Genomic DNA, 126,579 nt, shown 5'->3' on the forward strand with positions numbered 1-126,579 from the left:
CCAAGGGGGTGAAATTGGAGTTGAAAGTTTGAATGAAAGTCCGTCATTTCTTGAGTTAGAAACATGAAACTTTATTTTTGTGCTACTGATTAAAAATGAATGGATACATATTTAAGTGTTTCTGGTAATTCTATCCCCAAGGGGGTGAAATTGGGGTAAAAAGTTTGAATGAAAGACCGTCATTTCTTGAGTTAGAAACATGAAACTTTATTTTTGTGCTACTGATTAAAAATGAATGGATACATATTTAAGTGTTTCTGGTAATTCTATCCCCAAGGGGGTGAAATTGGGGTAAAAAGTTTGAATGAAAGTCCGTCATTTCTTGAGTTAGAAACATGAAACTTTATTTTTGTGCTACTGATTAAAAATGAATGGATACGTATTTAAGTGTTTCTGGTAATTCTACCCCCAAGAGGGTGAAATTGGGGTAAAAACTTTCAATGAAAGTCCGTCATTTCTTGAGTTAGAAACATGAAAGTAAATTGACGTTTGCGTTTAACGTTTGCTTAAATAGTGTCCGTTTTTACCCTTTGTATAAGGAACCACAAAAACAAAAAGGAGAAAACTATCCATCTTTGTTATTATACTATGTTAACGCGGATGAAGTCGCGGGCAACAGCTAGTATAAGATAAAAATTGAGCTTTTTATCGAAAGTTAGCTATACCTTAAGAACCTCCTACAGTAAGCGGAACCAAAACGCAAAGTTTCTGGTCGATCTTATCTCTATAGGGGTATAAGCAGCTATACTTTTGACTTTTAAAAATTACGAAAGTTTGGCTATCACTGGCTCCTGGTCCATCGAGCAAAAACGTCGAGCAAAACCCGCAGCTCGGGCTTTCGTCCACACATTCAGCATTGCTCGATAGTTTTATTCTAAATCGATATATTTAATTCCATCAAGCCGGCTCGATGCGAGCCTTCATACGGCTCGACGGAAACAAGTATATTCGATTTAGAATAAAAGTACTATCGAGCAATGCTGAATGTAGACGAAGTCCCGAGCCACGGATTTTGCTCGACGTTATTGCTCGATCGAGCAAAACCGTATATATGCTAAGTACTCACATACGGTTTTGCTCGATAGTTTTACTCCAAATCGAAGGAAATGTCATATTTGACATATTTAATTCCATCGAGCCGTCAGCTGTCAGTTTTGCGGTCCACACGGTGGTTATTGCTCGATTTGGATTAAAACTATCGAGCAAAACCGTATGTCAGTACTTAGCAGAGTAGCAGAGTACTTAGCATTAAACGTCTTCGATTGCCTTCAGTCTTCGTTCCTTTGATGGTTAAACTATTTTAAAATCTTTCACACACTTTGATATGAAATAAGTTTGATGATGCGACGCGGCTGCGGTACGTTCAAAGTTATTTTGCTCTAGTATAATAGTCCTTATGCCGTTGGAATAGAGGTGTATTCGAGGTAAAATAAGTCCGGATAGTCGCAACACGGTAGTTCCCAAACTCATGCTTTGCAATTCCGTTTTCGACCGACGGTGAAAGAGCATTGTAGACATGGCCGATAATAAAATTACAGTATCCGGCCTTAATTTTTTTTAATACTTTACCGTTTGGTATAGACATTAGACAATCATGCCCACTTCATGGTTTCCATATTATCTGTTTTTTGGCTTTTAAAATGAATTAGAACATAATATTGTCCCCACAGGAAAACCTCTAAACCCTGGTATTAAAGTATTTATTTTTAACCAGGACTTACAATAGCTATAGGTCTACCAGAATCTGATGGCGATTTTTGACAGCAGATTTTCAAAAAATATCCTTGATCATTTGATACATTTTTATATTTGCATGTTTAACATACAAAATCAGCTGCTATAAGGAAAAAAAAGGAACAAAATGTTAAATTTATTCCAATTACCCCGGTATTGCTAGAGTCAATTTTTTTTTCTCACTTTTTACCATCAGATTCTGGTAGACCTTTAACAGTCCAAAATGTCTGTTGCCTAGCTCAGTAAGCTGTATGTCACCTAACGTTATAGGTGATTGAGGATAGACAGATAGTCAATTAATCTAGGATCAATATACTATCTTTCTATGCCACAAAACGAAAATATTTCAATTTTAACCTAGTTTCTAAAACTTAAAAGTAACTCCTCATTGAGTTTTGCAGATTTAGAATAATATAGCGATGTGATGGCATGTCCTCAGCATCTTTACTGCCGAATTGATATTCAATTCGGAATGGATCGCCGCGGGACAGCGCGCGATTGAATTCCGAACCCCCCTCCGCCCCTCCCTTTACACCCTCAGTGACGGTCGGTCACCATGATCGTGGTATGAACTTTATGGTCATTTGAAGATTATTAATTATTATCTAACTGAAAGAATAATATAACATAACTGGTCAAAATGTTTGATTATGTACCTACCATTTAAGAAATTGATTCATAAAATGATGGCGGACCCACGACATTTGGTTGGGTTATGTCAATTGAATGTTAGTGTCTAAACTCACTAGGCCGAAAGTCTAAAATGCGGCCGAAGTTCGGCATGATTACTTATGATGGTGAAATTGTATGCGTAGCGCATTGCTGGCGTAATCATGTCGAACTTCGGCCGCGTTTTTTCGGCCTAATGTGTTTAGACACTTAGCCATAATCTGTGATCTGTCTGAGTTTGTCATAATGCGACTAAATTGCGTAGGTCCGCATCTGCCTATGACTCAACTTCTCTGTTAGTACTTGCACGGCTATGTTGTAGAGTCGAGTCTACAGACATTTTGTTATTAATTGTAAACCATTTACAAATAAAATTAGACACCGTGACACTTAAAAACAGGTTTTTTTTTATGAAATAAGGGGGCAAACGAGCAAACGGGTCACCTGATGGAAAGCAACCTCCGTCGCCCATGGACACTCGCAGCATCAGAAGAGCTGCAAGTGCGTTGCCAGCCTTTTAAGAGGGAATAGGGTAATAGGGGAGGGAAGGGAAGGGAATAGTTGAGGGTAGGGAAGGGAATAGGGTAGGGGTAAGAGGATTGGGCCTCCGGTAAAGTCACTCACTCGGCGAAACACAGCGCAAGCGCTATTTCACTCCGGTTTTCTGTGAAAACGTGGTATTTATCCGGTCGAGCCGGCCCATTCGTGCCGAAGCATGGCTCTCCCACGTAAGAAAATAAAGTGATAATACTTTAGGGTAGGTATTAATATATAAGTTATAACAGAGTTCACTGTGAAAGGAGCCGCGCTGACATATCTTACTGTAGACTGCAACCTTGTAGTTTATTTTATACTACTTAACCATACTAATATTATAAACGGGAAAGTGTGCCTGTCTGTCAGTTACCTCTTCACGCCCAAACCGCTGAACCAATTTTGCTCTATAATATGGAGAATTATTATTTTGGGTTTATTATGTGGACTATAAGGACAAAGGATACTTTTTATCTGTTTTAACGGAGTTCCGGGCATCATATACCGACATAGAACTAATCGCTTAAATATAACACGAATAATTACTTCATATGCAGGAATATAATATTGTTATAGGAATTTATAGTCTATTACTTAAATTAATTACACCAAAATATCTTAAATATTTTATTTCTCGCACTAAATAACCCTTGAGTGGCCATACGTAACACTACCGACTATTGCGAGAGTCCGAACTTCGGCGATAAAATATGTCAAACGTGGTCACCCTAGCCCGCCGTTTCCCTGCCCATAGACAAGTTTTATTGTTTTTATATTTATTTTGCCGCTGTTTTTGCCATTCTGCCCTACGTTTGGCGGCTTTTATGACTTAGCAAAGGGACTGGACAACGGCTAACAGCTTGTAGATATGGCCGGGAGGTATTTTTGTGATTTTTATCATAGAAAGCTGTCTTTCGAGTTTTGAGTTATTTCCATTTGAAAATGGAATTTGAAAAAATATTTCCCAATAAAATTTTAAATGGGTACTAGGCACTGACCTCAATTATACAAGTACGCGCGCGCGCGCGTACTTGTTTAATGTAGATCAGTTGTACTAGGTATAATAATTATTATAGGGCTGAAAATGCAAGTAGGTACATTATACTTAATATTATAATGATAAGTCAGAATGTGCCTAACCACTTAGTAAGTAACTAAGTACCTATGTATTTATTTAACTTTTAAAGTGTTCACTATTGTTAAAGTTATCACTATTGCGACGCGTCGGTTCTTCATCCATCTTTTGTCTCTTTCTAATAATGCCTACTAAGTTTCTGTACCATTTTAATATTTTTTACATAAGAAATGATGAACACTCAACAGTCATAAAATATTATCGTTTTTGTAATTAATCACGATCAAATTGCACAAGATCATAACAAAAATTACAAATATCCGCGCAATAAAATAAATCGAAATATCATACTGATTACATCCATAAAATTGTTTTTTCGACGGAAAATGGCCGCCCGTGTGTCCGCATCAAACTCCAAGTATCAGGTGAACTTGCGTCAGCGATTCACAAATACGACCCTAATTTTCCCGCGCAAACTCCATGGTCACCCCCTGTAAGCTATTCTCAACCTTACACCCCAGTAATAAAGGCGAAGGGGGTGTATCCTGAAGTTTGCGGGCGGACGATGGGGAGTTTCGATGTTATTGCGTATCAATTCAATATCATAACATGTTTGATCGCGTTATTTTTCACTTTTTACTACATTCTTGTGTTTCTATCGTTATGTTTTTCCTTTATTTTACTTTAGTTTGTAGTTATACCTAAGATATTGATCGAATTTATATCTTACTTATCTATAAGACTTATCATAATGCTAGAATAGAACGCCCGTAACTTTCTTGCGCCAAAATTCCTTTATCGCGTACACTTTTCGGAATAAAAAGTATCATTTATTGTCCTTTTCCGGGACTCAAAGTATCTCCAGACTCCATACCAAATTCAGCGGTTTGGGCGTGAAGAGATAACCCGTAACAGACAGACACACTTTCGCATTTTTAATAATTACTAATATTATTATATAGTAGATATGGATTTTATTAATAGCGGGTTTAAAGTAATAATCTACGTAATATTATTATTTAGTAATCGTAATCAATCATATTATATAGATGGAAAAAGAAAGGTTTTACAGTGGTAAAACCTTTCTTTTTCCATGGGCCACAAACACGTTTTGGTCTTGGTGTCGCGGGCCGCAACCAAAATTTTAGGGTTAAAAAATAATAATCCTCTTGAAAATTTTCACGATTTTCACTTATAATACCACAAGAGTCGTCAAGTTTTTCAGGTTAAAAAATCACGAGCGCGAAGCTCCTCCTCCTTCATTTGTTTGCAACGAACCTATCGGGAAATACCAGATAATTTTGAAGCTCGTGTGGTATTCGGGGGATTATTTTTCCGTCCCAAATGTCGGCCAATAGAATTAGAATTTGTTTTTTATATATAGCAACTACCAGAGAAAATTTTCAAAAAATTATCAGTATAATACCATGTAGGTTGTACCACGTGACGTCGAATGGTGCAATTCTATTGGTCGATATTTGGGTCGGAAAAATAATCAAGACAACTTTGCACTATTTTTTCCGGTGGGCCGCAGGTTGTGTATAGCTGATCTATTATTTAATTAATTATTATTATTTATAAAGCTGAAGAGTTTGTTTTTTTAACGCGCTATAATTTCGCAGCAACTACTGGTTCGAATTGTTTGTTGAACAACCTAGTCTCTAATAAATTATAGTATTTAAACTATAATATTATTAATATGAATAGTAATAATAATGATCTTATAATGTTATTATTCAAATTAGTAATAACACTATCATTTGCAAGTTGCGAGCAACGAGACGCCTAAAACCCGAGCGGGCAGTATGTTGCGGGCAGTTAGCGGTTTTTGCCGCCAAAACTTTCATCATTTAGTTTTTTAGCCAACAACTTTGTTGCACTATCAATTCCTGCTCAACTCTGCTCAACTGACGCTAGGCTAATATTATGAAACACGTTATTTAACACTAGAAAGACCGAAGCGGTCAAATGACCGCATTTTCGTTTTTAATTTGCAATATTTTTGTTACCGGCGCGTGAAATTCGTTTTCTTCTCGTGACATTTAATAATTTTCGGTCGTTTAAATTGTGATAACGTGTTTTTAATGATTTCTCAATAATTAAAAGTTTTTAATAACAACCTACCTAGAAAGACCGCAGCGGTCAATTGACCGCTGGAAAAAATTTCTAAAGTAAGTGGGATTTTCTTGCAAGTTTTATTTTCCTTTCAAATTTTTTTTATATAATTATGTTTTGTTAGTTTATTCTATTTAAAATTTGATTAAAAATTTATAAAAAACTCGACTGAAATAGACTTGTCAATAGGACAAACGTGGGATAAATACTTACTATTTACATAAAAGATCTAAAATTTCACATTGTTATAAGGTAAAAATAATGGTTATATATTTACAAATATAGTATGTGCACAAATAAAACCTTTTGCAATAAAACCTTTATCAACGTTACAATAAAAATGTGTCAATTTTCATAATATTGTTGCCTAAGTTGACCTAACACAGCCAGTGTTTATTAGTACTTCGAATTTCAATAAAATGTTGAGTTAATTTTTTCTTTTGTTTTACCTACACAAACGAAGCAAATAACAAACTAAAGGTTGCGAATTGTAGTTCTATGAAAATATGATAAAAAATGTTATATTTATCTTAATTTTAAGTATATTTCATTTCTAAAGCATATTTTTTTATCTTTTTTTAGCTTTAGTAATAAAATATTTTTATATTGTGACCAAAAATACGACACGAAAAAATAATAGTTTTGTCCTCCAATAGGGTATTTTCATCAAGATGTTCATGGCTTCTAGACGTGAATTACTGTACACAAGAGTAACTTTACCATTCTATTGCTAAAATGTGAAAATATAAAATCTAAAAAAAAACGGTGTTTTTATGCTCAAATACAGGAACAAAACCAATAAATTTTGTTGAGACATTATAATGTCATTATATCAGTAGCAGGTCTATAAAATGCTTTTTTAAATAATTTTCTTGAATATTTGTTCTATAATTTAATTTAGTTACATTTATAAATAATTACATGATCAATAAAATGCAAAAGCAAAATAGTAAGACATACAAAAAAATGTAAAAACATATGATGGGTCATTTGACCGCTCTTGGTCATTCTAGGAAGTTCAGAATTCCGGTCTTTCTAGTGTTAATACTGTAGCTACTAGTTAAAAATATGTAAACTAAGGGCCTGCTTCACCACTTCCAGATAAAGTGCCGGATAGGCTATCCACAACTTTTTTGACAGATTCTCCATACTTTATCTGTCAAGTTAAGTGGTGAATAGCCTATCCGGCACTTATCAGGAAGTGGTGAAACAGGCCCCTAAACTACAATAATAATATTAAGACGGCCGCAACTCCACTGTGCCGAAACTCGTTTACATTCAGCTGGAAGTTGGAACGGAAAAATTTCTTATAGCTGTATCATTGCATCGTCAAAATATTTCATCAAAATAAGGGACAATAATTACAGACAGACAGACACGATACTTAAACATTATATTAATATTTTATTTTTGTAAGAATAGTTATTTCAGTTTAATTTTTAAAGGGCATTGTGCATATAAATTCTTGCAATCTATTTTCAAAAATATATAAAAAGCATTAAACGTCAATGTCAATTGTTGTCATCTTCAAATGACAGCTGTCAAAGTGACAATCGAAATCGCCGTGTGCTGATTGGCTTATTTTGGCATTTTGGAATTTGCCATTTGGCATTTTTGGCCAGAGTAAGTAATCTGTGGCCAGTTGTCAACTGTGCGCGTGGTGTGTGACCGGTAATTTTGTTATTTATTTTATTAGATATCAATTTATATTGACAAAATGAAGGACGACAAGAAAGTAGACCTCCAAGCCCTCAAGGACATGGCCAATAAACTGAGAATCGACAGTATTGTGGCCACCAATGCGTCGAAATCCGGGTAAGTGAAATAACCTCAAACATATTTACTTAGCATATGAAGGTCTAATGAAGGTTATTAGGGTCTCAGACTGGTTGCTGGAAACTTATTTAGTATTATTTTACAATTACCTACCAAAGTTGTCTACTCATCGTCTTGTATGAAGAGAATTTAGTCATGTTTATGGTCTAGTAAGAATGCACGGCCGGGCTCCCGTTTTGGGTCATTTGGGGTCATTTAAATTTAAATTACAATTGGAAGTATTTCCTTTAGTTGGTTACATTGTTTGCCGGCGCAACCGGTACAATGTTGGAACTTGAATATTTGTAATTTCATAATTCTTGCAATAATTACTTAGGTACCTATTCAATCAAGTAAGTACAAAGTTTAAACTTTGAATTACTCCTTATGGAAAGGTATAAATAGCAAACCACATATTATTACAAGAGCTTACATCACGCAAATATTGATTATTTTTATAACGACGAAAGATTTCATTGACAAACATTCAAGGCCAAATATTTGTAACACCATGATAATTGATAAGTGATAAAACTGCAAGTCACCGCAAACAATTGACGCGGTTGCTAATTGTTCCACTAGGTTTGTGGTTAAGTATGAGGAAACTGAACAGTAACAAAACTGGTTATGTTGTTACTTCATAACTTTTATACCGTAGTATTAATTATACATTAGTATTGTAGTAGTTGGTTATTTAATGAGTCAGGGGCTCAGCAGTGAGCCTCAGCAAGCTCCATTTAACTAGGGGAAAATGCCCTACATTTGCTCAGCAACATCTATACCACAGACATAGATCAAGATAGATACCGCATGTCCCTCCATTTGTATGAAAACGAGTGTGCCACTTTTTTCCTACCTACTGTGACGTACCAAAGATAAGAAATGGGTCCATTATCTAGGCCAAAGTTTCTATTTGAATTTCTACAGCTCAATACGGCACAATTAGGCATTTAGGCATTTTTTAAATTCCGATTGACGTCAGATTCCGATAGCAGACTAAAGAACAGACTTTCGAAAAACGAGCATTGCCTCGCAAGTACATACACATGCGGTATCTATCTTGATCTATGTCTGCAATCTTAGATACTAACACTAAATCCTTTGTGTCTTAGATATTAGAGAACTCTCAAGTTTAGCTGATTATGTAGTATATGGATAAAGATTGAGTGCTATACTGAATTCTGTAGATTCTCAGTACTGTCTTTGAATGTATACTCATGAACTGAACTTTGCCACTGGCTTTAAAATTTATGTAAATGAACATATGGCTGCTGTTAAGCATTGGTGTTTCATCCCACATAAAATCGGGTTTTGAGTTAATAATGCAGTTTTGTTCTTTATAACATAAGGTTGACAACAGTGAAATCCATTTTTTTGAAAACCCACTGTAGCATATTCTAGAGTACAAAAATGGTTAATTATTCCTCTTAGTGAGGTTTTGTATATAGCGCTTATGTACTATGTTTCTAAAATGATTTGAGCTTAAACCGCTGAACCGATTTTGATAAAATTTTGTATACAGATACTTTGAATCAATTAAAACGACATTAGATACTTTTTGTCCCAGAAGATGTACAGTTCCCGCGCAGTCAACAAAAAATAATTTGGCTTATGATATCAATATTCAGTACATGTAGATATTACGTAAGGTTTTGGAGAAGGACATAGGATAATATTTTTTATCATGGAAAATGTTCGGTTTTCACGCAATAAACGTTATTAATTTGCGTTTAAGCTGCAGAACCGATTTTGATTAAATTTAGTTAATGTAGAAATAATTAGTTTATCACGTGCAGAGTTGGGCAAAAAGTAATTAGTAATTTTAATCAGATTACAAATTAATCAGATTGATGAAGTAATTGTACATCTGAAATTACCCGTAAGTTGATTAATAATAATAGTACCTGGATGACCGAGCTTTGCTCGGTATAGCAAACACTCATTGACTTCGTGTTACTTAATAACGCCATCAGCTGGTCGTTAAAACAATTTGAACAAAATAGTATTATTATTCGCCAATAGATGTCAGGAAGAGTCATATTTTTCAGTATATCCATTATCGATAAAACACGAATAAAAAGACATTTTCTGAAAATGATTCCTAGCTAAATCGATTTATCGCCCCCGAAACCCCCTATATACTAAATTTCATGAAAATCGTTGGAGTCTCACTGGAAAACAAAACAATCATGAAACCGGTATGGATGTACGGAATTCAACTATGGGGGTGTGCGAGTAACTCCAACATCTCAATCCTACAAAGAATGCAGAACATCATACTAAAAACGATTTCAAAATCGCCGTGGCTCATCACCAACACGGAGGTTCATAAAAATACATTACCATACATGGCATACCCACCATAAAAGAAGAAATACTGAGGTCGTCAGAAAAATACAAAAAAAGGCTAGAGGTCCACCCGAACGCTTTAGCTTCTGGCCTCGTCAGCCGTAATTATAACAAGCGCCTGAAAAGGAAGGACATATTTTAAATGAAATAACTATAATATAGTAAACCATGAGTAATGCTATCTACAGTGGTAGAAGCACTCTACCTGCCATGCGTAGTACATCTCACCTGCTTATAGTTAAATACTGATTGCAGATTAGAAGAAAAACAAATCATTTTTGTTTATCACACGGGTACCATACCCTTTTCCGGATGTAAAGTATCCTATTTCCTTTCCCGAGACATAACGTATCTGTATACCAAATATCATCGAAATCCACGTAGCCGGTAGCAGTATAAGCAAAAATAATTTTTATTTAATGCCTGGGAACCGTAAATTTTTTTGGAATAAAAAGAACCCCATGTCCTTTCCTGGGACTTAAAGTATCTCCATACCTAATTTCAGAAGAATCGGTTCAGCGGTTTGGGCGTGACAAGGTAATTTTATAACATTTTGTTAAAATTAAAGCACATAAATTTATATTAAAAGAACAAATCAGAATTTTGCATTTATGTGAAATATCACAAAGGACATTAATGCTATGTAATAAGCCCTATAGCAATATTGCATTAACCATTTTTATATGTTTTCTCTTAAAACTGAATGTAAAATTAAAATGTTTTTTCATAATCATAATCTACGCATTTCAACAAAAAAAAGATACCGCACAATAACATTTTTTTGCTTAAAATAAGCAGAAAATAAAGATTATTCCAAAAAAACTTAAAACGACGATTACTCAAAACTAGTCCGATGTGGGATGACACACGAACGTTTAACAGCATCCATATAACATATGAAAGTAGTTAAAAGTATTAGTATAATCTATTTGATACAGCTACACTCTCTTTTACTTAAAAAAAATTCAGTACAAAGAACAAGGGGCATTTTTGTATGGGACCCGTAACCAAACTTTAGCACGTTGAGAAATATATCAAATGAAAAGGCTTGAAAATATCTAAACCATGGGAGGAAAAAGTTATTTTTTTCCGTTTCATTTGGTATATGTCTCAATGTGCTACATTGGTGGGTACGAAATGCCCCTCCTTCTTTTATTATTAGACAATGCTCTGTCCTTGTCTGTCATGCAACTTTTGACCCATCAAACAAGAATAAAACTTTATGCAACTATAACAAATGTATTCTGTAAACAGTGTGAAACTTTTTTTTTATTAAGGGAAAATATACTTTGTCAATAACTGACCTACTCAGTGCCCCAGTTTATCTTAAACATTGAAATTTTTTAATATAGAAATTGTTTTAAAAGAATGTTATCTTAAAGATTAAAGAAAAATCAAGCACACAACTCTATCAGCAGACATTTTTACATGAGATGTTTGCATGAAGTTGCAGTGCAATAGAAAGTGTTTGTCGTACTCGCACCAACTTCACATTGTTGGGTGCGGCCAGTAACATTCATACAATAACATACCTCTAAAAATGTCATTATAGGTCTACCAGGATCTGATGGCAAATTTCGATGGCAGATTTTCAAAAAATATCCTTGATCATTTGATAAATTTTTATATTTGCATGTTTTACACACAGAATAAACCGCTATAAGGAAAAAAAGTATCAAAATGTTTATTCCAATTACCCCGGTATTGCTAGAGTCAATTTATTTTCTCACTTATTGCCATCAGATTCTGGTAGACCTATAAATGATTTAATTTCTATAAAAGTTTTATATGACATTTATTTATTGATTACTGTGTACATTAAAAAATACTATAACTAATTATTTTACTCTACAATGTAATTGTTTCTCTGTTGCATAGTGATACAATTTGTCATTGATTATATTAACAAAATGTCACACGGTAGGTAACCTTTGTTACGTAATGAAAGTTATCATGACGGCGTTGAACCTACGACCTGGATGAATGAATACATTATCAAGGCTAACCTTGTGAGAATCATGCCACCAGTCACTGAATTACTGTTTGATAGTTATTATCTTAGTAACAATAGGTTCATTACATGATAAAAGATATTTTTATAAAATACTAGCTGTCCCGGTGAACTTCGTGTCACTTTAAAACCTTCCCTGGACATCTACGAATATTTTAAGACTAAAATTAGCCCAATCCGTTCAGCCATTTTCGAGTTTTAGCGTTACTAACACAATTGAAAATCCATTTTTATATATTATAAAAGTGTTGTTTTTACACTTTTAGCGGGAACAGTACATTTTGCCAGAAAATACTTTCTGGCAAAATGTACTGTTCCCGCGTAATATACGAAGTTGCAGGCAACGTCTAGTAATAACATTATACACAATACAGCACTTTTATAGTCAAATAAACTGACAGTTAATCTGGCTGTAGAAATACTGTCTCTGAAACATTAATGACGATGTTGATTGATTGTTATTCCAGTCACCCGACGTCATGCGCGTCGATGGCGGAGATAATGTCGGTGCTGTTCTTCCACACCATGCGCTACAAGATCTCCGCGCCCCGCGACCCCTCCGCCGACCGCTTCATACTATCCAAGGTACAATTAATTATAATTTTAATAAAGTATTTCTTTATCATGGGACCGTCTCTGAAATGTCCTCTTTTCAACAAAAAAAGAATCATCAAAATCGGTTCATAAACGACGGAAGTTATCGGCGAACAAACAAAAATCATAGGTTGAGTTGAGAAACCTCCATTTTTGAAGTCCGTTAAAAATAGTAAGTCTTGATATCTCGCTTTCAAGTTTCACTACGGGTACGCGTATTTGCCAAATCATAGCCAAATATCATGTGGGGTGAGGCTTGGTTTTTGTCAAATCTTACGATGTCTTGCTATAGATAGGGGATCGAAAAACTTCAATAAATACGTAATTTCCTATCATAAACTTTTGCTTACACAATGATTTTAAAACCAAAATTAGCCAAACGGTCTAGCCGTTCTAGAGTTATAGACAACAAAACTTAACTTGTTGGGTTATTGAGCTAGACAACAACACTAATAATATTTATTATTATGTCAGGGTCACGCAGCCCCCATCCTATATGCGGCGTGGGCTGAAGCCGGGTTGTTTCCGGTGGACGAGCTGAACAAGCTACGTCGGGTTGACTCCGACCTGGAGGGCCACCCCACGCCGCGTCTGTCCTTTGTGGACGTGGGTACGGGCTCGCTCGGCCAGGGGCTCGCCGTGGCTGCGGGTATGGCGTATGTTGGGAAATACTTCGACCAGGCGCCCTACAGGTATGCACCCTACGAATAAAAAACATTCACAGTCGAACATAACAACCTCCTTTTCTGCCATAATTGGCTGTTTTATCTTCAATGTTTTTCATTACTACTAACCAAATCATTCCAGGGTGTTCTGCCTAATCGGCGACGGGGAGGCGGCCGAGGGCAGCGTGTGGGAGTCGCTGCACTTCGCCGGCCACTACCGCCTCGACAACCTCGTCGTCATCCTGGACGTCAACCGCCTCGGCCAGTCCGAGCCCACCTCGCTGCAGCACCAGGTACTGATGATGAGCAGGTCTGTAGGTCTGTCTGACCGCCGAACGGGGAGGCGGCCGAGGGCAGTGCGTGGGAGTCGCTGCACTTCGCCGGCCACTGCCGCCTTTAATTTTATTTAGGCCGCTATAAATAGTCAGTACTCAAGATGCATCTCGGTCTCAAGACGCGGTTCGGCTCTATGATTGGTCCAAATTTTGACAGCCAACCAATCTCAGAGCCTGAACTGTGTCTTGAGACCGAGATGCATCTTGAGTACTGACTATTTATGCCTTAGATTAAAATTGAATCTGTGCTGCATAACTTTGACGACTGACAAGGTCATGTAAAATGGCTTTGTCATAAAATATGTCTGGCACAAAGAGAATGACAGATCCTTTTTTATTATTACCAAAGGGTCTGTAGACAAGTTGTGCTACATCATTTTTTAATGAAATAAGGGTACAAACGAGCAAACGGGTCACCTGATGGAAAGCAACTTCCGTCGCCCATGGACACTCGCAGCATCAGAAGAGCTGCAGGTGCGTTGCCAGCCTTTTAAGAGGAAATAGGGTAATAGGGGAGGGTAGGGATGGGAAGGGAATAGGGGAGGGTAGGGGATTGGGTCTCCAGTAAACTCACTCACTCGGCGAAACACTGCGTAAGCGCTGTTTCTCGCCGGTTTTCTGTGAGAATGTGGTATTTCTCCGGTCGAGCCGGCCCATTCGTGCTGAAGCATGGCTCTCCCACATCAAAATCGTTTCATCCATTTGTAACTTTAATCTGAAGAGTTCTTAGTATTTCGGTGATATTTAACGCCAAAATAGTAAATATGCAATAGTTTTGCAACTAAAACCATTAGGTATACTTATAAGCAACTAAATGACGCCAGCAACTCCGTTGCGCGAATATTCCTTTATTGCGCTGGAACCGTACACTTTTCCAGGATAAAAAGTACCCTATATCCTTTCCCGGGAATCAAAGTATCTCAATACCAAATTTAAACAAAATCGGTTCAGCGGTTTGGGCGTGAAGAGGTAACAGACGAGCATATTTTCGCATTTATATAATATTAAGTGTGGACTTAAGAGGAGTCCACACCGCCGTTTTTCCATACAAACGTTGTCCCCTGTTTCCTCCCTGGATAATGCCGGTAGAGTTATAATTTTTTTCCTGAATATCTATGGTCACTAATACAATGTCCCTATGTTTTCTTTTTTTTTCATAATTTAATTAATAAAAAAGATATGAACATTCAAAAACCCAAAAAAATGGCCAAATTTTCCTCTGTGTTCAAACACCCAGAAAACAATACTGGCTAGAATACACAAAAAAAATTAAAACATAGGAACACACACATACATACATTTTAAAATACCTATTTTCAATTTCTCTAGCCCTTTGGTGTATCCACTTAAATCCCTCATAAATCTACTATAAATGTTATTTGACATTAGGCACTCTTCCATTCCAGATGGACGTGTACGCAGCTCGTCTGGAATCCTTCGGTCTGAACACCATAGTCGTGGACGGCCACGACGTCTCCGAGCTGGTGAAGGCCCTGGACACGGCAGCCGCCACCACCGGCAGACCAACCGCCATCGTCGCCAAGACGTACAAGGGCCGGGGATTCCCCAACATCGAGGATAAAGACAACTGGCACGGCAAAGCCCTGGGCGCTGAAGGCGATAAGATCATTAAGGTAATTTCAACCTTGTTCCTGTAGTGAGAGGATCTATTTTTATTAAGCAGCGGCCAGGTTTCTTTGGACCTTGTTATTGTTGGTACAAGTTGTGTTTTCATTTGCCAACGGCAAGGCTTCAGGTGCTGAGGGGGATGAGGTAATTTGAAGTTTGAAACTTACCTTGTTACTAATATGGTCCATTATTGCCGACTGGTGTGCTGTCAATACAAACCAGTGTTGCCAGATCAGGGGATTTCCCCCTAGATTTAGGGGGTTTTCGACCAAGATAGGGGCAAAATAGAGGCAAAATATCGGGATTTCCCCCTAGATTTAGCTAGGTTTAGGGGGTTATCGACCGAGATAGGGGCAAAATAGGATATTTCTGGGGGGAAATCAAATAAGTTCAGGGGGAAGTCGCCGAGACCATCTGGCAACACTGATACAAACCGACCTACAACAGCAAAGACTTATTAGGCAAATAAAATTAAGATAATTTAAACCTAGCCCCTAAAATCATAGGGTCCATTTGAATTTGGGTACAACATGCATCGGGTGTTAATTTAAACCTTTCCGCCCGCAGCATCTCCAATCCCAGATCAAGAACCCGTCCATCAAGTTTACCCCGCGGCCCCCGCTGGCGGAGGCGCCGGCCGTCCACATCCAGGACATAACCATGTCAGCCCCTCCGGCGTACAAGGCGGGTGACGCCGTCGCCACGCGCCTCGCGTACGGCACCGCGCTCAAGAAGATCGCTGATTCTAACCAGAGGTAATGAGATAAAAAAGAAACTACGGAACCCTAAAAAGGACTAAGGTGGGATGAACTAAAATTAGATCCTTGGTACAAAAACTTTTACAATAGAGACAAAAGGAAATAATCAGCCAAGTGTGAGTAGGACTCGGGCACGAAGGGTTCCGTGCCGCTATAAAGCGAAAGTAGACAAAATTTTGTGTTTTTTGTATGGGAGCCCCCTTTAATATATTTTTTATTTTTTTATCAATTATTAAAGTTCACATGTAAGTAAAGATTTGGTGAAAATTTCAAGTGCCAACTTGTTACCATTATTGATATCGAGCAAAAAAGCAAAAAAAAATCATGTTTATTGTATGAGAGCCCCCCTTAATCATTCATTTTATTTTGTATTTAGTATTTATTGTTATAGCGGCAATAGAAATACACAATCTGTGAAAATTTCAGAAGTCTAGCTATAGCGGTTACTGATATCCAGACTGGAGATGGACAGACAGACAATGAAGTCTTAGTAATAGGGCCCCGTTTTTACCCTTTGGGTATGGAACCCTAACAATATGTGACACACATTACCTTCTGTTAGTTGTTTAGTATTTCATCCTGTGTATATTTTCATAACAAAATACAAACAGTTAAAATCGTGCTCGGTGTCCAGTCGCAAAATATGTCTTTAATTTATTGAAGCGTAGTATAAAGGTAGCAGAGCATGTATAATTTGTGTTAGATGGATATGTAATTAAAAATCAATTATAAATGTTCCAGAGTAATCGCTTTGGACGGTGACACCAAGAACTCTACCTTCAGTGACAAGTTGCGCAACGCCTACCCTGAAAGGTAAGATATTACATCCTTACAAAATAAAATGTATTAAACATATCTTTTTGGTATAAGTGAAAATTGGACTCCTTCCGAGTGGTTACCTTTTGTACACCTTTTGTATTAGGTTGTCCCGTGATGATAATTAATATGTGTATTTAATCTTATATACAAAATTCTCGTGTCACGGTGCGCGTAATTGAACTAAATTAAGTGTCATAATTATTTAGTCACTTCATTAAAATTACTAGCTATTTGACCGAGCTTTGCTCGGTATTCGAAAAAACACGAATTAAATGACATTTTCTAAAAATTATTCCTAGCTAGATCGATTTATCGCCCCCGAAACCCCCTATGATGTAGTTTAGCAAATTAAATTGTAATAATGTTTTTATTTGCAACTGCAAAATACATCATTTTTAGTTTATACTACACTATATTTGTTATTAGCTGTACTTCCCCGTGAAGGATGAATAACTTTAGTCAATAGATTATTGGATAAGTTTATTTGTTTATTAGTTTCTTACTAGATTATAGTGATAAAATGTTGCGCGTGGTGAACTTTCTAAGCTGTACCAGACAAACCTTGCAGGTTTATGGTACACTCTCAATTAGACATAAGTTATAATTTGTATTACTTAAATAAATAAAATATATACTAATTTTCATGAAAATCGTTGGAGCCGATTCCGAGATTCCAATTATATATATACAAGAATTGCTCGTTTAAAGATATAAGATATGGGCGAAATACTATTAATATGGCAAAACAACGTTTGCCGGGACAGCTAGAAATAAATAAACATGTTTATTAGTAAGGTATGTCTCTATATTTTATCCCACGAGTAACACGTACTCCCCGCAGGTACGTGGAGTGTTTCATCGCGGAGCAGAACCTGGTGGGCGTGGCCACAGGCATGGCGTGCCGCCAGCGCTGCGTCGTCTTCGCGTCCACATTCGCCGCGTTCTTCACGCGGACATTCGACCAGGTAAAAAAGACATTGATAAGTCGCGTACTAACCAAGCGAGCAGCCTTGCGAGTAGGATTGCCAGCCGTCCGGATAAAGCCGGACACAGTCAGGCTTTTTGATTACTTGTCCGGCCAAAATTAAGAGGAGTCCGGCTTTTGTAGAGCTTTGAATCAATAACTTTATATGAAAGTATGTTAAATTGTTTTAATAAATCAAAAAATTACGAACGTATTGCTACACTAAGATTTCAGTTTTTAAGTACTCGATAGCGGGTTTTTTTTTTTTTTGTAAAAATGTCCGGCCAGCTAGCCAGCTGGCATAGCAGCCGCTATGTCCGGCTTTTCGGTTTAGCGACCTGGCAACCCTACTTGCGAGGCTCGGGCCGGTAACGGTAATGGTCTATCGGCTGGGTTTAACATAACCCAACCAAAATACATAGATCCGCCATCTGCCTTTGTTTCCTAGGGCATATCAAAAAGATGATATTAAAATGCTTTCTTACTAGTTTGCAAGTGTTATAAGGCATTTCCTCCCCTTTATAAGTAAAAAGGGGAAAATGTCTTGTAGTAAAACTGCCGTATAATGTGCAATGTTCCGTTGTTTTTGCCTTTTAAAGGACTTTACTAATATCTCAGACGACAGCATCAGTTCAATTGTATGATTCTTTTAAAGCGGAAAATATTAGCTTTTGGAACGAAGTTTTTTATCACGGGTTGCGAAAAGGGGCTAGACGAAAAAAGTTGTAACGACACTTTTTTAGTACCTGTGAAGTAGGGCAGAGGGCGTTTTAAATTTCCCACCAGTTGATGTGACGTCAACTGGTGGGAAATTTAAAATTCTACCATTCCTCTATGGCGGGAAATTTGAATTGTTTTAGCTGGGTGGGGTGGCGGTACTATTCATTAATATTTTTTTTCTATAACTTCGTTGCATCCGGGTGTCCCTTGACACCTCTCAAGTTTTTGTTGTGATTCACTCGCGCGTGCTATGACTATGAGCTAACTAATCTTTAACATTTCTAGATCCGCATGGGCGCGATCAGTCAGTCTGACATGAACCTGGTAGGGTCGCACTGTGGAGTCAGCATCGGTGAAGACGGCCCCTCGCAGATGGGGCTCGAAGACCTCGCTCTGTTCCGCGCCGTGCCCACCGCCACGGTCTTCTACCCGTCGTTAGTATACTCATTAATGTAATACTGACGCCTCCGTGCTCCAGTGATTGAGAACGCGGCTCTTGAGTCGGAGGTCGTGGGTTCGATTCCCGCGTTGGAAACATGTTATGTCCAAGTTTGGTTAGGACAATGCAGGCTCAAGTAAGATGATCCTAGTTCATAAAGTGGGAGAGCCATGCTTCGGCATGAATGGGCCGGCTCGACCGGAGAAATACCACGTTCTTACAGAAAACCGGCGTGAAACAGCGCTTGCGCTGTGTTTCGCCGAGTGAGTGAGTTTACCGGAGGCCCAATCCCCTACCCTACCCTTTTCTCTTCCCTACCCTCCCCTATTTCCTTCCCTACTCTCCCCTAGTCCCTTGTAAAAGGCCGGCAACGCACCTGCAGCTCTTCTGATGTTGCGAGTGTCCATGGGCGACGGAAGTTGCTTTCCATCAGGTGACCCGTTCACCCTCTTATTTCATAAAAAAAAATGGCATATTTGAATTTTGGTCGGTCGCGCTACCATTAGGCTTCAGTCTCGAAATCAGCGGGCAGCGGGGCGGGAGCGGCAGCGGCGTGTGACAATGTATAAGTAGATTTATATGGATAAACCGTCTAGTACGAGCAGCGCGCGTCGTACGACGTACTAGACGGCTTATCCATATAAATCTACATCACACACAGTTTCTATGATTGATTGTCACGTTTCTTATTTTATAACTTCATGTACGTTACAGCGACGCGGTGTCGTGCGAGCGCGCGGTGGAGCTGGCGGCGAACACGCGCGGCATCTGTTACATCCGCACCTCGCGACCCAACACCGCCATACTCTACCCCAACGACGCCCAGTTCAAGGTAAGAACATAATATTTATTTATTTATTTAAATCAGGCATTTTGGCCCATATTATAAATACCTTATAAGTTATAGACTAACATACATTTATACTAAAACTAACACTAAGTACTAACACGTATTTAGGGCGCTTCTCCTGTTTTGCGTGTTATCGCCCGCGCGCGGATTTTGTCCGCATTAAAGTAGCTCGTCATTTTTTATATGTTTTTCGTGTCATGCGGGCAACACGCGCGCAGGAAAAGTATCTTGTCACCCGCATGCGGACCAGTAGGCCTACTACGAAACAGTTTTGAGACTCAAACAATCGGACGAGAATGTCGCGTCCTGCTCTAACAAGGTCATTTTACGTTTTAAAGTGCATTCTCGTACGTTTGTTTGAGTCTCAAAACGGTTTCGTGGTACGGTCCCAGATCCGCGCTCAGGTTATCACCGGAGTACGGATCATGCGCATGCCAGAAAAAGCACCCTAACCTAAGTACACAATTATATTATTATAATATTAATATTTATTATTATACTAGCTGTTGCCCGCGACTTCGTCCGCGTGGACTTCAGTTTATAGCGCGCGATGTCAACAAAATTGGTGTCAAAAGCTTTTATAAAAAAACCTTGGTACACCTTAAATCAAAACAGCCGTGCAGTGTGCACATAATTTTTTTTTTTAAATTAAGCTTTATATTTAAAACTTATTTAGCCCCCCAATTACACAACTTTACCCATAAACTACTTATCATTGATAGGTTTAAGGTCTACGTCACTGCATAGATAAAGTACTGAGTTATTTAAAAACGTAGAATAGAAATAACAATCGAAAAAAATCGAAACCTGAATATAAGATGATACCACCTCTTATAGAAAGACTTTTGAGCAAGCGTCAGCGCGATGTAGGAGATGCACGGTGCCATCTATTATGAATTTTTGGAACCAACTTAATTTGAACAAATTTGCGCATTTTCACCCCCTTACAACCCTTTTTTTCAGTAAAAAAAGTAGCCCGTGTCCTTTCTCAGGCTTTAGACTATCTGTATACAAAAATTCATAACAATCGGTTTGGTAGTTTTGGCGTGAAAGCGAGACAGACAGACAGAAAGACAGAGATACTTTCGCATTTATAATATCCCAGATTATTACTACTAATCGTAAGTTTTAGACGGTCTAACTTTTATACATAGCTAAGTCGCTTCTTCTACTTTTAACGAGTGAATCAATACTCAATTCTGTGAGGCATTGACAAGTTTTTGTAGAGTATTTTTGTTCCATCATCATGTAAATCATCACTTCTACCTAGTGTTGGTAAAAATAGCATTAGCAATCAATATTAATTGTTAAATGCCCATTAGCAATAATTAAATTAATCGTAAGTACTTGCCAAAAAATACGATTGCTAATAGTATCGTGCGCAGCAATCGATTGCGATTATGATAAAAAATTCACGTCCGCGCTGTTACGCACCGCGGCGCTAACTGTTAATGAACTGCTATTTTTCACTCGATGCGAAATAATACTCGACGCGAGCGGTGCGATGCGAACCGATAATTCACGACGCCGCGTTTTTAGCAAATAGCAAAGCACGTAGCATGCTGTTACATCAAAATTAGCATGTTAATGAAATTAATTTCCATTACTACATAATACCATATTCCAGGTGGGTGAGGCGAAGTTGGTGCGGTCGTCCAACAACGACGGCGTGCTGCTTATCGGCGCCGGCGTCACGCTGCACGAGGCTCTCGCCGCAGCTGACCAACTCGCCGCTAAAGGTACGTGCTACTGACCTGTTCGATGAGGGTTTTTGATATTCCGTTTGCCACTAGGTACCGCTATGTAGACCTAGGGTCTATGCGCCCCCATGTGGGCGCTCAAGGTCTAAAGCCCCCCTAAAAAATTAGGGGGATGATTTGTTATTTCATTTCATCTGGAGGCATCGTGCAGCATGTTAAATAAAAATAAAGTGGGGGTTATATCTAGTCAATGTAAGTGTCTAAACTCACTAGGCCGAAGTTACGCGGCGTAAATTACGCCCGCAATGTCAAACGCATACGAAATACGGACGGAACGCGACGGAATAGTGTGTCGTCGGCAATTTAAAGTACATTGCGGGTGTAATCATGCGGAATTTACGCCGCGTAACTTCGGCCTAGTGTGTTTATAGTTTAAACACTTAGACGTGATCTAACAGCCTGACTTTAAACTACCCGATCGAGTTATCAAGGTCCACAAACTGCCTTTAAATAAATTATCTAACAATAAAATAATAAAAACTGTAATCTAATATATTAAATTCTCATGTTACGGTGTGAGTAATTGAACTCCTCTGAAACAGCTCGACCGATTTTCGTTAATCTTAGCGAGCATATCGGCTAGGGTTGAGAATCGGACAACATCTACTTTTTATATTGATAAGTGCATTTGTTGAATAAATAATAGTAAATTATTACAACTCGAGACTGACGGCGACCATTGTTTGTGCGATGGGATAGCGATGGACATACTTATTTAGTCACTTCAATAAAATAATATGGGCGAAATACTTTATATTATGGCAAAACAACATTTGCCGGGACAGCTAGTAGCATTATAATGTGACTGTTACAGGTGTACACGCGCGAGTGCTGGACCCGTTCACGATCAAGCCGCTGGACGAAGCCGCGGTGAAGGAGCACGCGCGCGCCGCCGGCGGCAGAGTTGTTGTCGTGGAGGACCACTACCAGGCCGGTGAGTGTCATTACAGTAATTGGAACGAAGTTCTTTATCGCGGGTTGTAACGACACTTTTAGTACCTGCAAAGTACGTTGATCAGAGGGCGTTGATGTGGCGATGACGTCAACTGGCGGGAAATTTGAAATTCTACCATTCCTCTATGATTTTTTATAACTTCGATCCATCCGGGTGTCCCTTGACACATTACTAATTTTTATAATTTATTTATTTTAGCCTACGTAGATTAGCCCATAATATATAGACCTTAAAGACTAACTTACATGTCATTTTATTGTATTATTTATTATACTTAAAACTACTTAATAGTACCTCCCACACCATGAAAATGACACGTTTCCAACGCGAGAATGTAAAAGTGTGCTGTAAATATAAACCATTCCTGTTTTTTCAGTTCTAAATTCTTGTTATTAAAATGGCCAACACATTTTTCCTACGACCTTTATGACATTAGCACGCATGACGGCTTTCTTATTTATTTTTTTAACGAAAAAATGCCTTAAAATAAAAAGATTTTAAATGTTACATTATACCTGAAATATTCATAACAATGGTTAGTCCTACCATGGTCTAATGGTTAGGGCTTAGCTCCTGATCTTTAGGTCGTGGGTTCGATTCCCACCATAGGCACTCAACTGTATGAGCAGTCTTTTCTCTATGAAATGTCTGAATGAAGTTGCAGTGCAATAGAAAGTGTTTGTCGTACTCGCACCAACTTCACATTGTTGGATGCGGCCAGTAACATTCATACAAATATTATATTTTATGAAATTAACACAGTTTATTTTTAATAACAAGTGTTGTAATGACATATACTTTTTTTACGTTTTTTTATTGATTAAAAAAAGTTCTTTGATTTCATTTACGACTAGCTTAGTAAAATGTATTAGGGTGAATCTACTCAAAATGTTATTTTAGGCCAAAAATTGTGTTTTTTAAAAAACCCTTAAATATTGATCTGAATGTTTCTGGTTTTAAAAGACACCGAAATAGAATTACCTTTCTGTAAGAGTCACGAAAAAAAATTAAATAATTTAAGAGATACTTAATATTAAGTAAAAACTGTTGTTCATGACAATGACAAAATTTGTGGAAAATGACGTGTTTACTTAGAATAATGACAATCTGTTGAGAATAATGATTATTTTAAAAATCTTATCCATATTCGTGCTGATTATTATTATTATAAACGCCTCCGTGGTCCAGTGGTCCAGAGCGTGGCTCTTGATTCAGAGGTTTGATTCCCGCGTTGGAAACATATTGTTAATTGTTATTTCCAAGTTTAGTAAGGACTTAGGACATTGCAAGCTGATCACCTGATTGTCTGACACTCAGAACAGGAAAATAAGGTCTGACAAGTAAGATGATCCATGCGTCGGATCACGGATGGGCATGTAAAAGTCGGTCCTGCGCATCTCTCGCCAGTCGTGTCGGTCGTCCGTCCCACTGGGTTATGAGAGTTAAAAGGAATAGAGAGTGCTTATGTGTACTGCGCACACACTTGGGCACTATAAAATTACTCTTGCGTAACTGGCCTGGTTTCAATGAAACCAGCCACCGTCACCGAAACCGGTGTGGGGGTTATTATTATTATAAGTAAAAAATAGGATTTTCAATAAAACTTGTATGTTAGTAAAAGTGTTAATTTATTATAAAAATGTATTTCCTAAAATATAGCTAATACCAAAATCTGCCTTTAAAAAATATATTCTACCTTTTTGAGTCACCTGCAATAAAAAATGTACACCTGTTAAATAATAATAATTCTGATACCTATTTATTATTTCTCAAATAATATTTTATTATCAAACGTTCCGCGCGGCTTCGCTCGCGTAAATTAGATATTTCACAGACAAATTAGGGCACAAAAAATAGCCTATGATCCTTCACGTGGTCAATTTCTTAATTCTTGTCAGTTATCTTTACCAAATAACAGAAAAATTGCTCCAGTAGCTCGTGAGATAAGCCCCTTCAAATAATTTCCCCTGTTTTTTTCATTTTTTCCTCTATTTCTTAGCTCCTATTAGTCTTAGCGTGAAAAAATATAGCCTATAGCCTTCCTCTATAAATAGGCTATCTAACACTGAAAGAATCTTTCAAATCGGACCAGTAGTTCCTGAGATTAGTGTGTTCAAATAAGCCCTCTTTCAAATAATTTCCCCCCGTTTTTCTCACATTTTCCTCTATTTCTTCGCTCCTATTATTCTTGGCGTGATAAAATATTCCTTATAGCCTTCCTCGATAAATGGGCTATCTAACACTGAAAGAATTTTTCAAATCGGACCAGTAGTTCCTGAGATAAGCGCGTTCAAATAAGCCCTTTCAAATAATTTCCCTCCGTTTTTTCCACATTTTCCTCTATTTCTTCGTTCCTATTATTCTTGGCGTGATAAAATATTGCTTATAGCCTTCCTCGATAAATGGGCTATCTAACACTGAAAGAATTTTTCAAATCGGACTAGTAGTTCCTGAGATTAACGCGTTCAAACAAACAAACAAACAACCTCTCCTGCTTTATAATATTGAAGTGTAGATAACATTTTTACTACTTTTCTTACTATTCTATTACTATTTTTCGAAAATGTATCAAATAACTACCTAATTGTAATATCGACATTGCATCGATTCGATATATTTGTCCCTGTTTTCCTGAAATACAGTTACAAATTTGGTCATTATCCTGAATGATCGTCATTATATTTTTAGGGCTATTCAGGAAAAAGACGTTCAGGAAAATGAGGAATTGACTAAATTCGTTTATAATTAAGTATTGATATAAAGAAAACTAAGAAAATTATTAAGAACTTAGAAATGTTTTATAACTTGGTATAAAAAAAAGTAGTGAAAAACAGACAAATGTTGGCACACATCGAGAAATGTAAATGACGTCTTATTTGGAAATTTTCGTAGAACGTATTTCAAAGACTCACCTGTATAAAACGAAGATCTCTATCCACACCAAAGCACTGCGATCAAATAAAGTGAGCCAGCAGATTTTATCGCAAAATAGGTTTCACGTTGAGTATGTCGGCAAGGCATTCAAAACAAACAATCCGCAGGACAATGACGCGAATTTTATGAACATTTTAAAAATAAAATTTTTAGTTATTAAATGTGAGTTGATGTGTTATTTGTTGGTATCGGATAGTTTATTAGTTCTTTATCTTCCAATTAACATTAAATTTTTAATCCTTTCTAGCTCATTTTTTTTTTATAAATAATAAATTGTAAGCGGCAGTATCGAAACGACACGCAAAAATTTCATAATTTGGTACTTTTTTTTATAATAACTTTTGAAATATTAACTCTACTTTCAAATAGTTTTAGCAGCATTTTCGTAAGTTAATTAGACATTAAAAATTTACGAAGGCGTTTTGAACCCAACTTCGAAGACATGAATTTAGTTTCTCTCAAATATTCGCCCAATTTATTCTGATACTCATTATATTCTACTCTTTCTAATCTATCTAGATTTCTTTCTTTCTTTCTGTAATTTTTATTTTTGAATGAAAACTCACCAAGCGTTTTAGTTCTAGTCTTAGCCAACATAAGTCCAGTCAGGTTATAAATAAAAAGGCATTAATAAAATGACTTATATTGACAAAATTTATTTTATCTAACTCACTATCATATTCTAGTTTTAGCCAACATAAGTCCAGTCAGGTTATAAATAAAAAGGCATTAATAAAATGACTTATATTGACAAAATTTATTTTATCTAACTCACTATCATATTCCAGGTGGTCTCGGCGAAGCAGTTCTCTCGTCCTTGGCCCTAGAGAAGAACGTGTTGGTGAAGCATCTGTGCGTGCGCGAGGTGCCGCGCTCCGGCCCGCCCGCCGTGCTGCTCGACCGCTACGGCATCTCCGCGCCGCATATCGTGGCGGCTGCACAGGAGGTGCTAAAGCTGTAAAGCTGTTAGCTGTATAACTGTTAGCTATACAGCTGTCAGCCGTATAGCTGTGGTTCCGCGCGCGAGCTCCGAGGAGTATAGATCGGAGTTGGTATAGTTAAGGAATTATTGACCTCAAACATTGAAGTAATGAAATTTCCTGGGATTCGGGGAGTAATGAATACTAATAATGAAGTAATATTATTCTATGATCTATGATATAGCTAATACACAGCTCCATCCACTCCGATCACTGCTTATGAGCTAGCAGTGGTCTTTGTATGTTGTTGTTTTTTTTTTAAAGATCTATTCCTTGGAGCTCGCGCGAGAAGTTAATTAAGGAAAAAATCCCATAAACTATAGTCTCCTCGCGATAAAAAAGAGTAAATCGAAGCGATGACATTTTGGCCGTTTTAATTAATTTATTCATGTTGAAAATTTTACCATTCAGAAGGGTTACGTCTGTTAATTTAGATTGCCCTCTTTTTTAACGCGAGTAGGCTATAACCTGAATCGGTAAAACCCTCGATATGAACGAACAACCTTGGCACATCAGAAATGTTTTTTTAATGTTCAACTTTACGGACGATAGATGGCGTTGTAAAAGAATCCATCACAATGTAAGTTCATGTTTTTTATTTGGCTATGTTTTTTTCCGAAAGATTGTATATCTATTGTCGAAGTCACAAACATTTTGTAATACTGTAAAGGTCTCATTTAATTTTCCACACAATATAGTCTGATTGCAACATTCCTAAAAAATCTAACCGTTCCTATCTACTCTTGTATCTAATGTTTTAAGTGTTACTATATTATGGTAATAGTGCCTTGTACGCACAACTATAAACTTAGTTCGTAAGAAAAAGTACAGTGAAACCAATTTGCTAATGGTTTTGACAATAAATGGAGCAGATGACAGATGAAAAAATACTGTCAAAACTCAAAAACTATTAGAAACTTGGTCACACTATGGTTCTTATTTTTCTGGGACCAACGTTTGACGTTTATTCCACTAGCTATAATAAAGATAGGAATTGATACATGTAAATTCTACATAAGTTTATGCCGAACTATCATGTGCCTTAAATAGATATATTTCGTCAGTTTTGCTTACAGACTTAGTACTACATATTTTAATACAGATATTCTTATGCCTAGTGGAATAGATTTTGACTTTATTGGCCTTTTCATACTGGAGAATGTGCGGCGATCATCAATCGATATTAACACAGCGTATAACTATTTGCAGTTGACCGTCCTTTTCTGTGATGTGACTTTTCTTATATGCGAGACAAAGACAAGCAGCATTTGTTACTTTATTGTAAAAAATGCTAAGCAATGACAGCCGCGCAATCTCCCTAGGCTTAATATTCTGTCCGTAACCTGGGCCCGTACCACGAAACGGTTTTGAGACTCAAACAATCGTACGAGAATGTTGTGTCCTACTTTTACAAACGTGAAATGACGTTGTTAGAGCAGGACGCGGCATTCTCGTCCGATTGTATGAGTCTCAAAACGGTTTCGTAGTAGACCTACTGTTCAAAAAAGCTAAAAGCTTCAAAGTTAAGTTCCTTCATATATTCTATATGAAATGTTTAACGCACATGCAACTCTCGGGGTCTTCCGACAATGAAATCATATAATCATGGTTAAGTTTTTATTGGTGTTGTACATTCCTGTTGCATTTCGTTTGATCACAGAATGTTTTTTTAATAAAGTTTTATTTAGTAAAAAAAGTTTTATTCCTTAACTTAGGTATAAAAATAACAACAGCTTATTATTATTGACTAGATGTACTCGATTCCAAGATGATGTTGATGTGAGTAAAATATATTGTGTACAGTCGAGAAAATTGGCGTTTTACAGATTTATGACATTATTTGGGATAAGCACGAACAATTAAGACGAGTATTAGTAACATTTTCAAATGAGAATTCTTCCTTTCTCATTATATAGCGTTACGACTACGTCCATGCTAAACCTACTGATTAAATCACTCGTGTACCAAGTATATTTTTATCCACATCAACAAGTAATAACAAACATACACAACGGTTTGAGTCTACACAAGTCTTTAGCATATATTAATTGAGTATAAAACAAGTCTTAAATAAAATTCAATTCCTAAATCTGCTCTTGCATGGAAATCGGGTCGAATGAGGCGCTTTGCAGACGACGGGGCGGGGCGGGCCGGTCAATTTCGCAGCGAACGATAGCATAAAGGGAATCCTATATTACCAACGCACACGGCGGGCAAAAAAACCGCCCTGCAGGTGCCCGGTGGACACTGGCGCCGCGGCATGCCCGCGGCTGATTCGCGGACATAAAGCCTTCCCCGCCCCGCCGTCTGCAAAGCGCCTGAACGTCAGCTGAGCTGTTTTGTTTTTGATTTTTCATAGTATAAAATGAAAAATTTTGTAAATACCAACGGAGCAAGTGGCCCGATTTCAATGCAATGTTCACAGTTTTGAAGCCACTCTTGCCAGTATGGGTTAATGCTAATCATTTATGAAATATCATGCCTTTCAGTAGTACGAAAATTGGAGATAACATGATAATTTAACCGCAATTAACATTACCCTATTATTAACAAAAATTGGCACAATTTCTATTATGGCTAGTTAGTCTGTTAATTATAAAAAAACTAGTATCATAAATTAGTTTGAACGGCTAAAATTAATAAATTACATCAACATAATGTATAAATTATTATTGTCTAAATTGCGATTAAAAATATAGTATTTACAAGTTTCATTATACTTAAATATTTTAATTATTTACATTAAATTAACCTATAAATAATTTAAATACAGTACAGTCAAGTAACAACATCAAATTCGATGAACATTTTGTAAATTTCTAAGCAAAATATTTACAAAATTCTTTACTGACTGTACATACAAAATAAAGCTCATAAATAAAATTCCACGACTGTGAAAACTTTGGCTCTACGCTATATTAAATAATTTTGTACAAAGTAGCACCGTTGGAAGCTCAATTTCTTAATTCTAAACCATAAAGTTAATATACCTAACGGAATAGAGCAACAATGTCGAGCTGTCAAACGAAACCGAAATTGGTTTCATCTGTGTGTAAGAATATGTGGACGTATACACTTACACAAGCATGATTGAACATGAATTCTATGAGATTAAATTGTCAACGTGCGGCACGTGCCGACTGGACGTCAAAAAAAGAGGGCTGCTGTTATGTATCACACCCGTCTCTTTTTACCACGCAGCGTTACTGATAGTGACGTCTCTCTTGCTCAGGCCATTGTTTCTCTGTTCCGCTAGGTATATTAACTTTATGTTCTAAACTATTGCTATCTCCCTTGCACGTCTTCCGTCTCGCTTTAATGTCAGTCTGTACAAAACACCGCCGCTACCTCTGGACGGAGCTAATGTTTGGTAAATGCAACGTTCTTCCCTTACCAGTACTGGCAAAGTAACAGTAAAATACATCAGGTTATCATTAGAGAAAAAAACATAATTTTGGCACAATCCAATGATCCTTTTTACGCCAATAAGGTGGAGAGAACCTCTGGGCATGCTATGTACTGATGTATACTGTATAGGCATTTAGGCAGAAAATAATTTTCTTCATTTAGAAAACATTCCCTAATTGTACGAGTCCATGCAAATTTAAATTCGCTTACGTATTTGAAGTACCGTTTTTTCGAGTTACCAACTATACAGTCTATGGCCTAACAATATGAACAGTAGATTATACCCAAAAGGCCGTAAATTTTAACTACACCTTGAATACGCTTGAATGTTTAATCACTCCACCATCTCACTACCACTCGGCCTGCTCCGCGCTGGGCACTATCTTCTCTTCCGTTCTCTCATCCAGCTCGCCCGGGAGGTAGTCTTTCCAGCTCCGGAACAGGTACCTGGTGAACTTCCTCAGCTGCCGGAACTTGCAGTACGTCGCCCCCTCCGCCGACTGCAGCTGCTGCGTCTGGATGAGGAACCCCTTCTCTTTGAAGGTCTGCTCCAGCTTCTCCCTCTGCAGCGTCTTTCTGGTCTTCCGCTTCCTCTTGTTCGCGTCCTCCTTCAGTACAGTCTGGTCCGGTTTGGGTTCCGGCGGGAACTCGGGCGACTTGTCCTGGTCTCGCTGCAGGAACTCGTACCCCTTATTCCCCTTGGCCCCGGTGCCGCTGTAGTAGGTGAAGTTCCCGCCCGAATCAACGGACAGCATCTTCTTCTCCTGCAGCGAGGGCTTGGAGCCGCCGGTGAACTTGAACTTGCAGATGCTGACCTCCGCGGTGGGCGTGGCGGGGTTGGGCCGCGCCGGCACCGGCGGGATGAATATCGCCGAGCGCTTCCGCTTCGCCGGCGCGGGGGTCGGGTTGGGGGAGGCGCGCTTCTTCGTCAGATCCGGCCTCTCGTCCTGCTTCATCACCTTGGGGTCCAGCAGCTCCGATATCTGCTTGAGGACCAGCTTGCTCCTATTCTCGTCCGGGCTTGCGGTCTCGCCGGGAGGGGTCGTCTCGCCGGCGCGGTGGGCGGCCGCGAGGCGCTGGTAGTACAGCAGCTGCGTCTGCAGTGCCAGGGGGTGCACGTAGACGCCGGCGTGCGGCCAGTACACGTACCCCGGGAGCTCGCCGCCGGGGCTGGGCGGGGCGCGTGCCGGCTCCGACAGCGTCGGCGACGCGGCCCCGGCCCGGCGCGAGAGGTCAGGCGAGCTGTTCGCGGTAGGGACGCTCGTGTTCCGCTGGATCACGGATATTGCGTTGGGCTGCTCGCCCGGCGCCTCCTCGTCCACCTCCGTCTTGACGTCCGCCGACGAGTAGATATTGCCGAACTTCCGCTGGATCTGGAGTTTGAGGTCGCGCAGGTCCCTGATGCACAGGTTGAGGGGCTCGTGGTCGCTGTGTAGTGGGCCGGCGGCGGTGGGCGGCGCGGCCGGCATGGGGCCGTCGGGGCTGCAGAACGTGGGGGGGTCGCTCTCGAGCCGTCGCTTCTCCTGCGACAGCTTCCTCTCGAGGAGGCTCGAGATCAGCCTGTTCTGCAGGTCGGTCTTGGGCGCGAGGGGATTCTTGAAGGCGGGGCCCGAGTCGGGCGTGGGTCTGTCGGGCGGCGGCGGCTGGCCGGGCACCACCGTGCCGTAGTTCTCGTATATCAGGTGGCAGATGTCCGCCTTCTTCGGCTTCCTGCCGCGGCGGGGCTTGGAGTTGTTGAGCGTCATCTCGCCCATGTACGGAAGGTCCTCGTAGGACACCACCTTGCTGGGCGCGATCTGGACCTTCTTCTTTTCCTTCTTGGGGGGCGGCGCCGGCGTCGCACCGTCCGCGCCGGCGAGCCGCTGGGCCCAGATCTTGAAGGTCTCGTTGGTCACGGTCTCCGTCTCTTTCTTCTCCTGCTTCCTGGCGCTGGCCTTCTGCAGGCTCTGCTCATAGTGGTCGAGGTACTCCTGGGGCAGCGCCTGGTGGTGAAACTTGAGCTTCCATCGGTTCTTCTGGCGGCTGCGCGCGACCTTCGCCCGGGGCTCCTCCGAGCTTCGCTCCTTGCTTGACAGCAGCTGCTGCCGAAGTAGCTCCTTGTTCTCAGATCTGGAAGTAAAATAGTATGTTTGTGAGTAAATTAAACTTCTAAAGAAATAGCGACCTACGTTTTTATCAATCGAGGAAATTGTTACCGGATAGCTAAATTCATTCAAAATGGAACACAAACCGAAACGATCAAAGGTTTTCCTTCACCGTCAGTAGTTCGTTCATACAGGAAACTTCAGGAGGAATGTTTTCCTCATTTAAGTAACAGAAACACACGGGGAACATTAATCAAATTTATAGAGACTTTGAAGTATGTTTCGGAATGAAGAGCTTAGAGCCACATCAAAGAGATAGATATGCACGGCCCCGCAGAAACTGTTATGAAATAACACTTGTTTCGAGTTGTAACTTGTAGCAGACTCGAAAATCTGCAGACTTAGCAGTTAGCATCAATGAGTTTCGGTCATACTTCCTTCCTACATTAGGCTAAATAAACTGAAAGATTGACAAAGGAAACCTGTCATTTTTCCTGTCAGTATGTCTACTGTGGTTTACCTGTTGCTGTTGGGTATCTGCGTCGCGGTGGGGGCGGGACAGGCGTCCGCGCACGACACTCTCCGCATCACTTCTGCAACAACAACCAACGGGTTGAGTATATAATAAGTAATGAATACTGTGTACATTAATTAATCGTGACTCATTATTGTACGTAAATAGGTACTGGTTATTACTAAGAGATGGGTAATGTTTTGGAGGAAATATTATGTATTGTTTGATTGATATATATTTTTGAATTTTATCAATGGGCGCTTATATTGAAGTCAACATTTCCCCGTGACGAGTACCTATATAATCTAACATTTTCGATAAGTAAGGCAAGGGCACAAATCATTTTGAAAATGTTTAACACAGTCACAGTATAGCAATATGACATATCTAATATAAAGTACTATTTTATAAGCAACCGCCTGTACAAGGTGCTGAGTTTGTATATTGTATACTATACTTGGATGCTAATAAAGTCTTTGAATCTTTGCTATACTGTGACACAATTTATGCGCTTGCCTTACCAAAGGTATCAGAGAACTTCTATAACATTTTTGGATACATGTTTTTGGATACATCGTCTTGTGGCAGACTTGAAAATTCGAAGTGAAGTCGGTGAAAAGGACAGCAGAAATCGATACAGGGTAGACATACAGCTGCTGCTGCTATTGTGTTTTTTTGAGGAGAACGGATCATACCACTTCGCTAGGTCGAAAGATCATCTTCGGAAGTTCTTGATTACGTCATAACTGTCAAAAATGACGTTTTTGTATGATGGCAACGTTCATTTAAAGCCTTGTCGAGCTGTACGGATATTATGATTGTAGTTAGTTGAAAAAAAAATTTTTTTAGGTAGGCACCTTATAGGTCCGAGCCAGGGTGGGGCAAGCGCCCCAGTTTGCCCCAGTGTGGCTACGCCCATGAATATCTCCTGTGAAAAATGACCATTTGTGTAATGGGCGTGTTCAAATGGTACTTATATTTTACCCCGAGTAAGCAACTGATGTCTTAATTAAATATCTGTCGGTTTTCCTCAAGTTTTTCACGATTTAAAACAAACACCAATTCCGAAAATATTCATGAATATATTACTAAGAATTACTTGTATAATTATTGTCATTGAGAATTACTTGTATAATTATTATTGTGATGTCTACTTTGTACACTTAGGGCTGAGTAATTATTGTAAAGAATTATCGAAATCAGTTTAACCGCTGTCGACATAAATTACGCTAACACACACTTTAACTATTATATTTTTTATTTTATAGAAGTAATAACATAGAATAACATCAGCAATCTATTTTAAATCTTATTTGGTTATAATTTCGCCTACAGACAAACCAACACATGCAATCATGCATTTAATTACAACAATCGACGGCCAAATATGTGGAGCCCTACGGCAGAAACGGGGCAAGGTGAAATATGTTTTACGAGCAATATACTTTGAGCAATGATTGCCGAGGTATTTGGTTATCACACCCACGCGGCGTAGGTATTGTTGAGAATAAACTGCTTTTATGGAGAAAATGACGCAGGCGACAGGCCTGATCGATTGTAGAGTCTGGTATGTAGAGTCACAGAATACATGTAGAGTTGCATGTTTGTACATCGGTACAGAACTAAGGTATTACTGATTATAGAACTAAGGTTGGGTTGCTACATGTCACTTTAAATAACTTGCATTTTTCAACAATAGATTAGAATGAGCAGCCACTAATACTTATAAAGAAATTTTGAAAAGAGCCTAACCAGAGACCCATGTCTGTTTCACCTACGAACGAATTTATTTTTTCTTCTCTTCAGACTGAGACTAGATAGAATTCAAGACAAACAAAAAGAAACAGTCAAACAGACAAAAAAAGCAGAACCTTCAAAATAATATTATGTTTTCGCGAGGACCTTACCTATTTAGCTATAAGATTAGAGTTTTCTAAAATATGTTCTTCATCGGTGTCGCACGTTTATCCTATTTATAAACTATGTTAATTTAGTAATTTTGCGTACGACGTACATGTTTACTCCTGTGATAAGTATGTGATATTACAAATGGTCATAATTTTTCAAGCCCACGCTCTGAGTCAGACACATCACCAATATGGTGGAGATGCCTCGACACTGTTTGTACTGTAAACACTAAACACGGATAATAAATTGTTGGTAACATTACAGTTAAACGTCTATTAAAATATATATCTATTAAAATATACCTACATATTGCTGCCTTTAATTAAGGTATTTTTTTAACGGGCTTAGGCCCACCACACATTCCCACGACTGTATCTCCTGTGTCGCCAGGATCGACAGCGGTATTCAATCACGAAAACCCTTTGATATAATCTCAGGGAGCCCGAGGGACATGCTAAAGCTGTCTTGGGACCCGCATCGAATTTAATCAAAAGAAGATAGGAGGAGTAGGAATATAATTCTATAATTAAGGCAGTCAAGGAATTGTCGATGGTAGTTCTACTTCCCGACGCGACGCTTCGTTACTCAAATGCGGGCCCTACTCTAAATCATTCGTTTCTAATTATTGTTGCTGTTTGAAGCCAATCAACTTATGCTACAATTATTAACTGAACCAGGCTATATGGAATATACATAACAATAACCAAAATTTGATCTGTAGCCAAGAGGTTAAAGGCCTTTTAACATTCTTACAACATAGTCGGCCTAGTCCAAAGGGGTGAATACATCAATACGTCTGGGACTAACGACATGCGGTAGATATTAAATATTAATCATATGGACGAATGAAATTTTACGACCCGATTCGTTTATAATATGTGAAAATGCTGTTAATTTCCCCACACCCTTTATCTAAGATCGAACTTGAGCCCTGTCAAATGCGAATCTTTGATTTTATAGGTACTCGTATTATAACAGTACAGAAATAGAGAAAATTACAATATCTAATTTTACCTACTTCGAAGGCCTATTAAATAGACAGAGTATATAGAGCTATATGAAATTTTGCCCAATTTTCACTCTAGTCTTAGATGTTGCACGCGGCTTGGTGCAATTGCAGTATAAAGTCGGAGAATTGATAACTAAACATAGCCAGCGCTGGCACACATAGATAACGCTGTAGCTCTAACCACAGAAACGTATGTTATGTAAATAGTAGATATAATATTGTAATAATTTGACGTCGGAAAGCCATGCTTCGACACGAATGGGCCGGCTCGACCGGAGAAATACCACGGGCTCACAGAAAACCGGCGTTGTTTTACCGAGTGAGTGAGTTTACCGGAGGTCCAATCCCCTACCATTTTCCCTTCCCTACCCTCCCATATTTCCTTCCCTACCCTCCCCTATTCCCTTCCCTACCCTCCCCTATTACCCTATTCCCTCTTAAAAGGCCGGCAACGCACCTGCAGTTCTTCTGATGCTGCGAGTGTCCATAGGCGTATGGAAGATGCTTTCCATCGTGTGACCCGTTTGCTCGTTTGCCCCCTTTATTTCTTTAAAAAAACGAAGTTAAATACATTTTTTGTTATTACTATTAGCAGCCTTCAATGTCCCACTGCTGGAAATGTTTTTATACCTAAAATATGAGAGTACTTAGGCCACTTTATTTCTGGCGCCCCGTGAGGCCGCCATTTCAAACTGTTTTTTTCCCTCTTTGTATCTGAATTGTTTATTAATGGTTTGAATAAAGAGTTTTTTATTTATTTATTTTTTACGTAATCTGTGGAGGGCCTCTATGGTCGCTGCCGCCCCTAGACCGTGGTCTATAACGGCCTATTTATAAATCCGGGGTTGGTCAGGACTTTGGGAAGCTGTCAAAGACCGACTGGGCACAGTAGTTCGTAGGTCAGGATAGGCAAGATACACATGTCATCATACAAATAAATATAAAATGTTTTATTTCTGTTCAGATGTTTTAACCTACCTGCATTTACTCTTAAATATAATATTACTCTTTAATCTATATTATGATGTTGATGTAAGAATTATTTACAAATGATAAGATGAGGAACTTAATATAGCCAACAAAGCATAAACCAATTGGTAAACGCAATATTCTAATGTTTTTTGCTGTGGGTGTTTAGAAATTAGGTACTATAGCGTAAAAAGTCACAAACATACGTTCGTATTTATGTTTAAGTATTTACAACAATCTTGTGATGCTTTCAGTGACATTTCAGGAGGGAAACCTTGCCCTACAATTCTACATTCAGAATGTCTCTACATATTGTGTGTACAATGTAGCGTCCCATATTTGTTGGCATTTCGTTACGTTATTTTAACACATTGTGTTAGAATCATATCTGTTCAAAATCCATATTAACGGTATTATCTATTTTTACCTAAATACCTAATCTAGTCTAGATGAAATGCAGTGTAATAACATGATAACATGCAGAATCTACAATACTAAAAAATATATTATGTTAATACTTTAGTTTCTGGGTATGTATATGTTCCTTATGTATAGTTCACTGTGCAATAGTAGCAGCGATGAAAGAGCAAAAATTTTTTTGTGATTATAATTATTACATCCATACAAAGATGAGAAAAAGGGTACTCTTTCAGCGCTGCTACTTTCACAGCGAACTCTATATAGGGGAACCATGCACATCCTAAAGTATTATCACTTAGTTTTGTTATACCCTGTAGCTTAGGATACGGCATTATCTAGGTTTACCTAAATAGGTACCTAGCCTAATAACAATAATAATAGCTCCCACACCGGTTTCGGTGACGGTGGCCGATTTCATTGAAACCAGGCCAGCTACGCAGGAGTAATTTTATAGTGCCCAAGTGTGTGCGCAGTACACAAGGGCACTCTCTATTCCTTTACTCTCATAACCCAGTGGGACGGACGACCGACACGACTGGCGAGAGATCAGGCGCAGGACCGACTTTTTACATGCCCATCCGACGCATGGATCATCTTACTTGTCAGACAATCAGGTGATCAGCCTGCATTGTCCTAACCAAACTTGGAAATAACATGTTTCCAACGCGGGAATCGAACCCACGACCTCCGAGTCAAGAGCCGCGCTCTATACCACTAGACCACGGAGGCGGTACCTAGCCTAATGCAGTATGAAAGCATCCAATAGCTCCACCTTGAGTTTTAAGCTATAGTTTTTATCGATACTCGATACCGACTACGTAAATTTTTAGTATGGCAAATTTTACAGCGCCTCTAGCCGTCACTTGCGGAACTAAAATCGCCATACTAAATATTTACGTAGTCGGTATCGAGTATCGATAAATACCATAGCTTTAAACTCATGGTAGAAATACAGAATCTATTTGTCGTAATGTAGGTTTATGTAATATATGGCGTCTTGGCAGTTCACCAGTATTGCTCATATTAGGGGTTTTACACGAGCTTTGGATATTGAAGCCGGCCGAGTTTGTTTCGCCGGAGATTGCCAACTCTGCGTAGGTAGAGTTTCCCGGGTATAGCGGTAGAGTTTCCCATGTATAGCAGATTATCCTGGAACCTAATTCCAGGATAAAGTAAGATGTATAATTTATCGTAGCTCGTAGTAACCTAGTTGGTATAAGGAAAACGAAGCATTTAATTTCACATGATACACGCCTCTATGTAGAGCTTTATAGAATCTAAAATTATTCCGAGAAAGGTTAAATTAAAAAGCTATTGACGATCTAATCATAGGTATAATTTAAGGAAATGTTGACTAATTTCGTAAAAAAACTTTTTTTATTTGGTACCTACATTCAAAACAAGCTGTTATTATTATTTACTTAAATAGAAAAATATAATATTATAGCTGTACTCTTAAAAATAGGTTAGTAAACAAACTGAGTTATTAACTCATAATAGTTTCAGAGGTGCGAAACTCATGCAATTCAATAATACAAATAAAGAAAATATTAATTTTTAGGAACTTAGAAGATACCTATTGTAAGACAACGTAGCCAAAACGCCGCTACAGCCTACAACACACATCACTTGTCAAATGTCAGTCCAATTTGACAGTCGGCATACACCTGACACCTGCCTTATACGGGCAAAGCCGGGTAATGGACAAAGTATACAGTTTCACAAGAAAGTACCGTGACATCTATTAGATTGCTCATAGCGCTAACAATTGCCCAGGTCACCACTGTTTACAGAATACAGTAAAAACACAGCCGTTAATTGAAAATATAAACTGACACACTTTTAGAATATTCGACATCCTTTTTTAAAAGTTTATAACAGTTATTGATGTATGTCCATTGATTAGCCACAAGTCTCACAACTGGATTATCACATGTTAGATCACTCATCACACCGCGACGTAAACAAATTGATAATCACCTCCTTCGGGCAGCATCGGTGCACTACAACACGTCTTCCACGTCTCCCCACGTCTCCCACGGCAAACACGCGACGCGATGCACTTTGCAGACGCGACCGAGCGCCGCTAATCTGCGATCTAAATACAGAATCGTCCAAAACTCGTATTGCTTACGGCCTAAATTTAGGAGGGCGCTGGTTACAGAAATAAATGTGTTTTTAACTCGTTTTTCACACCAGGAATAGGCCGCGAAACCCGAGATTGATGCCGTATTCGGCGGCGGGGCGGCCGCTTTTGGGTATTTAGTTTCAGCTAATTCGGGAGCGCGCGCGCTCGCCATATATGGACGCGCGTTTACATTTCACATGCGCACGCGCAGCGCTTCCCACCGATAAGCGTTATCGTTGTAAATAAAGCGTCCACACTCAGTTATCTCCATTTATTTAACTCTCCAATCACTCTCCCGAAAATTAAGTTGTATAAAAACAGTATTTTAAACGTTTTATCACTTACATCGTTTGGATAAACAGTTTTATTGGATATTTTATGTTGTTCAGTCGATGCGGTATTTATTTGTTGAGCGCAGATGATATTGTAATAATGTTTCACTACGGGAGAGCGGTGGATCGAGGTTATGGCTATTTTTGATTGTCGTATCAGACGTACTATTATAATGAGAATACTTTCGTTTTCACCGACTGCCGAAGAAGGGGGGCTTTGTTTTCGATTTATGATTGATGTGAAGTTTTTAATCTGCGCTACCAAAGGACTCGTTTTAATCGTAATTTTTCAGTAAGGATACACTTAGGATTCCTATTTCATCCACTTGGGAGTCAATTAAATATCTAGTGGATGTTTACAAATTACGTCATGTCAAAACCAAAAATAAGAAAATTATCCATGTTTATATTTAAATACGTTATCTAATTATTTAACTCTACGTACTATACTTTGGTATGTAGAGTAGAAATATTGTTTTGTTATTAATTTAAGAGGTGTGCAATAAAAAATTGGTGTAATCATTATTTAGGTACATCAAACTAATATTTAAAAAGTTTGTAAGCATTTGTCTTTGTTATATTTAATGGAAACACTACTAAAGGCATTTCGATCGGTATGGCAAAGAAGTTTTACACAAATTTTTTTATGACTTTTTTCCTAAAAAAGTACAGCGTTCCCATGGGATCACCTCGACTAGATTGCAAACTAATAAGTAAGGAGAATAGTTTTACCATGTTTGGACAATTACCAATATACAGCTATTGTACCTATAGGCCCACGTTTTGCATGCGCCCGCGTACGGCTGCCCACGCTGCTACCGACAATTATAATTTAATTATTGTTATCTGATTATTATTGCGTAATTGACCGTGGGAGCTAAGAACTGGTGAGCAAGAATATTTGCTTCGGGCCAAGTTTTCTAGAGAGTATCGAAATAGTTTTTAAATAATATGTAGAGAACGAAATTTACTTAGTACGATAGATCACAAGGTCACAGAATATATATTAGCTTGTACTATTCTGTGATATTAGTAGACAAGTTGTCACAACTTTGTTGAACCGAAGTTAATTAATATACCTCGATCGTGGGAATCGCAGACACAATATATTTTAAATTGTTATGCGGCGGATGCCGCTTGGGGATTAAAGGGTTCGTGCGACGTGCTGTTGTGGGGCATCGTTTAGAGGGCCTCATAGCACGTAGTTTTTCCGCAACAAAAACTATCCTATATCCTTTCCCGTCTCTCACAGTATCTCGATACCAAATTTTATCTAAATCGGTGCTGCCGTAGAGCGACCGCAGACTTACAATTTCAAGTTGGCCAACTAAATCGCATAGTAGATATACCAATAGCTATAGCGAATTATGAGAGCACATTGCATCCAACTAAATTGTACAACTAAATAATTGGACACGAATCGTTTAAGAACCGCGATTCCTTTCCGATTACCTACAAATTAAAAAGTTATGCAATTAAATTGTGAAAAAAAATGTTAGTTGTACGATAGTCGGCCAACTTGAAATTGTATATCTGCGGTGACCCCAAAGAGAGACAGACAGGTCCACTCTCCCTTTTATAATATTGGTATGGATTAGTAAGGATAAGAATGAAAAGATTATTAATTATTATTATTTGTATGGACTAGTTTTTATTATTCCTAGGTATGGACGTATACTATTAGGGTGAAGCCAAACGAGAGTTATTTATGAGTTGTGACTTGTGAGTCGCAGAATTTCGGCTGGCAGAAATTCTGCTGCATTAAGTTTCATACAAAAGTCCTGTTTGATTCACACGAGCGTAATTTTGTGAGAAATAATTTACGCGACCGAAATTCTGAGACTCACGACTCAGAAAATTACGCTCGTTTGGCTTCACCCTTAGGTTACTTTATGGCTTATGCGCTTTGCAATTTGCATAAAAGTCTGAAGCCGGGTCGCCCTGTGTACGTCCATACCGGGAGAGCGCGGGGTATTAATATTGGTAGGACATATTTGGTCGCTGCAATGCCTTGCCGAGAGCGCGTGGGACGTTTATACTGTACAAGGTAAGGATTATGATATTTCATATGCCTTTGCTGGTAAAATTTCTATATATCAGTTTAATATTTAAAATTAAAGTAAATTCAGTGAAAAAAAAATGTATAAGTACCATTTTAATCTTTGTAAATTCAATAAAAAAATTTTTTAGCAGTGGCCATTGAGCGAGCTGATAATAATTAATCGGTTGCTGTTAAGTATTTGTGAACTAACCCACAAAAATGTTGAATTTTGAATGCAGTCTTGTTCTAAATCATCTACAGAACAAAACTGCGTTCATTACTCAATGCGTACCTAATTTTTTGTGGGTTGGTACACAAATGCTTAACAACGTCCAATTAAGAATTAAAGCTAAGCACATCGAGAGTGTGCTTTATCATGTCATGTCAGCTTTAAAAAAATGCGAAAATCTTTTTTTGTTAATTAACTTTCTTTATGCTGACAACTTACGACTTCGGGCTTCATTTACTATCTATTTTTATTTTATAGTTTTACGTGAGTCGTGACCGATACAGTTTTTATACTCATTAATATCAACAGCATAATTTGCCCACAATTCTGGGTGCAGTGTCGACAGCACTTGAGTGACAGATGTATGCGCGGGCGCGATGTCCATGTGGGCGACGACGCCTTAGCCCTAGATAGTAAAGGACAAGCATAGTAAGCAACCCTACTGTAAATGTTACACCTAAGTACCTATTCAGAATCCTCAATCCTTCGAGTGCGATCCTTAGTTATGTTTCCCTTCTGTCTATCTAAAATGTAAGTCGAGAAAATCTAAATCCTAGCAAAGCTCTTGTGTGAAAAATGAGTATAAAAACTGTAACTGGAGCAGTTTAACATGTGTACTTGATATTTTTACCCCAATGTCATCTTTAACAGAAGCACTTTCATAATGAAGTTTGAATAAACTTTAAATAAAGGAGATTGTGACTTAATTTATATTGGGACAATTTTTTAAATTAATTAAAGTTAAGTACTTAAGAAATCATTAAACGTCTCTGAGTGCAGCCGTAAGTGATATTATAATATTTCAGCTCTTTCTTTATAGACGAGTCCTTCAACTACAATTCAGTGATTCCCAAAGTGATCCAGGTGGACCCTGAGGGGTCCACACGAGACTAGACTGGGGTTTACGTTGGCCCTGATAAAAAATGTGAGTCCACAATTGTAGGCGGGGGTCCATGTAAATTAATTTGCTTAGCAGTGAAGAACTTTTGTGTATGCTTGATTTATCTTATGAGAAAGCATAGGCCAGCCCTACTACACAAGTGGCAAGCGATTATCGTAAACGTCAACAAAACGTATGCGATTTGACATAAATCACCGCTTCGCTAGCGAATACTAATGTCAAATCCCATACTTTTTTTTGCGTTTACGATAATCGCTTGCCACTTGTCTAGTCCCTACTAGATGGCGAACTCTACCATCCCTGTCCATAAAAGTTTGCCACGAAACAAAGGAGTTTGGGAACCTTTGCTCTACATAATAATAATATCTCCAGTACATCCCACATGCCCCTACCTCTAAATCTCTACATGAGAGATAACCCAGTGTTCGGAACTGGAGCGATGGCGCAAGCGGCCGCACTCTCTGCCTACGTACATTTTCGACGTTTCGTACTAAAGTTTCCTACGTTTAAATAAAAAAAAAAAAAAAATAAAAAAAAAAATAACTTTATTAAACATGTGAAAGGGACAGAACACAGCCAGAGTTAAATAACAATAAAACAAGGAATTCAAGTAAATTGACATGACGCATACAACATTTAACTACCTACTTAAAATTAAACTCGGCTATGGCTGTGCAATGCACACACCGCATGTTTAAAGGGGTAATCCACTCAGGCATCGACCGCGGCAAGCCGTGGCGCCTGATCTTCCGTGGCCCCCTGTCAGTCTGTGATCCCACAAACGGCACTCTCTTATAACTTATAAGTATATCTTGTAAACATAACAACAAACACATGTACATGAAATATAAACACTGGACAAATATTTACAATGGACAGATAAAAGCGGCAATTTTCCCACGGTCTGCAACACGGGCTCGGGAAAGATCGTTTAATGATCCATACTAATATTATAAATGCAAAAGTCTGTCAGTCTGTCTGTCTATTACCTCTTCACGACCAAACCTCTGAACCGATTATGCTGGGTATACTAACTTTGGAGACTTTGAGTCTCGGGAAAAGATTAGGATTTTTATCCCGCAAAAGGTACGGTTCCCGCATTTTCGTGGGAGAGCCATGCTTCGGCACGAATGGGCCGGCTCGACCGGAGAAATACCACGTTCTCACAGAAAACCCGCGTGAAACAGCGCTTGCGCTGTGTTTCGCCGAGTGAGTGAGTTTACCGGAGGCTCAATTCCCTACCCTTTTCCCTTCCCTACCCTCCCCTGTTTCCTTCCCTACCTTCCCCTATTCCCTTCCCTACCCACCCCTACCCTATGCCTCTTAAAAGGCCGGCAACGCTCCTGGAGCTTGATGCTACAAATGTCCATGGGCGACGGAAGTTGCATTCCATCAGGTGACCCGTTTGCTTATTTGCCCCTTATTTCATTAAAAAAAACGATAACCGAATTTTGGCACAACGGAGTACCTACTCGTAGACATCATTATGCATTTTCTCTCTAAGCACACTGAATAGGTAGTTCTTTAAAGAGATGAGAGATCTCATATAGGTTTCCACGCACTCTACATTTTACGTATTGGAGATAATTAAAAAACAAACATATTTTATACGCTTCACATGTTTCTTTGTTCTCTATTCCTCACTATCTTAATTTTAACGATTGACTACCGTTACAAGGACTAGGGTTATCAACAACGCGGTCTCGTTTAGTTATCTTAATTTGAGTTGATCTTAACCTCCTCTAGAACTTGTATAATAACTATTATAGCTAAGGGGCTTCCATAAGATACGTAAGGCATTAAAGATACCCCTCCCCTCTTAATATTTCCAGATGAATGTCATCGGATCTAACTCGTGGAACGGAATCTCAAGAAAATATCATGGTTTTTTTTAAGTAAAATATTGCCTAAAATATGAGAAAATTCGGTAGTAATTTTAATAACTCTAGAAATATATAAATAAGGTATTCACTCCTTAGTCCTAACATGTTAAGGAAATCTTTAATATAATAATATTAATGAAGGAATTACAAGTCGATCTTATTTTAATTATCACTTTGAAAAACCACATTGTGACGTTATATATGGGGGAAGGTCCGGTTAGAGGCAAAATCTCACCAAGTAGTGGGGGGAGAATCTCCAAAAGCGCCTCGCGTAATTAATGGTAGCCCCCAGCCCGCTATGGAGGTATGTATCATATGATACATGAACTCCAAAACACGGTCCCACGCGGGCATACGTGTCGTCATAACAAATATAATGTACACCATCTCCCATACAAGGACTATCCCTAGATGGGTTTAAATAAATCAAATGCTCTTAATATTGACTTGAGCAACCATTATGCCAACCGCGGCAATCGCTTCTACATGGATTTGACGTATTTTGACCGGATTAGGTGATATTTCCGTGGTATATAGATACAGTTTTCTATGCTAACGATTACATAGAAGACTATAGATAAGTGAATAGATAAAATATTGTAAGTAGTAGCAACTTACGATAATAACTAGTTTGGCTTGTAACGTTCCCGTCACCTACAGCTTACTCTGAGCTGGCTCTTTACAGGTAGGTACACTGCTCTAACTACAGGGTGCAGTAAGAACAACGTACCCAAATTATAATACCTGTCCATTCAATAAGTCTCATCTTGAAATCAAGACTCGAGTCTTAATTTTTGCATGCTTCAAAAGCAGAGTGTTTGATACTGTATATAACTATAAGATCTTTGTAAACAACATTCTTTGCAAATAAATGATGATTATGATTATGAAAAAAAAAATTGAAAGTGGGTGGTAAACTGGTAATGGTATGTTGTAAGGGTGATCCTCTACCCCAGGGGTCACCAAATGGCGGACCGCAGTCCGCATCCGGACCGCCGACCCATTGTGTGCGGACCGAGCATGTTCAGACTTCAGAGATGATCTTCGTTCATCTTAGGACTTCAACATCTCTAGGATTTAATGTCAATATCTATAGCTTGCAGTTTGCACCAATATTTCACGCCAAACTTCAGAGAGATAATTAGCATGGTTACTTTTCTCATTGATATCTAAATAAGGGTTCCGTTTTTTGCCATTTGGCTACGGAACCCTCAAAATACCTTTGTAATTTTCGTAATTACCTTCGTTTAATAATTTTTTTTATATAAAATGTGTGGACCGCGAATGTTATGTCATGTCTTAAAACGGACCCCGAGCGAAACCAATTGGTGACCCCTGCTCTAGCCTTTGTAACCTAAATCCTATTATATTTGGTGCCCTCTATCTGTCCCTTACTTACTTTGTAGGTTCGGTCACTTTTTATCCTCATTTGAATGGGTGTTATAAGTTACGTATGGGTGTTAAGAATTAAGTTATCAAAATATAAGCATAATTCATATTATTTTTTTTGGTATCTTACGAGCTTTCTGAAAATGTTCTTTATAACAAAAGGATATCTGCCATTTCCAGAGAACATTTTTATGATGGTTATGTCGAAAGCGGCATGCTTTATGTTATTACGACCGAATTCGGAAAAGCTCCTCAGTTTTGTCCAAATATATCGACAGTATATTTTCTTGTAGGCTTGAATTATCGACTGTGGCGTTGACATAACATCACGGAGAAGTCGCATTCATATTATTAAAAAAATATTATATTTCATTTCTAAACAATCAAGGATATTAATAGAATGATTCTAATTCGTGTTTTTTTACAAATGGAAATGCTTTTGGCTGGCGTATGTAGCACTCCAAAGGCGGTATGTAGCGCCTACAGAGTTTACCTACTACAATCCCATGGTGCTCCATACCCATAATGCAAAGATGCGGGAACGATAAACCCCATCGCAACATCCTACTTAGAGGCTACCACAACTAGATTTCTAAATAGTTATTACTTATTACGTAACTACCACCGCGGCCACGATTTGGGACAAGCCCGGCGAGAAGGAAGCTGGAGACCAAGTATGCACGCTTTCTCAAAAATTTTTTGATAGCAGTTTATATATTTACTAAGATTTAGAACTAAATATATATATATTTATAAATATATAAACTTTTAGAACTAAAAGTTTATATATTTATACGTGGGAGAGCCATGCTTCGGCACGAATGGGCCGGCTCGACCGGATAAATACCACGTTCTCACAGAAAACCGGCGTGAAACAGCGCTTGCGCTGTGTTTCGCCGAGTGAGTGAGTTTACCGGAGGCCCAATCCCCTAACCCCTACCCTATTCCCTTCCCTACCCTCAACTATTCCCTTCCCTTCCCTACCCTCCCCTATTACCCTATTCCCTCTTAAAAGGCCGGCAACGCACTTGCAGCTCTTCTGATGCTGCGAGTGTCCATGTGCGACGGAAGTTGCTTTCCATCATGTGACCCGTTTGCTCGTTTGCACCCTTATTTCATAAAAAAAAAAAAAAAACTTTTATTGACTACCACGGTAGTCATCATGTCAAAAAAACCTTCAGAAATTACTGCATCCACTAAGATGCAGTTCCTGAACCCAGAGTTTTTATTTAGGCCACAGCATATTTCATAACACAGATTTATTATAATACAAAATTTCCTTCCTCTCCGTCCATTGTAAAGTCTGCATGATATCAGTTTCCTGTGCGATGTTCACATTCATCTTAATTTTAACAAGGAAATTCTCGAATGCTCCGAACTTTTAAACTTGGTCAATGACAAATGAATTTTTGCTAACTTCTCTTCATTAATATCCATACTAGTATTATAATTATACGAAAGTCTGTCTGTTTGTTTGTTATTTTTTCACGCCCAAAACGGTGAACCGATTTTTTTGAAATTTGGTATGGAAATACTTTGAGTCCCGGAAAAGGACAATGGATACTTTTCATCCCGGAATAATGTACTGTTCCAGCGCGATAAACAAATTTTGGCGCTACGGAGTTACGTTGTTAGTGTTTTATAGTTTTTAATATTTCTTTATTAACAAGGTGTCAAGTGTGGTAAGAATTTGAAAAGATTGTAGTTTAAACTGTCCTAACACTTAAATTTTTAGTTTGAGACGTTCAGATCAAGTTTAAATAATCAAATTATATCATTATAAGTGAATAATGTTATAATTATTCACTTATAATGTTATAATTTAATGCGTGGGAGAGCCATGCTTCGGCACGAATGGGCCGGCTCGCCGGAGAAATACCACGTTCTCACAGAAAACCGGCGTGAAACAGCGCTTGCGCTTTGTTTCGCCGAGTGAGTGAGTTTACCGGAGGCCCAATCCCCTACCCCATTCCTTTCCCTGTTACCCTATTCCCTCTTAAAAGGCCAGCAACGCACTTGCTCTTCTGATGCTGCGAGTGTCCATGGGCGACGGAAGTTGCTTTCCATCAGGTGACGCGTTTGCTCGTTTGCCCGATTATTTCATTAAAAAAAAGAATATATACGTAAGTGATGCGACATCCGTGATTATAGCACATCGCTGAAAATAAATATTCGAGGATCCTCACATTTGGTCACTTAACTATTTTTAGTGTTGATTTTATGAACTCTACCGCATGACACATTTGTTGGTGAGGAATGAGTGCATGTCGAGAAAACAATACTCATTGGAATTGATACAAACACTAGATTAACTTAATCACGTCATTCAACTACAAAAATAAGAGGAAAATAATAAATATTATAGTAGTAAACCAGAGCCTATTGTTGTTGTGCCACAACAACGCGTTTTAGGTATAAAAATAGATATTACCTGAGGCCAAAAAAAAATCAAGGCCTTTGATTTTTTTTTGGCCTCAAAAAAAAACATTGTGCATGATTTATACAGTATTTTCAGAGCGAAGTAACCACTCTTCAAATACTGTAGTGTCTGGGACAAGATTTTAAATGTCCGTATGGTTGCCCAAGCGCATACGGCATTCTCGCAACATAGTCGGCCTAGTCCAGAGAAATGAGTCATCAGTCAATACGTCTGAGAGTTCTGGGACCAACTATATGCGGGTTTCCTCACGATGTTCTCCTTCACCGTACGAGCGTCCGTATAATGTACTTGAGATCTGAATATATTATGTCTCATTGATACACGCCTCCACCCGGGATCAAACCGGCACCCTCTCTATCAACGGTCTTCCCACTAGGCCACTAGGCCACGGACGCTCATCTGATTCTCAAAGCTACCGTGCTCAATAATCACACAAAATCTATAAAAATTGGTTTAACCCACAGATTTTAGAAGTTATTCTGAGGTCATGGGCGTACCCAGGTAGGGGCAGAGAGCTGCCCCCCCCCCCCCCCCCCACGCCCATGTCTGAGGTCTAACCATTACCGATATCACAAGACGGTAGCCAAACGAGCGTAATTTTGTGAGTCGCAGAATTTCTGCCGCGTAAATATCTTTTCAATGTTCATACAAATCATGACTCACAATATTACGCTCGTGTGAATAAAACAGGACTTTTGTATGAAACTGAATGCAGCAAAATTTCTGCCAGCCGAAATTCTGCGACCCCAACTCACAAATCACGCTTGTTTGGCTTCACCTTAGTAACAAGCACCACTCATTGACGATAGTAGCATCCGCCAAGGATAGGGTATAAACCTAATACCTGACTAGATGACAACTGGTTACCACCGGAAACCGTAAAATTTTCATCAACAAAAATTATCCCATTCCCGTCCTTTTTTATCATATCTTAGTACCTTTAGTAGAGTATATCTATACCAAGTATCAACTAAATCGGTTCAGTCGTTTCAGTGCGAAGAGGTTACAGAGATACAGACAGACACACTTTCACATTTATAATACATATTTAGGGAATTAGTAAGGATAAATTAATTATACGTAGAGTCTCTAAGCACGTAGGTAGATTCTAGCTACAAATTGATAATCCTAAACACTTAAAGTGCTAACACTGTATTTACTATCAATTTTGGAGCAGTATAAATCAATCATATTATTATGTGTGTATGTGGGTGGCGTGAATCATAAACCTTCTTAGAACTTAACTGCCATATCGGTAAATACTTATATGACTATGGTTTTTAACATAACAATGTCATGAGGAAGTGAGCTTTTGAGAAGTAGAATATTATGGTTATTTGGATAAGTAAAATGCATTCTAAGATCGTAGGTTTGAATCCCAAACTTAAAACAACGACGCCGATAGATAATTCTGGTACTTAAATAAAATCAATTATGTAGAGCAAACTGATATGTTCAAATGTACATACAGTAATTTAGTATCTTTATATTTCTTTACATAATGTTAATTTTATTTCTTTACATAATGTTAAAATTTCAACGTAGAATTAAGGTTACTAGCGTAGTTACCTAGCAAATAGAGACGAGACTTATTTATTTCTGTCTGTTTGTGTGTCTGTCTATTACATCTTCACGCTTAAAACATTTTTTGGTATAGGGATACTTTAAGTTTTGGAAAATAGGTTAGTGTGTAAAAATGTTCGACTCCCGCGCTATCATACCCTCTATAGTGGCTGCTGGCTAGATCTACTTTACTTGGGGAGGGAAATTGGATATCTCCTACTCTCCCTACCTTTCTTCTGATTAATTTCATTGCAGATCCCAAGACAGATTTAGCTTGTCCCTTGGCATCCCTGAGATCACATCAAAGGGTTTTCGTGGTTGGTTACCACTGTTAATCCTGGCGAGTGGCGACACTGGAGTTGCAGTGGTGGGAATGTGTGGTGGGCCTTTTGCCCGTTAAAAAAAGATCTACTTTGAAATAAAAGGCGTAACAAAATAATTAAGTGTGTGTATTATTCACTGTTACCGTGAAAATAGCAGCGCTCAACGAGTAAAGAATATTTTGTGATTTGTACTGGCAAGCGCCCTCGTGTCATGAATTTTTCCATACAAAGGTGAAAAAAAAGTTACACTTTCAGGCCCGCTACTTTAACAGCAAAGTCTGTAAAGTAAAGTAAAGGAGGACCAATACACACCCTAAAGGTACAAGTTGGAAGCCGGCTACATGAAGCGGCAGCAGACGTCGTCGCGGCACTATACTGTAGGCCTACTACGAAACTGTTTTGAGACTCAAACAATCGGACGAGAATGTCGCGTCCTGCTCTAGCAACGTCATTTCACTTTTGTCGCAACATTCTCGTACGATTGTTTGAGTCTCAAAACCGTTTCGTGGTACGGGCCCTGGTTTCTATACATTTCTATGAATACGTTTCGCGAGTTTCGTGTCGCTAGTTGCGAGGGTATTTCCTATGGGCTATGGTAATTCATACAAATACATACAACCAGTAGTGTCGCTGCGACACGTCGTCTGCGGTTGCTTCATGTCGCCCGCTGCCAACCGGCACCTTAAGGTGACGCCGTGAATCGCTTCGGATATGTTTTAGATCGCTTAAGAAATGGAACATTAAGAAATGGAAAGGGCGTAAGCGACAAAATGGTTTTTGTCGCGTAATTTAAAAACCATAAATATATTTCATAATATAAGCTATGGGCAAATTATAGTGTAGGTATGCCTGAAGTAATCTACGTACAAAGTTTGTAAGCCTTAATCATTCTCCTCTGTTGTCAAAATTAGAATCCCTGTTTTTATAGAGGTCTTGCTGATTAATTATTCTGTGTTATAAAAGTTGACCAATCGTGACATGCTATGGGTAATTCAAAGACAAAGATATGATGAATACTGACAATGAACTTTAATTTCTTATCACTCATTGTTGAGAGAAATCGATATCGCTGCAGCCAAATTATCAAGGCGTCACCTTAAAGTATTATCACTTAGTTTAGTTACACCCTGTATGTATATATAAGTACCCATATAGTTTATGGTGAAGTGTGGACGTGTTCTAATTGCGTGCAAATGGTGGTGTCAACAAACTGACTACTGAGTGATGAGGGCCAAATCCCGAGCCTACAGCTCCGCCCACTGCCGCCCGGGCAATGTAACTTAGTTACATCATAATAATATTATTATTATACTTAATGTAAACTCATACAATAATAATTACTACATAATATATTTCTACTGGATATATCAATTTTACTGTTAACGCATATGCTGCATTCTCTTTTAAAGCAAAATTGTCCTGTTTTTTTGGAACGAAGTTCCTTAACGCGCGTTGCGAAAGGGGGCTATACGGAAAAGTTGTAACGACATGACACAAAAGTATCGGTATATTACAACTAGAGCAAAAATGCTATAGTTATAAGTCGTGCGGTGGCGCGTTCTCTCTATGTCTCTATCTCTCTCCCTTTTTTTGTTTTTTTTTATAACTTCGTTCCATCCGGGTGTCCCTTGACACTTATCAAGTTTTTTTACATATTTGGGAAAATGCTATGCAGCATGCGCATCCCCTGCGGATTTTACATCCCCTTTGGGTTTGGGTTTACCCACAAAAACCCCACGCCTTGCACGCACTGCTTCACGCCGAAGTTCCGGTCACGATCAACCAGCCGCAACTCTACCAGAAGCGAAATTGTCCTACTTTTTTCCAACTAAAAGGCCTGATTTTCAAGGAGAGCCAAGCGAGCCCTAGAGTATATCTCACAACCTGTACATTTTGTGGTACACTTTATTACATTTTGTGATACACTTTATAACTATCACGTCTTTTGTGCTCTAGCATAGTAATTTTTAGGTATTATATTTAGTAATTTTTAGTATTGATTTGTGCTCTAGCATAGTAGTTTTTAGGGCTGCGTACCCAAAGGCAAAAACGGAACCCTATTACTAAGACTTCGTTGTCTGTCCGTCAGACAGACGGACTGACGCGTCAGTCCGTCTGTCTGTATGTCTAACATCAGGCTGTATCTCAAGAACCGTTACAGCTAGACTTCTGAAATTTTCACAAATTGTGTATATCTGTTGCCGCTATAACAACAAATACTAAAAACAAAATAATATTAATATTTGAGGGGGGCTACCCACTGACATAGTATGTACTACGTACTACTTACTACCTCAGTGGGGGCTACCATACAGCAAACGTGACTTTTTGGCCTTTTTTGCTCAAAGTCAATAATGGCAACAGGTCGGCACTTATAATTTTCACAGCGACCTTAAATACATGTGTACTTCAACAGTTATAATATTAATATTTAAATAAAATAAAAATTTAGTTTTTAAACTGATTAGATTCGCAACCCTGTGGTAATAAGAAGTGCAATGTATTGGTAATATTTAGTCGAGGCGGTATACCCCCGTCCCCCGCCCACACTGCAACATTAACATAGCTATGTAAATACACAGCAAGGACTAGCGAAAGTGCGCTGTGCTCAACACTCAATACTCCATACTAATATTATTCTAAGTCTGTCCTCCTAATCGATTTTGGTTTGGTGAGATATTTGGGTCCCGAAAAAGCACATGAGCGAACTTATATCATGGAAAATTGTGCTTTAGCATAAATAAGAGAAGTTGCGGCTGATAGTAATCTTATTAATGCGAAATAGTGTCTTTTTTATAAAAATAAGGGGGCAAACGAGCAAACGGGTCACCTGATGGAAACTAGTTGCTTTCCATCAGGTGACCCGTCGCCCATGGACACTCGCAAAAGAAGATCTGCGGGTGCGTTGCCAGCCTTTGTTTTGTACCACTGTCTAGGTGTGTCTGTTACCTACCTATCCACGTTCTAACCGCTAAACCGATTTTTATGATTATTGATTTGTTACTGCGATACTTTGAGTCCCGAGAAAATTAATATTAGAAAGAAAGATCATCATAAGTGGGAGAGCCATGCTTCGGCACAAATGGGCCGGCTCGACCGGAGAAATACCACGTTCTCATAGAAAACCGGCGTGAAACAGCGCTTGCGCTGTGTTTCGCCGAGTGAGTGAGTTTACCGGGGGCCCAATCCCCTACCCCATTCCCTTCCCTACCCTCCCCTACCCTATTCGCTCTTAAAAGGCCGGCAACGCACTTGCAACTCTTCTGATGCTGCGAGTGTCCATGGGCGAAGGAAGTTGCTTTCTATCAGGTGACCCGTTTGCTCGTTTGCCCCCTTATTTCATAAAAAAAAAGTTCATATTTTATCGAGAATGAAAGAAAAAGAGAGTAGATAATGGTCGGACGAAGTTACGGGGAACAGCTAGTAAGTACATAGGTAATTTATAGAAGTGATAATAGCGGACTATAAAACCGAGCAACTTAATCGTTTATCAGTACTTAATTAATTAGTAACATAAGCTGTGGATAATATTTAATTGTTATGCACAATATGATTCACACCATATCAGTGCATGGCCCACTGATCAAGGTGAGAGATATGTTGCAGCCATCTAGTTGAATTAGCCAGCCTATTAGACGCCTATAGCCTAATTGTGCCGTTATTAGTAACTATATGTTGCCCGCAAATTTGTTGGTTTATCGCGCAGAAAGCGTAGATTCAAGTCATTAAGCCAAGTATTTTTATGTCATTTAATGTGCCTAAACTACAGAACCGATTTCTTATCTTACCGATTTTAGTATGGAAAATAGCGGTAGTTATCAGCTGACTGAGTAGACTTTAGCGGGTAGGAGAATTTGCTACGTTATTTAGCAAATTCCTATTTCTGTTTTAAAATAAAAGTTTAAGTTTTATTTACTTACGGATGACAAAAATCTTCTTGAACTTCGCTCGAAATCCAAACATTAGGCACTGTAGTCCATTTTCACATAAGCACGACAAACACAAATAGCTGTAATAATATCTTAAAACAAAAAACAAAAAAAAATCTTGAACTTAAATATTTTTCTAATTTGTTCATGAAAAACTTTTCGCGCGCTCGAAAATTAAACGGACATGGCGGGTGTTTTTATTTTTTTTATTCCGTGGTACGCGACGGCAAAGGTCTACGGACATACTGCTAAGTGCTCGGCGCGGGTCCACACTGCTCGCCCACAGCCTGTGATCTCAGCTATCGTGCAATTCACACAATGCAGGTTCGCGCATAGTATGCGGGACCGCAGCGCAGCGCAGTCATAGTAAAATGTGCTAACCTAGCATATTGGTGATGGGCCGATTATACATAGACCACAATAATGCAATCAGCTGCAGCCTGCAGCCCGAGACAATGTACGATACCTAAATTAAAACAAAAACATAAACGCAAATTGTATACGAGCGATTTTTGCGCTCCGTTCCGTTGCGGCTCGGCAAAATGTGCTTTACTTAAGTTTGCAATGGAAAATTGGATGCTAATTGCAACACTATCAATGTTCGATTCATAACAGTAATATCATGATATTTATCCTGTTCCAATAAGACCTTCATAATTTATCCTTATAAAATGTAAATTGAACGAAAACTTCTTCGTCTAGACTCTAAATTCATTCCTGTTTATCCTGTCTCAGTATGTAATATAATATTATCAGGATTCTTGTCTCCTGTACCCAATAATATACCTATCATAGCTTGTTTTTGATCCTGACTTAATAAGTGTCCCATGGGCGTACACAGGATTTTAGCTAGGGTTAACTTTAAAAGCTTTTGTAGAGAAACTAATAATTAAAAATATGCTACAAAGTCAAATGACAAACGTGAATAATTTATTGTTTATTAATTTAAATACAAAGTTAGTCGTCACAGTTTATACAATATTAATAATAATGATCATCAAGTAGAAATTTTAAAAAGCAATAGCTCTCAGCGCCATCTGTGTAATGTTATAAACAACCACAAACAGACTGTATTCAGGGGCCGTACCACGAAACCATAATAAAAGGAGGGGAAGTAAGTTATCTTCATACAAAGGTACCGCGCGCGGCTTGTATGTGTGCGCCATAGTATCAATGCGTCCCCATGTACGGCACACAACAAAATCTCGGCGGTACCAGCCCCTAAAACTGGCCGCACTGGCTATGGCGCACACATACAAGCCGCGCGCGGTGTCTTTGTATGAAGATAACTTACTTCCCCTCCTTTTACTATGACAAAACCGTTTTGAGACTTAAACAATCGTACAAGAATGCCGCGTCCCATAACTCTAACAAACGTGAAATGGCGTTGTTAGAGCAGGACGCGGCATTCTCATTCGATTGTTTGAGTCTCAAAACGGTTTCGTAGTAGGCAATAAATTATAATAATATTATTATGTGGCTTACAGACATGTGGTATATTATGTTTACAGACATATTTTTTATCAGTCTTTATAAATCCCGGTTGACCACGACTCTGGCCTTGTTTTCCCCGCAACTACTAAAAACAAAACGTCATAATCCATTACAAAAAGAACTATTTTTTATAAAGCCATCAGTGAAATGTCTAAATTGACCAATATACGCCATTGATGAGTCATCGCCAGTAGCCGCCCTAGGGGGTGGCGAACAGCCTCACAACTCGCGCTTGCAGGGGCCTCGCAAGGTGTTTTCTTGGAAGACAAAAGGCCTCGCAAAGACCTGCCGCCCAGACCCTCGCAATGGGAAAACCAGCACACTGGTCAGTGCTAACTTAACGCGAAAGGAGAATGCCCAAAAAAAGTGGTGCTAAAAAGTGTCAATTATTTTTATTTGCCTCATGAATATTTTAAATAGCAATTACATATATTGTCGGTTTCATTTTGTTAAATATTATACCGGTTTATAAGGATTTTTGTAAAAAGTATTATAACCCAGAACCCTTTTCTGTCAAAAATCCTTATAATTATGGTTTGTATTGTTAGGGAATATAGGGTTACAAGTCCTCTAGCTTCTTCAACACCTCTTGTTGAGGACATCAACAGCTACTGTTGGTGTACCGGCTTGCGATGTTGTCCGCAGCGGAAGACGCCCCACGCTATGTCTTCAGGACGCTCACCCGCATCCACGCAGTTCTCCTGTTGATAGAATTAATATAATTTAACATTTGTTGTACAATTAAAATGGTTGAATTTTTATTTGCAGTGTAGTTAATTAATCGTCAATGTAATTCCACCTCATTATTATAACGTCCATAAAGTATACATAGCTATAGGTCTACCAGAATCTGATAAAGTGCGAAAATAAATTGACTCTAACAATACCAGGGTAATTGGAATAAAGCTACGTACGTACGTAGCTGCCCCCCCTCGGTACGCCCATGCCCCTAGGCCCTAGGCCGCGACCTATACGGCATTTTTATAAATCGAGGACTGACTAGAAACCAATGAAATAATATGTCTAAAACAATCTTACATTCTCATTCCTTCGCCCCATCTTGCTGCCGACTGCTGTCTTCAGCATTTTCCCGTCCTTCCCAATCATCTTGCAGCGCAGCAGCACGCAGTAGACATGTGTTCTCAACTGGGGACTGTCCACGTCCTCACCCCGCAGGAGACGGTCTACCGTCTGCTGGTCTACCCCAGACTGGGGGAGGCAGGCGTCGGAGTGTGCTAGGAACATTGTTCGCTGCGACTTGCTCATCTGGAGGGAACAGTAGCGGCGTTAGGGGGGGCGGTGCTGGGCGACCGCCCAGGGCGCCTGATAAAAAGGGGCGCCAAATTTTTTCAGCACTATCAGCTCCCTGGGCGCCGAAGACATCTCGCCCAGGGCGCTGGTAGTACTAAAACCGGCCCTGGGAGGGAAAATGTGTAAATAGAACAAACCAATAGGCTACGAATAATAAAAACTAAGGAAAAGTAACTCCGTCAAAAAACATGCTCCACAATACTTGTTAAAAAAGTGTACCTTAGGTACACATTTCAATACATTTGCAATATTTAGGTGACCTTGAGCGGTACTAGGCTGACGTTACATGACAGATCAAAAGGAACCAAATTTAAAACGGTAATAGTATGGGAGTTACGATTCCTTAGTTTTTATTATTCGTAGCCAATAGGTGATCTTTTTGGTTACGGGATAAGGGACATTCCATAAAGTATGTCACCCTTAAAAGGGGGTAGGGGTTCATACTAGGCGTGATTTTGTGACGTCACACTAGGGAGGGGGGTAGGTCTCACCCACGGAGCTGATACCACAATGTGGCCATATGTGACAAGGGGGAGAGGGGAAATCGTGTGACGTGGCCGGATGCGGCCGCTTAGGGCTTCATGAATTAATATATTTATAGCTAGACATATTTTCTATACTAAATCCACATGCCACAGAAATATATATTATAGCTGAGTGTGTGGTCACGCGAAATTAGTATAGAAAATATATATTAATATGCCGAGCTATAAATATATTAATATATATTATAGCTAAATCTGTGACGGGCTTAATTGGGTGGTATCAATGACTTACCCCTTATGGATTATGTTATAGAAAGAAAATGATCCACGATCAGACATTGTTTTCTAGATACCTAAGTAGGTATTTACTATGCAAATCTTTTCGTAGTTTTTTCTGTCGAGTAGTGTTTATATGTATAAGTATAGTGTATACTTTGAATGAAATAGTATTTTTAAATAAGTTTATAAATTTTAGTTAAAACACTCACAAAGCAGTTCTTGCAATCAGCCGCCACCTAAAAACAAAGTACGTTTGTGAGTACAAAGCACAAAGTCTTTCTTCATTCAGAACTTTTAGGCATATGATTTTTAATTTTACCTGGTACGTGGCTACAGCTAGCAGCAGGGACAAAACACGCTTCATTTTTTCACAGGGCAGCACTTGCGTCACGTCTCCGCAGCGGTCGCGTCACTTCTCTGCAGCGGTCACTTCTTCGCAGCGGTCGCGTCACTTCTCCGCAGTGTTAGCAGCAGTCAGTTGTCGTTGGTGCAGGTGCAGCGGCAAGTGACGCAGCACAGCAGCCAGGCGCACCCCAGACAACGCTTGCAATGACACTCGCGCGCGCTGCCTCGATTGTAGTGTCTTATACGCGTTACTCGCATCGCCCGTACTAAGGTGTTAAACATAGGTAGATACCAATAAAATATTATATTTATTTATTAATATTATAAATGCGAAAGTGTGTCGGTCTATATGTCTGTTACCATATTATCATGACGCTTAACTACTTAAACAATTCTGATGAAATTTGATTTCGACTTTCGAGTCGACTAGGGTTCCGCTTAAGAAAATAAGATCTGTGTTAATGCGGAAACAATGCATTTTCATTTTTTCTCAATGTTTCCTCACGATAAATACCTATGTATTTATCGCGGCGGCCGAAAAGCAAGATCTTCCGACCGAGCGAGATAGCATGCTCGGTCAGGCCGAAGCCCACTGACATCATCTCAGACGTTGTATATATCTTGCCGTTCTCCGAAACTTCGATAGCGCGATGCAGGATTGTTAGGCGAATTGTGGGTACCGTCACAGTACTTTAATTCAATAAATAAAATCTTTCAAAAATACATTGGACGTTCCACCCAACAGATGGCGCTAAACGCCAACTTTATTTTCATCTTTCAACTTTCATGTAAATATAAATAGTAAAAAAATATAATTTTGTTCAATGGTAGAGGTAAAGGCAGTGATGGACAATATAGTGTTGATATAACTAGCGGATGATTAAGAACAACATTCAATACACGAAGCCATTGTGTATGTGAGGTCTACCAAAATATAAACTTATAATATTATAGGCATGGACTCGTAGTAGATACATATCTAAGATAAACATACCTTTTAAATAAATCAGCCTATATTACATACACCTTTTTCCTTCTTTCCCTAAATAGCTCAAGCATAGGTTCAGCTGAATTTTCAAGTGGGGTTATTTTGTAGACTTTAGACACTTCAGTTCCGTTTGCATTTATTTAAATTTCTGTAACAAAATAATATATTATTGTATTAAGTAATGTGCTTAAAATATGCCCTACTATTTTCCAAATTATCTGTTTTGCTGCAGATCTTAGTAATTAATTTTAAATCTGCCAGTATTGCCGTATTTAATTCGCTAATATTTACTTTTTACGTTAAATCGAATCCATCAATTTATCTTGAACTCCTTTGTATTAAACATATTTTTTATATGACCAGCGGATCTTGTATTTGTGAGGTAGACAAATATTTTAATTAGGTAGTAAGTAAGGTTTACAACTAATAGTACAATGACGTCATACGGGTCGGGTATACGGTGCATGCAGACGGAGGAGGGGGGCGGTCTCGCGGGGGGAGGAGCGGGGCGCGGAGCGGGGCAGGCGCGCTGCACCACACACGGCAGTAGCGCCACGCCCGCTAACACGTAAAGCCACAACATTACACCTGAAAATAGAATATAAGAAGCTCTGAATTCATGTATAGGCAGTATAGGCCATGGCCTATGGGTGGCAGCGTCTTAGGATGGCGGCACAGTTAGTACAAAGGGCGGCAAAATTAAAGTATACCATATACCATATATCATAGACTAAGGAAATGTATGTCTACTGTCTAGTCTCTGCCTATACTCATTAAAAATACAAATCCGGCCCTTAAATATAGCCTTATATTATATTTTCTTATTCCCAGGACAGGAAATAAAAAAACATAATATACTTAAATGATATACATTGAAACAAAGATGATGATATTTGATAAGGAGCATGATGCTTGCTGAGAAATGAGAGCTAAGTCTATTTTTAACGGGATTTGGCCCACCACTGTATCTTCTGTGTCGCCAGGATCGACCTTTCATAATTATGATTTCAGGCAGTCCGAGAGACAAGGATACTAATCAGAAGACAAGAGGAGTAGGAAGTTTCCAATTTTTTCCTCCCCATAAAAAGCGGGAGACAGCACAAAGTCGCAATGACCGATAGTCAAAGAACTAAAGGGAAAACACCACGGGAATAAATGGTTATTATTGTGAGTAGTTTTTAGGGTTCCGTACCCAAAGGGTAAAAACGGGACTATTAATAAGACTTCGATGTCTGCCCGTCTGTCTGTCTGTCTGTTGCCGCTATAACAACTAATACTAAAAACATAATAAATTAAATATCTAAGCGGGGCTCCAATACAACAAGCGAGATTTTTTTGCTTTTTTCGCTCGATCTCAATAATGGCAACAGATTGCCATTGCCTGAGGCACTTGAAATGTTCACAAAATACTCAGTTGTATTTATAATAATTTAATAATTAACAATAAAATAAAATAAGCTAAATTATAAATAAGGGGGGCTTCCATACAAAAAAAAACCTTTTGTCTATTTTTGCTCTATTATGGTACGGAACCCTTCGTGCGCGAGTCTAACTCGCACTTGGCCGATTATTTTTACTAAAAACAGAAAGAGATTTACTTACTAGAACAGAAGTTATGTATTATTCGGATTTCGTTTTCTTGTTATACACCATATTTTGATACTCGACGAATTCGAAAAAGTTATTCAGGCTCAATGAATTTTTAAGCGAAAACATATTTAACTGGAATTTACATTTTTTTTTTCATTTTTGTAATAATGGCCGTGTTCGTCGGCGTAATTTTTATCGCATTCGCTGCAAAACCTAGTTATTGCGCATGTCCAAATCATGTCATGCCATGGCAACGACAACTGTTTACGACTTGACATTTAACTCAATTGCAATTTGTTGGTGGCGTTGCAATGAACAAACCAGTGGGAGAGCCATGCTTTGGCACGAATGGGCCGGCTCGACCGGAGAAATACCACGCTCTCACAGAAAACCGACGTGAAACAGCGCTTGCGCTGTGTTTCACCGAGTGAGTGAGTTTACCGGAGGCCCAATCCCCTACCCTATTCCCTTCCCTACCTACCCCTATTCCCTTCCCTTCCCATCCCTACCCTCCCCTGTTACCCTATTCCCTCTTAAAAGGCCGGCAACGCACCTGCATCTCTTCTGATGCTACGAGTGTCCATGGGTGATGGAAGTTGCTTTCCATCAGGTGACCCGTTTGCTCGTTTGCCCTCTTATTTCATTAAAAAAAAAAATTCCAAGTGATCCATATCCATATTTTCTAAATTGTCTAACAGCCGCACAAATAATAAATTATTTGTGCGGCTGTTAGACAATTTAGGCTTATGTATTTATGTTTAGCTTTTATTATTTTAATCATGTATAAACAATTAAGACGTTGTTTACGACTTGACCAGCAACTTGTTATGGCGTTGCCATGACATCTTTTGGACATGCGCAATAAAAGGTTTGTCCAAAAATACGCCGACGAACACGGCCATTTTAACAATTTTATGTCATAAGGAAATGTCAAAATGACACCCTAATAATCTTCTTTGTTAAAATGACACCAAAGTTATAAGAAGGTCTTTCACAAGTAAAATAAATTAAAAAAAGGTTTATTACATAAACATCCTATATTTCATTACTTCAATACAATGTAAAACAATACAAGTATATAATAAATAGAGCCTAGGTCATAACACTAAGTAGCCTAAGTGCTAGGCCGATCACAACACAGTCGTACAACAGAGCTTACAACAGTCCTAGGGGCTAAGCACTAACTGTCAATTCAGACCGCAACGCGACGAGGCGAGGCGAGGCGCGGCGCGGCATTTTGTATGGATTTGACAGATTTCTATTGCGCGAGACGTCTTGCGAATCTGTCAAATCCATATAAATTTAGAAATGCATCTACGCGTCGCGTTGCGGTCTGAATCAACCCTAAGGGAGATCGCAGACGGCACACTTTTTGTGTGATCGAGTCTGCGGCGCACATACAGTCTGCATGGCCGCGCCGTGTGTGTGCCGTCTGCGATCTCCCTAAGAGCGCGTTCAGACGTGCGCGTGTTCTACTATAGCGTTTGGGAAAACATGCGCCGAACCCGCGCAGAACCTGCGCGCAGGCCGCGCGCGTGTTTTCCCATACGCTATGGTAGAACACGCGCACGTCTGAACGCGCTCTAAAGCTCGATTTATATCCGTCCGCCCGAACGCGCGGTATGGCCGCTACTGCGAGATCACATGCAAATGTATGTAACGATTTATTAAAATGGCGGCGCGGTCGCGCTGTCATTTACATACATTTGCGGTATATGTTTTGGTTTGTATGTAACGTATGTTTTGTTTTGGTATATTATGCTTTAGTTATGCGTTCGCGTCACCGCACATAAAACCAGCCTATATACTCCAGTCTCCAATACTTTGGGTCCTGCTCAAACGGACCTTTCCTAAGGAACTTTTTATAAAATCTAAGGCTTACAGCACACATATCAACTATACTCGGCGAATCGAGGCGATATCGGTCATTGACATTTTTAGTCCAGGCGCTAAATGAAAAATGCTTGCACTGTATTTAGAATATTTGAGAATAAAATTGACTTCTTATAAAGACACAGATTATTACAGATTCATCGGAAAACCTCTTGGTAACTCCTACAATGATAATCTCCAACTTTTTATGATTTCGAAGTGACATGCTTCATATTCAGTTCAGTTTTCAGTTTATTGTATTATTTATTTACATAGAAATGTTTTTTGACAGGGAGTCAATGACCACTACTGTCTCGATTCCCCGAGTACACCGTAGGAAACTGATCGGCACCGTATCTCCTCGAGTCGTTCGGTATTATTTTTATGAACTCCCTTCTGCAAAACACAATAATTGGGACTATCATTTTTTTTCTCACTAGTCGGCGCCGCTGTTGACTAACTTCCAAGTTATAGCCAAATCTTTTGTTAGGGTGGGTTGCACCAACTTACTTTACGTCTATAACTTTAACCACAACAAAATGTCAAATGATGTCAATGAACTGTCAAATCCCTAGTAAAAGTCCATAATGGACGCCATTTTTGACGATAACCTTAACTATAACTACGCCTCTGGTGCAACCCACCCTTAATCTCTTTTGCAAAGCTGTAACAATAACCGCCAAATAAACAAAATGTATGATAATTATACGACGATCACTTTTCAACAGGTAACATACCTCACGCGACACTAGCGCCTCTAGTGGCAAATTCACACACGACAGCCTCCAAAACGCTGCCTTTCTACCAGATATGTGTTGCGAATATGGAGGGTAGATGGAGGAGAACTATCTTATATGGGGGATATTTGAAAAAGTGTCCAGCTGTACGCAGTAAATAACAGTTGAAAAATCCTCCAAGAGTGGCGCTAGCTGCACCAAAGGGTATGGAATGAATGTAGCCGTTGGTGACAAAATATAAATATATATTATTTAAATATAATTTAAATTTATTTAAATAATATATTTTGTAAAATATAACCAAAAATAGCTGAAATAAAAGCTGCTAAATGATTTAAAATTTACCCTGTTGCTACTGTAGCGCCACCCTAATTTAACGCATTTCAGCGGACACTTTTTACATACAGAGCTAGTTCCCCTCCATCTACACTCCATAGTTGCGAGGAATGTGTTTTTGACAACCAATAAAGTCGCCGCGCGTCACGGCAAGCTCACGTCAATGAAGCGATTCTATTGGTTCTCAAAAAGTCAAAAATACATCTCTGGTGGAAACGCAGCCTTAAACCGTAATCTCCTCACCACGGAACAGCCAAGAATCGCGTAACGGTTCGACATTCATCTTTGCCCTTGTCACGAATCACGATTAACTTTTTGATTGCGAAGTGAAGCCTGGGTGACGGTCAGGCGATACGGTGCCAATCACTTTTCGAGTCGATATGTGCACTGTGACCTAAGTGAAATGATTGAAAGTATCTTACCTTCGGTATGACAAGGGCACAAAATTGTTTTTGGAATGCCCTTATCTTAGGTAGAGTATGATATATAGTTGCCACTTGTGCCTCAATCGGCACGTTATATCGATCTTCGAGCCGCTAGATTTCGATACAGACACGAGAATTACTTTTTGATTTTTTCTCACTGAATAAACAATACTGTTTAGGTATACAATATAAAAATCATAAAGTTGAAAAAAATTCTTATTAATTAAAATATATAATACAGGAGAAAACTTATTCAGTGTTGCCATCCTTATCTATCAAGTGACTTTCCAACATTTCAGGCAAACAACAACATTGGATAAATTATTTGCTGTGTGAATATTAATATAACTATGATGTGTAAATATTGATTGTTACTTATTGATTTTTAATTAGTTTATTGCACATTTTAGTTTAGTTTTTTATTGCCTTTTATTCTAGTCAATTTATTTGATATAAATATCGTCGTTTTTACATTAATTGTCCATGTATATTGGGCACTTTGGGTGTTTATCCAACTATATTCTATATAGATAGGAAAATGTCCGGGCGTTTAGGACATCATCATATCAGGATATATTCGTCCACTGCTGGACATAGGCCTCTATTTTTACATACATTTACCTATCTGACGTTTAGGACGTTTAGGACAACATCATTATAATACATACCTATCTGTATATTTTGTGCGTAATCACTTTCTTAAATAAGATACAACTTTTGTAATTTTATATTCTACAGACATTGTCAATAAGGAAAAAGACAGTTTTCCAAACTATTGCCTGGTCGCTGTAAACTTTTATGTAACATGCATACGTAACATTAACATAACGCGTTCAAATTAAAACCTAACTCTGTACAAATACGGTCGTTATTTATTTTGATATGTGAAACAACGACTGGACGGCGCATGGTAAAACTTGTATAAGCTTATATTACGCCGTATAACATTGATTTTGTAACTTTATATTGATAAATAAATGATTTAAAAAAAATTTAGGTGTGACATACATACGTCACAACTCACAACATAACGCGTTCAAATTTAAACCCTACTACCATACGCATAAAGTCGATTACGTTCGGACAGCCTTTGCTCTTTGCTGCTTGCGTCTCGCGCGGCAATACAACCGCAGGAGCACCGCGCCGAGCACCAACGAGATACCACCCGCGCCGATTATAGACACCGCGTGTCCGTACACTATGCACGACGTCAGTATAGACACCGCCTGGCGCAACGTCATTATTATAGTGAACACCACCGCACCGAATTTTGATATAGTACGATAAATTAACAGTTGTCCGACAGCAGAGCTGATGGATAGTAAAATGCAGTCGAATATGAATTGTGGTGTGTATAACGCAGGGTTGTTGGTGTTTAAGGCAGCAGGGGCTGTCAGAGCGCAGGAGCAGAGGTTGACTGCTGCCAGCATTTGTAGGGGGCGGAGGGAAGGGTGGCTGGCGAACAGCGCCGCTTGCCAGCTACTGGTGAAGCTGTCGCAGCACATGTACAACGCGAGCAGCGCTGCGCCAGCTGCTGTCGTTGTGCTGCTGCCTGGAATGATATTATTCATACAATGAGTTCTCGCGACCGCGACTGTTATGTACTTCCTTTTAATCAGTTACGGATTTTATCGCAGAGCACTTTTCTTATTCCCAATGTTGCAGCTGATTTTCCAAGCAACTGCTAACATTTTCTCTTTTATCCGCGACAAAATCTGTAAGTATGAGGGTGGCATGCTCGCAATGTGACTAAATCCATAAATAATATTGTGGCGGTACCCACGATTAGCGCCACATCCCTGCATCGTCTATCGAAGTGCGTCAATATACAGCATGACTGGTGAGACATGTTCAATATTCGAGGACGTGATATTTGGCTATTATATTAGTTGAAAAAAAAATAACATAAAAAAATAAAATCAATTGATCACTCAGTAAATGTAGCATAAAGTTAAATAAATATTTACCTAACGCATGGACACCGCGCGCGGGAGGGGTATAGCGCGCGGCGCGGTGCGCATGCCGCCGCGCCAGCTGCATAGTAATTTACTAAGTGTCCATGATTCATTTATTTAAAGGGTGGTCAAAAATTAAGTACCTAATTTTAATACATAATTATAATGAGAATCAAGTACCGAGTACTCTCCTTAAGTATTGATAATGTCTCACCAGTCATGCTGTATATACGACAGCTAAAATCAATTACGTGGGCTTCGGCCTGACCGGGCATACCACCTCGCTCGGTTGGACGATCCTCCTTTGCGGCCACCACGCATATTCCCACAATTTTATGTAACTACATTCTACATACATTATGTGACTTTTTGAAAGTCAGATGTAAGTTTGAGTGGTATGGATTACCTGATCCGGCGCCGCTGGTCATCATGAACAGCGCCATGCCGGCGGAGATGGCGCCGGCGGTGACGTACTCGTACAACTCGTACTTGTTGCGCGAGATGATCTTGCCCATTATCATCACCGGGATCACCTTGCATGACTTTGACAGCACCTGAAATTGTTGGTAGTCGTTAAAATTGACAGTAGATTCAATTCAATTCGATACATTTTTATTTATTTCCAAGAAATTGGTACAAAGGTCTTACAATTTATATTTGATCACAATTTCTGCCTCATGGGCGTGGAAATATTGTCATGTGGTTACAGCGTTGCCAGATTTTTTATTGTGTCAAGTCGGGACTTTGGAAAATTTTAGTGAAATAGCGGGATTCTTCCGTCATCCGCGGGACATAGTAAAAAAAAAGTGTAAAATCAAAAGTTTTCGAATTTTTATTTGAAGACTTTATTTGACTTAAAATTATGTTTGCGTGACCATAGGCAAAAGTAGCCTTAAAAAATCTACCCCCCTCTCTCTCCCACACTCTTATCTCCATTACGCACCTTTCTCAGTACGCTGCACGTACTATGTTCGAGTTAGTCACGAAAAGCGGGACTAAGCTTGTCCCGCGCGGGACACTTAATTTTGATGAAAAAATCGGGACGTCTGGCAACGCTGTGTGGTTATCAGTTATGTCACACTAAATTACTTAATTAGATGGCGCTTTAGTTTATTTTTACGGCCTTAGCCACTTTAGACGGGGGACGCGGGATCGAATCCCGCCAACAAAACAAAAAAAATCAAAGTTTGTGGCGCTTGGATGTGTATTAAATAATAAAAATCTTAAATATACGTGTAGTATAAAAAGTAATAAATATATTTCCGTTGTCTGGTAACACAAGTCCTGCAGGTACTTAGGACGAGGCTAGACTGACGTGTGACGCGTCCATATCATAATATTAATACGCGAACGAAAAACTTTGTAACCCTTTTTACGAAAAATGGGGAAACGTAGGTGCATGAAATTTTGCACAGTTATAGTTTTTATGGTAAAGGAGTGCATCGAACTAATATTTTTTTTGAAATTATGCTTTTATCATACATTTTTTAACAAATAAAACATTACACACACTACAACACACACACACACATGAGTAATGACAGATTTTTGAGTGACAAGCCTATACATACGAATTATACTCTTTTATTTATGGTTGAAGTTATTAGTTGGTATGGTTTGAAGTTTGACAACAAGTTGAGAAATTGAAAATGGATTATAGTTTTTTTTTTACAGAATCTAAGATACTATTAGACAATGCTTACACGGCCAGTCTGAGATAAGCTAAGTCCAGAGACAAGAGTTGGAAAAAAATATGATAAAGTCAATATTTTTAACAAAATAAAGCCGTAGTAGTCCTAATGTCGTTGAAACTAAGGTCGAATTTCGACCATTGGGCGATCTCTAGTTAGTATTATTGGTTATAGGGATGACGACATGGTCAAAGATTAGCTGATTTTTTAAATAAAATAAAGACATAGCGATAAAATATAAGTATTTCCAAAATTTCAGCTTCATAACTTATGAATTTTTTTGTTATGAGCCTTCAAAGTTGGATAGTCAAGTCGATTTTTTTTTATAAAATGCCTTAATTTTTGTATACCATTCGATAAGTTATGCAATTTATAAAAAAAATTCTTATGAAACCACTTTCATAAACGCAATATTTAACATAGCTATCGAACAAACTACCTAAGCGTGACGTCACAGTTAGGTAACATTTTGTATGGATATCTTGGAGAGTTTTTAAGCTATCAAAGTCATTTTTTCACCGACATTCCTATTTTTGAATGGTCCTTCACTTACCAACAAGAAAAAAAAATTCGTCATGCCTATTGTCGTACCTGCGTAGGGAAGCTGACGTACTTCAGCGCCTCGTACTGACACCAGGCGCTGACGACGTTGGTGAGCGCGGCGGGCGCGAACCGGCTGAGCGGCGCTGGCAGCAGCGGCCGCCGCGTCGCCAGCAGCCGCGACACCGCCAGGCAGCACGCCAGCAGACGGTTCACGAACACCAGGAACTGCGAGTCCGTGAAGCGGACCGTGGTACCGTCGGAGAGGGTGTAGTCCTGGGAAGGGACGTGGATGTAGTACTCGTATTGATGTCGTACCACAGCTCGACAATATATATTTGTAATTATTAGGTCAGTACCAAGCTTTAAGACATACTAACAGGGTACATAGTCGAATAATTGCATTGCTTATTTCGATAGCATAGATAAGACCCAACGCTAAAACTCCCGCGGGCGCACGCTCGCGTGTGTACTGTGTATAAATAATGAAAAATAGTATGGGCAGCGCAGGCGCGTGCGAGCGGAGCGCGGACGCGGGCAACGGACTGCCACACGCGCGGCGGTCGGCGGGCACACGGCGCGGGCGCACGCTTTTCGCAGTCGACGTTGTTTCCGTTGACGTATTTTGGCCAAATAATAAATTAGTAAATAATTCATGGTAATCTCGACACACTCGTACACGCTCGAGATAAAAATTATACTAGCAACGCTAAATTTTGACGTGGGAGAGCCAAGCTTCGGCACGAATGGGCCGGCTCGACCGGAGAGATACCACGTCCTCACAGAAAACCGGCGTGAAACAGCGCTTCCGATGTGTTTCGCCGAGTAAGTGAGTTTACCGGAAGCCCAATCCCCTACCCTTTTCCTTTCCCTACCCTCCCCTATTTCCTCCCGTACCCTCCCCTATTCCCTTCCCTACCCTCCCCTATTACCCCTTAGAAGGCCGGCAACGCACCTGCAGCTCTTCTGATGCTGCGAGTGTCCATGGGCGACGGAAGTTGCTTTCCATCAGGTGACCCGTTTGCTCGTTTGCCCCCTTATTTCATTAATTAAAAAAAAAAAAAAAAAAAAATGGGCGCGCGCGACGTGTGCCCGCTCGCGGATTCGTTGCCCGCGGCGGTCTTACGACGCGTACGCCCGCGTCCGCCCTTGTTATAGCGTTGGCCCTAAACTTCAAAATAGTATGGGATTTGTACATTGTAAGGGCCATGAAAGCGATGCCATTATAATGTTATGTTAAATCCCATATCTTTTTACAGTATACTTCGCTGTCAAACCTAGCGAATGAAATTTAACGCTAAGCGCTAAGTTATATAGTTAGATAAGAAATATAATATAGCATACACGCATTTGACCACTATCAAATACTTTAGCATTTAATTATATTCCATATTCCAAGGTTGAGTATATCAATCATAATTTTATGTTTTGCAATTTGATTATAAAATTCACTTTAATTATTGCATTTTTAAAACTCGTCCTCAATGTCAAGAAAGTCCAGTCACCATTCACTAATAGATGTAAGTATTAATATCTAAACTTATTATACATTCAATAAAACCTGATTGTGTCATTGATATTAATCATATCTAGTCTAGATTTTAAATACTTTAACCTACACTTTAACTATATTTTCTGTTCTAAGATTGTAATATCTACATCTTTGGGACATGTAATTAATAAATACTTGTAAATACATTAGGCAGACACTTTTACAATTAATTTTCCAGTATGAAACTGGACCAATTGGGAGATGAAACCTTCAAACGATTTGACACACACGCATCAGCTTAATGGCTGCTAGTGTGGTTACACAAATAATAATAATATGATGATAGTTATAAGTTATATCCACACAAACTTATTATATGTACTCTCAGTAACGTGGTCGCGTTATGTCAATACAATACAGATCTGTCAACTTAAACAATGCAACCAAATTACGTACATTCCGCCATCTACCTATACGAAATTTTTTCGATGGTACATGCCAAATATCTTTTTAGCAACCAACCTGCGTCATGATCTTCTCCTGCAGCAGCCCCCACATGAGGTAGGCCCCCATGAGGCCGGTGAAGCAGAACGCCAGCTCCACACCCTCATTGGTGATGCTCTCATCCTCCACAGCCTTCACGCTGTCCGGCAGACGCTCCTGGTCACCGAATACAGCGAACAGAACACGGGAGAGCCATGTGTTTTTTGTCGCTGAAATTCACAAACTTTAGATGAAATCTTTACAAACTTGTCATGGCATTTTAATGAGCGCTGCGAATTTGCTGCGAACAAAATCTATGAGCCGTGAAATCCGTCCACTAACAACCAATGTGATAAGGAATTAAGGTGACACCGCGTTAAAGTAAAAGACCGTGTAGGATATGTTTTAGATTGCTTGTTTTCTATGAGAGGCCTGGCCGGCCTCTCATAGAAAACAAGCAATGGAAAGGGCGTAAGTGACAAAATGGTTTTTGTCACGTAACTTAAAAACCATAAATATATTTCATATAAGCTATGGCCAAATTAAAGTGTATGCTTGAACCAATCTATGTAGAAATTTTGGAAGCTTAAATCACTCTCCTCTGTTGGCAAATTTAGAAACCCTTTTTTTACAGAGGTCTTTTTGAATTCTGTGTTATAAAAGTTGACCAATCCTGTTATGCTATGGGTAATTCAAAGACAATGAACTTTAATTTCTTAGCTTTAGTCATTGCTGAGAAAAATCAATATTGCTAAAGCCATATCAAGGTGTCGCCTTAAAGTAAATGAATTAAGTTCATTTCCCCTATTTTTTACTCTTAATGGTCAATGTTCAGGCTTTGCATTTAGTATATTGTATTTTTAAGTAATGTTTAACTTTAACATGTTTGACTTAGATGTGCTGTAGACACTGTTTTACCCTTTTTAACTTATTTTGAGGATTTGGGAACCTTAAATTTTTTTGGCTTTCTAGCATCTAAGATAAACTGAATGAAAACTTTGAAAATAATATTTTTATGGTAGGTATGGTAGTGAATATTAACTTACATATTTTGTCAAAATAATTCGTTTTTTCAAGATACTTGTACAGAATGTAGGCCGGCAATATGATGGTGGAGTAGCCCACGAAATTCAACATCAAACGGAATATCCTGGAAAACATATTATAAACAATTTATTTTCATCCAATCCAGTCCTATGTAATATTCTATAGTAGCTTATTTTACCCAGTGGTGCAGGGTAAGGTGCAATATAGCATTTTTCAGACTACAATCAATTCAATAGAATGCTTTTATGCGTTCATTTGTACTATTTACACCCTAGACAGCCACATAATATAATATTATGTTGGTCTTGTCTATCAAGCAAATTTTACAAACAATACATTAGACAAGAGCAAAATATTATAAATGGATAATATTTTAATATGAAGAGCAATAATTGTGTTTGCTTTCTCTTCCAGTGTATATTTTTTATTTATAAACCATAATATTACTCACCATGAGTATTCCGTGTCAGAGAGTGCACCATACTGCTCATATAGGGCCACTAGCCCTCTATACAGGTGGCCCAGGAACCATACCGCAGATAGGAACAGCAGTAATACGACCCTGAAATAACAGGAAAAAAAACTATGTAATTCTATACAAATAAATTTTGATTTTGCAATTATTATAGTCAAGTAGCAGCAGTGTGATTGTTACAAATAGATTTCTTCTATAGTATGGTTTCTTTTATAGCTTATATATAGTAATGAAAGTTAGTGAAGTATCTGGACTTTAACTATGCAGAATAAGCTCAATAATTCGTGTTTACTTTAGCATTTTTTAGAAAAATGATATCACTTGGTATACTTACACGATAAATATCCTTGACCGCATTCTGTGGCGTTTAGGTGACACTAACTAATAATAGATATCATTAATAATCCTTGATATATTTTCAAATTCATTAATGATTCTAGAAGTAATAAATTTTAATCATATAATATCTAATCACAAAACATCCGGCCGCGGCCGACTGATCATTACATGCCCAGACGTCAAAGTCAAACTGACGACTGACGAGAACATTGACAGCATATGACAGCTGACAGCCTTTGACATTGTCATTTTTTTTATGGCACTTCGGCTATACGGCGCCCGTGTGCGCACATGGCACATATGGTAGCGGGGGCCCTGAGGATGGGTAACTTCCATTCAGAATAATTAACATAGGTTATCTGGCAGACTGCTCTTAGCAGTAAGACCGCCTATTTGTTAATTGTAAGTAGGTAATTACATAGTTTTCCTATATTATGGTGTTTTTAAGTTTGAGTTTACTTTTAAGTTGTAAATAAAATATCCAATAAGAAATAAATAATTTTTTATTGTATATTTTATTGTAGGTAAATAAACATATCCAAAATTTGTATTTCCCATACGAGGAAAATATACAGACTAGGTACTTACCTATACAACTATAAACTTCTGAGGCTGAGGTAAACTATACTTTTAGCACTCCAGACTCACGAGTCCTGACTTCTGAGTCCTGAGTCCTGAATCCTGAGTATATTAACCTCTGAGTCCTAGTACCTGGACTTTTGACGGACATTTAAATCAGGGATTAATAACAACTACCTATTTGACCGAGCTTTGCTCGGTATTCGATAAAAACACAAATAAAATGATATTTTCTAAAAATGATTCCTAGCTAGATCGATTTATCGCCCCCGAAACCCCCTATATACTAAATTTCATGAAAAGCGTTGGAGCCGATTCCGAGATACCAATTACTTATATATACAAGAATTGCTCGTGATAAATAGTTAAAGATTTAAGTTCAAAAAGTTTTAAATACTTACACATTAAGTTAAGTATTTATTTATTTACTTATTTATTTATTAAATAAATAAATATATTAATTATTCATTAATTTAATATTTAAATAAAATAATATTAATTTCTAAGGACAAGTTGTTTATTTACTACTATTAGCTAGACGTTAAGAAATTAGGATGCAAATTGCGAGATGTAATAAAGGGTAGGAAACACCGATTTTAGAAAGGTAGGAAATTTAAAGAAATGAAAATCAAACCGTGGACATTTATGGCACATTATATTTTTACAAATCAAATCACAGATGTGTGTTTCATAAAATATTGGTACATTTACAAAATTTTCATGCTATTTGAATTACAAGTACAATCTACAAAATAGTACAGTACAATGTATAAAAATATTTTTATAAAGTACATAAGTAATTGATACTTAATAATAATAAGTAATAACAGTACAATAAATAACAGTTTTTAATATTAAATATGCTATGTGCAAACTGCATAGTGCATACTTAGTCCTAATAATAATAACAATTATTATTATAACATAAACAAAGCATTCGCCTTTTTACGATACCAAGTGTGACAAACCCGGTTTGTCACACTTGTATTATTATAGTATGATGTGTTCTTAATTTCTTATTTCATCCGGTTAATTTTAATGCATTTTTAAAACGAATATTAAATGCTAAATCAATATTCTAATGTGTATAACATCTGATATCAAGGCCAGGGTAGCAAAAAACAATTATAATCAAAGACACACGGAAGACGGAAGAATAATACGCAGCCAGTGTAAAACTAGCTTTATTTTAAAAGTAAACTTAATATTAATTATTAATCTAAATGATATTTTAATTAAGAGATTACATTTTATTACAAATTATCGTAGTAAAAATAATTAAAAAAATATTTTAGTGCTTTACATTATTTACATAATATTATTTATATTATATCTTCATTTTCTTTCATTGGTAACCATTGTCAAATGCGACTCTTTAAATTCTTAAAAATATCTTTGCGAGTTACTCGTATTCTAAGTTCTATAGCTCGGTCACCGAACACGCATAATATATCACTAGTTATTTGACCGAGCTTTGCTCGGTATTCGATAAAACACGAATAAAATGACATTTTCTAAAAATGATTCCTAGCTAGATCGATTTATCGCCCCCAAAACCCCCTATATACTAAATTTCATGAAAATCGTTGGAGCCGATTCCGAGATTCCAATTATATATATGTTACGCTCAAAGACCGAAATCGCTCAATGAGCGAAAAAATGGCTCACAACGCGTTGTGGTCACAGTGAAACAGCCACGACGCGAAATTCGCATCGTGGCTCTAATTGAAACGGCCACGACGTGTCGTGGCTGATATGCTATTCGTTTTTCTTGATTTGTTCTTGATTGATTAATCGTCCATAGGTATGGAAGATTATATTTGAATTACCACGCGTACTACAAAATATTTTTTCTTTCACTAAATCACTGCATAACGTGTTTATCATTATCTATATATTATATAAAACTCAAAGGTGACTGACTGACTGATTGACATAGTGATCTATCAACGCACAACCTAAACCACTGGACGGATCGGGCAGAAATTTGGCATGCAGATAGATGTTATAACGTAGGCATCCGCTAAGAAAGGATTTTTATAAATTACAACCCAGGGGTTCAAATAGGGGATGAAAGTTTGTATATTGTAATACTTCTTAACGCGAGCGAAGCCGCGGGCAAAAGCTCGTTATTTATAAAATATCCATAATTCCATACTATACGTACTAATATTATTACTGTATGTCTGGCACAACGTAGTTGCGGGCATATAGTAGTATTATATTTAAATTATATAAATATAAATAAAAATAAATTTTTATATTTTATTTAGATCAGATTACCTTATATTTAAAAAAACAACAACAACAAACAATAACACGTTGCGCCAGACAGACAGACAGACATAATATTAGCACGGATATTATGGAACTATGGATATTTTCAAATAATAATGAAAAACACGTTATGCAGTGATTTAGTAAAAGAAAAAATATTTTGTAGTACGCGTGGTAATTTAAATATAATCTTCCATACCTATGGACGATTAATCAATCAAGAATAAATCAAGAAGAAAAACGAATAGCATATCAGCCACGCACGAATTTCGCGTTATGGTCTTTTTGTGATTGCCAGAACGCGTCGTGGCTGTTTCACTGTGACCACAACGCGTTGTGAGTCATTTTTTCGCTCATTGAGCGATTTCGGTCTTTGAGCGTAACATATATGCAAGAATTGCTCGTTTGAAGATATAAGATATTCGGTCATTGCCACTTCGCTACTCTTTCATTCACTCTCGAAAATACACGGTCTTACGTGGACGCGTAATCAAGAGTTCGAGATTGAAAGAGACAGGAAGCGTAGCCTCTATTCAATTTTTTTACTATCGGGCGACCGGGCTTTGCTCTCTGCATCCCTAGAGGTAGCTTGTCATGTACATTTGCTCTGTGATGGGCTGCGCTGTGCTCAGCTGTTTAGTGTCGTGCTGCACTGAATCTTGCTGTTCTGTGCTGAGATTCGCTGTTCTCTGATGCACTGTGCTGAGCTGCGGTACGGCCTGCTGTATTGTGCTTAGCTGCGCTGCACTTCGCTGCACTGCGCCTCTCTGCGAAAGCACAGAATATATAATTAGTACCTTACGGTACGAGTACAGAACTCATACGACATCACTCTCGAGTTTAGGTATGGTATGATAAACGCAAGCGTCCGGTCACCGAGTCTCAATAGGCTGGCACTTTGTATTCTGTGGCTGAGCGACTCGCGCGCTCGCCGCCCGGCCGCTGCGCCGCCGCTCGCTTGACAGCCCTGGCATATTGAAGCGAGACGGCAGACAGTTATTGTACTATGAACGCTAAACGCAATGCAGAAGGTTGAAATTAGGTTGTTTTCCAAAATAGTAAGTAGGTAAATATCTCGGCGATTTCGCGCCGTTTGTATGCCAGGGCTGTCTCACACAGGCCTGGCAAAAGGTAGATGGTGAGTCATACTATTTACAAGCATTATTTTCTCAGCAGTCATGGATATCTCTTTCGCTGAACGCCAGACAGAGCAACAGTAACTGACTTCGGCAGTTAGGGCGTTTGCATGCGGACCAGATCCGCGGGGGCGATAAGTAATAACACACATGACAGAAAAAATCGGCCAAGTGTTGTTATAGCGGTAAGAAGTACCTAATACATAATCTGTGAAAATTCAAGAAGTCTAGCTAACGCGGTTCTTAAGATACAGCCTTGAGATAGACATACGGACAGTCATCGAAGTCTCAGAAATAGCCATTTTTACCCTTTAGGTACGGAACCATAAAAGGGCCCTAACAGTTAACACAGCGGTCAACTGTTACTGTCATGTAAATCTACCTTTACTTGTCGTGTTCGTCAGTCGGTGTGCAGCAGCCGCGCGGTGGGGACGTGCGCGAGCGGGCGCAGCTCGCTGCCGGAGTCGCTGACGACGACGGTGGTCTCCTCCCGCAGGCAGCACGACCCGGACTCGCGCGACGACTTGTGCTTCTGGAAACAGACTGTTGTTATGTTATGTGCTTGGAATCGGTCCCTGTTTGTTGACAAATCGCTTGACTGATATGGATAGCATACAGATGCTATCCGTATTCCGTGGGTATGACAAAATTTCAGGATGTGTCCTATATATACTTATATAGACTTCACTGTGAAAGTACCAGCGCTGAAAGAGTTACTATTGAATTCTATGTTAGCATGAGACATGCCTAAATATCATGAATTTGCCCGTACACTTGCCGTGTCGCTATATGCACAGTAATCATATCTGATAAGCAGAGCCGTCTCTAGCCATGTGGCGCCCGTGTGCAAATATTACCCTAGCGCCCCCTAGCAAGCGCGCTATCAAAATCAAATGGGTACAGAGTATAAGTACAGTTTGTCCGGCCGCTTAAGGCCTAAGGGTGACCAGTGCTACCCTAGTCAAATTTTCAGGTGGTGCAAAAACCAAAAGTGGCGCCCTTCTAAATAAAAAATAGATGGGTGTCACTTTTGGTTCGGCCAATTGGCAATCGGCCAAGTGCGTGTCGGACCCTCGCGGAAGCATTACTGCGCATCGCAGAGATGTGGAGGAGAGTGTGCCGATCGGCACTGAAATGCAGTGCTTGGTGGTCCTTGATTCTGAATGCATCTTTTATACCCCTCATTTTCGTCGATTGGCACTAAAACTGAAGAATATGGCCATGGCCCTAAATTGCCTTCTGACAAAATCAGTGGTCCAGGGCCCACCTGCAGACGGCTTTATACAGGGTTCCTGCAGTCCTGTTTGGGCGGAACACATAGGCGCCCGGAATAGATAGCTGCTCAGAAGCCCGCAGCATGCTTTAGCGCTGCGTATACTCACGCTGCTATCGAACCGTTAGCTAGTGAAGCGGCGTTGGCGCCGACAGGGTCCCCTTCAAGGGATCTGGAGGCTCGAGTGTTGTCGGAGGGTGTATCAACACATAGCCGAGTTTAAAAAGCGTGGAGAGCGGGTGCAGACCTGGCAACTTGATGGTACCACCAGGCGCATGTCATTAAAATACGCACCAGGCAAAACCAGATGGCGTCCCCAACTGCCGGCCGCCGAACAATGAAAGCGATACTGCAACAGTGAATGGCACATTCAAGGGGCGCCCTTACCTTCGGCCATTACCTGGACCATACGGACAGGAGGAAACCATCGCCTAGGTGTCACCTCAGCCTGAGAAAGACGATTCAACGCAGCATACGCTTATTGAACGCCTGAGCAACGGGCTGAGTTTTGCGCTGTCATTGGAGTGGAGTTTATAATTTACTACTTATTGGGAGGCAGTTGCTTATACCCTCTGCGAAACTGTTATGTTGCAAACGGAGGCTGCATAAAGAGAGCGGGAAGCAAATTAATACGCAGATCCCATGAGAAGGAGGCACGGAGGGAGTAGGCTGCATGGCGCCCGGTGAGAGCGCTAGGGCGCCGTCAAGAGTACATTTGCTTGTGATCTTGTGGTTTAGCGGCGAAACCGCGCTTCCGCGCGGACGCATATAAGCCCAGTCTGACGTGAGTCATGCGGCTCTCATTTTGGCGCCCGTCTTGACGACTAATATAATTTTCATTTATGTGTTTTAAGGTTCATTTCACGTTGAAAAATGAGGTTTATATTTATATTGCAAAAGGCGAGCCGCTCGAGGCGTGCCTTGCTAGTTGCTTTACATTCGACAAATATAAGAAGAGGTCCAGATGCTTCACAAAATGTATGCAAACTGGAGTTATTTTTACGTTGATAATTAAAGCGCGGCGGCCGACCAACGCGGCCGCGCCGAGTTCCGAGCGGCGCCCGGCGCCCCTAGGACTGCGGCGCTCGTGTGCAACGCACGCCCTGCACCTAAGGGAAAGACGCCTCTGCTGATAAGACTACAGTGGGCTTCGAATTGATTGAGTAAACCACGTCACTTGGTCAATATACCTTCCTTGGGGGGCATACCCTTTTCCACTCGCACTTAGTTCCTCATCTCACCCGCTTGAAGCATACAACAGCGCATCGCGCTGCGGCCGCGAGGGTGAGGCGGTGCTGGCGCATGAGCACATACAGCACGGGGTTCAACACGTAGTTGAGCAGCATCAGCACCGCCGACGCCTCGCCCTGCGTCGCCAGACGGTCTACTCATCCGCTTGAAGCATACGACAGCACAGCGCGCTGCGGCGGCGAGGGTGAGGCGGCGTTGGCGCATGAGCACGTACAGCACGGGGTTCAGCACGTAGTTAAGGAGCATCAGCACCGCCGACGCCTCGCCCTGCGTCGCCAGACGGTCTACTCACCCGCTTGAAGCACACGACAGCACAGCGCGCTGCGGCGGCGAGGGTGAGGCGGCGTTGGCGCATGAGCACGTACAGCACGGGGTTCAGCACGTAGTTAAGCAGCATCAGCACCGCCGACGCCTCGCCCTGCGTCGCCAGACGGTCTACTCACCCGCTTGAAGCACACGACAGCACAGCGCGCTGCGGCGGCGAGGGTGAGGCGGCGTTGGCGCATGAGCACGTACAGCACGGGGTTCAGCACGTAGTTGAGCAGCATCAGCACGTCCGACGCCTCGCCCAGCGTCGCCAGACGGTTCCAATACGCCGGACCTAGCGCCAAGTAGAGCGCTGATGTCACCTAGAAGGATGGAAGAGATGTATATAGTTAATGCCAAGTGCCAACGTTCTTAAGCTCTACGGATGCTAAATACTATGGCATAGTAGACGATCAGCGCCGCTCCAGCCATATTGGAATTTTGCTGAAACTACAATTTTCAGCAAAACAGTAGTCATCTATGGAAAATTACATAAAACCGTGTACCGTTGTTTTTTGGGTTCACCGTTCACTAAAGGAATCTTTTATTTACGTATTCCCTGCAACTACGCTAAACTCCGCGCACTTACCTCATTTTATTGAAAGGCAAAGCGAGTACTCTAATTCAATTACGCATAAAAGAAACCAGTTACCGCGCCCCGTGTTGACAGTTTTAACCGCCCTAACTACATTTGCTATCAGAAAATGCACTTGCGATCTGATAAGTTTATCAACAGTTTCCAAGACATTCGCAAAAGTTGTTTAACCGCTATTATATTGGATCGTTGAGGTATACCTTATTTATAATATTGAGTAACGAAGTCCCAGAATAAATATGTAGCACTTTACTAAAATTTTTGTTTACTGTCTATGCTGGTGGCGGTATATTTTTTACTAATTATAGACAAAATAAAATATTATGTTTAAACTCATAAATGTAATATAAAATGTGAATCAATTTGTTCTCTACCACTTTGTAAGAGATAAGCATTTTTCCTGCTTTTAATTTTAACAGGAACATAAATGCTGTGATGATTAATTCAATTAGGTCATAACAAAAACAAAGGGTTGTTAGGATTTTTACAAGTCTATGTTTGTGTCTCATCATGATGACCTCTGAAGCTATTCTTATAAGTTTGCATGATGTTCGATATACCACTAAAATGTTTATTTTACTGAGTTTACTGAAGTTAATTGAATTTGAGTTAATTGAATTACATACTCAGTTGGTAGCCATGAGCCCAAAATATTATATTCCCCATCTTCTGGAAACAGTAGAGCAGTTATACAGTCCTGTATAGCATTCTGCACAATGCCGCTGCGTGAAATCATTGCAGTAATATTTATAAGATGGAAAGAATAAAGTACTATCAGAAAAGTTGATTACCATGGGCGTACCCAGGTTCTGGGCCAGGGGGGGGCAAATTACCCAGGTTCTGGTGCCAGGGGGGGCAAATTACCCAGGTTCTGGGCCAGGGGGGGGCAAATCAGATTTTTCATAAGCTAGGTGTTTATAAAGAATAAAAAAATATTATTTTTAGTTGTAAAAATATTGTATTGCAAACAAATGGCAAAATTTTATATATTTTATATATTTAAAAGTACTAGACAATATACTTAGTAGGGACGTCCCCCCTCGGTTCGCCCATGTTGATTCCTATGCAAATCGGGGACCTAAGTAGTTTGGAACGTTACGTCAAACCCAGCTGACAGATCACAATTAACATTGAATTGACATATTCGACAAAATAACGTTGGTCTGTCAATTGCATAGGAATCAACTTCCTCGATGGTACAATGACCCAACGGCTAAGGATTCAAAAGAAATGTTTGTAGCAACAATTGAGTTATATATAGGTTAGGAGTTAAGTGGCATTTTATCACTAGCAAGTCTAGCAACAGGGGTCCCGGCGCGGCGTGCTGAGACAATCAACTGATAACAGATAACAATTATTATTGTATTGTTGACATGACATTTAAAACAAAGTATAGTTAACATAAATTGGTTTACTTTATTGTGCAAACAGGGGCCGTAAAAATATTATACTATTTTCAATAAGATACCCTGAATCGTTGGTATTCTATTTTTTTATGAAATAAGGGGGCAAACGAGCAAACGGGTCTCCTGATGGAAAGCAACTACCGTCGCCCATGGGCACTCGCAACATCAGAAGAGCTGCTGGTGCGTTGCCGGCCTTTGAATACTAGTTTTTACTAACTGCATAATAAATAGGTAATTAAGTATCATCCAATGACTATACCTACTATTTCCTAAGTTTCTACCAATGTTAATAGGTTTTTAAGTCCGTTTCAGAGAAACTTAGATTTAGTTGACCGGTAAAAATATGGCCCTAAGGGTCAATTTATACTAGCCCATGAGTCGAAGCGCATCACGTAAAACCTAACAAATGTACATACAAAATTTCATTAAAATCGATTGCGCCATTTTGGAAAAGTTCGCGCACAAATACTGTGTCACGAGAATTTTATATACATATTAGATAATAGAAAAACAGGAAGTACAGTAACTGTCCTCATATTTGTGCCGCCAAACACAGTAAACTATTTAGCAATTTCAGAAGTATGTGCAACTGCTCATCATTCAATTTCCTTAAACGATGTATACTTGTTTATGTTCTAATAATATTAAGTTAATTGAAAAGTGTTGGGAAAGTACGTCATGTGTGGGTAGATAACTAATTAACGAGGTTCTTGGAATTATCCGTAGTTTCTGGGAGCGTCCGCAGTCACGAAACAATTAAGCGAACACTATTTGATCCAGTGCCGTAAATAGCCTTTTTTGCGCCCTGTGCGAGTGCGTTCTTGCTTTTTTTTAGATATTATAGGCGCAATTCTATGTATAGGCCTATTTTATTTCATTCAGGGTGATAAAATAAAACATGGTGTTGACTGTTGGTAGACCAATTATAATAGGTACTAAAATTTTGGAAAACCAACGTTTTTTTAAAGAACTGATATGGGAAAACAAGCAGGCGAGCCGTCTGATATCAAGTAGGCCTTTCGCCTGTTGTGATTATATACCACCCACACTGTGCAGCATTAGGGGCGCAGTGGGAAATTATCCTGGTCTGGCCATTTTTGCGCCCCCCCAGAGTCTACACCCTGTGCCTGGGCACCGGTGGCACCGCCCTATTTACGGTACTGATTTGATCCACTTGTTGGAAAGTTGGCAGCTGTGTCAGAGCTGCCAATACCTACTTTATTAATTACATCTATACTAATTTTTATTTTTTTATTTATTTATTTAAATCAGACATCTTGGCCCATATTATATGACTAACATAACTACATAACATTTATACTAAAACTAACACTAATCACTAAACACGTATTGTCTGCGATGTGGGGCCCGACTTGTTCTGAAGTCGTTCTCGGAACCTCCTGTAGACGAATCCAATCGGCCAGAACTCCTCCTTCTCGAAGGTCGGTAGATGATGCGTCGGGACTACAAAGGAGCTAAAATTGACTTTGTGGCGGGACTCCAAACGCTCGACCCTCAAGACGAAGTGGGTCTTGCTCCTGATATTGTCCACGACCTGCTCGACCGTCGTGGACCAGTTCAGCCTGGACACGTACAGCAGCGTCGCAGGAATTTCATGCCGCAACAGCTGCTAACGCTCTAATATTATAAATACGGAAGTGATTGTGTCTGTCTGTCTGTAACCTTTTCAAGTCCAAACCTATTTTGATAAGGTATGGAGCACAGACATATAATACAAGCAGACCCAACAAAACAGATATCTATGATAATGATTATGATGATGATGATAATGCTGATGATGATCCAAAAGCCATCACCGCCAATCGGTCGTCAACACTACATTAATTCACCACCATTTACGCACACAATACAAGCGGCTGCGCACGCGCATACTAATCGTTCCTACTATTGTTGGCACTGACACACGGAATATTATTGTGACTGAAAACGGCGCGGGCGCCGATACTCGCCCGATTATTGATATTGTCTTGATTGCTATATTGTTTCGTGTCTATGACATAGCCTTATGAGGAATATCTAATAACATTATGTAACGTATAGCAATTAGACGCGAATCCGTGATAGTCACTGCAATTTTCATATTTGGACGACATAATTTAATTTTATATATCGATTTGTTGGTTGGCCGGATGTGGCCGCTTGGGGCTTGATGAATTAATCATCATAGTATGATTACAGATAAACTATTGCCCTGCGTTTGAACTTACGTCGTTGCGCCATTTACTTTACGCCTCATTAGCGCGGTATGTTCCAAATTTCATCTGGCTAATTGAAATTATCTTTCCTAACTCATTTCCTTTTAAATATCAAAAAATCTCGTAATATACCGTGACGTTAGCTTTGTGCTATTTTTTCACGTTTTTTTAACTAAGTAATCGAAGTTTCAACTTAAAGATAACATAACTCTTGTGTCGCCGCGTTATGAGTCGTTTTATCGTCCTGTATGTTTTCACATTAGTAATGGATGCACCAAAATAGCTCGATACAAACTGCTCCAAGTCGCGGGACCACGCTGAATACTGATCATCTAGTTATGTCGATACGAACAAAAGATGTGAATATATAAAACACAAATTGTTATCGAAACTAAGATAGATAGATTTACAGGAAAATACGTAATATTTTTTTCGGGAAACCGTTATTATAATAGTTTTTAAGACTTTTGAAATTGAAATATTCTTATCTAACGACAATCCAAAGTAATATTAAAAACGCGAAAGTGCGTTTTTAATATTACTTTGGATTTGGATCGTAAACCGATTCTGCTGTTTTGTATGGAGGTACTTGGAGTCCCGGGAAAGGACATAGAATACGATAGGAAAAATGTACGATTCCCGCGTTACGCGCGACACACGATAAATAAATACTGACGCAACAGTATTGCGGGCGTCATCTAGTAGCGAATAAATAATAATCTTATCGTATTATTATAATGTACAATATTATAATGAGTAAATTACATTATACTCAAACTCTGTTTATGATCGATATAATTCGAAACGGTCTACATAGCCCTATTCTCGTGGCTCGAATAAACAGCGACATTCGATTTTTGAGAATAGACTTCCTAGTTCCTATCTTGGTAATAATTAAAGTGGGTCTACGAAGCTACGCGGAAGTGCTACGAGCTACGACGGCGTAGCATCACCTCTACGAGATAATGCTACGCCACAACATTACATTGTTAATGATATAATGACTTTAAGAGCGCTCCTGACTCAAAAGATCAAACATCTTTCATCACAATCATTTACACTCACGCCTGTCGTTCATATGCCTGGTGAAAAGGACGACGCGGAATCATCGCCAAGTTAGTTTTACTTGATATGAAAGACGAACTATAATGATTAAGAAAAAAGAGTTTTGAGCAAATTTAGGTTTTATCAGTGCCTTTTTAGATATTAAAAAATATTAAATAAAAGACAGCAAACTTCGAAAATCCAAGCAAAAATGTGTTTTAAACACATTTTTGCTTGGATTACAAGGTTTTTTGTAAAAAAGAAACTATCGAGCATTTTTCAGTGATTGTGTTTTCGTCTTGAACATTTAATCTTCATGAACTGAAGTTACTTGTGGCAAAAAATCAGTTTTCTAGACCTTACAGATTTTTAGATCTAGGTTTAAGTACGTAGTCAAGTTAGGGTCAGGTGCGCTCTTAAGTAGGTATTCGTTATCTTGGTAAAGTTTTGTACACTGTGTCATCTGTGATTTTAACAAAAAATGAATGCCTTGTCGTCAAAAAGTAGATTATTTAATTGTATTTAAAAGCAGACTTAACATTATATTACACTGAAGACACTATTGCACAAAAAACAATCTGAATATTTTAATAAAATGTAAATAATTATGATGACAACATAAAGTTAATATACCTAGCGGAATAGAGGAACAAAGGCCTGAGCAAGAAAGATGTCACAATCAGTAACACTGCGTGGTAAAAAGAGACGTGTGATACATGACAGCAGCACTCTTTTTTTTGACGTCCAGTCGGCACGTGCCGCACGTTGATAATTTAATCTCATAGAATTCATGTTCATTCATGCTTGTGTAAGTGTATACGTACACATATTTTCACACACAGGTGAAACCAATTTCGGTTTCGTTTGACAGCTCGAGATTGTTGCTCGATTCCGCTAGGTATATTAACTTTATGGATGACAATATTCACATTGTGGGAATATAATAATATGTTATATGCGTAATGCGCAAAGGAAGATCTTCCGACCGAGCGAGGTGTTGCTCGGTCAGGACGGATCAAAATTGAATCAGCGTTGTTCTGACTGACTGATTACCATACATAATGCAAGTGACACAAAGAAACCGACTGTAGGCGACGCACTACACCATAGGCCATAAGTTATGATAATTTATTAGAATTAGTTCTGTGTAAGAAACAGTGTTGACTGCTGAATGTATGGTCTATACTTAAGTTTAATAATAAGCTCTTTGTATCGGTTTTAAAATACTGCTAACACTTTGTGATTTGTATGCTTTCGATAAATAAAGATTAGGTGCTGAAAGAGCGTTCCCACAGGAAAAGGTTCAGGCCCTTAGTCCGACTCCCTGCGGGCCGGGACCCACAGTCGCAACCCAGTCGCAACCAAAGCCGCACGCAAGTCGCACGCGAAGTGACACTCAACTTATTGAACGCTCCGACGCACCATAGATTTTCTAACTCGTGGTTTTATTAAATTCCCTATACCGACAATAGCGACTTGAATGTCTGCTGAATAAATAAATAAATAAATATATTTTTATTCAAAATGGGTATCATGATACACTTTTTGAAAGTCGAACGAAGAAACTACGTTGCCTACCACCGGTTCGGGAACTACCCCGCCGAGAAGAACCGGCGTAAGAAATGAATACGTGGGAGAGCCATGCTTCGGTACGAATGGGCCGGCTCGACCGGAGAAATACCACGTTCTCACAGAAAACCGGCGTGAAACAGCGCTTGCGCTGTGTTTCGCCGAGTGAGTGAGTTTACCGGAGGCCCAATCCCCTAGCCTATTCCCTTCCCTACCCTCCCCTAGTCCCTTCCCTTCCCTACCCTAACCTATTACCCTATTCCATCTTAAAAGGCCGGCAATGCACCTGCAGCTCTTCTGATGCTGCGAGTGTCCATGGGCGACGGAAGTTGCTTTCCATCAGCTGACCCGTTTGCTCGTTTGCCTCCTTATTTTATAAAAAAAAAAGAATACATATTCAGGGTATCAAAAAGCATTTGGCTGAATTTGTATGAGTCCGCGCGAACGAGCGGTATAATAGATTAGTTTTTATTTAATTTTGACGCTTTTTTACGCTCGTTTGTATCGATACAAACGCAAGTTGAATGCTCAGCAAACGCAAGGAAGCCGACGAGTTTTAAACTTTATATCTGCCAAAACGCGATGAAAACGAGCAGAAGACGAGCGCATCAGAAACGCGCGTCGTAGCCCCTTAGTTTACAAATACACACATTTTGTTGCCACGCCGCGTAGTACACATGCTACGATCGATCGACGATCAAAACGGAGATTTGGCATACGATGCGTTTTTCTGTTGCGACGACACAACGGGCGGCAACGTTTCCTCATAATAGAATGCCGTAGTTTTCTTCTCAAATTCTTCTTAGAAATTAACTTAAAGAGATCATGCCTTTTATCTTAAAAATTCACAGCTTTAACAATCCACCTCAAAACTTTTACATCTGTTTACTTTAGTTTATTATTTTTTTGTTCATCCAAATTTAAGTGCGTGATAGGGCTCATCTCGCGAAGATTAAACTTGGGTATAAATCAAAAAGTTTGACAACAACCAGGATTATATTTTGGCGGGCCTCGATCGAGCATCGTCTAGAGTCTAGACTGTAGACTCTACACTAATCCACTAATAATAAATATTATTTAAATTCTATGAACCTCACTTTGAGATAAGCATTCTATAGTTACTTTAGAATTCTGTTTAATTGGTACAACAAAAAAGTCCTTATGGTTTACTGGGGCATGTTACACGCATCAATATTAATAGGCCCAATCGCAGTATCGCCGTATAGTATAGTAGTTGCGATTCGCGTGATACCAGAAATGATAATATTGATGCGTGTAATACCTGCCATTGATCTTGCATAGAGATAACGTTACTCCCCTTTAAAGCAAAAATATAATACTACATATAAATGGTCTGATTCCATCAATGATTATTATTATTATTATATTATACTTTCTTAGAACATATTCAAATGCAAACGATATAATATTATCTTATTACTTCGAATATCATAAATCTGATGGTCAATTGAGATGAACAGACGGACGTCAGATCGAATTAGGTCTAACGGGAGACCTAGCGAGTCTAGATATCGAGTGATGGCAATTGATTAAAAAGGTCAACGGTCCGGCACTGATGTATGAAAGAGTTATTTGTGATGTATGTAATCGCATACTTGAATATGATACGATGCTGTTTATTTATAGGTTTCTCGGCAACAGCAAGAATTTTTATGAACTATTTAGGGAGTTTGGTGAAGAAAATAAACTTAGATCTTACCTTATCCTGTTAAAAACTATTTGAAAAAGAATATTTATGTATTTCTTTGTTATCCATACTAAGGAATTTCGTGAAAACGACTTTTTACATTATAAGCAGTAGTAAACCCTGGATTCAAAGTTTCGAGCCCATTCAAAAAAGTTTTTTTGGAACGAAGTTCCTTATCGCGCGTTGCGAAAGGGGGCTAGACGGAAAAAATACCAAAAGTACAACTTTTGGTAATTTCTTTATTTTTAATTTAAAAATTTTCGAAACGACACTTTTTGCTAATATCTAGTTGTAAGCCGTGCAGCGTGCGCGTGTCTGTCTCTCTCTCTCATAGAAAACATCTTCGTCCCATCGGGTGTCCCTTTACACCTCTCAAATATTTTTTGTTTATGTAGGTGGTGATAATTTATGTAGGTGGTACTCACCATCTGCGGCAGCCAGCACAGCATGAAGAGAACGGAGAGCGTGGCCATGAGGCGGGAGAAGGCGACCTCCTCGGCGGTGGCGGCGTTGTGCGGCGTCGTGGTCGCGTCATGGTCGCGCGCGCACGTCCGCCGCGACACGCGCCGCACCACCGCGCCCGCGCGCGGCGACGTGATCGCGTACAGCGCGCGCATCACCGCCAGGTTGCAGTACACGAGGATGATGCACAGCAGGGTTCCTGGGGGACACAGGCGGTTTAGGGTCAATTTATACTAGCGTGGAGTCAAGGCGAATTACCAAAAACTGAACTATATAACAAAGCGGTTGGTAATAATCGACTTTAGGGCGAATACATTGGCGCGCAGAGAGGATGTCGCGTACATAAGGCCCTTAATAGGGATGATGACAAGGCCAAAGATTAGCGAATTTTGTTAATAAAATAAAGAAATCACCGTAAAAAATAAGTGTTCCCAAAATTTCAGCTTGATAGCATTTGTATTTTTTTTGAAGGCGCATAGCCTTCAAAGTTGGAAATATCCATTGAAAAAAAATTCGACTTGAATACAAGTCGATTTTTTTTTTAAATTAGATTTCTTAATATTTGTATACAATTCGATAACTTATGCAATTAAAAGCAACTTTTGTTGTGAAACCACTCTCATAAACGCAATATTTAATATACCTGTCGAACAAAGTTGTATCCCGATGCGTACAAACTACGAAAGACTGACGTCATACTTTCGTAGCACTTTGTATAGAGCGTTTCGGGCAGGTCTTTTTTATGAGATATTTGAATTGTCATATCTTGGTGAATTTTTAAGCTATCAGAGTCATTCTTTCAACGATGTTTCTATTTTTTAAGTGTCTTTCAATTACCGATAAGAAAAAAAAATAGTCATCATGCCAATTCTTTCATTCTTTGGCCAAGTTGCCATCCCTTGACGAAAAATTTCGTCAACATTGTTTCTACATTGGGGGTTGGGCGTTGGCATGAGCTGCACTTAGTTACATACAATAAGGTTCCTACTGTATTAAGAATCTTTTGGCACTTGTAAGTCATTGACATGGTTGCGATAAGGTTGTCACTATGAACATGCTGTTAGGTTTCAGCCACATGCAAAAGTCTACATTAGTTTTGCAAAGCGTTCAACCATTAATGTAGGACTGTAACCACAGACATGTATCAAGATAGGTACCGCATATCGTTCCATTTGTATGAAAACGAGCGTGCCACTTCCTACCTACTGTGACGTACCGATGATAAGAAACGTGTCCATTACCTAGGCCAACGTTTCTATTTGAATTTTTACAGCTCAATACGGCACTTTTAGGCATTTAGGCATTTTTATAATTCCGATTGACGTCCGATTCCGATAGCAGAGTAAAGAACAGACTTTCGAAAGACGAGCATTGCTTGTCGTTTGGGAACGCGAAGTACATACACATGCGGTATCTATCTTGATCTATTTCTGTGACTGTAACTGTAGCTTCTATAAATTTACTTTATAAACAAACTTTTGTGCTATATCATAAATCAGATTGGTGCGATGTCAATGACACGGGTAGTACTTGAAACTTTTGAAACGAAGTCCCTTATCGCTCGTTCGGCGTAAAGGAGGCTAGACAGAACGATATTTGACCTCGACACTTTTTTATTAGTACCTGCATGGTAGAGGGCGTTGATCCTGTGCGTCAACTAAATTGCGTTTTTTGAGAATAAACAACGACGCGTTGTTAGTATACCTGAGCGTCAATAGATGGCGTTTATTAAATAAATTTTTGAGTGTCTATGTATACAGGTTTTTTGAACATAAGAAATAACTTCATTCCATTCGGGTGTCCCTTGACACCTCTCAAGTTTTTTATGATTTGGGATAAAAACTATCCTGTTTTATTTCCTTCCACTCATCCAATGTTCTTTCCAGAGACGTCAGCTCTTATCTCTACTCCGATCTAAATAATTGGTTTTGTTATTCAAGCGTGTAGGTTACACATGAACACACTTTCTCAAATATTAGAATGAGATGAATGCATAAATGTAAAAAATTAAAATACAAAGCAAATAATTGTCCTTTCCTAAGGAAGGGGGAACCAGAGGTCCCAAATGAGAGGCCGAATAATTAAAAAAAATATAATCAGAATGGAAGTATAGATATTAGAGTTTCTTGCGCCGGTTCTTCTCGACGGGTTAATTCCTGAATCGGTGTTAAGTCATCAGTTTACCACGTGGTATTTCTGAAAAGGTAAAATTTACTCAGACTTAAAACAGTTTTTATTGATTTTACTATCCTTCAATTTTCGTTTGAGGTTTAAAATATTATAAAATAAAGTTACGTATTAATATTATATTTAGCTGGAGTTTCCTCTGCCCGCGGATGTCTACATTGTGCCGCACGATCAGGATGCGGACTTTGTATGTGTGGGAATAAATAGATTAAGGATGTATGACTTGAATAACAATAAATAACACATTACTTATAACAAACACGATAAACAAATTAAACATGGGCTGTTTGCACACTGACGCCCACGACAATGATAATAATATTATGTACAGTGCTCCCAAAGTGATAATGCGCATAGAAATTTTCATAATTTTTCGGCAACGATCGTATTTCCCGAGAGTCGGAAGACGTCGCTGCAACTTAACTTAAAGAAAATATTATTTTGCATCTTGCATTGCTCTCTCGCGGTTAGCGGCGTCGGTATCAGCGCTCACTTTGTATAGACTCTACATTTGATAACACCCCACACCGCTGGTCGAATGAGCATTCTCTTTAAAAAATCCCCACGAGTTGAGAACCGGCCTATGTTATGTTTGTAATTTGTATGGCTTTGTATGGTACACCACAAAGAAGCCATAAACAGTAATAATGTTAAAAGGTAGAGATTTTTAAATGTGTGGAAAAATAAGTCACAAAAGTATATTCACTCCATGGCATAATATTTTCATATATGTTAACAAGTGTATTCGTTGAATGACCACAACACACGACCACACAACAAGCGTTGTGACGTCGAAAACCACAAAAACAGTGAGTAGTAACGTAAGCCATTGTCTATTGAAGTTCAATGGAACTCTCTTATGATTAATGGAGAAATCTTTGATGACGCGAGACGAAAGAAATATTGTAGGTTATTGTTTACCGCCCGGTGACAATATAATCTTATATATAAAATTCTCGTGTCACAATGTTAGTTACCACTTACCTTACTCCGCCGAAACGGCTTTACTGATTTTTACCAAATTGTATATGCATATTCAGTAGGTTTTTATATTGATACTAGAAATAATTAATTGCCTACACATTTCCTATTGTATTTTCGTTATATATCATCTCTAAATCGGCTGACATTTTAATAATTGATCTATTAATGATATTCTGTCCACGTCGCGTGCGGTAGCCGGTGGTACGTGAGGGAAGTACCAAATAATGATTCACGTTAACAACAAATCTTAAAAGCTTTAGCATATTGCTTGTTCAAAAAGAATTTCGTCCATTGAAAATCTAAAGTTAGAAAAGCGCTACCTTTAAAATTAGGCTCACCATTTTTACGCAGCTGGTATATTAAAAGTTTATATGCTAAGTTATTTTGAGTTTTTCCTTGACATTAAATATTGCTGCTTCGTAAATTCACTCACAGCGAAAACAACAGCAAAGTATTAAAGCCCATCTAGCTAATAGCACCTACAAACAAATAAGCGTTAACGTAAAAAATACTCTGAATGTAAGTAACGCCCATGCTACTGTGGCGTGTTATGCACGACAAAAGTAAGAAGGAGGAGAAGACGGACGGTCATAAGTGACAGCCGGCTTTCCCTCGCTCTTCTGGATTTTCCTCTCGCGGCGCGGACAATCAAGGCGCAACCTACTAATTACTATCGAAGATAAAACTGTTATTTGCTATGATTCCTGTACCTATAAATCCGTGTACGAAGTGTATATACATGTAACTGGAATATACTCTGTATATTAAATTATATACAGAGTATATTCCAGTGTGTTAAATTATCCAGAAGTTTTATTTGGAGTGACCTCTGCCAACTTGCACCTCCGTAAACCTTCCTCCAAACTACCAACATCGGTCACGCCTACGTAAAAAACATTGATTGTATCTAACGCCCATGTAAACAACAGCACCCATAGCAACTAAGAGTGCTAACGTAAACCAACGCGCTTACGTTACAAAAGCTCATGTTATGCCCATGCTACCAACAGAGCCCATGTAACCAAGTGCAACGCTCATATAACCAACTAGATGACCGAAACCCCGTTTCGCCAAAATTCGATAATCTCGCGGAACCGTACATTTTCCCGAGATAAAAACTATCATATGTCTTTTCCCAGGACTCAAAGTATCTCCATGCCAAATTTCAGCAAAATCGGTTCAGCGGTTTGAGCGTGAAGAGGTAACAGACAGACAAACACACTTTCGCATTTATAATATTAGTATGGATAGCGCTTATATAAACAACAACGCCCACGTAAACAACATCAGCGCCCACGATGTTACTCACCGAACGCGACGTAGAAGATCGCGTAGCCGACGTCGAGCGGTGTGGCCGCGTTGCGGTAGCGCACGCAGCGGCGGTGCGCGGCGTCGTAGTACAGGCCTACGCCCAGCACCGGCGCGCACGTGAGCGCCGCCGCCCACGACCACGACACCAGCAGCGCCAGGCGGATTAGGAAGTACGTCACTTGCTGTACAGATGATTTTTGATTAGAATGAGGGAATGTCGCTATGTAGCCGTAGGGTCTATCGTGCCGAGTGTCGTGTCAAACAGCTGTCATCAAATAGCTTCCACATGTCACGATATAGCTGTCATATGTCTGTCTGACACGACATTTGACATGAAAGACCCTACCGTCCCTCTGGTGGCAAATGATACATATCGAAAACCCTCATTACATTTGATTCTTAGGCCGGTATAAATAGTCAGTACTTAAGATGCGACCCGGTCTCAAGACGCGATTCGGCTCTGTGATTGGTCCAGATTTTGACAGCCAACCAATCACAGAGCCTGAACCGTGTCTTGAGACCGAGATGCATCTTGAGTACTGACTATTTATATGGGCCTTAGGAAGGTGCTGCGAACTAATGTTGCTACGAAACTTTTCCATGGTAATAGTATTAATTCGAAAGTTTCTGTTCGTCTGTCTGTTGGTTACCTCTCTTACCGGCTGAAGAGATTACGATGAATGCAACTACTTCGAGAGACGGGAAAGGACATAGGATAGTTTTTGTTGGGGAATAATGTACGGTTTCCCTGCGATAAAGAAGTAAAATAAAATTTCTATAAAATATGTTTTCTTATTAGAAGAAAAGTTCTGCCTCTTTGCGTTTCAAATCCAAAAAGGAGTATGACATAAAATGTATGGAGTTTGGTCCAAATGTTCACCACTAACGAGACTTATAGCTATGTAGTAAAATTGTCTACTAAATACTGAATGATTATAACCAGACCGCAATATACAGCATTATCATTTATCACTTCTATATATTACACCTCGTCTGTTAAAAGATCTTAATGGCTTCGATCGTCGAAGTGAGATTCGAGGTATGACCCGTATGAGAATCGCGACCTCCATACTAGCACTCGACACTTCATATAGAGTGCTATGTCTAATATCGACGATCGTAAAGCGCGCGAAATTGCCCACAACATTTATTGAGGAAAAATGTAATGTTAGAGCTAAAAATAAAAACCATTTGATTTCATACACTTGCTCGATATGTTTGTGATTTACTACTTGTTTGTTTTTATTACTCGATTATAAAATTTTATGTTCAATTAAAAATCGCAGGTTTTTGATTTTCAGTGTACGTGTCTTTAAAATGCGTAGGTAATTAAAAAGCCACAGCCGAAAAAAGCTCTTTATTTTTCTTGGAAGTCGGTTAAAAATATAATGTGACTTTGTAAACATAAAAATCCCACCAAAACATTTCTTGTAAAATGTTGCCGAGACGATCACAATATAAGGTTTACCCTGTGAAATATAATATAAGATCTCATGGAGTGCCAAGCTACACGGCCAAATCTACTGACCCTAACTTAAACAAATTCTACATATCAGTAAATATGTATGGCTCGGCTCTTTCGTTACTAACTTCAGATCAGAAACTAAATATTTGCATCACCTCCGCGACGGTAGCGACACGGCGAAGGTGCCCTTGCTTCGCTTGGCTCGTCTCGGCGGGTGCACTATCGTGCACCCAGATCCATCCATCCAATAAGAATTAATGTGGCCATCCATCCATATCTCAACTTAAAGGTCCATTATTGTCTATCTCTTGAAGCAAACGGATAGCTTTCATAATAGAGTAAGAGACTGCGACAGCCAGACTTTCATCTTTTCACCACATCAAAGTCTACTTTAGAAGTGTCTGGCAGTGACAAGAAACCTTCAAAAGTGTTTGGCAGTGGACGACGAGATTTCTACAGAATAAAATAAATAATCGGCCAAGTGCGAGTCGGACTCGCGCACGAAGGGCACGCACGAAAAATAGGCCAAAACTTGTGTTTTTTGTATGGGAGCCCCACTTAATTTTTTATTTTATTTTAATATTATTAAATTAAAGAAGACATACATACAAATAAAAATTGAAGAAGACATACTCTATTGTATGTCTTCTTGTGCCTAACTGTTGTCATTACTGATATAGAGCAAAAAAGGCCGAAAAATCACGTTTGTTGTATGGGAGCCACCCTTAAATATTAATTTTATTTTGTTTTTAGTATTTGTTGTTATAGCGGCAACTGAAATACGATAATCTGTGAAAATTTCAGAAGTCTAGCTACAGCGGTTCTTGAGTTACAGCCTGGAGACAGACAGACGGACGGACGGACAGACGGACAGACATCGAAGTCTCAGTAATAGGGTCCCGTTTTTACCCTTTGGTTACGGAACCCCAAAAAGAGCTTTATACTTTATTGAACTTTAGGTAGACCTTCAGAACATACCTCGGACCTCCAAAAGTAACCGCGACGAAACTCCATTAGTTGCTGGTCGTTCTTACCTCTGTATAGGTCATATGCAATGCAGGTAAACTTTCGGGTTTTATAAAATGAGGAAAGTTTGTCTGTCACTGACTCTTGGGCTATAACGTCACACTATTGCAATATATTGTGAGTTGTAACAACCAGTTTGGTGATAGACAACAGATGGTACCAGAAGACGCTTCAAACATTTTCATATTTCAATTTCTGTAACTTTTTAAATCCTTGGCATTATAAGGTTAAACATAAAAATATGTAAGTACTGGCAAGTGTAGAGGTACTCACATAATAATGTGACTCATAAGAGTCATAACTCATAAGTCATATTATATGATATAACTATTAACTACCTGTGACGTCTTGACTTTAAATTATAAACAATAAGTTATCAATTTAATAAGAACTAAGGACACGTGCGGGACGGGAGGGTGCTATTTTTGTAGTCACTCGAGCGTCATGGAGACTTAGTAGGTTTTGTACATTAGGTAAAGGTGATAAAAAAATAATAAGAGCGTTTTTTTTATTTTAGCGGTGGGTTCAGAAACTGCAGCCATTTTAAAGTTTTGAAAAAGAAAATATATTCAGAAAATTGCTTATTTAGGTAAATTATAAATATATTTTAGACAACAAGGACTAAATCATTCAGTTTAGAGCAAAACAAAACTTAGTTAAGATAATATGAAGCTTAATTTTTTATATTTTAAAATCTACTTTAAAATGTCCCTACAGGCTTACCTAACCTATGAATCGTCAGTGCTTTATAATACGGAAGCTTATTTGGGGTAAGTATACTAAACATCCCCTTTCTTAATCTGACAGATCCGACGACATTTCAATATTAAAAAAAATATTTTTTACCCACCACGTGAGAAATCTGATTTCTATACCATGATAACTAGATACGAGTACATGTTGGAAGCCTATGCAAGCTTAATCTGACACGCTCGAGCTACTCCCGAAATCCCGTCTTCCCCTCCCCAACTATATGTAATATTTAATTTGATAAATATATTTGTATAATATATTCTGTTCAGAATTAGAGATACAAATATAATATTTTATAATAAACGTAAAGAAAAAGATTGCTTTGATAAGATGGATTGAAACGTAAATTATAAGTGTCATTTAATTTATGTGTTCTTCTCGTATTATCGTATTTGTCAGATCAAATCAGATCTGGGGGCTTAGCCAGCACGTTTACTTTATCGCTTCTTTAAAGAATTGTTGATCAAAATAATATATAGCATTTATATGACTTGAGTCGAATGTCGGCTTCATACTATCGAATGCTTATGGCAACTCCAAACATTTTTCATCGGGGCTGGCCTTCGACACACGTTTTCCGTTTCTGATTTTCGAATTCATTTTTCTTATTCAGACATCCGAATAAATGGAATCAGTACACACGTTCGCTTTTTCCGAACTGAACAAATTACGCACGTACGTTTCGGGTGCAAGTCGGCGCATTCACGCTTGAAGGAAATCGAACGTTTGCGCTTGTCTCGCCGACTTCCAAATCGAAATTCGACATTAGGGAAATCGGATACAGAAAACGTATTGTCTAAGCCCCCTGACTAGAGGAAATTAAATATCTCGCGCTTTTGTCGACCATGGGGTTAACAGGTTCACACTAGTTGGCAATCAGCCAGCCAGGGCAGCGGGAGACATATGTGTTGTGACGGAGGACAGGGGACAGGGGACAGGAGAATCTTCCCAATGTAAACACACGTAAATATACCTGACCATGGTGTATTATTTATAGAGAAAATAACGCGACCTTTCGATCTATTAAATAAAAAGCAGCCAAACTATGTGGGTGAATAGAAAATAATTTATGATCAAACAAAAGCGTTCATGAACAAAATACTAAACTATGCTAAACAGTAAGGGCCTGTTCGCACTGTGAATTTTAACCGTGCGGATTTTTTTTCGCAATTCTGTAGCACATTTTTTTTTTTTTTTTTATGACTATGACTTTAACTTTAACAATAACAAAATGTCAAATGAAATGTCAAATTCTTAGTAAAAGTCCATAATTGACACCATATTTGACGATAACCTGAACCTTAAAAACTACGCCTCTGGTGCAACCCACCTTTAATAATTTGATACAATATAGAATATCCATACTCCCGATGAAAAAATTATATAAATGAATTCGCGAGGATAATTAATTGAAAATTCGCTGTGTGGTAGGGGCCTACTCCTTTGGCGGAACCAGGGGCTCTATTCCCATACTTCGAATATCACTTTTATCTTAGTATCTCAGGCTTGCTCGACAAATAAAGTTACAAATTGGAACCGAGCGACACGTCGCAACTGCAGACGACGTGTCGTCGCGACACTACTGGTTTCTATGTATTTCTATGAAATACCCTGCGCAGCAAGCGACACGAAGCTAGTGATACATTCACAGAAATGACGTGTCGCGACGACACGTCGTCTGCTGCAACTTCATGTAGCCGGCTTCGAACTTGTACTCGTACCTTAAGGAGAGTTTTCTTTATAATGCAGATAATATGTCGGAACTCGGAGGATCGATTTAAGATAACATGGATGATTTAGGGTATCCCCGAACGTTTTTGCGCGTGAGGAAAATATATCCAACTGCGAAGTTAAATGATCAAATTACTAGGTCAAGGAACTGCGCATAAGGACTAAGTGACTATTCAGTTACAAATTACAACAAAGGTACAAGTTGAAACCCGGCTACATGAATTTGCTGCTGACGACGTGACGTCGCGACACTACTGGTTTCTATAAATGTATATTTCTATGAATAAGTGTCGCTAGCTTCGTGTCGCTACCTGCGAAGGGTATTTCATAGAAATACAATATATAAACCAGTAGTGTCGCTGCGACACGTCGTCTGCGGTTGCTTCATGTCGCTCGCTGCCAACCGGCACCTTAAGATGTAATTGTGTCAATATTCGACTTATAAATTTTACATAATATGAACATGTGACACAGATGAAAAGATATATTATGACTAAAACATAATATCCTAAATCCTGACGACCTTACATAACATATATTAAATGCCCTCTTCCCCGGATCACGCAGCGCAGGTACGTTCCCTTAGACGATCGGTATCTAATGGCAACTCTATAAGACAATACAGACAATGTGCCATATAATATAATGCGAGATTATGTATCGCGGTATCATACACCGGATTTGGTCAGCGCCACTTCCTAATTGTTTATTGTTGGCAGAATTGCGCAGGATCGCCATAATATATACCGTATATAACACTAGCTACAAAAAAGGTTGCCGTAAGCACTGTTTGTTGGGAAGTAGCGCCTCTTGCTACTTGCTTCAATGAACAAAATTTCCATAAAGTTTCGTGTTTAGACACACGTCTCACGGGGCCAATGTGCTGTCTAACTTTTACTCGACAGCGTCTGGAGAGTTATGTTTTTCGAGTGTATGATTTTATACTGAAGATTACCCTGTAACATATTTCCTTTTCGAGTCTTTGCAGAAAGAACGAATATACGCAACTTTTACTGTAGAAGCAACTTTTCTCTTGAAAAAAATTTGTATCATACGAGCGCTGAGGCATCTTAGACTGCGAAAACGCCCATCGGAATGCTGATGGCTAAGCTCAGAAGTTATTTTGTCTGTATCTCAATTCTCATGTCAAAGACGACTTAATAATATAGTTCTGCGAACCATACGAATATGTTAAAGGATGTAAAAACTCATAAACTCTACATTTTTTGAACCTACTTCCATTATCCATATGAGGAGAATATTACAGATAATATCACTAGCTGACCCGGTAAACGTTGTTTTGCCGTATAAATTATTTCCAGTATCAATATAAATCTATATATATAAAACTCAAAGGTGACTGACTGACATGGTGATCTATCAACGCACAGCCCAAACCACTGGACCGATCGGGCTGAAATTTGGCATACAGGTAGATGATATGACGTAGGCATCCGCTAAGAAAGGATTTTGATCGATTCTACCTCCAAGGGGTTAAAATAGGGGATGAAAGATTGTATATAATAATGGCGGTCCCCCCCCTGCCCCCCCTCGGTACGCCGATGCTCAGGCCTAACGACTGTATGTACATACCGTTTTGGAGGAGTTCACGCACAAACAATGTGACACGAGAATTTTATAAATTAGATTTCTGTAATTTCTGTATTTTTTTATAAAATAATTAAAAGTATAAATAGAAGGGAGGGTAGGGCAAGTAATCAATTATGTACATAAACAAACCAACGAGCTTATCGAGCAATTAATGGTAAGTGTTTAGATAGCGTTGATCGATTTGTTATGAGGTTTACACAGTACTGCAGTGGGAGAGATTACTGCGTTTCTGATTTACATATTATTTGTATTTGTCGAGACGCTACGCAGCAGTTTTAATATCGATTCAACATTTCTGTTGATTCTAAGGGGCTGTCTCACCAAGTGGTGTCTGTACTCGCCACTCCGGCACATATCAATGTAGTACTGATAAGTGTCGGATAGGCTATTCACAACTTATCTGACAGATACTACCTAGATAATACCTACCTAGTAATATCATTTTATTTACTTTTTAAGCCCCCAGATTTTCTACTTACCATTTTTTTTACAAACATAACTACTTTTTACAACCGAGCTATAAAATGTAGAGATTGAGGGTAGATTTGGGTACAGCGCTTTCAAAATTTGCTCTAGACAAATCTTTATGCCAAAGATAATCTATATTCTTATATATAAAATTCTCGTGTCACAATGTTAGGTCGCGTACTCCTCAGAAACGGCTTTACTGATTTTTATCAAATTTTATATGCAGATTCAGTAGGTCTGAGAATCGGCTACTGGGTCACAGTATAGTAATATGACATATCCCTATTGCTATACTGTGACTGGGTACTTTTTATATTGATAAGTGCATTTGTTGAATAAATAATAGTAAATTATTACAACTCGAGACTGACGGCGACCATTGTTTGTGCGACGGGATAGCGATGGACGTTGCCATGGTGATATACTTATTTAGTCACTTCAATAAAATAATACGGGCGAAATACTTTTTATGGCAAAGAAACGTTTGCCGAGACAGCTAGTAATAAATAGAATATCCTAAAATTACCTAAAAGCCGAGCTTTGTGGGGGCTCGCGTCGTCACACCTCGACTGACTAGTGATAATAACATATCTACATACAATGTGTCCCGACACCGGTGTCCGATCCTTTAATGTCATGATCTATGGCATATTTTATCGACAAATTGGCCTTCAAATTTTTTCTCTCTCTCACGGTTGTAAAATGGCAGCCATTTTAGTTTTTCTCGGGCTATCACACTAATCTGACCAGTACTTCTCATGTAAATATCCTATGAAAATAAAAAAGGTCTCATTTGATAGCTAAACTTGTGGACTACGCTTACACAGGCAATAATATGTTATAAATTTCGTGGAATCAAACATAGAAAAACCAAAGTTTAAGAAAAAAAATTGTGAATTTTTTAATTAATGGCTTTTTGTGAAAAATCTAGCACATTAAACTGGTTCTTTTTTATTTAAAAAAAATAGAGGAGGTTTTCATCTTAAATAAATTCTTTACTTCAATGCTCTAAGTCAGATAGTTTAGAAGTTATAACGATTTTCCTATGAAGTATAGGTCAGATTAGTATGAAGCCCGAATAAATTATTTTTTTCAAAAGTTGGAGAAAAAAATATTAGAAAGCCAATTTGTCCCTTAAATATGCCATAAATCATGAATACAATTTTTTTTTCTTCAACTTTTGAAAAAAAAAATCTCTGACTTCATACTAATCTGACCTATGCTTCATAGAAATGTGGCCTTCCTTCTTCCTTTGTGGCCACCACACATTACCCCACAGAAAAATCGTTATAACTTCTAAACTATCTGACTTAGAGCATTAAAATAAAGAATGTATGTATTTATGGACACATTGTATAAATAAAAATTACTATGTTAAACCACAAATCAATAGGCGTGATAGTTTTTCCGTAAAATGTACCACAAAATGTACAGGTTGAGGTATATACTAGGGCTCGCTTCGCTCGCTTTGATTATAATAATAATAATATCTATGGACGCTTTACACCACGTCAGTCTGGCCCCGTGCTAAGTACCTGAAGGACTTGTGTTACGTGGTGTGTTACGTGTGTACCAGACAACGGAAATATATTTAATATTTTTATACTATACATATATTTAAGATTTTTATTATATAATACACATATTTAATACCATCCATGACCCAGGAACTTTGAAAACTTTTTGTTCCGTCAGCGGGATTCGAACCCGCGACCCCCGGCTTGAGCTGCCAACAGCCCACCAACAGAGCCACAGAGTCTTCGATTCGGTCGGTCGATTATAGAACTAAACGCACGTCACTAATAAAAATATGTTCATGTTTCAAAACGCGAAATGAAATGGCAAGCTAGTTATGTAGACTGCGGCAAATACCGTTTTCGTGGACCAATTCGAATACCACGAATCTTGAATCGGTTCAAACTTTACAGGCTGTGCGCGTGCGATATATAGACTATTGTGCAGCGACAGAATGAAGATTACACTAGAATCAGTTTCAGGCACTGCCACAGAAACGAATTCTTTTTACAGCAGATAAAGTCAGAAATTAGCAAAAGAAAAATATTGGCATTTTTTTATATATAAATATTGGCAACTACCGTCGCCCATGGACACTCGCAACATCAGAAGAGCTGCTGGTGCGTTGTCGGCCTTTTGGCATGTGTGTGGTGTGGCATCACAAAACGAGTTATAAATTATTATGTATTTGAACTCTAGTTAAGTAAGAAGTAAGTTCTATTGTTGTTATACTATATGTATAGTGGTAAAATAAACGTATTCCTCTTACCTTCTGGTAGAGGAAGGGTCGTGTGAGGGCGAGGTACCGCTCCAGCGCCATAGTGACGGCGATGCACACGCTGCCGATGCCGAAGACTCGCAGCACCACCCGGCCGACGCACATCCCCCGCGCGCCCGCCAGCTGCGGCGCCGCCACCGACACCACCATCGCGCCAAGCATGCCCAACTGTGGGGTAATCGCAACATGTAGGACGGAGTAGGATGTCCTGAACATGTCATGGATTTTATCCATGACAATATGTTCAGGACTGTGTGAGAGTACAGAAACAGACTTCCGACACCAAAAACGTGCAGCACCGTCGCGCCCAGCATGCCCTGCTTGCATGTCCAGATTTAAGAAGACTGGACTTAGGACTGTTGGCTTGAGGCTCAGTTTTGGGACAAGCAGACTGAGAAAGCGTGACCATAAGATCATCCAAGACGGTAGATTAGCTAGTTGGGAGATAACAGGACTTTGACTTGCCTAAATCCAGAAAAATCTGACTTTAAAGAAAGAAATCGCACCAGCATTGAGAACTCGCCCATGACTATTAACAATGTCGGATGTGAAAAACGACAACTTTACAGGAGAGCGATTCAAAGTATAAATTGTGCATAACTTTTTACTTATTTCAAGTAGGATCATGAAATTTCAGGGTAATACTATAAAAGTTATTTACGTTTGATAGGTATGTTATTATGAGTATCTCGTATTTTATGCCTAAATATGAGAAAAGTCACTTCTGACCTTTTTAACGGGGTACGAGTAATGCTGATTTGTCGGAAATGCCAGAACCGACATTGTTGCTTGTAGAAAATCGACGATTGCTTGTCGGAAGTGGCATTTACGTCATTGTTAAGTGATAACTGTTAATTTAAAAATATGTCGCATGTAGAAATTACCAACGAAAACAACAACAATTTAAAGAAAAATAATAGTTTTATGGACTTCTGTTAAATAAAACGTAAAAACAATGTACGTATGAAAATACATTTCTTATGATTTAAATAATTCGGAAAATCAAATTTTCATCCGAAATGAAAACTTACTTAAAACGTTGAAATTAAAAATTATTACCAACACTATTTTGTTGACTTTTTGATAGCATAACATAAATTAACTAAACAAAATAAAAATATATATTAATTATAAAGAGAAAATGTTTGTTTTATTCGTATATTTGTTTGTATTGAATGGGCTCAATAACTATTGAACTAATTTTAAAAATTCTTTTACTTTTCGAAAGCTACATCATTTGCAAAGAACACAGGCTATGTATAATTCTGAAAAATATTAGGGATCCTACCGAAAATAGCAAAAATATAACACAAAGTGGTAAAAATTTGCCAAAAATGTCATTATTACGAAAAATACTGATGATACATCAAAATAATGTTACACATATTTATAGTACTCATCATTATCTACAAAAAATCCCAAGGCATGTTATGTCTATCTTTTACGGTTAACGAATAATAACCATTACTTTCATTAAAAAAATTACTTCAAATCATCTCCTTCTAGCGTGACTTTTTTTGGATATTCGTTATTAATCCTTACCTACATAAATATCAAAATATTAATTGGAATTATATGAAAAATAGAATTGTCCTTTAAATTATTACCATGGGCCAAATATTTTAGAAGTAAGGACAGTTTGATTAAAGCTCAAAATAAGGCGCCCGCGCCGACGCGGCAACGGCGGTGGCTACCACGTATGTATAATGGAAAATATTATATTTGCAAGTCGAACGACCGGCTATCGATCTCATCTAGATTTTCCAAATATGCTGGAGAGATGATGGTGCCTAAATGTGTGGGGAATACAGAAAGTACTGACGAAGGACTGACAGTTTTGCAGGCCCATGAAACGAAGTTCGCGGAGTCAAGTAGTTCTTAAAAAATTCTACATTTTAGGACACTTACGTACCACCACAGCCTTTGTTTACATGAAAAATTGAGATAAGTATTTATTAGATTAATTATTCAAAAGCAGTCTTCTTCATCCGAGACTTTCTCTGATCCATTGTGGTATTTTAAATAGCATTTTAGATATTATTTTTGGGAATTATGTCACTTTTACATAATTTGAGTAAATTTTTATGTTTGTTGCCTACCTGCTTAATAGCAAAATGCCAAGAAAGTCTGGCTTTATGGCAGCTACTAGTCACCAAATCGCAAAACCATGAAAAATACAACACACACATAACCCATTTTAAAGCCTTCTGAAATTTCTTAAAAGTCGGTAAGCAACGACAGATATGGTACAAACTACAAGCGCCATTTAATCAATAAGAAAAGTAAATGATATGATTATGATTTAGTACTACCGACATTTTACAAATTTATAAATCCACATAACAATGTCAGAAGTGGTACTACCGACATTTTACACATTTGAAAAAACCGGTTAAGAACGTTGGATGTGGTACATCCTACGATTTTAAGTTACCTACGATAAATTAATGTTGATGAAGTTAAGAATTCATCTCATAATCAAATCTAAAGCAATAAAACATAAGCTATACTGATAAAAATATTTAAAAAATATTATAAAGAATAATAAATACCATTTTCCGCACTAGCGTTAGCTTTGGACATAATATTACCATCAGCATTTTTTGCCTTTTACTATATTTTTCTTCATTTCGTTGAGTACCAAGTTTTAATTGGCCGTGCTGATCATGTAGACATTGAAAATGGCGTCGAAAAGTAAAAAAATAAAACTACGGTAGCAAAAAAACAAGTGACAGCGCGACGTCCATTCCCTCCGTTAACATAGTCGGATGTGGCACATCGTGCGCTCTTACTCGCTTCCGCGTTCCGTTAATAACGTAGGTAGTGACTATCCGACATTGTTAGCGGGCTATCTTAGTAATATACGACATTTTTAATGTGGCTATTTCAGAAACTACGCATAACATAGATTTTTTCTTTTCAGCTCACAATAGCCTTGGTTATAAGGACATATTTTATGAAATAAAACAAAAATGACGATTTTGCACATCCGACATTGTTAATAGTCATGGGCGAACTGATGCTCAGGGAAAGCGACAATTCTACTCTATAGGACATAGGTGATTACGTATATAGCGTCAGGTAAACAACCAATGTTTGAGAGCAGATATATTGCACAATATCTGCTTGTTGTTTACCTGTCGGCACCTTACCGAATTGCTCTGCCGTACACTCAAAATTATTGTCAGCCAGCATAGTATCAATGAGATTAATGAAGAATACTTTGATTTCTTACAGAGACTTTAAGAAACTCACCAGGGCGACGAGGCCGTTAGCAGCAGCAGATGCTACCTGTTGCGCACGCTCCGTTCGCCTATCCTCAGGATGACTATGGCGGTGGAATTACCCACGATCCCTACTAAATACACCAGCGTGAAGAATACTTTGATCTCTTACAACTTTAAGAACTTACCAGGGCGACAAGGTCGTTAGCCGCGAGCGAAGTCAGTAGCAGCAGATGTTTCCTGTTGCGCACGCGCCGTTCGCCTATCCTCAGGATGACTATGGCTGTGGCATTGCCAATTATTCCCACTAGGTACACCATCGTGAGTATCGCCGTTCGGACCCATATCCTCCTCTGCCTTTGCGCACTCAAAGTACTGTTTAAAGTACTGTTCAAGGTACTGCTAAAGCTCAAAGTACTGTTGAAGACATCCCAGGTGCTGTTCTGGGTTGTAGTGATCAGGTCTTCGAAGGTCGTAGTCAGCTCGTAGATATCGGTGGGCTCGGTGGTGTCGTACATCTTGTAGGCTTCTAGTTTCGAATCATGGTTTGGTGTCTGGAAAGAAAATTTGTGTAAAAGTTTTTAGTTTTTGTATGGTCAATGAATGTACATTTTTAATGTGTTTTACACTACTAACAACATCATCATTCATCACAGTTACGTTCGAAAGAATTCGAACGAAAATTTCCTTTATACTTCGCCGAATACATTTTTTTTAGTTGATCGATTATTACTCAATAACTAATGATTTATGAAGTCTTCTTAGCAGTGATAGTTTTCCTTTTAAATTCACCATATCTCCTACCCCCGTGAATTTTTCCACATTTCCAGAAGCAACCATTTACCTGGTAGAATTACCTGGTAAATGGTTGCTTGGATTTGGAGTTACCTGGATACTGGACTCTAACGATTTTTTCCACTTTAAAACTTCATATTTCACAAATGGATCCCTAAATCAGAAAATGATTTATGAATACTCATAATATTTTTGAAAAACCTATCCAACGACACGCCACACGGTGGGGTGGACGCGGAAAAAAATTACCCCCGCTTGATGTATATGGCAGGTACCCTAAAAAAAATTTTTTAATACACCATTTTGTCGGCATCATTAAGGTGTGCATTCATGCCGAATTACAGCTTTGTAGGCCTTATAGACTGAGAAAAATCGCGGACAGACAGACGGACAGACAGACAGACCGAAACTATAAGGGTTCCTTATTGACTACGGAACCCTAAAAATGTATGGAATTTGACTTCGAATATGGGCCCAGATATTATGTCTTTTACGTCAGCCAGACGTTAAAGCTTCAGCTTTTATGATTAAGCTTAAACGTGTTGGACCTTATCTGGCAGCACGGAATCGCATTTGTACCGCCTGTGCTACCACGTGCTGCAGTGTGCTGCCGCATGCGAACGCGCGCTGTCGCATTCCGCAGACAAAAAAGGCGATCGCGATAGCAAGTGATCGGCGGTGAAAGGATGCGTTAGCATGCTATCGCGCGCTTCAGCGTTCCGGAGTCTCCCTGCCGACCATTGCATTTTGTCCGTGATGCCGATCGCCTCGAGGATTCCGCCGCGTGCTATCGCATTATGCTTTCTGTCTCGGTCTTGCTAATGGCAGTTCTAAGCGACAGAAAGGTAAAGGGCGACGGAAAAAGGCGATTCCGTGCTGCCAGATGTGGTCCAAGTTCCAACCCTAAAAATGTTTATATTAAATATTTCTTGTTTATAATAGAATAACTTCGTCAATAAATCTTAGAACCTGGCCTAAATTCCACTAAAGTTTCATTTTGTCCTTTCAAGGAGAAGCGATTAATAGAGATATAAAACACATAATTTTTAAGTTATTTCACTATGCAGACATTAGGATCCGTCGTTTAGTCTGCAATGTTGGCTGCAAAGGATAATTAAGAGCGTATAATGCTTATGCGGACTTGAAACATTCGTGTAAGTGTAAGGCAAGGAAGGTTTTAGGAGTGACACAAGTTCACTGTGTCGCCGGTCGTCTAGTTGGTACCTATATCTATCTTAAATATTAAAATTCTCTATGTCACAATGTTAGTTATCGTACTGCTCTGAAATAGCTTTACTGATTTTTACCAAATTTTATGTGCATATTCAGTAGGTCTGAGAATCGGCTACTGGCAGCGTTGCCAGACGTCCCGATTTTGGCGGGACGTCCCGATTTTTTCATCAAAATTAAATGTACCGCGCGGGACAGGCTCAGTCCCGCTTTTCGGGGAAAACCCAAACGTAGGTACGTGCAGCGTGCTGAGAAAGAAAGGTGCACGTAATGAAGATAAGAGTGTGGGAGGTAGAGGGGTGGATTTTATTTGGCAAATTTAGCTATCTATTGTAACGCAAACGTTATTTTATCGCAAATAAAAATATAAAATTCAAAAAACTTTTGATTTTATACCTTTTTATACTTTGTCCCGCTTTTGACTAAAGAATCCCGCTTTTTCACTCAAAAAGTTCCAAAGATTTAGCACAAAAAAAATCTGGCAACGCTGACTACTGGGTACTTTTTATAGTGTTAAATGCATTTGTTGAATAAAATATAATAGTAAATTATTACAACTCGAGACTGACGGCGACCATTGTTTGTGCGACAGGATAGCGATGGACGTTACAATGGTGCCATACTTATTTAGTCACTTCAATAAAATAATATCCAGGGCGAAATACTTTATATGGCAAAACAACATTTGCCGGGACAGCAAGTAGTTAGTACTAATATCTATATATATAAAACTCAAAAGTGACTGACTGATTGACATAGTGATCTATCAACGCACAGCCCAAACCACTGGACGGATCGGGCTGAAATTTGGCATTCAGGTAGATGTTATGACGTAGGCATCCGCTAAGAAAGGATTTTGATAAATTCCAACCCCAAGGGGTTCAAATAGGGGATGAAAGTTTGTATATAATAATACTTCTTAACGTGAGCGAAGCCGCGGGCAAAAGCTCGTAATATTATAAAGCTGAAGAGTTTGTATGTTTGGTTGTTTGAACGCAATTATCTCAGGAACTACTACACCGATTTAAAAAATTCTTTCACTAATGTATAGCTAAGATGTTCCTGATTGCTTTAACCAATAACTTATGAGCTATGTACGGCACGGGCGGACCACTAGTTATAATATAAACATACACCGATTACCCCCACATCGTGCATTGTTCCGTCAAGCAATCTTAAAGTTTTACACCACGTATAATAAATAATATACAGCTATACTACAGTACTTTCATCAATCTGTCAGGTAAGACTCCAGCTGTAATTAAGTAACATGTCTAGATAGACTCAGTCGTCAGTCATCAATAACGACTGACAGGGTAATGGTAATATCTAGTTAGTAATGTAAGGCTTGTCGACGTAGCTAATATTTCATCTGGCTTAAAGTCCACAACCAATACAAAGAATTTTACAACTGGTATTTTCATCAGAATCATTTACCTTTAGATTTTGTAAGGCTAGAGCTATAAAATAAAATAAAATATTAAACTGGCAGCCATAACTAGCCTAACATTCCTGCATCGCGCTATCGAAGTTTTCTGAGCGCGTCGGTATATATACGACAGCTGAAATATATCACGTGGGCTTTGGCCTGACTGGACATACCACCTCACGCGGTCGGAAGTTCTTCCTTTGCTGCCTCCACGCATGTTATTTCCCACAATTCACAAATTACTTTATTCCAGACTCCAGTAACAATCTGGCGCTGTATTAAATCACTGGATTGGAATAATGTAAACTGGCATTTAAATTACTTTCCTACTAAAACATCAGTCAATATAGTTTCTCAATGGAGTAGAGCGGTTCTCAATAGATAGTCTAATCTACCTAATCGCTGGTTCGGTGTTTGTTAGTCAACAAACATTAATCGTGTTGACTTTGTCGCCGTCAGTAATAAATGAATGTATTTAAACTTTTGAGGGTAGTTGATAATAGATTTCTAATAATAGAAGCGAAATCCCGCCTCTAGGTATTTGGAATAATGGTAGGTACTATCACAGATTATTAAATAGTAAATAGTTACTATATAATGGCACTACAGGGAAAGTTTTCGCTTCATGCCTCTATCATGAAGATCTCCTTAGGGCGTCCATAAATTACGGTATTTAGGGGATGCGGACGAATTGCACCAAATCTCACATGAATGATCGACTGATCGTTATACCTGCAGAGCCGCCCCTCGTCACAAAACTATCTGATCAATTAACATAGTTTAGTTTAAGTAATGAAGTAATGAAGAATTTACTATGCCTATCTATGTATCCTGAGTTTGGCAACAAACACCGAGTCCCGACAATTGATATATAGAATTTGAAATCTTTAACGCTTTAATTACACCTTAACTCAATACATTGACTACAACTAATATTAAAATGTGTCTGTCTGTCTGTTACCTCTTTACGCCGAAACCGCTGAGCCGATTTTGCTGAAATTCGATATGGGGATAGTTTGAGTCTAGGAGAAGGTCATAGCATACTTTTTATCCTTGAACAAATGCACGGTTCCCGCGCGATAAATGTATTTTGACGCAACTGAGTTGCGGGTGTCATCTAGTTTACAGTTTTCACGACGAAATAGAAGTATTTTATCACATTATCCTGCTCACGAATGGTGCCACATGTATCATTATACTTTCAAATCGCATATCGCTCCCGAAATGTGTCATATTGCGACACCACGGCCTCTCCATACTACTAGTACTAACGGGAGATGTAATGTTAAAATTAGTTACTGGGATGATATAACACCTTAAGGAGCAGCGCAGACGACAGACTATCCGTGACGCACTTTTTAGACTGTGGAAATAGAACCTATGCAATTACATGCAGTAACGCACACGACGCGCAGCGCAGACGTGTGCGTTACTGCATAGGTTCTATTTCCACGACTAAAAAGTGCGTCTCGGATAGTCTGTCGTCTGCGCTGCGCCTAAAATTAAAAATACAAGTTAAGAATCCTACTATGTTATCGGTAATCTAGCTGACCCAGCAAACGTTGTTTTGCCTTGATTTCTAGTATCAATATAAAAAGTAGAAAAAACCTATTATCAGGCCTAACGAACGTAAATGCAAAATTTCATTAAAATCGGTTGAGCCGTTTTGACCTGGAACGCACAAACGCTGTGACACGAGAATTTTGTATATTAGATAATATTATACAAAATATGAGGTGGAAGAAAATTATATACTCTGTACTTAATATTATGTATATCAATTGCTTATTTAAAGTCGATTAGGCATAAAATAATTATTGTTATAGTACTCAACTCAACTAGCTAAAATTCGTTTCATGTATGGTATGGATATTAAATGTAGGTATTATTGGCATAGACGACAAAATTCAAAAAATCCAGAAAGTCACATGAGAATATTATTTGTAGCGAGACAGAAAATAAAATATTATGTGTAAAATGAATATGTCTTTCAGACTTTTCTTCAATGTTAAATGGGTGTTCCGTTCAGTGTTAACTTGCCCATAAAACATAAATTACTTAAATTTTTGTCGAGTATGGCAATATTTTTCCTGCCTAAACGTCTTTTTAACCCCCAACAGAAAAGAGGGGTGTTATAAGTTTGACGTGTCTGTCTGTCTGTCTGTTTGTCTGTGTGTGTATCTGTCCGTGGCATCGTAGCAAAGCTGGCATGATCGAGAGTGTTCTTAGCTATAATTCATCATCATCAGCCTGCTCAGTCCTGGACAATCAGGGTTTATCTGGTTCATGAAAGGCCGTTAGCAACTTGTAGTCATTTGATGGGTTTTATATTTCATTCTAGTTTGTGATATTTGTGAATATACATTATACGTATACACATAATAATGGAAAGTTGACCTGGTGCTGCAGCATCACCTGGTAATCAATAGGATATCCAACTCCTCGCCAACTAAGAGCAGAGGTTTCGTGTTTGGGCTCATTTTAATTGTGACAACCAGTAAGAAGTAGATAAAGTATAAACAGTAAATATTTACATGCTGCTGCTGCAGCATCACCTGGATTCTATAGGAACCGAGCTTCGTATGAACCCAAAGTGGAGGTTTCATGTTTGGGCTCATTTTAACGGCCTCATCGAAAAGGACATTGATAGATGGTAATCATGAAAATATGATTCTGTTGATAGGAATTATTCTGCACTATAACCAACACAAGTTTAAAAATTATGAAATAAAATTAAATTAAGAAATTAAAAAAAAACCCCCCGCCAAAACAACTTTAAAAAGTAATGAAATAATATTTACTGCCTTTAAGTTCAAATGATTCCTAACTTGTGTAAAGTAATAATTATTTTAGTCCATAATTGTTGTCAAGGTGTGTCGGGGGACCGCTAATGTAGATGTTTAATTTCACTTAATAAGTTTAAGGATCAATTCACAGCGATCTGAATCGAGATAGGTAATCAGCGGCGGTTGTAGGTTAGTTTACTTGGCGGTCCCCCGACACACCGTGACAACAATTATGGACTAAAATAATTATTACTTTACACAAGTTAGGAATCATTTGAACTTAAAGGCAGTAAATATTATTTCATTACTTTTTAAAGTTGTTTTGAAGGGGGTTTTTTTTAATTTCTTAATTTAATTTTTATTATTTCTAAGCAGCCTACTGATAAGACATAAAATACGTTAAGGCATAGTTTGCGTATAATAGGACGTATCCTATTTTACGCAAACTAACCGTAGTTGTTTTTGCACCTTTTGTGTTTTATATAAGGTGTAGAAACACCGTACTATAATTTAAGAGGAGTCCACACCGCCCTTTTTTCCATACAAACGTTGTCCCCTGTTTCCTCCCTGGATAATGCTAGTAGAGTTATAATTTTTTTCCTGAATATCTACGGCCACTAATACGATGTCCCTATGTTTTCTTTTTTTTCATAATTTAATTATTAAATGAACGTTCTAAAACCCAAAAAAATGGCCAGATTTTCCGCTGTGTTCAAACGTCCAGAAAACAGATTTGGCTAGATTATATAAAAAAAGCAAAACATAGGAACACAGCTCAAGCCTTTTTTTAATCTTTAATGAAAAAAGTACTTAAATCGGTTAAGTTTTGGAGAAGGAATCAGGGGACAACGAATCGTTGATTTTCTGGATTTTCTGCAGTTGTCTCTATCGCGTTCTGCGGTATAGGCTTGAGGTAAGGGAGACAGCTATAGATATTACACGTACTTTTTTTTCATTTCTCTAGCCCCTGGTGTATCCTCTTAAAGCAACTTTTAAAATAAACAAGTGATGTGAGGTAAATTTAATTATGGAAGTGAGCCAACTTTGCTATAAATTAAATTATATCAAAATCGGACGGCTTTTTACATTTGACCCTGACAATATTTTACTATGGTTTTATTGATAATAATTTTCTGTAGACATGTGAATTGTTTTTAATTTTAGTACCCCATAACTATTAATGTGACAAGTTGTTGTCTACAAGTAACAACAATATCATAATAAAAAAAATATCATGTTTACTATCTGCCAACTTCAAGGGGAAAACGGAAAGAAAATAACGAGAGTTTGATACCAAAATGTTAAAAAAATCTTATATATTTTAATTCAGACTGAACTGTACACAGAATATTTTCTGAACATATCATGAATCATGTTAGTCATGATAGATGCGTACCAAGTATATTCTAATATATAAAAATAAGACAGGTTTTCCTTCCTGACGCTATAACTGCAGAACGCACGAACCGATTTCCACGGTTTTGCATTCGTTGGAAAGGTCTCAGGCCCCGTGAGGTCTATAGAAAAAAAAACAGAAAAAACTTCAAGAGAAAAGCAGGTAAACAGGGAAAATCATATTATGGCAAAACAACGTTGCCGGGACAGCTAGTTTATTATATAATAATATTATCAAGAACTTTTATATAATGTGTCATACGGTTAAAATTTAAAAATGTAGTCTATTATTTTTGTTAAATTAAAAACTAAGTGTTGTCACTTGACCCCCTCCCAAAATACCTTACGTAATTTATGAACAACCCCTAAGATCGTATTAACTACAGTGTGTAACAAAAATAAGTGATAATACTTTAGGGTGTGTACGTGTTACTTGTAGAGAGTTCACTGTGAAAGTAGCAGCGCTAAAAGACGAAAAAATTTTTTCACTTTTGTATGGGCAAGGGCCCGAGCGTCACGAGTTTCCCCATACAAAAGTGAAAAAAATTTTTGGTCTTTCAGCGCTGCTACTTTCACAGTGAACGCTCTACAAGGAACACATACACACCCTAAAGTATTATTACTTATTTTTGTTACACCCTGTATAATAGTCGAGCAATAGCAATAAAGTAGTGTATAATTGTTTACTAATAAAGCATTTACCATGGTGGTAATTTATTGTTTACTTACCTATTACATACTTTGTGCTCTGTACTCAAGAATATTATGATGTATTATGAAGTATTCAAAACGATTGTCACTACGTAGACTCAGCATGATTTAACGTTTAAGAGGGGTTCCACATATTATAGTTTTTTTTCCATACTAAGGTATATTTCTTAAGAAATTGTTATATTATAATTGTTATAAATAACACTTGTTATATTTCTTAAGAAATGTACACATGAGATCATAAAATCAAAATGGGGGATCAAGTGTCCCCTATTCACTGTGAAAATAGTAGCGCTGAAAAAGCATTTTTTTCAATTTTGTATGGGGAAACTCGTGACTGGGGTGCTTGTCTACAGAATGTAACAAAAATAAGTGATATTACTTTAGGGTGTGTATGTGTTCCTTGTAAAGATTTCACTGTGAAAGTAGCAGCGCTGAAAGACCTTTTTTTTTCACTTTTGTATGGGGAAACTCGTGACGCTCGGGCCCTTGCCCATACAAAAGTGAAAAAAAAATCGTCTTTCAGCGCTGCTACTTTCACAGTGAACTCTCTACAAGGAACACGTACACACCTTAAAGTATAATCACTTATTTTTGTTACACACTGTATACAAATCACAAAGAAAAATTTGGTCTTTCAGCGCTGCTACTTTCACAGTGAATTCTCTACCAGGGAAGACACACACGCTTGTTACACCCTGTATACTGAATATACAAGTGTATAGTAATGATACGTGTTTGTGTATAATGATTCTATTTCTCCATTATACCCATTATATCATCACTCCGCGGTGGGACTGGAAGCTCATAATCCAATTCCATGACCTTCAGAGTTCAGACTCTATCGTACGTAAACTTTGTACTTAACATCTACTTAAGCAATTACAGATGATTTTTCCTTAAAGCTCGAATGTGAAAATGCTTCGGCACAAATGGGATCTCTATCTAAATATCTACGCGTTAACTTTGTATGTACCTACTTAACGTTTACTTAAGGAAGTTACAGAGGATTTTTCCTTAAAGCTCGAATGCTAGAGCTTAGACACTAATGGAATATATCGACAGGATCAATACCACGGTCTAGAAAAACCGGCGGAGTGAAACGGCGCTTTTGGGCGAGTGAGGTGACAGCTTACGAGCGCACTGAGAGATTTATTTTAATGTTTATTAATATAGTAAATATTGTAGTTACTATCGTAATCATCATTAAATAAAATTTAATTTATCATTAACCCTCTCCTACTTCTTAGCTTAGTGACTGCAAGGACCAGCGGGGCTAAAATGGTCGCTTTGAAGAATCATGATATGAATCATAATATGATTCATTTTCCTAAAACGTGGGAGAGCCATGCTTCGGCACGTATGGGTCGGCTCGAGCGGAGAAATACCACGTCCTCACAGAAAACCGGCGTGAAACAGCGCTTGCGCTGTGTTTCGCCGAGTGAGTGAGTTTACCGGAGGCCCAATCCCCTATCCCTTCCCTACCCTCCCCTATTCTCTTCCCTACCCTCCCCTATTACCCTATTCCCTCTTAAAAGGTCGGCAACGCACCTGCAGCTCTCCTGACGCTACGAGTGTCCATGGGCGACGGAAGTTGCTTTCCATCAGGTGACCCGTTTGCTCGTTTGCCCCCTTATTTTATTAAAAAAAAAACCGCAAAATGCAACTCTGCTTAAAATTCATTTCTGTATTTTTGTACTGATTTGACATTTGCCAGTTTGACAGTTTTGACAATTCATTTGCCGAATTGATTGAGAGGAATTGCTAAATGTGACCATTTTAGCTCCGCAGAAACGCAACTAGCAATATCATAATGCATAATAATATACAGTGATGATTATTACTTTAGGGTGTGTATTATAATTTATAATTATACTGCACTAGTGAAAGAAGCCGCGATGAAAGTACATTTTTTTTGTGATTTGTATGGGAAAGCTCCCGAGCGTCATGCGTTTGCCCAAACAAAAGTTTTAAATAATTATTACTCTTTCAACGCTGCTACCTTTACACTGAACTCCTGTATAGGGGACTCATATCCACCCTAAAGTATTAGCACTCTGTTTTGTTGTACCTTGCAATAACAGACGTATAACATTAAAAATATGTAAATGTTTAAACAGTTTACTTAACAAACATTTAATTATTTAAATGCCAAAATGTCATGACTCATTCGACCAAAATTCAAGTACCAAAAAGGCAATAAAAAGAATTACAAACTTTATTGTGTTTTTTTTTCGGGATTTTCGGATTGCACTTCTAAGTTCTACCTGCAGGATGTTACAAGAATTTTAATTAGAGTTTTTGACAGTTGCGCTAAGACCTACGTAATATAATTTAATAATATGATAAATGATAATGCGATTGTTTATTGTCTGTCTGTTTCTTAATAGACTGGCTGTAGTATAGGTAGCTAAGCTTAAACCACTGAACTTTATACGTGGGAGAGCCATGCTTCGGCACGAATGGGCCGGCTCGACCGGAGAAATACCACGTTCTCACAGAAAACCGGCGTGAAACAGCGCTTGCGCTGTGTTTCGCCGAGTGAGTGAGTTTACCGGAGGCCCAATCCCCTACCCTATTCTCTTCCCTGTCCTCCCCTATTCCCTTCCCTTCCCTCTCCTATTACCCTATTCCCTCTTAAAAGGCCGGCAACGCACTTGCAGCTCTTCTGATGCTGCGAGTGTCCATGGGCGACGGATGTTGCTTTCCATCAGGTGACCCGTTTGCTCGTTTGCCCCCTTATTTCATTAAAAAAAAAAAAAAAAAAAGAACTGTATTTGGGTCCAAATGATAAAGGATAAGTAGTTTTTTGTGCAGATAAATGTACATTTCCCCCGATATAAACCAAATTATGGATAACATCTACTTATTGTCAATAAAGAAATTATAAGTAATAAATATTTGATCTTATCGAACAAGTTTAGCGAAAAACCCAACATTATAAATCCTAACCTACCACGATTTTCGTGAAAACCCGAATAACATCTTTCGTGAAACTCACCACAAAAAAAAATCTTCACAAAACTAAACACTGTCAACTTTTTAACTGCTAAAAAGTATTCACTGTTTTGTTAACAATTATTAACATCGACAACTGCCGGCTACGTTATTCGTCAGACGCGAGTGTACGAGCTACGCACTCCGGACAGACTGACCGGCCATTGAGTGAAACTATGTAGTATGTACTACTACTAATACTACATAATAAACAGTACTATGCTATGTTGGTATCTCAGGTAGTGCCATGTAGTGCTTAGTTTCTAAGGTTTTTTTTTTGGGTTATCTTCTCGTAGTACTGCAAACGACACATAACAAAGTAGGTAAGTTAACTATTAGGTTAAGTGCTAGTGTCTTAACAGTGCCTAGTTTCCGAAGTTATTTAGCTGGAGTATTATTTAAAATATAATAGCTGATTGAATAAATAATAAATAAAGATTAAAAAAGTGAAGACACATGAAAATATATTCACAAAATACTTACGTACAGAACCCTTCTTATGCGATTCCGACTCTCACTTGGCCACCTCCTCCTCCACCTCGACTATTCTAAAATTATAAAAATAATACAATATTTTGGAATATTTTTAAAAAATAAACTACACGGATGAAATATGTGTAATATTTCATCCATGTAGATATCTATATATCAGTGATTCCCAAAATGGTCGGTGGATCCCAAGATCCACGCGAGACTCGACGGGGGTCTACGGTGGGCCTGACAAAAAGTAAAAATTAATTATTAAATTAAAAAGACTTGATTTCTATTATCAGAAAGCAGCAAAGTGACTGTTACTTAAAATTAAATTAGTACTGTAGGAAAAGTTGGAAAGAGAGGAGTTTGGGAACCTCCGCTCTAAAGAAATAAAGATTATCATCGTTATATTATAAAAAAAAAACGTCTCGTAAAATTGTAATACCCTAACCCTTGTCATAAACCCATTACGTTGTGACAGTATATAGAACGTGTGATAAATAAATTACAATAATAAAATATTATACCACAAAACGCGGAAAACACACCGAAATGAAGATCCCACCAAAAAAAAACCTTATGTGGACGCCTGGCAACACGACCACATAAGGATTTGCCCTGTGAAAAAGATATCAGACCTCATGTAGATTGTAGAGCCAAACTTCTGGCTTCGCCGCACCCCCGGAGTGGGTTGTATTAGGTTTTTTCGTTACGGAATTTCTTGAAGTTTATTTAAAAATAGGTCACGTAGTATGGGTATGCTCCCTTACATCATAAGACACTACAAAAAGCGTTAACAATAACAGCAAGACAACCAACAACAACACTGCATCTGCTTATATTTAATGCGCAATATAAGTCAGGCAGCACTGGCCAAGTTCGAGTTGGAATCATGTGCAACAGGTTCCGTGTTAAACAGCTAAATAAGTATTTTGTCTTTTGATTTAATTGTACTATATTTCTTTGGTACCCTGATTTCCATGTTTTGGATACCGCTGTCAATCCTAGCTACCCAGGAAATGCAGTGGTGGCAATGTAATAATAATAGCTCCCACACCGGTTTCGGTGACGGTGGCCGGTTTCATTGAAACCAGGCCAGCTACACAGGACTAATTTTATAGTGCCCAAGTTTATACTCTCATAACCAAGTGGGACGGAAGACCGACACGACTGGCGAGAGATCAGGCGCGGGACCGACTTTTTACGTGCCCATCCGACGCATGGATCATCTTACTTGTCAGACAATCAGGTGATCAGCCTGCATTGTCCTAACTAAACTTGGAAATAACATGTTTCCAACGCAGGAATCTAACCCACGACCTCCGAGTCAAGAACCGTGCTCTATACCACTAGACCACGAAGGTGGAAATGTATAGTAGGCTTAAACTACTAGTCGTGCAACGCACCTGCAGCTCTTTCAATGTTGCGAGTGGCAATGGGCGACTGTAGTTGCTTTCCATCAGGGCTCGTTTGCTCGTTTGCTCACCTTATCAGGGCGAGCGAAGCGAGCCCTAGTATATCCCACAACTTTTACATTTTGAGGTACACTTTACGGAAAAACTATCACGCCTATTGAGTTGTGCTTTAACAAATACTTAATAGAAATTTTTATTTTTAATTTTATGTAGATGTGTTATCATCAGTCAGTCAAGGTGTCACGACGCGATAGCCCTCACAAAGCTCGGCTTTTAGCTAGTTTTATTTAAAAAAAATAACTAGGAAAATCCCTATTCGACGTGCTGCGCCGTTAGGCAAACTACGAAACCGTATTCCACAACCGTATATCGTTATATAGATTGTGCTTATTCTATGAGTGGCTGAACTCACACTTGGCCGATGTTTAGTCCATTAATAAGAACACGATAGATTCATTACTCATTAACCACAACACGCGCGCGACCGTTATAATATCACAAACCACTAAACGAACGTTAAGGATAATATTCAATTCACATTTCAACTGAGTTTCAGCGTAACGTGTAGATATGATGCAATTTTACATGAGCCAGTGAAAACTGAAATCTGGGGGCACGGCAGTGCCCCCGCCAAGCTTTTTAGCAAAGGCACGGCCGTACCATACTTTTCTCGAAGCGGTTCGCGGCTATTTCACACCCCCTTTATCTTCGATGTTAACAAAGCTAGGGATTTAGAATTTCGGTCACTAGGTGCAAGTATTAAAATTAGCTTAACCTCCAAATTACATGAAATGTCGATAAATAGTTTAATAGTTACGGATGATCAAAGTTACTACATTTTGTCACTCACTGACTGACAAATCATCAAAATTCTAAGGTACTTCTAGCAGACTTAGAACCTTGAAATTCGGTACCCGAATAGGTATTTATTCACAATGAAAGGAAAAATTATGAAATCGGCCAAGTGCGAGTCGGACCAGCGTTCCGTACCATAAAGTTGTATGATAGCCCCCCTTAAATAATAAGTTTATTTATTTTTTATTATTAATTATTAAAGTTTAAATACAATTGACTATTTTCTGAAATTTTCAAAAACATTACTGTTACCATTATATAGAGCAAAAAAGGGAAAAAAATCGTGCTAGCTGTACTATGACCATTAATAATTTATTTTATTTTTTATTTGAATAGCGAGAGATCAGGCGCGGGACCGACTTTTTACGTGCCCATCCGACGCATGGATCATCTTACTTGTCAGACAATCAGGTGATCAGCCTGCATTGTCCTAACTAAACTTGGAAATAACATGTTTTCAACGCAGGAATCGAACCCACGACCGGTTTTAGCTTTTATAACGACACCAGCATAATTTGTGAAAATTGCAGCTATTTAGCTATTGCGGTTCTAGAGATCCAGCCTGGTAACATACGGATGGACGACGGACAGACAGCAAAGACTTATTAATATGGAATATGGGTCCCGTTTTCATCCTTTAGGCAGGGAAACCTAAAAACTGAAAAATAATAATATAATACTTTATTACATAAAATGAAAATATTTTTATGTTTGTAACTCTGCAAGAACTGTGTGAGTTTCGATTGCATATTTGTTTTACGTACAAAAGGCTTTAAGTTAGTTATGTACTTAATGAAATGGTATTAATTAAATAAATAAAAAAATACATACAGCCGAACGTATTACCTCCTCCTATTTGGAAGTCGGTCAAAATAGTATGAAGCTATGTACAGAAAAGATGTAACGTGACCTGAATAGAAAAGAAAAAAAAACCTTAAAAAAAGAAATGAAATCCCATCAAAAACATGAAATGTAAAAGGAACCAAGCAAAATATTGCATAGCTATTCAATACTTCTGTCGTAAAAAGTTTTCAGATCACATTCAAGCCAAGCCTTCAACTTATTTTGTAATTTAAATCAACATTCAGTAAATGTATGAATAGATTTCTTTATTTTATAATTATTATAGTGGCTTGGCAATGACCACTAGAGAAATAATCAGCGACTAATTGAATTTATTGGGTACCATCAGCCACATAGCGTCACATTACATACTAAAACACTTTACGCTTGCCATCTGTGTAAGTATGAACTCCTCCAAATATGCAGTTTTTTTTTTCTTTTGTGCTCATTGCCAAGCCACTATAATAATTATAAAATAAAGAAATCTATTCATACATTTACTGAATGTTGATTTAAATTACAAAATAAGTTGAAGGCTTGGCTTGAATGTGATCTGAAAACTTTTTACGACAGAAGTATTGAATAGCTATGCATTATTTTGCTTGGCTCCTTTTACATTTCATGTTTTTGATGGGATTTATTGTCGCCCGATAATCATTATTCATTATTATATAATTATCGGCAACTACGCCACTAAAAGTATCTAAATTACCTTTAAGAACGTTTTATGCTAACCCATCCTTACCCTTTTTTTTTATGAAATAAGGGGGCAAACGAGCAAACGGGTCACCTGATGGAAAGCAACTTCCGTCGCCCATGGACACTCGCACCATAAGAAGAGCTACAGGTACGTTTCCGGCCTTTTAAGAGGGAATAGGGTAATAGGGGAGGGTAGGGATGGGAAGGGAAGGGAATAGGGGAGGGTAGGGAAGGGAATACGGTAGGGGATTGGGCCTCCGGTAAACTCACTCACTCGTCGAAACACAGCGCAAGCGCTGTTTCACGCCGGTTTTCCCACGTCAATACCCTTCATGACTTCCCATAATATAATTATAGTTTTTTACTGAATTTTGCAATGAAATCGACCACCATCACCGAAACCAGTGTAGGAAGCATTACTACTATTTTAGTAACAATACAGATTATTATTATTGCTCAATGTTTTCATGGGCTTTCCCTGTGGTTTTCCGAACCGCGACATCAACGTTACTTCACTATTTCGTATAAATTTTTGCCATAACTTTTAATAGCGTAAAAAAATATTATGGTACCTAGTTATAATTATTTTTAAGGTTTTATAATCGTGTGATCGTGTAAAAACGGGGCTCTATTACTAAAACTTTGCTGTCTGCCCGACTGTCCGTCTGTCTGTCTCCAGGCCCCAGGGCTGTAACTCAAGTACCTCGATAGCTAGATACATCAAACGATAGAAAAAACACAGTTTTCGCCTATTTTTGCTCTATAACGGCACGCAACCCTTCGTGCGAGAGTCCGACTCGCAATTATTGTCCGATTTTTTTTGGTTATGACAAGTTTTCGAGATAGAGCCAATTGAACATAGTTAATATTATTATTTTATCACACAAATAAACTCCGGGTCATTGTCATTGAAATATAATTTGGACACAGTGCAGTGTTATCAACTTATCACCATAATTAATGGGGTAGGGTAGTTATCACTGTTATACAGTATAAATACAAATGTCATAGTTAATAGTTGATACTGTGTAAAGACTAGAGACATGGCCTCTATCATGAGCTCTTAAAGCCAGCCAGAATACTGACTGGCTCGCATTTTGGTACCATGACCTCTATTTTCCAGCCAGTCAGTGGTCACGTGACACAAAACTCACTTCTCCATTGTTAACTGAGTAATAATTTCGTATCATTTGGTATCATGCCAACACTTCTGACATAAGCTCGCTTGCTTTTACGTCAAATACAGCAATTCAATAAACACCAACCAACGAGTAGCTTTTACTGAATAGTTTACATTTTAGTAATTTTATTACATACTTTTTAGTCTTATATTATATTGCTATTTAGTTGGTTAGTTACTTAATAAGTTATATTTTAGTCTATAGCATATATTTTAGTGAAAATAATTCGTTATTAAAACCAAAAAACTAAACATTCGAAGTGTCCAAATTTTTGGAAAACGATTAAGTATTCTCAAGTTAATCACGAAGTGATACATAAGTAAAGACGTAGAGACCTTAGTAATCCATTTAGTGTTAGTGAGGTTTCAGAATAATAACATAAGTGAGGTGTAGTATACCTATATGTCTAGTCAACAATAAGGTTTGCATTTGTGCGATGAGCTAAGACTGCATTGATTTAGTACACAAGAAACACATACAAGGTATAAGGAACACAAGTGTTGTGTATAATTACTGTAAAACAAGTATGAATTTTCACCAAAAACGTACAGGTACAATCTTATAGTTGCATTGTAGGTTTTTGTGTTATTTCACAAACTATTTCCTTGTAAACCTGAAGTATTTTGGTATATGCATGATAAACACTGCACCAAAGAGGTAAATTCAATATTAAGTACTTACTTTTAACAAGAATTTTCAGAACACAACCTTTTAAACTTTAGATGTATGTATAACATGCTCCGGGTAAACATTGACACACCTAAACTAATAGAAAAGTTAAATAATTGATAATATCATAGAATCCCAATTAGCTAAATTCTCATATGAGCACTTTTTCATTTATAACTTCTTCCCTTGACTACAATATGGTATTATATGATGGGAATAGTGTAAATCACTAAATTTTACTCAAAAACAAAAACCTACATTATAGTACTTTTCCAAAAAAGTCTTACTTAATAAGAATTGCATAACAAACATATGGAACTTATTGTTCATAAAACATAATATTATCATAGGAACATATATTATTATGTATTACCAAAAATACTTTTGTACTTACCTCAATAATAATAATAAGTAAGTATTAGTTTTATATTAAATTAAAACTTAAAATACATGAGGACTTACTATGTACTTCTTAGGAACCTATCTTAGGAGCATTTCGTACAATCTTTTGATTGCAGTAGGTCTTTGTGTTATTTCACAAACTATTTCCTTGTAAACCATGCATGATAAACGCTGCACCAAAGAGGTAAATTCAAAGGTATTACTTTCTCAATAACAAGAATTTTGAGAACACAACCTTTGAAACTTTAGATTCATGTATATTCACGAATAAATATTAACACACACACATACACCTAAACTACTAGAAAAGTTAAATCATTGATAATATAAAATCCAAATTAGCTAAATTCTCATATGCACTTTTTCATTTATAACTTCTCTTGACTACAATATGATATAATATACAATGGGAATAGTCACTAAAACTCAAAAATATAATCCTACATTACTTATAGTACTTTTTCAAAAAAGACATAAAAAAATTGCATAACAAACATACTTATTGTTCATAAAACATAATGTTTTCATTGGAACTTATATTATTATTACCAAAAATACTTTTGTACCTCAATAATAATAATATTAGTTTTATATTATTACATTAAAATTTAAAATACATGAGGACTTTAGTAAGTCCTCATGTATTATACATTTTAAAAAGATGTGGTCGTTTTAGGGACCTATCAGACAGAGTGGTCATGCGTTGAAGCATTTGCGTTGGTGACTGAGGAGCAATTCTGACACATTCAGAACTCCTCCTGTGTGAGTATATAGAGATACTCACACGGGAGGCATTCTACAACATAATACAACACAAAGAACACAAAACCCTTGACCGCTCTCTGTCTGAGATATCCCAGGCAATTTCCCATAGTTGCAACTTGCAATGCAGTTTTTAATTGTTATTGGTTTGCCAAATAAAAGTCTGAAATTATAATATTGTTTTTATCTTTCATCAAAAGTTTGTATTTGAACTCCTTTAATAATAATAAATTAATATTTACGCAAGGGATATTTGATTCATCTTCTTTGATTTTAAGTGACAAGACCTTGTTTAAGATTTCCGCTGTATAAATATTTTTATAAGTATAATATAAAAGAGATTTACCACTTGCCTATCTGATACTAGGTTGATAATAAGATGTAAGACAAATATAGTACCTATTGATGAAAGCTGTGTATGAATATGTATCTAAGGTAGGTATATTTAAGTGAGAAAATAAATGAAAAAACATTTAAAAACGAGTATTTATTAAATTTCTTTTAATTAAAGCTTTTGAGTGAATATATATTATCTTCCTAGGACTTTGTCATCATTACACTTGCAATTCTTCATTATAAAATGTAGTACTTATAGTATCTCAGTGTTAGCAATCATCCTTTATCCTGAAAAATATTTGGTTCAGCGTACACAATACTAATAATGTAAAATGCCTTACAAGGCACGAAAAGGGCATTATTAAACTTATAAATTGCCTGTTTATGTTACAATAATACCTATTTGAAAGCTCAAAAAAACGTAGGTGTTCAAGAATGAGTTCAAGTTCAACAAACTATGTTCAACTCATGACATCAACTCTGTTGTAATGCATGTAATTGTAATCCACAAGTTTGATGCATTTCTAAGACTTTTTCATGGTAGATTATTTAGCGTAGGTATCAAGTAGGTATAGGATATAATAAACTTATCAATTTCTTGCTTATAACATAATCTCTATAAACTTAATAACAATATCCAATTATCTTTTTTTTTTGTCTCCTTCTTCTTCTCTTTTTTAATTGCCGACTCAGTTAGTTGCCAATGTCAGAGAATTCTTTCTCCTCTAGATCGCCATGCTTGTGATAATATAAACATGAAGGAGTGTTATTTTCTCAGTGTTTTCATAAAGGGCTTATAAAATACCAAAAAATATAAATAAAACCATTTACACATTTATAATAATTACCTTTAAATACAATAAATCAGTGCAAAAGTAACTATTCCTACATTGACCACGTTTTATATTAGAAAATAGTATATTTTATAATAAAAAATATTAATCTTTTTTTAAACTATATTTTCATCTTGATTTACAATTTTTCCGTTAGTCGTTATGGCTAAGCCATTTCAATTCCTAAAAAAAAAAACAATTTCGTTGGTCAAATTTGACGTTCGTGTTTGACATTTCTTAATCCAGTTCAGAGACAAATATTACAGGTTAAAACCACTCAGAAGTAAAAGTGCACATGATACGGAAACAGAACCATTCACTTTACAACTGTTTACATACCTGCACGGATTAGCTCAGGTTTTGACAAAGTTAATGATAGGGGGGCAGGACGATAAGCAGCCCGTAGCGTCGTTTGAAACATCATTCGTACTAATTAACTAATTATTATGAGCCTTAAGGCTATATCACATTATCATCATAATATAATATACTAGCTGTTGCCCGCAACTTTATCCATGTGAATGTATGTCATTTATTCATTATAATCATAGAGAAAACATTACACACACACTACAATGTGCACACTACCATCTTACTCAAAAACTTGTCATTTTCTATACAAAGCCGCGATCGACAATATCTGACACTTCATTGTCAATCGCGGTTTATATAGAAAATGAAAAGTTTTTGACAGAGAGTCAATGACCGCTACCGCCATGTTTCGCCGAGTATAGTATAGAAGTAGTAGAACTAAAAGTAAAAAAGATTTTTACGGCAAAATTTATCGTTCCCGCGCAATACACTATTAGCTGTAAAAGATGCTACAGATAGAACCTTCTGTACTTGGATGCCTTCTGTACTTGGATACTTGGATTGGTGCATAGACTATAGCCCATATCAGAGATTAAAAAAAAACTCTGAATCGCTGCATATCTCTAGACTCTACATGTAGCTACATATTATGTAGCTATATGTAGAGTCTAGAGATATATTCTTAATCTCTGATATATGGAATACTAGATGTCCCGCGCGGCTTCGCCCGCGTAAATTAGGAATTTCACAGAAACCGTACATTTTCGAATAAAAATAGCTATAAATACTCCTTTCACGTGGTCTACTCTATATAAGTGCCAAATATTGATATATATGGAATATACCAGTGATGGCAAACCTTTTCGTATCACTTTAATGGTATCACGTACATAATATGGACATAATATCTCTACTATTATGTAGAGTCTAGAGATATTATGTCCCTAAATTAGCTAGTACAAAAGGACTAGGGAATAGGGACTGAGGGCTCGACAAGGACTGAGTACACAAGCGCTTTGTTTCATTCTGTGTCAGCTTTCTTTGTGCTTCCAAATAGGCTCCATTGTACTAACTGAATCCGGTACCTATATAGGACTGCCTTGGAGAGTAATGCGGGGAATTAATTTAAAAAATACTTGCTACTATTTTTTAAGCGCCTTGTGCCTTTGGTCCACTATACATTCCCAGTTTCCACCTCTGTAATTCTTCTGTATCGCCAGGGTAGTCAGTATCCAAACACGTTTTTATTTTATTTATTTTACCATTTATTTCAGGCATCTAGGTCCATAATACAAATACCTAAAGGACTAACATACATATTATTATTATACACTTAAAAACTATACTTTGTCACGTGTTGACGGCGACGTGACGCGCTTCGTTCTGGAGTCTCCCCCGGAACCTCCGATAGACCACATCCATCGGCCAGAACTCCGGCGCCTCAAAGGTCTAAAGATTCGTCGGTACTCTCACCACAAAGGAACTAAAGTTAATTTTGTGGCGAGACTGCTGCAGACGCTCG

General features: G+C 38.4%; 5 protein-coding genes and 1 long non-coding RNA gene across 11 annotated transcripts; 2 read left to right on the plus strand and 4 right to left on the minus strand.

Annotated features, from left to right (window-relative positions):
- Nucleotides 1-7,750: 7,750 nt before the first annotated feature.
- Nucleotides 7,751-27,037, plus strand: LOC121735989 (transketolase-like protein 2). Its single transcript, XM_042127001.1, has 13 exons — nucleotides 7,751-7,942; nucleotides 12,770-12,887; nucleotides 13,371-13,588; nucleotides 13,704-13,854; nucleotides 15,303-15,530; nucleotides 16,093-16,280; nucleotides 17,025-17,096; nucleotides 17,944-18,067; nucleotides 19,072-19,220; nucleotides 19,940-20,057; nucleotides 21,703-21,814; nucleotides 22,650-22,769; nucleotides 26,513-27,037. The coding sequence occupies exons 1-13, from the start codon at nucleotides 7,845-7,847 to the stop codon at nucleotides 26,683-26,685; spliced, it is 1,869 nt and encodes a 622-aa protein (XP_041982935.1). The 5' UTR covers nucleotides 7,751-7,844; the 3' UTR covers nucleotides 26,686-27,037.
- Nucleotides 27,038-29,938: 2,901 nt separating this feature from the next.
- Nucleotides 29,939-54,234, minus strand: LOC121735987. Of its 5 annotated transcripts, XM_042126998.1 has the most exons (4): nucleotides 39,490-39,558; nucleotides 38,997-39,114; nucleotides 32,717-32,789; nucleotides 29,939-32,221 (listed from the first exon to the last, which is right to left on the minus strand). In XM_042126998.1, exons 2-4 carry the CDS (start codon nucleotides 39,010-39,012, stop codon nucleotides 30,463-30,465), a joined length of 1,848 nt encoding a protein of 615 aa, XP_041982932.1. In that variant the 5' UTR covers nucleotides 39,013-39,114; nucleotides 39,490-39,558; the 3' UTR covers nucleotides 29,939-30,462. The 5 variants fall into 5 exon arrangements, with proteins under 5 accessions (XP_041982932.1, XP_041982931.1, XP_041982930.1 ...); XM_042126997.1 differs by lacking the exons at nucleotides 38,997-39,114; nucleotides 39,490-39,558 and adding an exon at nucleotides 54,166-54,234 and having other exon boundaries at nucleotides 29,939-32,224; nucleotides 32,726-32,789; XM_042126996.1 differs by lacking the exons at nucleotides 38,997-39,114; nucleotides 39,490-39,558 and adding an exon at nucleotides 54,166-54,234.
- Nucleotides 54,235-56,041: 1,807 nt separating this feature from the next.
- On the minus strand, nucleotides 56,042-60,808 carry LOC121735997. The gene is made up of 7 exons (XM_042127014.1): nucleotides 60,679-60,808; nucleotides 59,523-59,664; nucleotides 59,083-59,224; nucleotides 58,063-58,354; nucleotides 57,953-57,979; nucleotides 56,707-56,934; nucleotides 56,042-56,372 (listed from the first exon to the last, which is right to left on the minus strand). The coding sequence occupies exons 4-7, from the start codon at nucleotides 58,105-58,107 to the stop codon at nucleotides 56,277-56,279; spliced, it is 396 nt and encodes a 131-aa protein (XP_041982948.1). The 5' UTR covers nucleotides 58,108-58,354; nucleotides 59,083-59,224; nucleotides 59,523-59,664; nucleotides 60,679-60,808; the 3' UTR covers nucleotides 56,042-56,276.
- A 3,702-nt stretch (nucleotides 60,809-64,510) lies between these two features.
- On the minus strand, nucleotides 64,511-72,210 carry LOC121735990 (adenosine 3'-phospho 5'-phosphosulfate transporter 1). The gene is made up of 7 exons (XM_042127002.1): nucleotides 72,054-72,210; nucleotides 71,696-71,806; nucleotides 71,244-71,347; nucleotides 70,237-70,427; nucleotides 68,274-68,498; nucleotides 66,398-66,545; nucleotides 64,511-65,588 (listed from the first exon to the last, which is right to left on the minus strand). Exons 1-7 carry the CDS (start codon nucleotides 72,074-72,076, stop codon nucleotides 65,110-65,112), a joined length of 1,281 nt encoding a protein of 426 aa, XP_041982936.1. The 5' UTR covers nucleotides 72,077-72,210; the 3' UTR covers nucleotides 64,511-65,109.
- A 3,082-nt stretch (nucleotides 72,211-75,292) lies between these two features.
- Nucleotides 75,293-116,414, minus strand: LOC121735991 (prostaglandin D2 receptor). 2 transcript variants are annotated; one of them, XM_042127003.1, is made up of 8 exons: nucleotides 116,281-116,414; nucleotides 105,122-105,487; nucleotides 101,701-101,877; nucleotides 92,361-92,544; nucleotides 87,844-88,079; nucleotides 79,018-79,203; nucleotides 76,433-76,582; nucleotides 75,293-75,681 (listed from the first exon to the last, which is right to left on the minus strand). In XM_042127003.1, the coding sequence occupies exons 2-7, from the start codon at nucleotides 105,449-105,451 to the stop codon at nucleotides 76,451-76,453; spliced, it is 1,245 nt and encodes a 414-aa protein (XP_041982937.1). In that variant the 5' UTR covers nucleotides 105,452-105,487; nucleotides 116,281-116,414; the 3' UTR covers nucleotides 75,293-75,681; nucleotides 76,433-76,450. The 2 variants fall into 2 exon arrangements, with proteins under 2 accessions (XP_041982937.1, XP_041982939.1); XM_042127005.1 differs by lacking the exons at nucleotides 105,122-105,487; nucleotides 116,281-116,414 and adding an exon at nucleotides 104,965-104,971.
- Nucleotides 83,874-106,572, plus strand: LOC121735998. Its single transcript, XR_006036954.1, has 3 exons — nucleotides 83,874-83,904; nucleotides 99,115-99,119; nucleotides 106,261-106,572. It is a non-coding gene; the product is annotated as an uncharacterized LOC121735998 (long non-coding RNA).
- Nucleotides 116,415-126,579: the final 10,165 nt, after the last annotated feature.

Source organism: Aricia agestis, chromosome 18 (genome assembly GCF_905147365.1).
Source record: "Aricia agestis chromosome 18, ilAriAges1.1, whole genome shotgun sequence".
In the NCBI taxonomy this organism is placed as follows: Eukaryota; Metazoa; Arthropoda; class Insecta; order Lepidoptera; family Lycaenidae; genus Aricia; species Aricia agestis.

What these genes read in the sequence shown, in the direction of transcription:
- LOC121735989 (XM_042127001.1), top strand. Translation starts at nt 7,845, where the DNA reads ATGAAGGACGACAAGAAAGTAGACCTCCAAGCCCTCAAGGACATGGCC. An exon ending in ACCGCTTCATACTATCCAAG is followed by an intron (nt 12,888 to 13,370) that starts GTACAATTAATT and finishes TTATTATGTCAG; the next exon opens with GGTCACGCAGCCCCCATCCT. An exon ending in CGCAACGCCTACCCTGAAAG is followed by an intron (nt 17,097 to 17,943) that starts GTAAGATATTAC and finishes TACTCCCCGCAG; the next exon opens with GTACGTGGAGTGTTTCATCG.
- LOC121735987 (XM_042126996.1), bottom strand. Translation starts at nt 54,208, where the DNA reads ATGTTTGGATTTCGAGCGAAGTTCAAGAAGATTTTTGTCATCC. An exon ending in CAAGAAGATTTTTGTCATCC is followed by an intron (nt 32,790 to 54,165) that starts GTAAGTAAATAA and finishes TTGTTGTTGCAG; the next exon opens with AAGTGATGCGGAGAGTGTCG. An exon ending in CAGATACCCAACAGCAACAG is followed by an intron (nt 32,222 to 32,716) that starts GTAAACCACAGT and finishes TTTTACTTCCAG; the next exon opens with ATCTGAGAACAAGGAGCTAC.
- LOC121735997 (XM_042127014.1), bottom strand. Translation starts at nt 58,107, where the DNA reads ATGAAGCGTGTTTTGTCCCTGCTGCTAGCTGTAGCCACGTACCAG. An exon ending in CTGATTGCAAGAACTGCTTT is followed by an intron (nt 56,935 to 57,952) that starts GTGAGTGTTTTA and finishes TGTTCCCTCCAG; the next exon opens with ATGAGCAAGTCGCAGCGAAC. An exon ending in TGGGGCGAAGGAATGAGAAT is followed by an intron (nt 56,373 to 56,706) that starts GTAAGATTGTTT and finishes TAATTCTATCAA; the next exon opens with CAGGAGAACTGCGTGGATGC.
- LOC121735990 (XM_042127002.1), bottom strand. Translation starts at nt 72,076, where the DNA reads ATGCGGTCAAGGATATTTATCGT. An exon ending in GAATTATTTTGACAAAATAT is followed by an intron (nt 70,428 to 71,243) that starts GTAAGTTAATAT and finishes TGTGAATTTCAG; the next exon opens with CGACAAAAAACACATGGCTC. An exon ending in ACGTCAGCTTCCCTACGCAG is followed by an intron (nt 66,546 to 68,273) that starts GTACGACAATAG and finishes CAACAATTTCAG; the next exon opens with GTGCTGTCAAAGTCATGCAA.
- LOC121735991 (XM_042127003.1), bottom strand. Translation starts at nt 105,451, where the DNA reads ATGTACGACACCACCGAGCCCACCGATATCTACGAGCTGACTACGACC. An exon ending in TGTGCTGGCTGCCGCAGATG is followed by an intron (nt 79,204 to 87,843) that starts GTGAGTACCACC and finishes CCATCCTTCTAG; the next exon opens with GTGACATCAGCGCTCTACTT. An exon ending in CTGTCGTGTGCTTCAAGCGG is followed by an intron (nt 76,583 to 79,017) that starts GTGAGTAGACCG and finishes GTCTGTTTCCAG; the next exon opens with AAGCACAAGTCGTCGCGCGA.